At 48.5% G+C, this 142,316-nt stretch overlaps 3 protein-coding genes across 3 annotated transcripts; all 3 read left to right on the top strand.

Moving 5' to 3' along the window:
* Window positions 1-4,758: 4,758 nt before the first annotated feature.
* Coro1c (coronin 1C) lies at window positions 4,759-81,252 on the top strand. The gene is made up of 11 exons (XM_038346423.1): window positions 4,759-4,881; window positions 34,442-34,641; window positions 56,089-56,211; window positions 70,283-70,412; window positions 72,531-72,712; window positions 73,817-73,936; window positions 75,195-75,299; window positions 75,914-76,059; window positions 77,220-77,277; window positions 78,087-78,332; window positions 79,159-81,252. Exons 2-11 carry the CDS (start codon window positions 34,447-34,449, stop codon window positions 79,276-79,278), a joined length of 1,425 nt encoding a protein of 474 aa, XP_038202351.1. The 5' UTR covers window positions 4,759-4,881; window positions 34,442-34,446; the 3' UTR covers window positions 79,279-81,252.
* Window positions 81,253-95,366: 14,114 nt separating this feature from the next.
* Selplg (selectin P ligand) lies at window positions 95,367-106,198 on the top strand. Its single transcript, XM_038345775.1, has 2 exons — window positions 95,367-95,492; window positions 104,345-106,198. The coding sequence occupies exon 2, from the start codon at window positions 104,350-104,352 to the stop codon at window positions 105,622-105,624; it is 1,275 nt and encodes a 424-aa protein (XP_038201703.1). The 5' UTR covers window positions 95,367-95,492; window positions 104,345-104,349; the 3' UTR covers window positions 105,625-106,198.
* Window positions 106,199-124,760: 18,562 nt separating this feature from the next.
* On the top strand, window positions 124,761-131,659 carry Tmem119 (transmembrane protein 119). Its single transcript, XM_038346226.1, has 2 exons — window positions 124,761-124,873; window positions 129,625-131,659. The coding sequence occupies exon 2, from the start codon at window positions 129,639-129,641 to the stop codon at window positions 130,458-130,460; it is 822 nt and encodes a 273-aa protein (XP_038202154.1). The 5' UTR covers window positions 124,761-124,873; window positions 129,625-129,638; the 3' UTR covers window positions 130,461-131,659.
* Window positions 131,660-142,316: the final 10,657 nt, after the last annotated feature.

Below are 142,316 nucleotides of genomic sequence, written 5' to 3' on the forward strand. Positions count from 1 at the left end.
GGAGGTACCTATGGGTTATGGATTATATGATTCCATTTCTATGATAGTGTTGGAAAGCCAAAATTTTAGAAATGTAGACCCTGTGAGTGGTGGCCAGCAGTGAAGGGGGTGGGATGTAGGATAGATGTGGTTAAATGTGACAGAGGAGACCCCCTTGGGGGTGGGAGTATTTTCTATATTAATTATGTTGATATCAATGACAGATTTCTAATAACTGTATTATAGTTTTTCCAGAAAACATCTGAAGGCTCCATGTGATTTGTACATATTGTTTCTTACACCTACAAGTAACTCTAGAATTCTCTAAAAAAATAATGCAAGAAAAGGATCCAGGGCTGAAGGTATAGCTCAGTGGTAGAATGCAAAAGAATGCATTTTTAGCATGGGGTTCAATCCCCGCCTTGGCGGGGGAGGGAGGAAAAGCTTCCTATGTTTAGTTCAGTCACTTATTCAGTGTTTTTCTTGTTTTGCAGAGCAGAATATCCAAAGCAGAAATTTGGTCACTGTAGGATGAATTTTAATAGTCTCTAAGCTCTTCTACTGGTCAGTTAGAAAACATACCCTCTGGGATTACTCAGGCTTCTTGTCTTTCTCTTCTCTGTTTATCTATAGATCATCATCATCACCACCATTTGGCAATGCTTTCCTGGGGGTTAATTCATTAGCTTCCAGTTGCCCTGGCAACTTAAGACTCATGTCCTCATTTGCCACAGAAAAATTATCTTCTAAGTCTCTGTATGCAGGCCCTGAGAGTCACCTTGGTCCGTGAGTTGGTACCTGTCTATTCGTGGTTTAGGACTCACTTCTAGTTTCCATCACTTAAATACCTCTCATTTTGAGGTACCACCAGCTTTCAAGGGCAGCAAAATAGATAGCATCCTTACCTGGACCTAAATCCCTTCCCATAGGGCCAGTATGGACAGACTGAAGGTTTCTTTCGGGTCCACGCAGGAATTGCTGTCAGCTGAACCGCAGTGAGGTGGCAGAGCTTTCTCACAGCAAAGCGTCCCACAGTTTTCTTGCTGTTCTTGGAGGAGCAGCTAGCTGGCCACATGCGGGGCAGATGTGGAGGGAGGTGTGAGGTGGCACTGCTTCTGGCTTTACACGTTTCCATACCTCAGTCTCCTCCCCACCAATTCTGGGATAAAAGCAGGGACAGAAATGGGCAGCGGGGAAGGGACGTCCTCGAGACAGGGGCTGTGGTAGTGTCGCCTTGGGAATTTGATGTCACCAGGTATCTTCCAATTTCATTGTTCGAAGAATGGTGGGACAGCAGATGGATTAATAGTTTTAAGTATGAGGACCCGAGTTTGGATCCCCAACACCCATGCAAAATGCTAAGTTTGTGGCACACACCTATAACCCCAGATGTGGGGGTATGAAGAGAGGGAGACCCCTGGAGCTGGGTGGCTAGCCAGTCTAGCTGTTGCGTGACAAAACTTTTTCTGAGGAGGCAAAACATATATGTCTGTGCACCACAGATAGGGAGGAACCATGACATACCAAAGTACAGATACTACTAAAGTTCAACTTCATAAACCAATGAGTTTTATTGGGGTCACTTACAGTGTATGGGTGAGGTATTGCCTACAGAAATGGAAATCACTTAAAGACAGAGCTGTATCACCAAAGTCCGCCCCAACATGGGTGGCAGCTCATAAAATCTGAGCACCTGTGCACACTGAACAGGCAGGTTGCTCAGCAAGTTGGAGAGTATCCTTTCCAGGTGCCCCAGTTGGTCTAAAGCTCTTCCAGCCAGCTGGCCTGGTTTCTGTTTCTCCTAGGCAGCTGGTCTGGTGTCAAAAGTCTCTCCTGAAACTGGTCAGTTTCAGGGACTTCCTGAAATTATTTTGAGTTGTTTATCTTTTCCTTCTTTGAGGAGCTTCCCTGCAGGATGGAGGGTTTCAATCTTGGAGAAAAGTGTTACACATTAGTAGCCAAATAATTGGTTAATTCCAAGTTTATGGAGAGACCTTGTCTCAAAAAATAAGATGGGGTGGGACTCCCAATGTTACCCGCTGGCTCTTACATTTGAGCCCAACCCTCCCCCAATACTGATGGGAGGGGTAATTAAATTGGGAGGGCTGGGGTGAACTCACTGGTAGAGGCCCAAGGTTAACTCCTCCATGTCACCAACAGCAGACCCCCCAGACTCTTTATTCCTCCAAATCACTTCCTGAAGTGCCTTTCCATGTATAGGATAGAAAAAGAAGGGAACTGGGACCATGCAAATGACTCACCAGGTAAGAGCGTCTGCTGTGCAAGCATCAGGACTTGAGTTCAAGTCCCTAGTACCCTGTCAGATGACGCTGGTGACAGCTGTGGTGCCTGTAACCCCGGCACTGTTGGCGCTGCAGCGAGAACTGCTGGGCTTGCTCAAGGTTGTCAGCCCAAGTTCAGGTTCAGTGAGACAATCTGTCTCAAGAGAAGGTGGGCATCGGTAGAGCAGTACAACTGATGTCCTCTTGTGACTTCCCCGTACACACACCCTGCACACATAGGTGCATATGTACCACACACACTCGCACACCAATAAGGTGAGGGGAAATGGTTTGTCTGATATCTGTCAGACAGTGACTAAGTCTGAATTAAACCTGCCTGTCAAAATCTAAAGCTCATACGGTTTATTTTTGTTGTTGTTTTGTTTTGTTTTTTCTGTTTTGTCCACTACCTCTGAGGCAGTTTAGGGTAATTACTAACCAGCTAAGAGCAAGCTGTGCGGTTAGATTTCTGTGGATTCCACCTGGTCCGTGCTGGGTAACCTTAGGCAAGTCAGTGTCTCCGATTCTCTTGTTTCTTCACCTTTATAGCTAGATTTTGAGAGGCTTTCTATGGCCACAGGGTTGTTGAAAGCATTTCTAACAATTCTGCGCTGTGGGGCACTCAGCGCCTGCTGTCTGCCAGTGATGGATGAGTGTTGGGTAGCTTCTGTTTCCGAAGGCGTGGTCAGTGTTCTCTCTCAGTCTGTTGCTTTTCATTCTCTCCGACTCACTGGGCCTCCATAATCTATGCCCACTTTTAATTAAATAAAGGATCATAACAAGAGCAACTGGTTTTTCCGCATCACCATACTTCAGCGACTACGACAGGAGCTTTACCACCTCTATCTCACTCAAGTGGAGTAGCAAAGCTTGCTGGGTGTGGAAATATCGAGTCCCTCCTCTTAGCATTGGCCCGCTTAGAGGCAAACAAAACCTATTCTCCATACTACTGAATGTCACAGAGCAAGTGCCACAAGTCAGTAACTAAGCACTGTCAGGGAGGGGCTGCTATTTCCATGTCACAGGTAAAGACGCCAAGCTTTGGGGCTGGAGAGGTGCTCTGCAGTCAAGCGCATTCGCTGCTCCCGCAGAGGACGCCAGTTCCGGCCAGTTCCAGCCAGGTGGCGCCTCCTCTGACCTGCTAGGGCACTGCATGTAGTGCATACATGCACACAGGTGCATGCATATAAAATAAATAAGCATCTTTAACAGTAGAGCATTGCAGAGTAAAAACTTGCCGGGAAAGCTGTTTGGTTCTGGTAGATCATGATTTATACAACACACACACACACACACACACACACACACTGCTTGATTTTTTTTTTAAATTTTGATTTTTGGTTTTTTGCATAATCCTGGCTGTCCTGGGGTCATGTAGACAGGCTGACTTCAAACTCAAGAGAGATCCACTTGCCTCTGCTTGGGATTAAAGGCATGCTCAACCACGCCCAGTTCCTGTTTTGAGTTGGCAGTTTAACCCAGGTTCTGCAACATGGAATTCAGGGCTGAGCACCGACCCCGGGTTCCTGGACATTTCTGGGGTTGAAACAACGTGAAAATTTGTCCCCCTGTGAATTGTAAAGATGCCTAGCTTTGGGAAATAAATAACCCAACTCCTAGGCTGACCCAGTTCCCTGCACCCAGTTAGATCTTGGTATTTCAAAGCTTGATATTTCTGAAAGGCTTTGGCTAATAATGGGATAACCTCACACTCAAGATTAGAAAACCGAGACCCAAAGAGGTGAGGAAACTGTGCCCTGGGCCACTCGATCTGATAACAGGGCTGGAACTGGAATCCGCGTACTCTCGACTTATTGCGGGACTTTAGCACGGAGTTTTCACCTGAGGAATCGAGTCATTAGCTCTCTCTGGTAGGTGTGGCGCAGCCCAAGGGCGGCCATGGTGTCCTGGGTTGTGATTCAGGACAGTAGTGGGAGGAATGGAGCGTGGGTGAGAGGCGTGAGCAGGCCCTACAGAGGCGGGGCTTCTAAGAATTTGGGGCGGGGCTTGCAGTTTAAGTACGTGCAGGGCCGTAGGCGGGGCCTGGGATGCAGCAAATAGGATGATTACGGGTTCCGGGACGAGACTCCTGGATACCCGAGCCGGGATTTGTGGCGCTGAGCTTGGGGAAAGCTAGGTCTGGGGCGACCGGGCCTGGCTCACGGGCTCAATGGGAGTTAGCGGCGTCAAAAGACCAAGTTCATAGGAGGCAGCACAGGGCCGGTGGGCGGAGCTTAAGCACGTCCACTCAGGTTCTAAAGAACTGGGTGGGGCTCGAGGAGCCCATGGGCGTGGCTGCCCGGCCATTCAAATGCCCAGGAAAGCGGGCGTGTGCTCGGAGCCTCCCTGCGTTGCTCTACACCACCAGAGGGGGCGCTCTAAGGATCGCCGGGCGCCTAACCCAGACCTTCCGGAAGTGGGCGTGGCAAGTCGCGGTTCGGCGGTGCTGATTGGACGCGGCGCGGCTCTGGGGCGGGGCCTGCGCGAGGAGGCCTGGGCAGCGGCGGCCGCGCCCCTCCCCCGCGCGGCGCTCAGTGCCAGGCGGGAGGCGGCAGCGGTTGGAGGCTTCGCGGGGCTTTGCAGCTGGGACTTCGGCGGCGCCTCGGGCACCCGGGCTCTGGTAAGCGGCGCGCGCTCAGGCGAGGCGGCTCGGGAGCGAGCCGGGGCGGGCAGACCTTCGGCGCCCGCGTGTGAAGCTCCAGGCTGACAGGAGCCGGCGGCGCTGAGTGTGCGGGACGCACGCGCGTGCCCGAGGTGCTGCGGCCGGAGAATGGCCGTCTGCGGGCAGCGGGCACTCGGCGTTGGGCCCGCGTGTGAAGCCCGGGATGACAGGAACCGGCGGCGCTGAGTGTGCGGGACGCACGCGCGTGCCCGAGGTGCTGCGGCCGGGGAATGGCCGTCTGCGGGCAGCGGGCACTCGGTCTTGGGCCCGGCTACCGTGAGGCGGTGGCTGCGGGGAGGCCGGGGCTGGGCGCTCACGTGGGGCCGGATGCGCGGGGCGAGGTCGGTCGCCCGGCCAGGGCTCCGCCTGGCTCGGGGTGCACGGCCTCCTGGACTCTGAAGATCTGGGGCGGGGGCAGGCTGCAGCGGCGTGGCCGGGAGGAGGAACCCTGTAGGGAGGCCGGGCGCGGAACCTAGTGACCCGCGGGGCAGGTGGGGCTCAGCCGCGCCGAGATGGCTAGGATGACATCAGATGTGGAGGGTGGGGACGCCCAGCCCAGCTCCGCCGCCGGTCCCCCCGCGGGTGTACGCACAGCAGCCCAGTCTCCAGTGATGTGAACGCGCCAGGGGAAGTGGCCGGCTACAGGCTTGCTGAGAAGAAAGGGGCTTCCTCCCCGAGGGAGGTGCCGGCCCCGACGTCCTTTTTTGGGAGTGTTCAAAGGGTTTTTGCAAGCTGGAAAAGGAAATGCAGGCTTCGCTCCATCGTGGTTTAGAATCACATCCTATATTTGGCCTTCATGTAGGCTGCCCTTGTTTTGTGGTGTCGGAACGGCTTGCTCTACACATTTCGGTCGTGGGATTAGGAGTGAGAAGCAAATTGCAAGTTGTTCATCTCTCTCAGAATTGCAAGACCCCAAGGTCTTCCCTTCCTGTAAGCATTTAAAAAGAATTGACCGCAAGTGTGTTTATACACAGTGCCACATATGTTTAGTTTTGGAAATGGTTGGCACAAAATATTGTATCCCTGTACCATGGCTTTCCTTGCTGGGATTATATCCTAAAACAGTACTTGGGAGGCCCTTAGTCACCCTATATAATAAAGTGTCTCATTGTCCGTGTCTGGCAGAACCCTGGCGCTAGGGCCTGCTAGCAGAGGCAGGAACACGATTAAGTACAAGCAGTTGTTTCTGCCGCCTGTTCAGTTGTGAAGACAAATCGGTGGCTCATATTCCCTTCTGCAGCCTCAGAAGCTCCAGGGCAAAGGCTGTTGAGTATTTGGCTCTGCATGTGTCAGAAGACTGACCTAGGGAGACTTGAGGTGTGTTTCACACTTTGTAATGTTCTGATAGACAACCCAGTAGTGAGCATCGACTCTAAGAGGTTGTGTGTTGTACTGGCTGGTTTTCTGTCAACTTGACACAAGCTAGAGTCATCAGAGAGGAGTCTCAATTGAGAAAATGTCTCCTAAAGATCAGGTTGTAGGCAAGCCTGTGGGGCATTTTCTTAGTGAGTCATTTGCAGAGGGCCCAGCAATTGTGGGTGTGGTCACCACTGGGCTCCTAGCCCTGAGTTCTATAAGAAAACAGGCTGAACAAGCCATGAGGAACAAGCCAGTAAGCACCACCCCTCCATGGCTTTTGCATCAGCTCCTGCCTCCAGGTTCCTGCCCTGTTTGAGTTCCTGTCCTGACTTCCTTTGGATGATAAACTGTGCTGTGGAAACAGAAGCTGAGTTAACCCTTTCCTTCCCAAGTTGCTTTGGTTATGGTGTTTGGTCACAGCTGTCGTAACCCTGACTAAGACACAAGCTTGAGTAGACTAAAGAAATGAGTGCCCAGTTTTTGGTAGTTGACAGTCACATAAGCAGACTGATAGAAAGGTCAAGTGCACACTTTTTTAAGAAATCAGAACATGCTTTCTCTCTCTGTGAGTGTGTTACTAATGTTTTAATTGTGGACAGTACACGAAAGCCTGATGACTTTAAAAGATCTTTATGATTAAGTTGTGTGTGTGCATCCTCGGAGGCCAGGGCTTGGGATCCCCTGGAGCTGGAGTTACAGATGGTAGTGAGCCACCTGTGTGGCTGCTGAGAACCCAACCTGGTTGCTCTGGAAGAGCAGCAAGTGCTCTTAGCATCTTAGCCATCTCTCCAGTCTCCCAAGTGTCGTGAGTTTTAGTATAAATATATATACTGGAGAAATGTCACTGCAGGCACATTAAAGTTTTCATGGTTATTTGTTACTTCGACCAGGTCGTGCTAATCAGTGTTTGTGTCTATGTATAATTTAGGATTAGATTCAGGATTGTTAAATAGAACTTTTAAACATTACTCCTGGGATCCATTTCTGCTGTGTGGGGAGTTGCTCTAATGTTTATGTGATAGAATATTTGAAATGGTAAGGTAGTTTCTTAGCTAAATAAGTAGGGATGTGGAAGACTCGGTTTTTTATGAGAGCACAATGTCCATTTAACATTTTGATGTCACATATTGGTGCTTTAGAAACAGTAATTGTACTGCCTAACCTCTCCCCGGTTGGTTCAGTGAGAGCTACTTTGACACTCAGCCTACTGACACATGCGGTAAAGGCTGTAGGGCTTGTGTTCCATCGGGTGACTTCCCTGTGTCAGCGTCGGAGTCACCAGAACTCTTCTGGGACTGGCCCATGCCTTTTAAACTAGAGACAGCCTTCTGTATTAAAACATGGAATTCTTCATGAATATTTCAGCATGGCCTACTACCTAGATGTTAAGTAATGGAATCTCTTGGGTTTTCATTGCCCTAGTTGAGGTTCTTTGAAGTTCACGGGCAAGATTCTCTACTATTTTAGTGCCTGCTTAGTACTCTGACAGTGCACAGTGGGTTCTTTTTGTTTCGTAGAGGCTTCATTGAACTGTAATTCACATAGCGAACAGTTTAACTCACCTAAGGTGTACAGTTCATCAGGTAGTACAGCCATCTAATCATTTCACTCAGTTAAAATATTTCATCATTCTCCCTCCCAGTCCTAGCAACTACTAAGCTACCTCTGTATGGGTTTGCGCTCCTCAGACATACTGTATCTAGAACATTCAGTGTCTGGTCTTTTGTTTCTCACTTTAATCATATTTTAAGATTTATGTCCTGGCAGTGGTAGCGCACAACTTTAGTCCCAGTACTCTGGAGGCAGACACAGGTGGATCTCTGTGAGTTCAAATCCAGCCTTGTCTACAGAGTGAGATCCAGGACAGCCAGGGCTACACAACACAGCTAAACCCTGTCTCAAACAAACAAACAAACAAAACCATTTATGTATTTTGTAGTACATATGGAATATTCTTTTTATGCTCAAATAATATTTCATTGTATGGACATACCATATTTTGTTCATTCATTTGTTCTTCATGGGTGCTTGCCTTTTGGGCTAGTTACTACAATATAAGTAAGTCTGCTGCGAGTATTCATGTATAAGTTTGCATGTGAAATGTATTTTCTTATTTCTTTCTTTTTTTTTTTTTTTTTTGGTTTTTCGAGACAGGGTTTCTCTGTGGCTTTGGAGCCTGTCCTGGAACTAGCTCTTGTAGACCAGGCTGGTCTCGAACTCACAGAGATCCGCCTGCCTCTGCCTCCCGAGTGCTGGGATTAAAGGCGTGCGCCACCACCGCCCGGCTATTTTCTTATTTCTTGAGTATTGACCTGAGAATGGAATTGCTGGTTATCTGGTAAGCCTGTATTTAACTATTTGGAGGAATTGTCATGGTGTTTTCCAAAGCAGCTGCGGTGTTTGACACTTTTAATACATAACGAGCAAAGACTACAGTTTTTCTGCTTCTTTACCAACACTTGTTATTCTCTGCCCTTTTGATTCTAGCTGTCTTCTGACTGTTAGTAGTACCATGTGGGCCTGGTTTCTGTTACCCTTTCAGTTACATGATTTGACTTGTTTTCCCTATTTGTGAGCTAGTTTTTCTTCTTCTCCCCTCCCCTCCCCTCCCCTCCCCTCCCCTCCCCTCCCCTCCCCTCCCCTCCCCTCCCCTCCCCTCCCCTCCCCTCCCCTTCCCTCTCCTTCCCCCCTTCTCTTCTCTTCTCTTCTCTTCTCTTCTCTTCTCTTCTCTTCTCTTCTCTTCTCTTCTCTTCTCTTCTCTTCTCTTCTCTTCTCTTCTCTTCTTTTCCGAGACAGGGTTACTCTGTGTACTGGAACTTACTTTGTAGATCAGGTTGACCTCGAACTCATGAGATCCACCTACCTCTGCCTTCCAAGTGCTGGGATTAAGAGTGTGTGCCACCACTGCCTGGTGAGTTAGTTTTTCTTAACAGTGCCCATTGAAGCACAAAACTAAATTTTTATAAGTAGTAAATTCTTTTTTTTTTTTTTTTTTCAGATAGGGTTTCTCTGTGGCTTTGGAGCCTGTCCTGGAACTAGCTCTTGTAGACCAGGCTGGTCTCGAACTCACAGAGATCCGCCTGCCTCTGCCTCCCGAGTGCTGGGATTAAAGGCGTGCGCCACCATCGCCCGGCTAAGTAGTAAATTCTTACAAACTAGAAATTACTTAGACCTTAAAACACATTTTTATCTATTTATCTGTCTGTCTGGTTTGTTGTTTTCTTTCCCTTTTTATTTTTGTTTTGCAGCAGGGTTTCCCTACAGCCCAGACTGGCCTGAATCTCACACCAATCTTCCTGCCTCAGCCTCCCAAGTGCTCTAGCATTTTAGTTATGTAAATTAAAAAATACATGTGAGCCGGACAGTGGTGGCTCATGCATTTAATCGCATCACTTGGGAGGCAGAGACAGGTGGATCTCTGTGAGTTCAGGCCAGCTGGTCTACAGAGCGAGTTCCAGGACAGGCTCCAAAGCTACACAGAGAAACCCCGTCTCGAAAAACCAAGAAAGATAAAAAAGGATACATGTAAGAGAGTTGAGAAAAGAATTGAATTAATTCACTTTGAAGTGACTGTAGAACAAAAGTATTGCTTTTTCGAATCTTGTAGCTGTTCACCCTCCAAAATAAGTTCAGATTTTTAAAAAATTTCATTTATTATGTGTGTACTAATAATGTTTGTGTGTATGAATGGTGTATATGTATGAATGATGTGTATGTATGAATGAAATATGTTTATGAATGATGTTTGTGTGTTTGTATAAATGAATGATGTACTCGTGTGTCTGCACATATGTATATGAGTGATTACATATGTGGGCACGTGTGCCACAGAATACCTGTGGAGGTCAGAAGACAACTTCCAGCTTCATCTAGGTTCTTAGGATCCAGCTCCGATTTGCAGCCTGTGTAGCCAGCTTCAGATTTCCTACTGTGACTGTGGAGGGAAATAGTGTCTGATAGCAGCCCGCCTTGCCTTGCACTGTTGCTCCATGTCTTCTTCACGCTACTCAATGAAGTGTCAGTTCTCAGGTCTCCTGAGGAGCTTATTACTTCACTCCCTCCTGCTTTCTGGATCCTTCCTTCCTGTCCTTTGGGAGGTTTGACTCTTTGACAACTCTTCCACACTAGCTGACATTGTTCCTGCCCTTAAATATCATATCACTGCTGTCTGCTCCTAGGATCTGGACCTGAGTCTGAGCAGGTAGTGTGAAAGCTGTCTTCCCAGTAGATGCAGAATGTGGAAGGCAAGCCGAGGGTCTGTTGGTTCATGGCTTAGCCACCGATGCCTACTGGGACAATTTATGAAAGTTAGCTGGGATTATCCTGAAGATAGTAGGTTTCCTGATTGCTGACATCTTTACTGCCTTTACAGAATAAGAATGAGAGATGGGTAATTTCCCTCTGCCTTCCTGGCATCAAGCCAGCTTCTTACTCTAGGAGTGCTCAAATGTAAAACTGAAACTGGAGACCTTCCCCTGAGGCCAGGCCATACTTGTTTGGGCTCCTTCCCTCTGAACAGTAATGCTTGGGACACAACCTCTTTCAGAAGGGCAAACAGTTGGGTATGATTGAGCCACTAGGTGCTTAGAGCTGGACTTGATGGCAATCAATGGTCAGTGGTAGCCACCACAAGTGCCAGAGTGTAGTGTACTCAGGGAAGTAGGTTGACCTCGAATCCTAAGGTGACATACTTGTTTGTTTTGAGACAGGGTCATACTATGTAGCCCTGTCATCATGTACTCACCATGTAGACAGTTTGGCCTGGAACTCCCAGAGGCTGGGATTAAAGGTGCCTTTTCACCCTCTGTTTGTGTACTAGGGTATTTCACAGTGACCTGAGTGAATATTCCCAGCAATGCTCATTCCTGATATTCTAATTCAAAACATCTTCCTTACTATCTTTCTGCAAAGAGATAAACCATTTGGGAATATGGCTTTTCTCACCGAAGTGGCAGGGTGGTAAAGAAGAGGACAGTTCCAAATCTCTGCCCTCAGGCTTGGTGAGCTCCAGGTCCTCGCTCTAAGACTGGCCTGCGTGTAGTGGCTCTGAGGCCAGGAAAGTGCAGTGTAGGCTTTGGTAGCCAGACTGGCCAGCATTCATCTCAGTGCCCTCATCTCCCCGAGGAGTTTCCTCCACTGTAGTATTTGTCACCCAGCCTTCCAGGGTTGTTACTAGCCTAAGAGGAAGACACATAAAGTGCATAGTACAGCATCGACATCAACTGCTTTCTCTTCTCTCGCTGCTAAATGTCTGTCAGAGAGTGCAGCTGTGGAGAAGAGATCTGTGAGCTTAATATACTTCTGCTAAGCTATTAGTGATGGGGCCTCAGTCCCACCTTAGCCTGTGATTGCATATGTTCGTGTGTGTGTGTGTGTGTGTGTATACACATGCACATGAGTGCAGGTGCCCACAGAAGCCCGAGGCATTCGATCCTGTCATGTTGTGAGCAGCTGGTCATGAGTTCTAGGAACTGAATTTTGGGTCCTTTGGAAGAGCCGTAAGGGTCTAGACTAGGCTCATAAACTGGCGTCGTCTCTCCAGCCCTTGACCTGAACATTTTAGACATTGAACTCAAGTTCAGTCTCTGAAGAGGAAAGAATGTTTAATTTTAGGAGGGGAGGTGATGAATCTGAGGCCGTGGTTTTGCACCTGTCTGTCTGTGCCTGTTGAAATGTGTGTCCCTTATTTAGGCCTTATGCTTGTGTTTATTTGATCTGTTTGCCTGTCTGTCCGTTTCAAGGACAAGGACTTAGTTCCAGGTACAAGACTGTTGTCTTCACAGTTTGGAAGGGAGTTGCAGTGTGCCTGGCATTGCTGTGGGGAAGTGGAGTGCTCTCTGGGAGAAGAGCCTCTGTAGTCTCAAACTCTGGGTTCTTCTGCCTCACTCTCCTGAGTGCTGGGATTATAGGTGTGCACCTACTGCCATGCCTGCCTTTGAATCTTTAAATTCACACAGCTACAGCTGAAGCTGAGTGGAGCTCCAGGGTAGTGTGTTTGAGGCCTAACGTTTAATTGTCAGTACAGGGGAAGGCAGTTCTTACTGTTTGCTGTAAAATAACACATGCAAATATCTGTTTTATAAAACCTTGAATCAGAGAAAAATGACTCAGTGGTTAAGAACACTGCTTTAGCAGAGGTCCTCCTCCTAGCTTCATTGGACAGCTCACAGGCCTGTAACTTCACCTCCAGGAGATCAGATGCCTCTGGCCTCTGGGCAATTGTACACAAACACTTCCTATTAAGATAATAAAAAGAGCTAGGCATGGTGGCTTTGCCTTTATTCCCAGCAGAGACTGACAGATAGATCTCTGTGAGTTTGAGACTTGCCTGGTCTACAGAACAGTCCCAGGACAGTCAAGGCTACACATTGGGGAAAAATATCTTGCAGTACCAGGCCACCTTTTTAAGGAGTATGTCCTCTTAGGAGTTGAGAGAGTCCTCATTCTGCCTGCCTGGGAGGCATCACTGTAGACCTCCGTGAATCCAGCTGCCTGCCTGGAGTTTCCTGGTGGCTCTTTTCATGGCCAGAGCTGGAGACACTGGGCAGCTCTGGCTTTTTAGATGCCAGGGCTGTGTTCCAGGAGCCTTTGAGATTCACTGGCCTAAGAGCCATAACTCAACTGTCCCCTGCATTTCATGCAGTTTGAAAATGGGTGTGTAGTACAGTATGGGTCCATAAGTTAAAAACAGAGTTTCCTTTTTATACTGTGACCCTGCCAGTTTTAGGGTCTGACCCGGTGTAATGCCTCTCTTCTCCTGACCTCCACTGTGGGCTTCTTCTAGACCTTTAAACTGAGACCAGGTACAGGACTCGTCACTACAGTTGACTGCCACGTGCTGTTCTCACAGTCTGGTTGGACCTGGGTTAAAACAGTGGTGAATTGGTCCAGGTTGTCAGGACTGTGGAAATGTGACAGTGTGGTAGGTCTTAGATAAGCTTCAGTAGATTTCACTTCCAAGTTTTTGTTTGTGACAGGGTCTTACTGTGTTGCCTAGACTGACCAGGAACTTGTTCTGTAATCCAGAATAGCCTTGAGCTAGAGGTCATCTCCATCAGCCTCTGGAGTGCTGGGACGACAAGCTTGTATCACCACATCTGGCGGATTTCCTGTTTTTAATTAATTCATTTATGGCAGTGGGGGTTGAAGACAGTATTATTCATTTTTATTTTTTCAATATGATAGGCAGTGGTCACTTTTTTAATGTTTTAAAGGCTTGTTAAAAATGACTTTATCATGTCTGGCTGAAAAAAAGGGCATTAGCCACCATCAGCACACAAACATGCTGAGTTTTGGACGGGAACAACACATCAGCTATTGCTGGAACCACATGGATTCTGATAGACCACGTGAAGATCACCGCTTCCCATGGGGTTGTCCTGCCTCTGGGAGCCAAAACAGTCTTTGAGTCTAGTCACGTGGTGACTTGGAGGGCAACAGTCACATGGTGGAATTGAGTCCCCAGGTGCTAACAGCCACTGAGGTCCCGTCCCAGGCGGACAGAGCTGTAGCTGTCTCTGGGCCAAGCTTGAGGAGAGTGGGGGCGGCGCCTTGGGGATGCATTTCCCCACTCTTGGCATTGGGGGTCCTTGACAGGGTTCGAAGCAGCTCTTCTGAGGATGAACATTTAATCATTATTTACTTACTTCACATGAGACACGCTGAAATTCCTTCTCATAACTGTCAGCATTCTTTCCCAGTTAAAGATTCTAATTCTTTTCATTCTTAGGGACTTAAAGAATTGAGACTGATTTATTCATATAAAAATGTGCATACTGCCCAAGTGGTGCCTGGGGACATGTGTGAACTGGAGCTGTCATCTCCATTAATCAGAGAGATTTAAAATTATTTGTATTCTTAAATTTTACATTGTTTCTATTTCAACATACATTTTATTTCATTGTAACATATTATTAATGTTTATTTTTTCATTATTAACATAATACAAAAGGGAATATTAAAAGCAGTATAGCTCAAATTTAAGAAAAAGCTCTAATTAAATACTTATAATAGTCTATCCAAATACTTATTTTGAGTCAAACTTGAGATCATTTTGTAAATATTTATGCTGCTTTTTATGTGCAGTATTTTTATATAACCTTTAGTTTTTGGATTATCAGTTCTATTTTCCTAACATAGCAGGGAAGATGTGATCAATTAAAGAAGGAATGGAATAGGGAGTGCCCCAGGCCATAGAGATAAAAATACAAGCATTTACCTTCTCCAGAACTAAACATTTCTTCCATAAAAATATTAAATAACTATGGCTGGAGAGAAGGTTTGGTGGTTAAAAGCACCAGGTTTGATTTCCAGCTCCCATATGACAGCTCACAATCATATATAACTCCAGTTCCAGGGGCCTGAAACCTTTTATAACCTCCAGCAAAGCTTGTAGGACACAGATATACATATAGACAAAATACTCATACACATAAATTAAATATAAGTAAATGTAAAAATATTTCTAGAAATTTATTAAATAGCTAAACTCTATAGAACTAGAGGCAGGGCTACTTCAAGTGAAATATCTGTATTTAAAAAATAAAGGGCACAGGCCGGGTGGTGGCGGCGCAGGCCTTTAATCCCAGCACTCGGAAGGCAGAGGCAAGCAGATCTCTGTGAGTTCAAGACCAGCCTGGTCTACAAGAGCTAGCTAGCTCCAGGACAGGCTCTAAAGCTGCAGAGAAACCCTGTCTCGAAAAAAAAAAAAAAAAAAAAAGGGCACAAAGCATTTTGTACATTTTCACATAACATTTTGTCTACATTAAGCAGAGGGATTTCAAATTTTATTTTGTATATATATTATAGAGTAAAAATTATATATATATATATATATATATATATATATATATATAGAGAGAGAGAGAGAGAGAGTCTGTGTTCTTAATTGCTGAGGCATCTCTCCAGCCCCCATTTAGTGTGTATTGAGTAGAATGTAAATATATGATTTGCAGTAGCCTGGCATAGTGCTCACATCTGGTGGGGTATACATATATGTATGTATGTCTCTCGGTGTGTGGGGGTGTGCATATGAGTGCAGGTGCCTGAGCTGAGATCCAAACTTGGAATTTATGAGAACAGTTGCTTTAAAGTGAGCCAGTGAATTCATTCTGTGGTTAGTAGTATCTTTAGCTAAACATTGTCATCTTAGTTTTTCTTGGCAAGCAAGAGAGTGACTGGAGCCAGCAAGGGCAGGCTGCTGCTCTTTGTATGATACTTGGTAAGATGTGTTATCTGTTTTATTTTTAAGTTTTAAAATTTACTCTGTGTGTGAGTGCATGTTGGGTCACGGGATGACGTGCTGTGGTGTGGGTATAGAGTCAGAGGATAGCTTGTGGAGTTGGTTCTCTCCTTCCACCTTTACTTGGTTCTAGAGATCAAATTCCAGTCAGCAGGCTTTTATGGCAAGTGCCTTTCCTCTCTGGACCATCTTGCTGGCCCATTGTCTCCTAGGAATAGAGTAGTTGCCCTAGGTTCTCTCCTGTGCTGACCACTGCTGCTTTCTTGCAAAGCTTCAGCGGTGAAGTTGGAAGGCTTGATTTTTTTTTTTCCCTCTCTGAGCCTGCCACTTTGGTCTCATGCAGTTTGAGGGTGACTTGAATGCCCTGGACTGAGCTACATCATCAGGGGACTAGCCATGACCATGGAGTTCTCTGAATGACCCCAAACTGAGATGCTGCCTCTGTCTGGAGATCATGTTTGAAGTCCCTGTCAACCCAGAACAAGTTGTTGTCCAGAGACTGACTTGAGGGTATTTGGGGCTCAGATGGTTTTTGAAGTATAAATTCAGCATCATAAGCAAATCCCCAGCCTACATGGAGAGACTGTTCAACTTGCAGCAGTATAAGCTTGTTAATGGTAGAGTGGAATTCTGGTTCTTGCTTGTCAAGACTCATTTGGTAGACAAGTAGGAGCCATGCCCTAACTTTCCTCTGCAGGACATGCATCCCAAGGTCTCCTGTCCACTCTGGCCTCCTAGGAGCATCATCTACCTTCATTTCCATCTTCCTTTGAAGCTCCTTTCCCCGGTTCAGCTGACCTCTGAATGGTGGGAACCAAGCAAATGGCTTGCGTTATTTCTCTCTTGCTCACTGATGGTTGTTGTTATCAGAGACTAACCAGTAATTCATTGCTGGACAGCTACAGGCTGTATCCTTCCACTCACAGATGCCCAGTCTTGTTGAGGATGACCCTGAATTTAGGATCCTGAGTGTTGGGATTATAAATAAGCATTATGTGTTGTTGAGGATCAGATCCTTGGCTTCCTGCTGGGCAAATGGTCTACAAGCTTATCTACATCCCTACCTTCATGGTAACAATTTTTTTTAAAGATGTATTTTATTTTTAATTTATGTGTGTTTTGGTGGGGTTGTTGCACATGAGTGCTGGAACATGGCATAGATCAAAGATATAGTGGGAGTTACAGGCAGCTGTGAGCTACCCAATGTGGGAATCAAACTGCAAGAGGGTATGTGTTCTTAACAGCTGGGCCGTCTCTCAAGACTAGTAATTTTTATTTTTATTCTATTTTACTTTTGAGACAGTGTCTGTCTATGTATCCCTGGCTGTTCTGGAACTTACTCTGTAGACCAGGCTGGCCTCCAACTCACGGAGATCTGCCTACCTCTCCCTTCCAAGTGCTGGGATTAAAAAGTATGCACCACCACCATCTGGCCAGCCTAATAGTTTTTTTTAAATATTTATTTATTTATTATGTATACAATATTCTATCTGTGTGTATGCCTGAATACCAGAAGAGGGCACCAGACCCCATTATAGATGGTTGTGAGCCACCATGTGGTTGCTGGGAATTGAACTCAGCACCTTTGGAAGAGCAGGCAATGCTCTTAACCTCTGTACCATCTCTCCAGCCCAGCCTAATAGGAGTTTCCTTGCTGATGAACAGATTTTGTATGAACTATTTGTGTTCAGGGTAACAAGGTTTCAGGAGAACAGTTGAGTGGATGAGGGGTCAGGCTGGACCCATGCAAGGGTGCCCCAACAGCTGGAAGGGAAGATGCTTTGCCTACTGTTAACTATAAAATAGAGGGTTTGCTAGTATTCTCAAAATAGTCATGACCTTCCTCTTTCTCCTTCTTTTCTTTTTTTCCATTTGAAGCTCTTAGCTGGAAATCAAAGTGACTCCTGTGACCTTTGGGAAGATGATTACGGCAGGGTGATGATGGTTACAAGCTTGCAGTGGCCAGAGGTATCCTATTCTCTGCCTGGATTTCTGCTCCTCTGTAAACATGTACCAAAAAGTTATTGCTTACGTCACACGGTGGAAAGTGACTGCTTTTGGTGCTTCCCTTATGGAGCTCATTTTTCAGACATCCCATGCTGCTAAGTGTAGGAAGAAGGGCCAGGAACTTGATTTTTCCTGGTACAGTTATGTGGTTTCTTATTTACAAAGTTTGTTACGACTTAATGTGTTGTTTTACCCTGAAAGTGTACAAAAGGGTTTTGTTGTAGTCCTTTTGTTTTGTTGAGACAGGATCTCTCTATGTCATCATGACCGTCCTGTAGCTTACTATGTAGACCAGGATGGGCCTGAATCCATAGAGATCCTTCTGTCTCTGCCTCTGGATTGCTGAGATTCAAGGTCTCGCAAAAGATTCTGTGTATCTCATGCATATTCTTTGGATGGACAGTGAACCCTGTGGGAATTCGGGAGACAGGTGTTGGAAAGTCAGTGCTGATGGAGTGTTCAGAGCAAGGATCTACCTGAGGGTGTGTGTGATGGTGTTTGCTTGACCTAGAACAGGAGTAATTGGGAAAGAACAGTTTGAGGTGGGTGGTGTTGCTCAGACTGCTGAAGGTTGTAATACTAGAATCTGCCTTCACTCAATGTAGTTTTAAAAAATTATTTATTTTTATTTCATGTGCTTTGGTATTTTGCATGTTTGTATGTCTGCGAGGGTGTCAAATCACTTAGAGCTGGATTACAAACAGTTGTGTGCTGCCATGTGGTTGCTGGGAATTGAACTCAGGACCTCTGAAAGAGTGGCCAGTGTTCTTAATTGCTGAGGCATCTCTCCAGCCCCCATTCAGTGTGTATTGAGTAGAATGTAAATATATGATTTGCAGTAGCCTGGCATAGTGCTCACACCTGTAATATTAGCGCCTAGCAGATGAAGGTGGGGGGATTGTTGTGATTTTGAGATCAGTCTAGCTATAGAGGGAGACCCTATCAAAAAAAATGTATAGTTTAGACACGGTGCTACAGAGGTAGATGCTAGTTTGTGATGCTTGTCAGTAGCTTCTCTGCTAGCACTAATTACTTTTTGGATTAAAGTAATAGGAGTTAACTATTAAGTGAAGTATGAGTTTGATTTTCGTTAGAGACTGGGAACACCGTTACCATTATATTCTGAATCTCTTGAAGGTTAAGAATGTTTAATATTTTTGTGCCTTTGTTTCTCAGCATAACTTGGCTTGCATGCAGCTGGTGTTCAATAAGTGTTACTTGAATAATTGAATAATTACATGCCACACTTGTAGGTGGAGACTTACTTGTATTTTCCTTTCTTTAAAAATTAAAAAAAAAAACATCCTGGTGGTGGTGGTGTGCACCTTTAATCCCAGCACTCGGGAGGCAGAGGCAGGTGGATCTCTGTGAGTTCCAGGACAGCCAGGGCTACACAGAGAAACCATGTCACAACCCTCCCCCACAAAAAACAACAACAACAATCTATATTTATTTATCACATGGGCCACTGAGTATATTTGAAGGTCAGAGGACAGTTTACAGGAATTGGTTCTCTCCAACCATGTGGGTCTGGGAAGTGGAATTTAGAGCTCAGGTTATCAGGCTTAACCACAAACATCTTTACTAAGCCATCACACCAGCCCACATTTTGGTTATTACAAATTTTCTTGGCTGAGTTCTTGGATAAATTCAGAATATTGTAGTATTGAGGGTTTGTCTGTTGTGGGCTGGACATGAGTGCGCACGCCTGTGTCCATGTGTGGGGCCAGAGTCAGTGCTTGTAATGTTCCTCACTGGTCTCTGCATTACTGCCTTGAGACAGTGACCTCCCTGAACCAGAAGTTGCCATTTCAGCTAGGCTTGCTGGTCAGAAGTCTCTCAGGACTTGCCTATTTGTGGAACCCCACAGTCTGGGGTTCCAGGCACATGTAGTCACCCCCGGGTGTTTTGTGTGTTTGTTTGTTTTGAGACAAGCTTTCTCCAAGGCTGTCCTGGAAACCCATTCTGTAACCAGGGTGGTCTCGAACTCACAGAGATCCAGCTGCTTCTGCTTCCTGAGTGCTGGGACTAAAGGTGTGCACCACCACAGCCCGGCCACCCCTGGCTTTTTATGTAGGTGTTGGAGATTGGAACTCATGCCTACATTCTTGCAGAATGGGTTGCTCCATATTCCCAGCTCCCTGCTTTGCTCTAAGCCCAGACTTGCCTCACACTCACTGTGTAGCCTCAGCTGGTCTTGAGGTTGAGATTCTCCTGCCTCAACCTCTGGAGTGATGAGACCAAAGGCTATTGCACCTTGCCAAGCTGGGGATGCTTACAACTTGGTTTTGTAGCTCTGACCAGTGAGTTTAGCTTTAAACAGAACTAAAAGTTTGCAATCATATGAAGTCATTGTCAAAGTGGATTCAGGAAAAGCCATGTAAGGGTTAGAATTCCTTTCAGTGTGCCTTCCTTTGACATGCTGACCGCCATGCAAATGCCCTCACTACCCTGGAGAAGTTGGTGCAGAGGAAGCCTGTGGGGGCTCCTAGTCAAGCCCCAAAGGAATTGAAGTGCAGGTGAGGCGGGCAGGGCAGAGCTTCACTGCTTCATCTGTTCCGTCCCAGTCACCAAGAGCTCATTTGTACACACTACAGTCTGAAAAACGGTGGGCTTCAGTGTTATAAATGGCAACAAAAATGAATTGGTTTGTAACTGCGTTTGTATATTTGTGGGTGTTTGTTTGCCATTCTGGCAGTTTTTAAGAGATGACTACATTTGTGTATCTGTAGGTGTTTGTTATTTCTGGTAGCTTTTAGAGATTCCTACAGACTGTAAATGCAATTGCTTATTAGAGTCTTACTATCACTGATACTATGTTTCATGTTCTTTGTGACTAGAGAATTTTTCTTTTACTCTCCTGTGTGTGTGTGGGTGGTGATTAACAGTTGAATTTGCAGCTTCCCCCATGCTGGGCAGATGTCTTACCCCTGAGCTATCCTCAGCCCTATGCACTCTAACTCTAAAGAGCAGACCCTGCTGTCAGTGTGAAAGGTCATTGTTTTTGTCCTGCTTTTGCGCACCTGGCCATGGTGAGAAGGGTCTTTGAAGCAGCTGCTGAGGTGGGGGGTCAGCCATTCTTGGCTCTTCTTTTGGGAGGGGCGCACTCCCAGCAATCTGTCTGCATTGATCAAAAGTGAGATGACTCACTGGGTAAAAGGGCTTGCCATGCAGGCCTGGCCCCTGAGTTTAATCCTGGTGGAAGGAGAAAAGGCAGCTCCCGCAAGTGCTCCTTTGTCCTCCATACATGTGCAGTAACATTCGTGCCTCTGCAGTCACACAATGAATGATTTTTTAAAAAAATGCTAAGATCAGTTTTGATGCTCTTCTTATCAATTAGTATTTGAAACACAGTAGGCTTTGTCCTGGTTCCACAGGGACTGTCACTTCTGGCCTGGACAGTGCTTCCCTGAGTGCTCTCAGCTGCTCCCACCTATATCCAGTCTCCATTTAAAAGGAGCAGCTTTTAAAATGCCAAACAGATCACCTTGTACACTAGACTTTTCAGCAGTGGTGTGTTTGTGTGTGTGGCAGTGCATGTACCTCCCAATGCTTTACAGGTAAAAGTGAAATCTGTAACATGACCTAAAGCAGTGTGATCCAAGTATGCTGCTGTCTTATCCTCTCTTTGCCTCATCCATGCTCAGAGAAAGCTCAGGCTTTCTGAAGCCAGCCGTGTTCAGACTGCTTGGCTCTTGATGCAGACGCCCATGCAGTTGTCCTCCTCTTGTCCAGTTCACGTCTGCTTATGCCTTGAGCTCAGCCCAAGGGCCACTTGTATGACAGCAGGTGCTTGTCAGTTTCCCTCAGTGTCCAGCATGGTCTAGGCACATGGCTAGGACTTAAAAGTCATTGTTGAACAAACAAGAGATGTAAGGACCTATTCGGCATTCACGTTTGAGTATGTTGTGTGGGACCCTGTGGACACCAGTGATAAATTTGTTCTCAGTGGCCCATGTTTGTTTCCTAGGGAGGTGTGCACTGAGTTCCAGTGATGGACAGTCTGTAGACTTGGGCTTTGCATGATGGTAAAGAAACAGTTCATCTCAGTTTCCTAGTTTATAATGGAAGAAACAATAACCTGGGGACCAGAATGACTTAGGCAGGTATGTGGCAGTCAGGATAAACTTGTCATTAGAACCATAGTTCTTTGTGTTCACCTGCAGCTTCCAATGACACATCATCAGGAGTGTGTATTCCAGTAACCCTGCTGGCATAGGTTATCAAAAGATGACCAGAAGTCCTCAGCTGAAGTTGTCTTTGAAAAGCTGAGATAGTGTCTGGCTGCATTGCCAGGCCAGCCACCCTTGGCTAAGGTTACGCCTGGACTGGTTTTGTTTTGTGACACTGCTAGTTTTATCTGTGGCTAGTCATTTTTTTTTTTTTGGTTTTTCAAGACGGGGTTTCTCTGTAGCTTTGGAGCCTGTCCTGGAACTAGCTCTTGTAGACCAGGCTGGTCTCGAACTCACAGAGATCCGCCTGCCTCTGCCTCCCGAGTGCTGGGATTAAAGGTGTGCGCCACCACCACCTGGCTCTGTGACTAGTCTTAAGAGGTTCATTATAAACATGCCTTCTTATTTTATCTTATTATTCAGATTGGAGAACTCAATAATTTCATTTCTTGAAACAATAAAATTTCCAAAGAATTATTAAAATTTTATTGCAAGAAAAACTCCATTGACTAAGTAGTGAGAAATAGACTTAGCAAGCTGGGACAGTCTACACAGTCCCCACCCCCTTGTTGATTTAAAAAAAAAAGTAGGTCGTCAGTATAGCCTGCAAAAGCTCTTCACTCAGCCTCAGCACTCGTGGGGCTAATTTGGCTCTTTACTGAGGTCTCTGGGAGATACCCACAGCCTTGGATGGTTTCTAGGCTGCCACTTCGTGTTCTCTGGGGCAGGGAGTGCCCAGATGTCTTCAGATGGAGGCCTCTCCTGCAGTCCTTTAGAGCCCTGGGATGGGGGAGGTGGTTGTTATCATAAAGACAGTGGTGATAAGCAGAGGATTAGGAGAGGGAGGGATTCTGAACAAGCATCTTTGCTTGCTAGCTCTGTAATAAGAATTGTTCTTCTGGTATTGGAGAACTAGGGCTGTCTCCTAGTATCTGTCATTCTTCCGTACTCCACCCTCGGTGATCTACACTGTGATTGCACTTCCCAGAGGTTCCCCGTGAGTTCTTGGCCTGTAGAGTTGCAGCATGCTCATATCACGCACAGTTCATTTCTTGTCAGATGTGATGTGGAGCAGATATCTGCATGGTGTCACCGTCTACTCTGAATTTCCAGCGAGTGCTCATGTTTCTTGTGAGGTTGTATCTAACTTGTCCCCTAAAATGAGGACAAGCTGTAAAACATGAGGGTTCTAAAAAGCGTCAAGACGTAGAGCAAAGTCAGCACACTTGCCTTTAGGGACTGCAGTTTTGATGGATGTGTGTGTCAGCACATGTGTCAGTGTGCATGTGTGTGCACAGATGCGTGCATGTTCGTCTGTTTCTAGTCCTTTATGATCATTCCGTGTTCTCAAACAGTTGAACACAGTTAGATAGTGGCTACCACTTTCTTGGCTTATCTCAGTGTAGTCCATCAATAGCCACTTCTGTATTCTGGCTTTTCCATTTCTACTTATACTTATAAAGTGTAGGCACATTGTAGGTCTATATTTAAAGTCACACAGCCAGCAAGTGGAACTGACCTTGGGCACCAAGTATGCATGTGGTACATAAACAAACATGCAGACAGGATACATATACACATAAAATAATGCATATTAAATTGGGTAAGTGTTGTTTGTTTGTTTTTAAAAAAACCAGGTCTCCTCGGGAGGCAGAGGCAGGCGGATCTCTGTGAGTTCGAGACCAGCCTGGTCTACAAGAGCTAGCTCCAGGACAGGCTCTAAAGCTGCAGAGAAACCCTGTCTCGAAAAACCAAAAAAAAAAAAAAAAAAAAAAAACAAAACAAAACAAAAAAAAAACTAGGTCTCACTGTGTGGCCATAACTGTTTTGGAACTTGCTTTGTAGTCCAGGTTGGACTGTGAATTCACAGAAAGCCACCTGTCTCTGCCTCCAGAATACCAGGATTAAAAGTGTGAGCTACTATACATGGCCTGTTTTTTCCTTTAAATATGTCCTGTGAAGCTGTTAATGTTGACTGTAGTAAAAATGTGTGGTTTGTGGATTCTTAGAATGTCACTGATGGGCTTTAAGACAAACTGAAAAAGGTCAGCCACCTCCTCATGCCATGAGGGACCCTCTGCCCTGCTTTGTTCATTTGCTTTTGTGAATGTGCTCTACATAGGTGGGCAGATTACTACATTTCTTACTTCTTAAAAGCAAACTCAGGGTTTAAGAGGTTTGCCTCAGCTGCTATTCTACTAATCTTTTTAGTTTATTTTTAAAATATAAATATGTTTGGCCTGCATATATGTCTTTGCATCACTTGTGTGCGTGGCATTGGATTCCCTAGAGTGCAGTTCGTAGACAGTTGTGAGCTATCGTGTGGGTCCTGGGACTTGAACCTGGGCCCTCTGGGACAGCAATCGGTGCTATTAACTGCTGAGCCATCTCTTAGCTGCCTGCCTGCTGTTCTTTTTTAAATAACACATTCATGCTGGGGAGTGGTGGGCGCATGCCTATAATCTTAGTACTTGAGAGGCAGAGGCAGCTGGATCTCTGAGTTCGAGGCCAGCCTGGTTTATAGCGCAAGTTCCAGGACAGCCAGGGCTACACAGAGAAACCCTGTCTGGAAAAATAAAAAAGTAAAATAAACTATAAAATAATATATCTAGTCTCCATTGAAACATGCCTGGAAAGGGTCTGACCTGTCCCTCATGGACTCTTTGGAGCCTTTCTGTGGTTGCTCCTGGCTGAGGGAATCCGAGCAATCTGCTCTGGACTCTGATGTACCGGAATGGTGTCTGCAGACTTGCTGGCAGGGCTTCGCTAATAGGGGCTTTCCTGTGTGTCTTGCAGGATGTGTTTCCTTTCATACGCACCATAGAAATACACCTGCACGAGTCTTTAGACAACTTCCCAATAAACAGGAAAATGTCGAGATGGCTGTCCTTTGTTTATGGTAGAGGTAGACTGAGAAAATAGAGAAACATTTACTCGGGTGTTTTGAGTATACTTTATTTATGCCATTGCGGTATAACAGCTCTGTCTTACTTGTATTTTCTCTCAAATACACTTATTGTGCTCCCTGTGAAGTTACTGCAGGACCCTGTGATGCCTGCCATTCAGTCTTTGGGGCTTAATGCTGTCAGCAGCCTTGGGAGTGGAGATTGTAAGAGCCATTACAGCTTAGTCAGCCCTTAGCCATGAGGGGCCCTTGCTGGTCATTCTTGGTTACATGCCTACCCAAAATACAAGGAAATTGAAGTGGTTTTTTTTTTTGTTTGTTTGTTTGCTTGTTTTTGTTTTTCTTTCTTTGGGTGTTAAGAATAATGAATAGTACTTTTCAGGGTTTAGGTTTTCTTTATTTGGAGTCAAAAGTAGTAGTCTATACTGTCTGCCACCACCTTAAGAGGATGGTGGCACAGGCCTAGAATCCAAGCAGATGGTTAGTCAAAGCAGGAAAATTGCAAGTTTGAGTCTAGCCTGGGCTACATAGAGAGTTCCTGTCTAAGAAACAAAACAAAAGCCTGGATTGCTGGATAATCAGTTCTTTTCTGGCTTCACTGTTAACCAAGAAACCAGGGCAGAGAGACAGATGGTTGTTTCTGAGATTCAAGCCAGCCCTACTTAGAGAGGACATCATGTGGAGGCCTAGGTTGCAAGCTTACTCTCTACCGGGCTATTCAGGTGTCCTAGTTAGGGTTACTATTGCTTTATAGAAACACCATGATCAAAAGCAACTCAAGAAGATAGAGTTTATTTGGCTTAAACTTTCACATCACTATTCATCATTGAAGGAAGTCAGAACAGGAACTCAAACAGGGCAGGAACCTGGAGGCAGGAGCTGATGCAGAGGCTGTGGAGGGGTGGTTCTTACTGGCTTGCTCGTATGGCTTGCTCAGTCTACTTTCTTATAGAACTCAGCACCAGCACAATGGGCTGGGCCCTCCCCATCAATCATGAATTAAGAAAATGCCCTACAGCTGGATCTTATGGAGGCATTTTCTCAATTAGGGTTCTTTCCTCTTACATGTCTATATTGACATAAAGCTAGTTGGCACATTAGGTAACCCAGGTTGAGTTCAAACTTGCTATGTATATGTAGCCAAGGATAATGTAATCTTGCCTCTGCCTTCCAGGTGCTAGATTACAGGTGAGTGACATCACATCTGGCTGTGGTGGGTTTTCGTTGTCCTTCCTCCTCCTCTTCCACACATCCCCTGTCACATCTGTGCTATGTAGCCCAGACTAGCCTCAACACAAGCTTCTTCTCCTTCAGCCTGTTGAGTAGCTGATAATGGCATTCTGGTTTTTTTTTTTACTTTTTGAAACCCATTCAAGCATGCTGCCATCTTTTTGGAATAATGGTAGGGTGGTATATTGCATTTTGTAAGGGGTTTAGGTTATATTTGTAGTGCGTGCACATGCACGCATGTGCGTGTTGGTGGAGGCACATGCGGGGCGGGAGAGGGCTTTGAGACCAGGGTCTCCTTATATAGCCTTGGGTGGCCTAGAAGTCACTAAGTAGACCAGGCTATCCTTAAACTCAGATCCACACCTGCCTGTGTCTCTAAGTGCTGGGAATAAAGATGTGCACCACCACATCCAGCTACATTTTGTGGAAATTAGAAGACATTTTCATTGCCTCCTGCTAAGTGGAATTTGTTATGAAATCTGTTGACTATTTCCTTGATTTGCTCAATGACTTAAGTACGCCAATATTTTAAATTGTTTTGTTTTGTGTGTTCCTGCGCACATGTATGTGAGTGTACAGGTGCATGTGTGTTTTCAGGGAGGCCAGAGGTCAACCTTGGTGTCATTCCTTGCCCCCCCCCCCTTTTTTCTGAGACAGTCTCTCTGGACCTGGGGCTGTCCAGTTATTGATCCCTAGCACTGGGGTTGCAAGTGTGCACCACGCATGGCTCTTGTACATCGGTTTTGGGGGACAAATTCAGGTCCTATTCCTTATATGTCAAGTGCTGTGTGAGCTGAGCTGTTCTTGCCACCCTATTGTTGTGTTGACTTTTGGATCAGCTCCTGATCCCACGCTGACTGTGATCTCTGATCCTCTTGGCTCAGTTTCCATCATTCTCGGCTCACTGCCCTCTCATTGCCAAGGTGTTCTCAACATTTGCAAAGAAAAGGTCTTGTGCAGGTGGCCGAGCTCATACTTGACAGATCTCATGAGCAGATTCTTCCCTGGCAAGGCATTTAGAATTGCACCTGTATCTCCTTGTTTAGGATTGTTTCATTAATTCTTTTTTTTAAGATTTATTTATTATGTGTACAGCATTCCTTCCATGTGTGTCCGCATGCCAGAAGGGGGCGCCAGACCTCATTACAGATGGCTGTGAGCCACCATGTGATTGCTGGGAATTGAACTCAGGACCTCTGGAAGAGCAGTCAGCCACTGAGCCATCTCTCCAGCCCCTAATTCTTTTTTTATACATTTGAGAGTTGGGTTCCCTTAGAAAGCATTTTAGTTTTCTAATTTGTTGCTTGATCACTTTGAGACAAGATAATTTTTAAAATATCCTAATTTGCTAAAACATTTTATTTGTTTCTGTGTCTTTGACATCTTAGTTTCCCAGTTAAATTTTTGAATGCCATTTGCCAATACTGGCAGCCCTTAGGAGTTCTAGACTTTGGAATAGTTTCCAAATTTTTCTCTGTTTGAAAAAGAAGTGAATGCTGCTGAGGTAGGGGAGCACAGAATTTTGTAGAGTCTTGGTTACCAATGTTCTTTTGAATGAAAATTATACTCTGTGCCCAAATTATTAGGGAATTGATTGGGATTTTCTCTTTGGGTAGGGAAACTTGTTATTGGCCTCTGGAGTAACCATTGCTGACATTTGCAAAACAGTGTAGAATAAAGGGTCTGTGCTGGGTGTGGCACAGATTACAAACAAGCACACTATAGACACACTCACACTCCTTGCACTTCATCTGCTTAAATCATAAGGTACGAAAAGCCACAATAATACCAAAGCCACATGCAACTATTACCACAGTATCTAGGGAACATTTTTATGACCCCTTAAAGGAGCCCATGGTGCTGGAGAGATGGCTCAGCAGTTAAGTACAATCGGTGCTCTTGCAGAGGCAGACATCCACATGGAGGTTCACAATCACCAGTAATGCCACTTCCAGGAGATCTGATGCCCTCTCTTGGCCTCTTCAGGCATTGCACACATGTGTACATAAACATAGATAAGTTGTGGTCTGTCCAGTTCTCCTTCTCCTCCCCGCTTTTTTTTTTTTTTTTGTTTGAGACAGGGTTTCTCTTTGTGGTCCTGGCAGTCCTGGAGCTCACTGTGTAGACCAGGCTGGCCTCAAACTCAGAGATGCATCTGCCTCTACCTCCCATGTGTTGGGATTAAAGGCATAGACCACAACGCTAGGCCAAATATATCTTAAGAAACAACCTCCTGTCCCTTTGTCTTCAGCTCTTACCTCACAAAGCTCCCACACTGTTGTCTACATTTGCCTAGTTCAGGTTTCATACAGATGTTAGGCTCTGTAGGTCTCTGTGCTGCCTTTTGTTACTATGATGTTGCCAAGATTTCTCCATGCGCGAGTGTGCTCACTGCTAAGCAGCACTCTGGGGTGGGTAATCGCACTTTATACATTTGTCCAGTGAATAGCAGGCACTTGGGATGTGTATATTCTTTGAATGCTGGGATTTTGACTATTTTCAGTTCTCTGAAGTGCTGGTTCAGGTGCTAATTCTGTTAAAGTAAGGAACTAGAAGGCTCTTCCAGATCCCAAACCACCTGACACATTTGAGGTTAGATTTTCACCATTCTGGTGTGGAGAAGGGGCCTTTTGTTGAGGGTTTGGTACTCATTTACCAAGTGACTTTTAATGCCTAGCACCTTTTCCTGTGCATACTGGACAGTGGTGTGTTCTCTTTGGACTTTGAATCCATTGGGGAATGGTTATATGCCCAGGGTCTTTCATATGCTAGGCAGAAGCAGGATCTTCTGTAGCTGAGGCTGGCTTTGAATTCCTCATTTTCCTGCCTCCACCTTCTGATTTCTGGGTGTGCACCATCATGCCTAGTAAGTCCATTTTTAAGTAGGATTAGTTGCTGTCATTGGTTGTGTGTCATACAACCCTCTCCCCTTTTAATAAATCCTTTATATATTTTAGGTATGAGTAAGTGCCTTATCAGTTTTAAGGTTTGTAACAATTGTCTGTGTGGTTTTTTTTTTTTTACTTACTATAGTTAGTGTGTTTGATATGATGTATATGCTTTGGTACATGTGTGGAGGTCAGAGGCTAACAGGGAGAAGTCAGTTCTTCTTCATCTCCCTGAGCCATTGTGCAGGCTGCAAAGGGCTCTGTTTGTTCTCTTTTGTTTCTTGTAGTGTTGCACTTAAGGTCTTTTGCCATCCAGAGCCAGGAAGGTTTGCTTCTGGGAGTTGTTTAGTTTCCGCTCTTTTGTCTATGCCCTTGACACTTTTGATCATCATCATCTTTTTGTTTGTTTGTCTTTTTGTTTGGTTTTTTGATACTGGGTTTCTCTGTGTAGCCATGGCTGTTCTGAAACTCACTCTGTAGGCCAGGGTGGCCTCGAACTCTGAGATTCACCTGCCTTTGTCCCCTGAGTGCTGGGATTAAAGATGTGCGCCACTCCCCCTGGCCCTGTAGTGAGTTTTGACATTAGGAAAGGAGTTTTCCTAATGTGTCCTTTTTAACGGTTATAAGGTTATTTGACTGTTTTGGCTCCTCTGTGATTCCATGTGAGTTTTAGAGTCAGTTCATCCACTTCTGTGAAGTGTTTACCTGAGCTTCTAGAAGACTTTCCTGGAATCTATGCCTCACTTCAGGAATCTTGCTGTTTTTTGGGTTTTCAAGACAGGGTTTCTCTGTGTCACCTTGGCTGTCCTAGTAGGCCAAGCTGACCTCAAACTCACGCTCTGCCTGCCTCTGCCTCCCAAGTGCTGGGATTAAAGACCTGTGCCACCACCACCCAGCCGATCCTGCTGTCGTAATAGTGGTCAAGCATGGGATGCTTTTCCATTCTTTAATTTCTTTCTGCAGTGGTGTGTGGTTTGAGTGTGCAGGTCTTTCACTCCTCTTAGGCTTATTTTTATGTATAGTTCTTTTTTTTTTTGCTTGTTTAGTTTTGTTTGTTTGTGTAACAGCCTTGGCTGTACTGGAACTAACTCTGTAGATCCACCTGCCTCTGCCTCCCAAGTACTGGGATTAAAGGCGTGCATCACCACTGCCCCCCCCCCTTAATGCTGTTGTGATTGGAATTGTTTCTTAATTTTATTTTTGCATTGCCTGTTGTGAATGTATAGAAACTTAGCTGATTGTTGGACATTGCTCCTGGTTCTTCCACCTGGCTGTGTTTGTTCATTTTTCCTGTAGTGCAGTCCTGAGCAGAAGTGGCCAGAGTGCAGTTTGTTTGGCTTATGTTTCAGAGAGTAACCTTTCAACACTGGACATTGTGTTAGGTGTGGTCGTTCCTTCTTTTTATTGTGAGGAAGTCCCTTTTTATTCCTCTGCTGAGTGCTCTATCATGGTTTGTCAAATGCTTTGTGTCTGTGGTGGTCATGTGAGTTTTCTCTTTCTTCTATTGGTGTGGTAGGTCCCACCAGTCACTTTTTTGTAGGTTGAACCAACTTTCGTTGATGTGTGTTTCCTTCTCATGTGTTGCAGGATATGCTTTGCTAGCATTTTGCTGAGGGTTTGTCCCCATGTTTATGAGAAGTGTTGGCTTGTAGTGTGAGAGACATCTTGTTTTGCATCAGAGTGCAGGTCGCTTATAGTGCTCCTGCTCTGTAGTCTTGGGAGGCGCTTGTGAGGTGGCATCAACTCTGCTTTGTAGCTTGGTGATGGAGCTACTGGACCTGTGCTTTGCAGCTTGCTTTCTCAACACGCGCTATTCATTCTGTACATGAGAGTATTGGGTTCAGAGGGTAAAGTAACTTGCTGACAAGTGGCAGAACTGGAGTTTGAGTCCAGATTATTTTAGGGCAGTTACTAGGATGGTGACATTTGTTGAGTGATGGTGTGTGTGTGTGTGTGTGTGTGTGTATACTAGGTGCTGTAGCAGAGAAATCTCTCATCTCTCATCACTCATCGTGGAGTGCTCATGTAACCATCATGTCAGCTCTATGGATGTGTCTGTCCCTACTTTCAGGCAGGACGCTGACACAGGGTCTGTGGCTTATCCTAGTGAACTGTGGCCAGACTCTGTGCCACTCACACACGTGCTCTCAGGTTCTGGAGCTTGCGCTTGGTACTGCTGTTCTCTGTTGTGTTTGAAGGGCTGGAGACTTTCTCTGCAACCGAAGCAGCAGTGTCACAGGTGGACAGCTGGGCTCATGTTAGATTTGGTCTTGAACATGAATGGGCTCAAACTGACTGTCAAGCCCCAATTCTGCTTGGTTGAGTCAGCTCAGACCAGGAAAGCTGGCTGCATCTTCACACTGTGCTCTCGGCTAAAATTGTATTCTTCTATTGAACTGTAAGAACCTGTGATGTAGGATGCCCTTTTGTGTGTGTGTTGCTTTTACTGGCTAATGAATAAAGCAGTTTCGGCCAAAATGGCTTAGCAGAGTAAAACCAGGCGGAAAACCCTAACAGAGATGGAGAGAGAGTAGGCGGGGTCAGAAGGATGGAGGAGAAGGGCCTGGAACCTTTCGGTAAGCCGCAGCCTCGTGGCAATGCACAGATTAATGGAAATGGGTCAGTTTTAGGTGTAAGAGCTAGCTAGAGGGGGCTGGAGAGATGGCTCAGTGGTTAAGAGCATTGCCTGCCCTTCCAAAGGTCCTGAGTTCAATTCCCAGCAACCACATGGTGGCTCACAACCATCTGTAATGAGGTCTGGTGCCCTCTTCTGGCCTGCAGACATACACACAGACAGAATATTGTATACATAATGAATAAATAAATTAATTAATTTAAAAAAGAGCTAGCTAGAAATATGCCTGAGTTATTGGCCAAACAGTGTTGTAATTAATATGGCTTCTATGTGATTATTTGGGTCTGGGCGTCCAGGAAAGAAATCAACAGTCTCCACCTACAAACGTGTTTCCTTTTACCCAGATGTAATTAGAATGAAAGTGAGCTTGACTTCATGTAAGGTGAAGAGGAGCTCAGTGGCCCGTGCCGGCCCTTTACCTTGGTAAACTGAGGATGACCTTGAGATCCTGGCCTTCCCTGCTGTACTACGCCCAGCTCTCCTTTCTGTTTATGCTAGGGATTTACAATATGCACCAGTCCTTGTGAGAGTCTTCTAAGAGGCTCAGCTGACTATAGGAGGTGCCCATGGCAATCATTCAGTGATTTAGCTTTTCTAAGTTTGTTGTCAGGTCTGCTCTTTGGGGGGCTCCATTCCTGTCTTAATCCTGTGTGTTTATGCTCACTTATTCCTTTGCTGTCATAGGTTTAGGACTTGGGGAGGGAATGGTGGTGAGTTCTCTCTCTCTCTCTCTCTCTGTCTGTGTGTGTGTGTGTGTGTATGTGTGTGCGCGTGTGTGTGCGTGCATGTGTGTGCGTGCGTGTGTGTGTGTCTTTCTCTTTCTGTCTCTCTGTTTGTATGTCATTCTCTCCCTCTCTGTCTGTGTGTGTGTTACCTGTTTGTGGTTTTTTTTTGCCTACTTTTCTATTGTTTTTTGTTTTGTGGCCTTTTTTTATTTGTTTTTAGACAGAGGTTTTTTTTTCTCTGTGTAGCCCTGGCTGTCTTGGTACTCACTCTGTAGACCAGGTTGACCTCGAACTCAGAGATCCACTTGACTCAGCCTCCCAAGTGCTGGGATTAAAGGTGTAAGTCACAGACTTTTTCTATTGGTTTTAATTTTATCAATTTGTAAAATATTTTAATGTACAAAAACATTGATTAATCTAGTGTGGTCTTCTTTTCTGTTTTAACTTTTTTTTAAAGATTTATTTTTATTTATGGTATGTGAATATGAGTTCGGGTATCCACGGAGGCTGGAGGAGGTGTTGGGAGTCACTGGAGCGAGAGCTACAGGCAGCTGGACATGTATGGGAACTAAATATGGGCCTCAGAGAGAACAGTAGAGACACTAACTGCTGAGCCATCTCTCAACTCCTTAAACTGACTTTTAAGACACTTTCTGGGGGATGCTGGTGGGGACTCCAACCTTAGTGGCTTGTAATACTGATGGCTGTGAGGGCGGTGGCTTCTGAGAGCAACCAGTATAGAGGTGTGTGCCTCTAGTTTTTGCCACAGTGGAAGCAATGTCTGACTCATGCCTAAGGAACTCACACAATTTCACATTGAAGGTGTTGGCTGAGTGTTAGTCCTTAGCATCTCTACCAAGTATTCAAAGTGTGTACATCCCAGTAGTCAGCAGGGAAGGTCAGACAGCTGCTGGGCTGCAGAACACAGGGCTCAGCAATCTGCCACTGGATTTTTGCCTCTGCCTAGCCACACGCCCCAGCTTTGCAAAGAGGACAGTCTACACAAGCCTTGTGAAGACAGGAGGTTCTGGCATAAACAAACTCTTCTGCATCTGAGCGTGGTTTCAGGGCTACACAGAGGCTGTTAGAGGACAAGAAATAGAATTGCACATCACATGTCCCACTTGGCACAAATGGACAGGTGCTGGCCTCTTCTGTTCACAGTGATCTGGTTTTCAACAGATTGTCAGGGTTTGGCCACATGCCAGTTCCACTTAGCTTTATCCACGTTCCATTTGTCTGTTGAGCAGAATGCCATACAGAAGCAGACGGGAAAATTACATCAAGTGCCAGCTAGAAAACCTGAGTGGATGGGGCCTTGGCCTGAAGCACAAAGCTTTCTGTGTTCAGGTCCATCTGGCAACCCAGAGGGATTTGTCTAAAATGACCCATGAGGAGCCCAGGACCCCAGCTAACTGTCACCCACATTCCCCATGCCTAGCTTACTCTGCCAGATGTTGAGTGATCTGACATGAGACCCTCTCCATGGTCTCCTTTCCCTTCCACTCAGGCCTGTTCCGTGTCTTCTGTCCAGTTGCCACCACCATCATGCCATCAGGCTGTTTCTGACTGCCCTGACTTCTAGGCCAGTACCTGGCTCCTAACTTTCCCATGCAGGGTGGGATTGCCCGAGTCACTCTCATGGTAAGGTAGCCCCATCAACCACTTCCCATTTAATTGCTTCTCCTTTTTCTAAGACTTGGCTCTTGACTCAGGTCGGATTTCCCATTCTTCACTGGGATGCTTAGCAGCCAGCAGTTGGTTTGGGTTGCTCTGAAGGGCAAGCCTGTTTTGGGAGGATAGTAGCAGGCACTTGGAGGCAGGGCAACTGCTTCTGTCTCTTGAGTCTGCATAGTTGGCAATGTGGAGTCGCTCTGGGGAGCCAGCACAGTGCTCAGCCAGAGGAATGCTGATGTCAGGGAGAGGAGGGATGTGTAAAAACTGGAAAATGACCCTGCAGGCTGAGGAGAAAGCCACCAGATCATAACTTCTTTGGGACTTTGGCTTCACATCTACAAGATAGATTCCCTTTGGTATTTTCCCATCTCCAAAATAGGAAGGGTGGAATGAGCTTTCCCACCCACCCCTGAAAGATGGATTTTCCTTCATGATCGTAAGTTAAAGCTACGGACTGGTCTTACCACCACGGTCTGTATCACTCTCTGTGGCTCTCTGTCCTGACACGGTCTGCAGTGCTCTCGGATTGCTCTCTGTGTGTGCTGCAGAGGGAACTGGGGTTTGCAGTCTGACTACTTTTTAGCACATTAGACTGAATGCCGAGGTGTTCTATTTTGCCAACTTGCCTGTTGCCAATTGCGGCCCATGATACTCATGTATCCCTCTCTTCTTTTTGCAGACACGATGCGGCGAGTTGTGCGGCAGAGCAAGTTCCGGCATGTCTTTGGACAGGCAGTGAAAAACGACCAGTGCTATGATGACATCCGCGTCTCCCGAGTGACCTGGGACAGTTCCTTTTGTGCCGTCAACCCCAGATTTGTTGCCATCATCATAGAAGCGAGTGGGGGAGGAGCCTTCCTGGTGCTTCCTCTGCACAAGGTGAGTGATGCCCCATTCTGGAGCTGGAGGTACTGGCAGTTGGTTTCTAAGTCGCCTCATGTGGGTGCTGGGAACTGAACTCAGGTCCTCTGCAAGGGCTAGCAAGTACTCTGACCCACTGAGCCAACTCTTCGGCCCCTGGCCTTTTGGATTTTGAGTTGTTAAATGGAATGTGAACTCAAGAAAATGTTCCGAGAAATGGGTTATAGCTCAATGGTAGATTGTTGTATCTCATTGTTTAGTGTACACATGACCCTGGTTTCATCCCTGTTGCCAGGGCAGGGGTGTTGGAGGGGTCCCCACAGACACACAGGATTCAAGATTATCCCAGCTCTGGTAATAAGTCACAGCATAGGCTCTAAGCTGTTTAACACGGTGTAGACTGAAAGGCCCTGACTGAGTGGCTCTGTCCGTTGAGCCCTGTCCCAGATGGGCATGAGGTAGAGCTTTTGTGCACCTCTTCTCCTAAGCAGTAGGAGGAAAGGGGATTTGGTGAGTCCCAAACTCTGGGTGGAGGTAAGGGTCTAGTGCCCTTAACGCCATGTGAAGATGCAGGCATAGTTCCCTGCTGTGCATATCCACAGGGGATCTTGCCCACCCTCACATCTGCCTCTGAGTCATGTGGACTAGGGCACAGCTCACTATGGATCATGGGCTCTGAAAGCAGACACAGTGAAGTCAGTTTTTTTTTGTCAGTAGAGTACTGTTCCACATCAGGTGGATGTTTCCCCTTGGGGAAACTTCTGGCTCTCCTGGAGTTCCTCTTGGGTGTTCATGACTAGCTTGTTTTGTTTTACATTTGTGTTTGACTTCTGTGGCTGGATTTATTACACAACTGAACCAGCTCTCCAAAGACTTAGGGAGATGGGTGCTCAGGGAACAAAGCAAACACTCATTTCCAATGCAACTTCTAATTGGCAAATGTGAACCTTGCCATGAATTGGAGATATTTCTACTTTGATACCTTTGTTTCTATTGACTGATGCCATACCATGGTAACTTAACCTGATTTCGGAGTGCAGTTTGCACTGAATGTCTGTTGTGCTTTGCCCATACATCTGTTTGGTATGTTCCTTTATTTTTCAAGGGTTTGTTTTTAATTACGTATAGAAGTAGGCAGATTTTTCTGTCCTGCCTGCTAAGACTTCTTATTAATTATGAAAGCTCGACTGATAGCTTAGGCTTGTTCTTAACTAGCTCTTATAACTTAAATTAACCTATATTTTTATTAATCTACATTGTACCATGTGGCTTTTACCTCTATCCCATTTTGTGTGTCCAACTCATTCTGTGTCTGTCTGACTTCTCCCCTTTCTTCTTCCCAGTATTCTCTCTGTCCTGAAAATCCTTTGGCCATTTAACGTTCTGCTAAACTAATCATAGTAACATATCTTCATACAGTGTAAAGGAATATTCCACATCCACAAAAGGCTCAGTGGGTCCATCTTTGCTTTTGCACATGAAACTGTGAACCTCACAGCACTTCCAGGAGATCTGTTTGGTATGGTTTCTTGCCTATGTTAAGTGTCTGTGCATGTAAGCATATGCATGCACCTGATGGCACATGTGCACATGTAAGCCAGAGGCATTGGATCCCCTGGAGCTGAGGCTAGAGACAGTTGTGAGCCACCTGGTATTGGTAAGAGAGTTGAATTCAGGTCCTCTGGAAGAGCAGCAAGTGCTCTTAACCTCTGAGCCATCTCTTTAGCTGTGTATTCTTTTTTAGTAGTGAGAAGCATTCTGGAAGTTGGCTTTTTATTACTATGGCTCAGGGAGGCCATCTGAGAGGACAACCACAGCTTGTCAGCCAGGTCAGGGACTCATGGTCTGTTTGGAGTTAAAGCATTTTTCTTTTTATAAACTGAGGGACAAATTCAAGACATTCTTTTCTTCAAAGAACTGGAACAAGCCAATTAAGGAGCCCAAAATAAACTGTGAATGCCTAATCTTCCACTGAGCTCAGACAGTTCCTTCAGATTCCACATCCACAAAAGGCTCAGTGAGTCCATCTTTGCTTTTGCAAACCACGGGAGACTTTGAAATTCACAGCACTTCCAGAAGATCTGTTTTAGTATGGTTCTTACCTACACTAAGTGGCCTGTGTTGTTCTGTAACTGTCCTCACGGGAATGAGAATATTGTTATGCTTTGTCTGGGAGATGGCTTAGTGGATAGTGTTAGCATGAGAACCTGAGTTTGGATCTTCAGCATCATGTGATAAAATAGGCCCAACAGTGCATGTCTATAACACTGTCACTAGGGGGGCTCACTGGCTGCCTGTCTATCGAGAATGGTGAGGTCTCACTGAGAGACGTTGTCTCTAAAAATAAGGTAGAATACAATAGAAGACACCTCCGCTTGTGCACACACACAGGTGAGTGCAACCATACATGTGTGCATACACAGATACACATATATTCTCCTTTGGAGGAGTCATCTAGGTTCCTTCCATAGCTGTAAGGCTTTGTTCTGAACTGTTGTTCCAGGGGTTAACAGTGATATGAACTTAGTGACAGCATTGGAAGGAAGACCAGTGCTCGATGTTCTTGACTTCTCTCCTCAACAAGCTCACAGGCTTTTCAGACATTAATGTGCACGGTTAACTCTTTGTGTCAGAGGGGCTTTGAGGGAAAAATGAGGTCTGGGAACTGAAAAGCTGTGAAATCGAGTCCTGGGCTGGGTCACCTTGTAGTGGGACATGGATCTGTCATTGTGTCCCTCTATTTCTCTTTCTCTAACTTAAAGAGTGTGTGTGTGTGTGTGTGTGTGTGTGTGTGTGTGTGTGTGTGTTTATCTCCCCCTGGTAATTCTGTATGCTCTCAGTGTGTTTCCTTTCCTGTGGCCATCAGCTCTGAGGCAATTTCTGTGTGGGCTCAGTATTCAGAATCCAGAAAGCAAATGTTGGTGTTCCATTGTTTGCACTTCTTGCAAAGAACAGTTGTCAGGGCCCTGCCCAACTAGAAAGGGTAGTGGTTAGTCCTGGGGGCCCTCAAGAGGTGCCCCTGCACAGTTCTGTGCTGTGATAGCAAGGCCTGGCCATGAGGCTGGGTGTCAGCTGGCACTAGTATTTCTGTTCTTCCTAAGGTGTTGCCTAGCTACTGGGCATCAATAGCTGTAGAAAATAGGACCATCCATGTCCTCTATGTTGGCAGGAAATACCTACCCCTAGGTATTTGTGTATGGATTGTGGACTTTACATTGTTGCTGATATTTCATTGTTTTTGACCATCACATGTGATGTGTTGGTTTGCTGTTTATAAATTCAGCACCTGTACTGCCAGCATTTTTGACCTTTAGAAAGATTTGAATCTAGTTTTTGTTGTGGTCATCCCCCTCATTAAACCTCAGGCCTGACTCCTGCTAGTTGAGATCTCTGTCACCAAGCTGCACCCTACCACCCTGCACCCTAAGCACTGTGGTCAGTTTTCTGATCTGCACCAGAAAGTATCAGATTGCTACTACTGGCCCTGTGTGATGATATACACCTTTAATTCCAACACTGGGGAGGCAACCTACATAGGTCCAGGCCAGCCAGTGCTACATAGTAAGATCCTGTCTCAGCACCCTGCCCTACCCAAAGAGAGAGAAGACAAAGAAAAGATAGCAAGGACTTGAGCACCGGCTTGTTCTGCCTGCTGCAGCCTAAAGTTACTCTGAAAGAAATGAGAGCACGATGTGACTTTGATTTTATTTTTAAAAAATTATTTATTTTTATGTGTATGAGTGTTTTGCCTGTCTGTATGTTTGTGCAATGCCTGCAGAGGCCAGAAGAGGTCGTTGGATCCCCTGGAACTGGAGTGAGCCTCTCTGTGCATGCTGGGAATTGAACATGGGTCCTCTGGAAAGAGCAGCCATTACCATTGAGCTCTTATCCATTGAGCCATCTCTCCAATCCCTAGTTATGCTCTTAGTCCCTCTTAGAGGCTTCTGATGATTCTTTGGGACTCTATTCACACAGCAATATTGTGTGTGCACATACTGATCAAAGGGATCATGACCTTTCAGAGGGTCTCACATTTAAAAGCTACTATCTGCCCACAGTAAATCACATTATTGTAATCTGAGATTCTTGTGATTAGATCCTCAGAGAATATAAATGAGTTAGACAGTCTGTCTTCTAGGACTTAAGATTCAAAATGTTAATAATAACAGAGACAAATATACTGAAGTGTGTGTGTGTGTGTGTGTGTTATGCTCATACACAAGAACTGTCATACACATGAGCAGTCAGCATGTTGGATCATGTTTTAAGCATGTGATTTATGAGTTTTTTTTATGTGGATGATTTTATTAGAGAAAGTGATTGTTAGAAGCTCCTGATGAGGAATAAGGTGCGTTCTCAGCTAAAGTGTGGTGGGTTGGCTTAGCCCACGTGAGCACTGGCTTGTCTGTAATGTTGCTCACGCCATGGCATGCCACTCTACCTTGACCTGTATAGGTATGGTTTGGTGTGTTTCTTGTTCTTCAGTCCTTCCGAGAATGAATAAGTCTTGCCAAATACATAAAGGCTTTGTGGTTTTGGTTAGCATGAGGAATAGTTTTTCCCTTGTCACAGTATCCAAGCTGCCCCGTCTCCAGCTTGCAGGTTTTCGCTCTCCTGACAGTCTGCCAGGCCAGCATGAACAATCTTTCTTCTGTAGAGTAGCCATACTCGTGATGCATAGCTGAAGCAAACATCCCCTCCCTGCTATGAATCATGGAGACTCAAGCAAGCACAACAAGCAGCAGTTCCTGTTAGGCATACACATGAACTTTGGACCTCAGAGAACCTGCCAGTCCTGCCTTAACAAGTGAGGGTGGAGGGTGCTCTTAGAGCTGTATGCACTTGCTCTCCAGCTAGGATGGAGGATACACACTGCAGGCTCCTGTCCCCCTGCCGCCTCTCCCTCCCACTTGACTATTCTGTTGTAAAGGATCTTTGTGTCTTGGAGTGACTGCTGATTTCCTTGGTGCAGTGACTGTCTGGAGAGGTATAGGCCTTGATAGGCTGGGTGTGACTGGGACTCTTTAACCTTTTGCCACTGTCGTCTCTTTGTCCCTTCAGTGTTGCTGGGCAGTACCTTTATTTATTTTAATAGATAGATAGATAGATAGATAGATAGATAGATAGATAGATAGATAGATAGATAGATAGATAGATAGATAGGTGTGCGTGCGTGCGTGCGTGCGTGCGTGTGTGATGTTTACAGTGATTGCTCTTATGATGGTCAGAGGACAACTTGTGGAAGTTGTCCTTCCACCATGTAGGTCCTGGGCATTGGTCTCCAGTTGTCAGGCCTGGCTGTAAGAGCCTGTATCTACTGAGCAACCTCACTGGCTCCTGTACAGTTAGTTTCTCCCGCTACCTTGGGAAGGAACATGTAAGACTGTAAGGATTTTGCTTTGTGGCTGTGAACTCCAGTCTTAACTCGTTTTGTAGTCTGTCTCAACTATTGTTAGTGAAAAAAAAAATCAGCAAATGCTCTCAGAACGCACAGAGAACGACCAGTGGTCGTTGTCTCAGCTCTTGCAGGAATGGTGCATAGCACTTGCTAGACGCACTAGAGAACCCAACTCACTTTTTGCAACGACTGCCTTATGATGTTAAGACCTGAGTCTCAGATAGGACTAGGTTTGACGAGGACTACTCTAGAGTTTCTGTCATGTTTGGGAGAAGAAAATTTGATTGATTCCAGTCAGTATTCCAAGTGTCTGATAATTGTTCTCTTCTTACTGTTCAGTACTCAGGTCAAAAATCACTCATGACTTGCTGAGCAGAGAAAAGCACACTTTGGGTTCTTTTAGTTGCTTGCAGTGCTCTGCTGTACCACAGGCTGCACCGTCACATTGTATTATGATTACTTTCTTACCCACTGTAGACGGGGCCATCATTTGATCATATTCTCTTGATTCACTTGGGTGGAGAGTGTAAACCAAGTGACTCTACAGCCTCTCAAGGTCTGTCCAAACAGCGTTGTGGGATCAATCTTCAAGATGGCGTCTGGTGACTCTGACCCCTGGTATTTGTGCCATTGTGTGGGTCTCTGGATGTGGCGGAAGTTTGGAGCGTGGCTTCTGAGAGTAGGTCATAAATCCTAATAGCCTCTTTGGAGCTGCCATGTTGTGAGGACATTCAAACAACCCTGCAGAGAGGCCCATGGACCCTCCAACAGTGCTGTAGCTCATTAGCTTATTCAGGACAGACCTTGTCCTTTGTTGTCCTATGAGACTTTGACACAAAACACTACATAACTATTTTTGAATTCCTGATAGCAGAAGCTGTGAGGTGATAAATAGATGTTCATTTTTAGGCAATCGTGTTTGGGGTAACTTGATAGGCAGGCAGCAACCGTAATACAGGTATTATCAGACTATAGTCTTTGACATATAGTGGTTGTTTACAGTCCATATGTGAGCAGTAAGAGTTGTACTAGCCAGTTAATGTCAATGTGACATAAGCTAGAGGTATTTGAAAGGAGGGAACCTTAGCTGAGATGATGCCTTCATAAGATCCAGCTGTAAAGCATTTTCTTAATTAGTGATTTGATAGGGGAGGGCCCAGTCCATGGTGGGTGGTGCCATCTCTGGGCTGGTGGTCCTGGGTTCTATAAGAAAGCAAATTGAACAATGGGGAACAAGCCAGTAAGTAGCTTCCCTCCATGGCCTCTGCATTGGCTCCTGCCCTGACTTCCTCTGATGATGCACAGTGCTGTGGAGTGTGAGCCGAATAAACCCTTTCCTCCCTGACTTGCTCTTGGTCATGGTGTTTAATCATAGCAATAGTAACCCTGACTAAGACAAGTGGCTTTCTGATTGTCCCACCCCTCCCTGGTCCCAGGCTAGGCCTTCTACACATTAGGTGAGTGCTCTTCCTGATCTAGCATGATGAGCTGTCCACCACCACCATGCCTGTTCTGGTAGTTTGAACATTCTTACCTTAAAAGAACTGTAGATAGAGAATATAATTGCATATACGTGTGTGTGTGTGTGTGTGTGTGTGTGTGTGTGTGTGTGTGTGTGTGTGTGTGTGTGTGTGACTATAAACATTCATTTTTGTTTGCGATAGGATCTTACAGTGTAGTTCAGGCCCTTGAAACTTGTGCTGGGTTATTAAATTTATTTATTTATTTACTTATATTTAAACATCAAAACTAATTTTATTGTTTGTTCTATAGATTTTTCTTAAGATGTAGGAAGCATATCTGCTTCCCCTGTAGCAGTGTACTTAATCTGCACAAAAAGAACAGAGAAAGAACAAGATGTTAGGTGTCAGAGGTTGTGTCCCTGCAGAGAATCATGACAGTGACAAGTCGGAACCCATCTTGACTGAAGTAGACACAGACAAATAGCAAAATGGAAAAGAAGATAAAGACGAGCCAGGCAGTGGTAGCACACGCCTTTAATCCCAGCACCCAGGAGGCAGAGGCAGGCGGATCTCTGAGTTTGAGGACAGCCTGGTCTACAGAGCAAGTTCCAGAACAGACACCAAAACTACACAAAGAAACCCGGTCTTGAAAAACAGAAAGAGAGAGAGAGAGGGAGGGAGGGAGGGAGGGAGAGAGAGAGAGAGAGAGAGAGAGAGAGAGAGAGAGAGACCCCCTGTCTTGAAAAACCAACAAATAAATGGGAAAATACTCCTGTCCTAGCCCAGCTGTGTGCTGCTGCAGTGTGACTTTGGGTTGCAGGCTGCTGGCCTCTGCCATGTCAGATCCCAGCACCACAGAGTTTAGTGTTCCCAAGGTTGAGACCCTCCTGCACAGGAGTAAGTTGTAAAATTCATTCGGAGCTGGATATGGTGGCACCACACTCCTTTAATCCCAGCACTTGGGAGGTTGAGGCAAGTGGGTCTCTGTGAGTTAGAGGCCAGTCTGGTCTAGAGTGAGTTCTAGGACAGATGGGGCCGTGTAGAGAGACTCTGTCTCAAAAAGAAAGGAAAAATCCTTATTCATATCCTGGACTCTATGCATTCAAAATATAGCCACCTCATTCTCAAGTAAACCAGTCTGTGCCCAAAATTCTTCTCCTGTTTCTTCATTCTGCTTCTCTAGAGGAGAAGCTGCGAGACCCCAACCCTGTGCAGTGCCAGCGTCTCCTGCCAGCATTGGATGCCAGCTGCCAGGCACCAGGGATGAGCAAACAGCAGCATTCTTGCCGCTCTCGAGAAGACCAGACTGCTGAGCCCCCTGTGTGTAGAGTGCAGTACAGAAGGAGGTGGTCGGAGGGCTGCACACCTCAGAGGACCCTGAGGTCCCGTGGTGACACAGGACACTGCAGTGGCTGCTGCACAGCTCATTTACACACTACACTTTGCAGTTAGATGAACACCTCCTTCATGATCTTGCCATAATCCAGATTTAATACTCACCAAACCTGCCCTACCACCTTGTCATTTGGGACTCCAAACTGAGGCAGGAGGATCTGAGGACAGCCTGAATTCCATGGTGAGATCCTATCTGAAAAACCAAAACACAACCCAAAGAATATATGCCAGGTCAGAGCAAAGACTCATAGTGAGTCCTGTAATAGGAACCATGGCTACTCTCTCCATAGGCACATAGCCGCCATCTGCAACGAAAATGCCCTTAAACAGGATGGTGACTCCTAACTCCAGCCACTCCTGTGGCCCTCAGACAGGGCAGTAGATATGTTGACAGAAGCTGTAGATACAGACATTAAAAAGGATTCTTCTTCCTCCAGAGGGGAAGGGAAGAAGATCTGCCCTTTACCTGTTTCTCAGTGAGTCCCTCTCAAGTCTTGGCTGCCTTTCCCACTCACGGGCTGAGCCCTGAGGTTCCACTTCTGTTCTTGCCTTACTCTATAATGTCCCATCTCCATAGAACAGAGAACCCGCCTGTTACATTGTCGGGGCACAGCAAGCGTATACTGAGGGACCAGGAAAGTGCTTCCAGGAGGCTGCATTCTTTTGAAGCAGTGAACACAGATGACATCAAGTAAACTCGTCAGTCCCAGAGGGTTGCATTCCGGAGAGTTTCAACATGAAACCTGCCCTTGGGCCCTGTGTGCAGGAAGGCCACATCTTAGGTGGCCAGCACCTGTCTCAACCTGGGTATCTTTACAAGGTAGAAAACAAATACCAAAAGGCATATTGATTTATGCTTTTTAGAAATTGATAGTCTCATTGAAAGCCGACCCTGTCAGGTTGTTGACCTGCAATGGCTTCTTCATAACCACATTGAGCAGGTCCCACTGGTCTCTGGTGATATGCCTCACTCTTGCCATTCAGTGTACTGGCCCTAGGTCTCTCTGCAGCAGGGGTTCTCTGAAGGTAGAGGGACTGTGACCATTCAGCATGACCGTGCTGCAGAGGAATCCTCCTGGGGTAGAACATATATGGTGGATGTCACAGTTTAGGAGATAGCTCAGAAACACTATGTAATAGATCTATGAGTTGTGACCTCCCCCTTGGGAAAGGTTGAGGTCTGGTCTGTGCAAAACTGAACTCAGCATTGAAGAAAACAAGTTTGGTCTTTTCTTTTATCCTCTTCCTCTCTCTTTTTCATGCCTATGAAACCAACTGCAACTCATTGCTTCTGTGACCCTACATTTGTTCCAACAGCCCAATCCGTGATCAGGTGTGCAGCTGCACCATATCTGAATGAACTCCTTCATATTCATGGCTCTGATCTTGGACCACACTCAGGATGTGTGCACCAGTCAGTCAGCTGCACGTTAGCATCATGTCTGCCAGTTTATTGTATATGTTGTCATCAAAATACAGCATTTGAGCTCTTTTCAATCCAGTGAGCTTCAAAAATTCCTGCTGATTGTTCTGTTGTACATCTGGCCTCTCTGTAATCTAGGGTTCATTCCAGTCAGACCCATTCTCACTCATCTTTCAGAAGGGCCCACATACCATAAGGAACTCAACTTCTTGCCTGAACTGTGGCCTCTGAACCAGGTTGCACAGATCTCTCCAGTGATGTGCCTTATACTTTGTCCACGAAGCTGCTGGGGCTGGTGACAAGGAGCATCTTGAGCCTGCTTAGCAGAGTGAATGGACGTTTCATTATCTGCATCAATACCTCTGTATGTTATTCCTTTGATGTGGACTCCTAATTGGATCATTAGGTGCACATCATTAGTGTGCGCTTCAGGACTTGCCCATTCAGGACAAAGGACAGCAGGGTCATCTCAGGCAGAAAGATATCCCTGAACTGCTTTGTGGTGCCCCCGAGAACTCTTCTCATAGAAGTCATTCATTTGCTTCAAGGGGATGTGGTGTCTCTTAGGGTGCCAGTCACTTCTTCATCGGGCACAATACTAAGGCCTCTGTAGGTAGTCCCCAGCTAGCTGCATTGTACAGTGTCAGTCTTGAGTGGCACTCTCCAGGAATCATAAAACTTGGGTCCGACTCATACTTCCGGTTTCCACAAGACAGTGGTGATTGATGTGAGCAATGTTGAAGATGAATGTGTGTGCGGGTGTAATTTTATCCAAAGTCATGGTTCTTGTCCAACAGGCTCATCTCATTGTCTGAGAAATGACTTCTGAGTTGAACAAGTTTCTCATGGTAGGAGGAACCAATTGGTTGGTACTTTTCTTTGTCTGCTGGTAGTATGCCCATAGTAGGCTTCACATCCCACACAAGCTCAGCAAAGAAGATGGGAGTGCTGTCACTTCCACACTGCACAGCTGCTGCTGCACTGTGCCCGCTGCCATTCGAGGACGACAACTCCACCTGTGGGCAGGAGGTTTTTGTCTAAGTAATTGGTTTTTGTTTGTTTTTCAAGACAGGGTTTCTTTGTGTAACAGCCCTAGCTGTCCTGGAACTAGCTCTTGTAGACCAGGCTGGCCTCGAACTCACAGAGATCCGCCTGCCCCTGCTTCCACCTCCTGAGTGCTGGGATTAAAGGCGTGTGCCACCACCGCCCGGCTCTAGGTAACTGTTTTTAAAGTTCATATAATAACCCAGTGCTGAGCCTTGTGACTGCATCAAGTGCTCCAGCCCTGGGTGATGAATCCTACCTAAGGCTAGAAGGTGAGGAAGACAAGGAAGATTGCTTGCAAAGCCCCATCAGTGTACAATCAGAGAAGTATGGGGATGTGTTCTGCCCCAGGAAGGCAGTGGTGGCCACATCTTTTCCACACTGGAACTTCAAAGTGTAGATTGACTTTCTTGGCATGGGAGAATGGCATGCTAGAGGAAATGGATCTGATCATTTGTGTATCACATGAACCAACATTGTAAGTCAGAAGTTGTTGAAAGTAGCTTTAGGGTAGAAAAATCACACATTTGTTGGCCTTTTTTTCTTTATTTCTAATATGAATTGTGCAGAATTGTCATTTTCCTTGAGAGCATGTGAAGAACCCAACAAACGCTCAGGTCCTGTAACGTTGCACCAACCAGATGTCTTCCCTTAACCTCAGGAGGAGGCAGGGGTTTGAGTGGGATGCCATATTTCCATCCAGCTGTGTTTGAAGGATGTTCTTCATGAGCTGTGAGCTTTGCCCTTTGTTTGGCTGCTCTTTCCTGCAGAATTTGAGCCTGGTACAGAGTGACTGCCTCAGACCGCAGGCCTTTTCTTATTTTGAACTTCATGTCTAAGTCTTCCTTTTTATTGTTTTTTTCTCCTTCCTATTATATGTGAAGGACCAGGGGTCTTAGGGACTTGTAGACTAGCTGAACCTTTTTGCATTCTCTCCCTTATGGAAAGCTTAACCAGACAACAGCTTGGTCCTCCTGCTATTGGCCCAGATAGTGCCAGGTGTTCAGTCCGTGTGTGCCATACCTTGTGGTAGTAACGAGAACCCAGCAGCTCTGTCCTGAGGATTTCCTTTAAGTTCCTCCTTTCACAGGCGATTCAAAGGAGCCCAGGCTCCCATGCTGCGCTTCTGTGTGACCCACTGTGCCAGCACCTGCCAGATTTGCATTGGCTGCATTGCTGTGTCAGCTGAACATGCTGACAGGCGATTTTCCTTTCCACGAAGAGTGATGCTGATTGTCCACTGTATAGAGGTGGCTGTTTGGCACTTCATAGCTTTTGGTGTTAATGGTGCCATTTCTTGGTGTGTTGTGAGCTGCCTGTCCACTGTCTACTTGAATAGTCTGTCTGATGCCCCCAGCGCCTACACTCTGAAGTGTGTGGGCCCTGAAAGGCTGGGGGATGGGCTAGGGATGCAGGGGGAGGGCACCAGGTGCAGAACAATGACTTCTAAATTATGTCCTGAGCTGCCAGCCACATAAGTGCTGCATGGCCTCATTACCACATGAAGTGCCACAGAAGGGCTCTTTCATTTCCTCCCAGTGCCTGTGTTTTCCAGACTTACTGGAGGGAGCAAGGAGGAGGGGAAGCTCTGCTCCCTTCCCCCGCCCCCCCCCAACAACGAGGCACAAAGTGCTGGCAGAAGGAACCTCACAGTGTGCCCTGGGGCTATTTTTGATGACTGCAAATGGCTGTGACTCACTGAGAGTATGCCCAGCAGATGATGGTTTCCACCCCACCCCCACCCTCAAGATGAGCAGGCAGCCTGTCCTTTGTGCATCTCCTCACCTCATCCAGCTTCTGCCGCGGCAGTTCACTGATGTGTCCCCAGCAGCCTGCCTGCAGGCCTGACTGGCTCTGACAGTGGGTTGTTTTTTTTTTTTACCATATATGGCCATCAGTGCTCTGGGGCTGACAGCTGGCCAGGATAATTTCCTCCCTTTGCTTTGATTGGCTGCACAGCTGCTTGGAGAATGATGGGATCTGAAAGTGTGTGGTGAGAAGCCACCTAGTCCAGTGCAGGGAATGTTTAACTCTTTCCTGACTGAGTTCCTGGTATCGTAAAGTCCTCACTGAGCACACCAGTCGCTGCTCCCAGACTAAGTCCTCAGTGTGGAATGAACACATATTTGCAATGTCATCTACACATGCAGCAAACTGTTCTTGGCAAGTTGAAGATCCTTGCCGCTTGAGTATAGAGCCCCGTAGAGTTCAGTGAAGACTGAGCTGGGAGGCAAAAGACGGGGTGCGTGTTTGCTGGTGGTAAGTGGGTTTCATCTGGCTGAGCTGAGTCCTGCACGAGTGACACATGTCACTGAGTTGAGTCTGCACTCCACTCCTCTACCTTGTTCACGAGACACAAACTGTCCTGCAGCTCCATTCGCTCACGAGGACAGATTAATGGTGGGACACCCTGTTTAGTGCACTTAGATCTGTACTCCTGTTCTTTTAAGCTGAAAAGCTGGTTTGACTATATTCTACCCGATCATGGTTCTTGATTTTTGTCTGATGTCAGCTCAGAGGTGTCACATGAAAGTATGATGATCAGAAGTATTGAGTTTTTACTTTGTAATTTTTCTCAAGTCATTTAAGAAATACTGGGTTGGCCATTGCGGTTAGGATTGGCACACACCTTTAATCCCAGCACTGAGACAGAGGCAGGCAGATCTCTGAGTTTGAGGCCAGCCTAGTCTAAATACTGAGTTCCAGCCAGCGAAGGTTACATAGTGATAACCTGTCTCAATAAACTAAATCCCTATCCTCCACAAAGGAAATCCATTTTTTAGGTTGTTGTTTTGTGTTTTTTGAAAGCAGAGAGGATACTGATTGTTATAAAGCATAGGAAAGAACTCCTGGGGGCTGGTGGGAGCCAGCAGCAGAGGCTGCCCGGGAGGTGTGGCCCTGAGGGAAAACAGACTGTGCCTATGGCACACAGGGAACCTTTGCATCACAGGCTGCCTCAAGAGCTGGGCTCAACAACTTTCTTTTTTTGTGAGGCGGGGCCTCTTATATAGTGTCCAGGCTGGCTTGGAATTCAGAGATCTGCCTTACTCTACTTCCCAAGTGCTAAGATTAAAGATGTGTGCCACCACACCCATGTTTCAAAATAATTTTTAAATTTATTACTGTGTGTGTGTATGGTGGAGGTACTACATCAGTTCAGTTTGGGGCTTTTTTTTTTCTGTTGCTACAGGGATTGCATTTAGGACTATGTGTCTGTCTGTGTAGTTCTACCACTGAACTACATCCCAGTGTGGCCTATTTGAATAAGAACATGTTAACTTTTTCACTCTTTTTTGCCTTCTGATGAAATATTCTTAGTTTTATAGTAATATTTCCCAAGTTCTCAATGGGCTTTACTTTAGGTCTGATCTATATTAAATCCAGTACTTGGGCAGCAAGATGCCTCAGCAGACAAAGGTAATTGCTGTCTAAGTTTAATCCTGGAATATCTCTAAAGTGAAAAGAGAGAAGCTTCTCCACAGACTGGCCCTCTGACTACCACATGAGTGATGTAGTACCAGCTCTTGAGGCAACTGTGATGCAAAGGTTCCCTGTGTGCCGTAGGCACAGTCTGTTTTCCCTCAGGGCCACACCTCCCCTGGCAGCCTCTGCTGCTGGCTTATTTTACCTCACAGAGTAACTCAGTCTGTTTGATTCCAGAACACGCCCACATACCTGAAGGCTGGTGTTTCTTTCTGTTCCCTTAAAGCAAAACTTCTCCGTGTGTTTCATCAGCAAGTCGCCCATGGTGTGCAGTCACCATGGCTCCTCCCTGTGGAGCAGCTGAGCACACAGATCCTAGCAGAATATGTACTCCGTAAATAATTCTCTCATAGAAAATGAAGCCGGAGAAAGCAGCAGCTTCAGCAGATGCCCTTTCCTGACTCCTATGAACCCTGCTCCTGTGAATGGAGCCCTTATGCTTTACTGAAACTTTCCTTTGCTTCCAAGCACAGGTTTGATTCCATTCTTCCTGCTGGAGTTCACCAGTTCTCAGGCTATTGACCCAAAGCCAGAAAGGAATTGTTACTGAAATATGGGCACATCAAATGGGTTTGTCCTCATTTTTTCTTTAAATAAAAAGCAAACACTGGAAAGACTGAGCTGCTCTTCTCTCTTCCTAGAGTCGGCTTCCCTTCTCTAGTCTGGAGTGGGGCTCACTGAACCCTCACATTTGCCTGGCCAGACCCAGTTTGGGACAGAGGCCTAGCTAGGAAGTTGGAAAGGACAGGAAAGTGAGGCAGCTGCCCGATTTGATAGGAGACAGACAGGAAGCAGAGGTTGGGGTTATGTGGTAAGTTTCAGGATAGACACTAGGAGGAAGTATGCAGCTGCCTTGAGCATCTCAAGGGAATATTTGAGACTGATGGCCCATGTGCCACTGCTACTTTGCCATTGGAGTAGTTACTACGTTTGCAAAGATATGTGTTATTTAGGAACAGGTTAACAAATGTTACATGCTTCTATGCTGGAAGGGGCCAGCGATGACTGCTCATTGGTTCTTCCTAGCAGCAGTTTCATTGTGTCTAATTGACTGTTGAGCACACAGTGTGAGGAATTGCTCTTTTGTGCATGATTTTGTATAAACCACACAGGACACATTACAAGCTTTAGATTTTGAGGGTCCTTGAGGGTGAAAATGCTGCAGGTCCATCTCTCCGCAGAATGGCATTCCTGTATAATAATGTCCGTGGGAAATTTGCTGTATGTTGTAACATTTAGTGTTTGACCTCACAGTGTGAACTGAGCACATGTAGCACATACTGCCTGAGACAGAAGAGTGAGACAGATGCAGCACATGCTTGGGTTTCCTCTCGGAATCAATGGTCATACATTGTAACCAGAGGTTTGCACTTAAAGAGGAATGCTTTTGCAAATTCAGTTCAGTTCATACTTTTTTTTTCCTCCAGTTTTTCGAGACAGGGTTTCTCTATGTAACTTTGGATCCTTTCCTAGAACTCACTCTGTAGACCAGGCTGGCCTTGAACTCAGAGATCCACCTGCTTCTGCCTCCCAAGTGATGGGATTAAAGGCTTCCTCTACCATGCCAGGCAAAACATTCTTTTTTTAAAGGCCTATTATATAGAGTTTTATGTTTCCCACATTCTCTTCCACCCTCCCTATGCCTGTGGCAGGACTTGCTGCCTAATTGAATGGATTTTGTTAAGAAGTATGAGCTCTCTCCAGAGGCTGAATCTTACTTACACTTACTTGAAATTTGAAAGTCTTGCCCCAAACCCAAAGCTGGGTTTTTTTTTTTGCCAGGCTGGGGGTTGCTGGCTGGGATGTGCTCAAAGTTGTCACCCTTGGCTCAGGCCAGCCACGTGGAAACTGTGCCCTTACACCTCTGCCTTGTGCCAGCTGTCTGCACACCTCAAAGGCTGAATTTTCCCTTGGGCTCATGTTGCTTGGCTCGGAACAGGCCACTGGATCTGTCAGGTACTGAGGAAAGGATGCCAGGGTCCTGACCCATTTCACCACTGTCTCATGAGCTTATGAGGCAGGACCTGGAGCCGAGTCTTTAGAAATCTGTGTGTTGGTTTTGACAGTTATTGAGTTGACTATGGGTAATCTCAACCACTTGGGGTTGTGGCTGGGGAGGCACAATGAAGCCACTCTGACATGTGACCAGACAACTAAGTAGGAAGTGAGTGAATTAAAAGCTTATTGAAGGCTCAGAACACAAGACTGCAGTTTCTGTACTAGAAAAGGAGCGATGCTGGGTGGTGTGGTGTGCATGCCTGGGATTCATCAAGCCCCAGGACAGCCAGCTGCACAGTGAGACACTATCTCAAAGAAACAAGCAAATAAAGGAAAATTAGCGATATTTGATATCTGGGTCAATGAAATGGCAGGTGAAAGTACTTACTATGCAAGACTGGCACCCTTAGTTAAGTCCCCAGAGTCCACAGTGCTGTTCTGTGACCTCCACGGCATGTGTCCTCACTCGTGCACACACACTAAAGAGAAATAAATTTTTAAAAAGAAAATTAGTGAAACCTAGGATGAAGCAAAATTAGTAAAATGAAATCATTTAATATAGAACATTGGAAAATTGCAGAGGCCCTTAAAATGTCTTTTTTTAGTCAACAAAAGATACTGGAAAACTGGCATTAAATTTATAAGCTTTCCAGCTGTGCTATTATTGACATGTGCTGCTGAGGGGCAGGTACGCTGTGGCATTCTGGAGTGTCTAGCAGACCCACAGAGCAGTCACACTTCCTCAGCTGTTCACTGGATGACAAATGAATATGTGTCTTGGGTGAATGAGAACTCTGTGCCTCTCAGTCTTTCTCAGTGATGTCTTCTCATCCTTACAAGTTTAGTTCATTGTCACAGTTACCAAAGTACTCCATCTGCAGTATTGTGTTTGTTTGTTTGTTTGTTCACTTGTTTTTTTAGGGGACAACAAATGTACCAAGTGCACATGTAGAGGTCAGAAGATAGTTTGCTGGAATCAGTTCCATTTGGGTTCTGGAAATTGAACTCAGGCCGTCAGGCTCGGCATCTTGCTGGGCCCCATCATCACAGTCTTAATAGTGGTTTAAAAGTGTGATTGTGCTTCAGTTTTAATTTTATTTGGAGGTTATAAATCCTGAGGACAAGGTAGCTGCCATCTGTACGCAGTGTGTCAGATGGTCAGTGTGTACCTAGAATGCTTGTGCTTGTCTCGCTGTGTGTAATCAGTCGCTCTGTGCAGTACTGCAGTGTGATGCTGCTTCATTTGTTAGCAGGATTTACGGTGACATCACTGCAGGCAGAGGAAGCAGCTGCTTACAGAGTATCCGTTTTTATTAACTCCGTGTTTCTGATGGCCAGCTGCCAGTGCTTGCAAGGCTACTGTTGCACCCTTTGCATAGCCCATGTCCTGGTGGGAATTTTCTTTCCCTATTCAAGCCTAGTATGGATGGCCAGTGACATTTAAGATAACTGCCTCTTGGGTACTGTGCCTCCATTTATTTAGAGAGAGAGAATAATTTAGTTCTCATACACACTCCGAAACATTATCTATCACCATTACCTGTTGTTGTTGTTGTTTGTTTGTTTTAGTTGATGTTTCTGTTGGCTGGCCTATAACTTGCTTTATAGATCAGGCTGGCCCTTGAACTCAGAGATTCACTCACCTCTACCTCCAGAGTGCTGGTATTAAAGGTGTGCACCACCGTGCTCTGTTTATTGTTATTTGTTTCCAATAGGAAGGAAGTATGTGGAAGTTGCCCTTTTAGCAGTAGGCATGTTTCTGGGAAAATAGAGCATGATGTTCTGATGCTGTGGGCTTGCTGTGACTCAGATGGGAATGACAGAAATACTGCTTATTCTTGGAGCTCTTACTTGGCTAACGGATACAGGTGGATACCCACCTGCTAACTTGTAGCTGCTACTGTTCAAGCTGGGGTAGTTAAAGAGGCTTCTTGTGTGTAGTTGTATAGTTAAGCTAATTAACTCTCATCAGAGAGTGGCCCCACTTATCCCAGATCCAAACACCGCCTGTTACTCCGGGGAGTTCAAGTTCATCTCTGTGCTTGTTTTCACAGTGCCGAGTGGGGCTTGGGGTAAGAAGTGCTAGGGAAGACATAGTAATGGCGAGCAGTGAAGTGGGTTGTTGGATGGAGGCTTCTGCCGCTGAGTGCCAAGCCTGGGTCTGTCCTGGGGACCCACATGCTGGAAGGAGACACCTGACTCCCAGAAGTTGTCCTCTGACCACCACATGTGTGCGGCTGCCGTGACTCACTTTGTGTGCTCATACACAAATAAATAATGTGATTTAAAATCTTAACGTAAAATTCATAACGGTATATTGATATGCTTGAATTTTCTTATTTTTATAGGAAACATCAAATAAAGTGAAATACTCATGTGCCCATGAGGATGAGTAGATGTCAGAATTTTGCCATATTGGTCTCATCTCTGTTTTTTTGATTTTGAAGACAGGGTTTCTCTATTTTTGGAGCCTGTCCTGAAACTAGCTCTTTAGACCAGGCTGGCCTTGAACTCAAAGAGATCCACCTGTTTCTGCCTCCTGAATGCTGGTATTAAAGGCGTGCACTACCACGGCCTGGCCTCATCTCTCTCTTGGAAGAAAAGTACAACAGCTGTAGGTGGAAAACCACCCCCTGTCCTTTTCCTCATCAGAGAGGATCTTCTCACATCTGCTCATTTGTTTCTGTTTTAAATTGTTTTCTTTTGTCAGGCAGTGTTCATACACATTTCCATTTTTCTATGTGTGTTTGTGGGCATGAAACTTTCATGTAAATGTTTGTTCCCATGATTGAGGACAGTGAGGTGACTCTTAACTTCTGCCACTATTAACAGTGCTGCCGTAGGGAATCTTCCTCATATAAACAGTATAGGAACATTTCCCCACCGAGATTATTTAGAAAGTGACACTTTTGGGGAAATGTTATCACTTTACCTGTCGCTATTACAGAAGTGTAACAAGACATTCCTTCTACACTTCTGGTTAGACTTTTTCAGTTATGTTATTTGTAATAGATGTCAAGTAGTGCCTCATTATTTTTAATTTATTGTGTGTGTGTTGGTATACCTGTGCATTTGAAGGTGCCCATGGTGGACAGAGTCTGTGTGGGATTCTCTGTAGCTGGAGTAATGGTTGGTTGTGAGCTGCCCAACATTGATACTGGGGACTGAACGCAAGTCTTAATGGGAGAGCAGCAAGGGTCCTTAGCCACTGTGCAGTCAGTCTCTCAGCCCTTATCGTTTTAACTGGCAGTTCTCTTATTACCAGAGAGAGAAACAGGTTATCTTCTTGGTTCCTGGGTTTCCCCCATGTGAACCCTCTGCTCATATCGTCTTCTGTTCTGTCTGCCTGTGATGACTCAGTGGCTGTGCTGCTGTGTCTCCTCTGCTTTCAAACTTGTCTTTTTCCTTGGCCTATGGATGTGTGTTCTCTTGTTTTGAGACAGGGTCTTTGTAGCCCAGGCTGGTCTCAAACTCACATACCTCTTGCTCATTTTCCCCAGTGCTGGGATTACAGGCACGAACCACCATATTTTAGAATATCCCACAGTTCCGTTCCTTTCCTTTCCTTTCCTTTCCTTTCCTTTCCTTTCCTTTCCTTTCCTTTCCTTTCCTTTCCTTTCCTTTCTTCCTTCAAATGTTATGTATTTGTTTTTATATGTGTGAGGATTTTGCCTGCATATGTGCCTGCCTTGTGCCCTCAGAGGCCAGAGATGGCACTAGCTCCTCTGGATTTGAAGTTACAGGTGACTGTGAGCTGCTGTGTCAGTGGTGGAAAACAAATTCTGGTCCTGTGGAGGAGTTAGCTGGTGCTCCCCACTGTTGAGCCATCTCTCCAGCCCCATTTTCTTTTTTAAAGACAGTCTGTATGGTGTGCGTGGATGTTTGAATGCTCGTGTTTCTGGCTGTACTCTGTCTGTGCTTCCCTTTCCGCATGTCGTTCCGAGGCAGTATCAGTGACATTCCCCTCTCTGTTCTTTGGAAAGCTGTTTTGGACAATATTTTTCACAGGCTCTTACTGTGTAGTCCCTGTTGGCCTGGAACTTCCTTTCCAGTGGTATTTCAAGTTTGTTGCTGTGTTTTTTGTCTGTTTTTGTTTTGTTTTAATCGAGTAAGTTTTGACGAGTTACATTTGTGTGTGTATAAGATTGTTTCCTCTGGAGTTGTTGCTCCGGGGTCCCACCCTGTCGGTTGTGCTCCTCCTCCTGTTCTGGTGTTTATTGTGCCTTCTTTGATCTCCTGACTGCTCTGATATTTTACCCAGATCACCATAATGTAGTTGTCTCGATTGGCCCCAAATTGTTAGGTTGTCTGTTAGATTCTAACATATAACACATGTGCTTTGTGGTAACTTTGGACAACATCCTTTTCTTAGTGGAATATGGAACTAGGTGGGAAGGTCCCGCCTGGTGTGAACTAGACTAGCTGGCATTTCTATTGATGGAGGTGTTACAGCCTAACCATTTAGCCCCTGTACAGTAGCTCCAGCTTTCCTTTAGACTGAACAGTGTCTGTCATTTCCGAAGCAGTCACCATATATACTTTAGTAGCTTGTTCTCTTACACTTGGGGACTGGAGAAGTGGGTTAGCAATTGAGAGCTTGCACTGCTCTCTTAGAGGACCCAAGTTCAGTTTCCAGCACATAGCTACCTATAACTCCAGCTCCATAGAGATTCAGCACCCCTGACCTCTGTAGGCATGGCACCCCTGTATACACAAACCCCATAGTTTAGAATAAAGTAAACTTTTAAAAAGGGAATTATGCTTTACATTTTAAGTAATACCAAAGGGCCCCCTTAACCCAGTAAAACTCGTCTACAGCAATGTGGCTGCTATAGAATTGTATTTTGAGAAAAAGATGAATTCTCCTTGCTGTTTTTCTTTTTTTGTTTTTGTTTTTTCTTTTTCCAAAACAGGGTCTTTTCCTTGTGGCCTTGGCTGTCCTGGAACACACTTTGTAGGCTAGACTGGCCTTGAATTCAGAAATCCACCTGCCTCTGCCTCCCAAGTGTTGAGATTAAAGGCATGCACCAGTTGTCTTTGCTTTTTTTAATGCAGACAAAATATTTTGGTTCCAGAACTTTGAGTCCTTGTAATGTGATGGAGTGCTGTTCTAGAGTGAAAGTGGGTGGTTCTCACTGGTTGGCACTGAGCAAGATGAACATGATCATATACAGACAGCAGCGATTGGGCAGTGATAGCTGAGCATGTGCTGATGGTGTCCCTATCACCGTGTCACATAATTGGTTTATCTCTTCTTTCAGACGGGGCGAATTGACAAATCCTATCCTACGGTATGTGGCCACACTGGGCCAGTGCTGGACATAGACTGGTGTCCACATAACGACCAGGTTATTGCCAGTGGTTCAGAGGACTGCACTGTTATGGTAAGTTCCAAGATCCATGGCACTGGGACTCACTTCTTGCTTTCAGTGCTGTATACACACATATATACACATGTACAGAGCTTAAAAAGTAGGCATCCTAGCCGAGTGACTGACTACATTGGATTATACATTAAGGCTAGCCTTTACAAGCTCTATATCAACAAGTTGTACTGTTCTTTGTTCTTTTCTGTCTGAAGGGATGACGACCTGCCCATTGACAATTGATATCTATAGGAAAGATTTCGGTGCAAGTAAGATGATTTTCTAATCATTTTGTTAATGACATTTAACTGAACACCCCTACCAAAAAATAAATAAATAAAGAATGAAAAAAGTACTCTCTTAAACTTTGTGCTCCAGGGCAGCAAGATGACAAAAGTTGTGCAGATAAAGTATAACAGCAATTATTGGGGACAATGGGAACATAGCAAGGGCTGGTTTCCAAGTTGATGTTGGAAGTATTTTTCACGTGCTGCTGTTTTAACCTTAATTTTATGTGTATAGGTGTTTTGCCTGTGTGCACTGGAATTTGTACACCCTGTAAATACAGCACTCACATTGGCAAAAGAGGGCATTGGAACTGGAGTTAACAAGTCTTTGTGAGCTGCCATGTGGGAGCTTGAACCCAGGTCCTTTCTAAGTGCAGCCAGTGCTCTTAACCACCAAGCCATCTCTCCGGCCCCATAAAGTTTATTTTGAAGAAGATCTTTCTTGCTAGGTAGCCCATTCTGATGTTGAAACTCCCTAGGCTCCGGTGATCCTCCTGCTTCAGCTTCCCAATCACGTCCACAAGATGCCTTTCAGGATACAGCTCCCTGCTCCTCAGTGTGCATTATCTGTCCCTCTAATAGGATTATTAACTTGGATTACTTCTCAGTGTGTGCCGGCTAGTTTTCTGTCAACTAAATACAAACTAGAGTCATTTAGGAAGAGAGACCCTCAATTGAGAAAATGTTCCCACTAGATTAGCCTGTGGGCAAACCTTTGGGGCATTTTCTTAACTAATGATTGGTGCAAGAGGGCCCAGCTCACTGTGGGCACCTTGGGTGGTGGTCCTGGGTGCAATAAGAAAGCAAGCTGAGCAAGCCAAGCAGAAAAGCCAGTTAAGCAGTACCCCCACCCCCACACCCATGGCCTCCACATCAGCTCCTGCTTCCAGGTGCTTGCCCTGCCCTCCCTCAGTGATGGGTGGTGATGCGGAACTGTGAAGCTGAATTCATTCCTTTCTTCTCTAGCTTGCTTTTGGTCATGGTATTTATCACAGCAATAAAAACCCTAAGACAACATTTTCTTAAGATATGTCAACAAGGTTAGATATGACTACCTCAGAATGATCTATAGTCTACTTTAGGCAAAGCATGGAGAACCATACTCCTTCCATTTTCTTTCTGTTGTCTATTGCTTAGGATGCTTTATTAACTAAAATAATGTACACAAACAAATCAGTTCCTGAACTACATTGTTTAAACATTTCCCCACCTTTCTCGTGGGCTTTTGGCAGCTAAAAGCAAATTGGGCATGCTGCCAGTAAAGGAGTCAGTCCTTCTGTGTGTGCTTGCTAGACTGATGGCCAGTGACTGTGGCTATGTTAGCTACTGGAAGGGAACACAGGTTAGACCTACTGCCAGAGCCTGTAGCTGAGAGTCCTGACTGCTGTGAGGGAGCTGGTTTTATCTGTTTCCTCATTGCCTGCCTTGCTGATCCTGTTATCCTTTAACACGACAGCTTCCATAAAACACCGGTATTGAAAGAGGTGGTGCCGAAGTGAATGGGGTGGGCCAGGTGATTTCTTACTCTGCCACCCTACATGCCCTCCCCACACACCCGCTGCTCTGTGAGTGATGGCCGTCAGATCACTCGTGTCTCTTTCTTTAGGATGCTGCTCGCTCACACGTGCTTCTCTAGAGGCCAGATCAGCGTGGCATAGAATGCTCATGTTTGGGCCTGGAGAGATGGCTCAGTGGTTAAGGCACTGCCTGCTCTTCCAAAGGTCCTGAGTTCAATTCTCAGCAACCATGTGGTGGCTCACAACCATTTGTAATGAGATCTGGTGCCCTCTTCTGGCCTGCAGGCATACGCGCAGGCAGAACATTGTATACATATTGAATAAATAAATCTTCCAAAAAAAAAAAAAAAAAAAAAGAATGCTAATGTTTGGTCTGTACTTTTCAACTGTCTGATTTTTGCTGACTGTGTCCTTTGGGAGCAGGTCAGGGGCTCCAGCCTGAGTTTCCTGCAAATGTGAAGTTAGATCCCAGAGTCAACACAGGTCCAGTCCCTTGTAGTTCTGTCCTCTTGGGTTTGCACAACTATTAGAGCTTCATTCCTACAGATAGTGACTCATTAAAGGAGCACAGAGTGGCTCTCATAGCTGCTTCTGTTCTGTTTTTGAGTTTGAGCCAAATTTTGCCCAGTGCAGCTCTCCTGCTTTCTGTTCAGTTACCTGGTATTCTGAATTGCATAGGAAAGGGAGTGTGGGCAACTACCTGATTCTTCAGTTTACTCTGTTTCCAAGGTGACAAGTTAACACTCTGTCATCCTCAGAAAATGAAGTTTTTTCTTCACTTAATTTGAACTAATGAACTTGAACGTATTCGATCAGTTTCAAAAGCTGCCGTGTCTCCATGCTCAGCCTGCCCTGTATTCTCTGAGATCTGAAACGGCTGTGTTGTCTTTGATCACTCCTTGCTGTGATTCGTTCAAGGGTCTCAGGCTCACCTTGGGCATCTCTGCCAGACATTGACTGGCCATTTCTATTACACCCTGGTTTCTTTGAATGAAAAGTAATGTTTCTACATCATGGTCTGGGTGCTAGAGGTAATTGTGATCACTCTGTTGTTGCTCGTTCTTAGTGATTTAGGGCAGCGGTTCTCAACCTAACTAACACTGCTACCCTTTAATACAGTTCTTCATATTGTGATAACCCCCCATAAAATTATTTTTGTGGCTTCTTCATAACTAATTTGGCTACTGTTAAGAATTATAATGTAGGGGCTGGAGAGATGGCTCAGAGGTTAAGAGCATTGCCTGCTCTTCCAAAGGTCCTGAGTTCAATTCCCAGCAACCACATGGTGGCTCACAACCATCTGTAATGAGGTCTGGTGCCCTCTTCTGGCCTGTAGGCATACACACAGACAGAATATTGTATACATAATAAATAAATAAAATATTTAAAAAAAAAAGAATTATAATGTAGTTGGGCGGTGGTGGTGCACACCTTTAATCCCAGCCCTCAGAAGGCAGAGACAGGTGAATCTCTGTGATTTCAAGACCAGCCTGATCTACAGAGTGAGTTCCAGGACTGGCTCTAGCTACTAAGAAACCCTGTCTCAAAACCCCCTCCCAAAAGAATTATAATGTAAATAGTGTGGTTTTTAAGGTAAAAATAAAAAATTTATGTGTGTGAGTGTTTTATCTACATTTATGTATGTGCACCGTGTGTATGTGTTGCCTACAGAGCCCAGAAGTGGGTGTAGGGTCTTTTGAAACTGGATTTATAAGTAGTTTGGGGCTACCTTGTGGATACAGGATTTGAACACAGGTCCTCTGAAAAAGGAGCCAGTGCTCTTAACTGAGGAGCCATCTCTCCAGCCCCAGACAATAGTTTATAAGGAGGCCAGTAACTTTTAAAGCCATGCTATTATGTTGCTATTTTCTACCCGTTTACTAAAGATGTTCAGGCCTGGTGTGAAATCAGATTGACACCTGTTACCACAACACTCTGGAGGCGGAGACAGGAAGTTCATAAGTTTGAGAGCATCCTGGGCTGTCCCGTCAATAAAAAAAAAAAAAAGTAGTCATCCCTCAGGATTGGTTCAAGAGTTACCATTGGCCCAGAATCTAGAATGCACAGATGTTCGGTCATCTGTATTAAATATCTGGTGTTGAATACATCCATTGCATACAGATCTTCTGTGCAGAAGAAATCTTTATCTCCCCCAGTCTCTCTCTCTCTCTCTCTCTCTCTCTCTCTCTCTCTCTCTCTCTCACACACACACACACACACACACACACACACACACACACACACACACACACACACACACACGACCCACAGGTGAAGATCTAGCTAGGTATTTTTTTTTTTTGATGAATGGTGTTGCTGTGGAAATCAGATATTAACTTTCTTTTCCTTATCAGTTCTTCCTTTTGCTTAGTTATAAGTTTTTTGTTGATTTGTTTGGCTTTGGTTTTGGTTTTTCAAGACCGGATTTCTCAGTAACTATGGAGCAAGTCCTAGAACTCACTCTGTAGACCAGGCTGGCCTCAAACTCACAGAGATCCGCCTGTCTCTGTCTCCCGAGTGCTGAGATTAAAGGTATGCACCCCCACTGCCCGGCTAGTTATAAGGGTTTTTTTCTTCATTGTTGGTAATTCAGAATCAGTGCTCCTAAATATATGGTGTGATATATTAATATATAGTCCAAGTCTTTAAATTCTTTTTAGATTTATTTATTTTATTTGTATGAAGGTTTGGCCTGCATGCACATATGTTTACTACTTGTATTCCTGGTTCCCAAAGAGGCTAGAAAAGGGCATTGGATCCCCTGGAACTGGAGCTACAGATTTTTTTTAGTTTGTTTTTGGGTTTTTTTTTTTTTTTTTTTTTTTTTTTTGGTCGGGGGGGGGTGAGTTGTTGTTAGTGGTGGTGTTTGTTTGTTTGTTTGTTTTTATCCCCCTAGTTTTTCGAGACAGGGTTTCTTTGTTATAACAATCCTAGCTATCCTGGACCCTTCTCTGTAGACCAGAGTAGCCTCAAACTCATGAAGATCTGCCTGCCTCTGCCTCTCAAATGCTGAGATTAAAGGCATGCACCACCATCACCTACAGATATTTATGTTATGATCTGCCACATGGGTGCTGGGAACAGAACACAGTCTGCAAGAACAGCCAGTGTTCTTAACTGCTGAGCCATCTCTTCAGCCCCATAGTTTCAAGTCATCTTCCCAACCCTAGAAAATTAGCCCAAATTATCAGGATGTGTGTGTGTGTGTGTGTGAGAGAGAGAGAGAGAGAGAGAGAGAGAGAGAGAGAGAGAGAGAGAGAGAGAGAGAGAGAGAGAGGGAGAGGGAGAGGGAGAGAGAGAGAGAGAGAGAGAAATAGGGTCTTTTTAAAAAATATTTATTTATTTATTTATTTATTATGTATACAATATTTTGTCTGTGTGTATGACCACAGGCCAGAAGAGGGCACCAGACCCCATTACAGATGGTTGTGAGCCACCATGTGGTTGACTGGGAATTGAACTCAGGACCTTTGGAAGAGCAGGCAATGCTCTTAACCTCTGAGCCATCTCTCCAGCCCCTAGGATCTTGCATTATAGCCCAGACTAACCTCAAGCCAGCAATGTTCTTCCCTCAGTGTGCAAAGTGCCGAAACTGTTATGTGTGCCCACCACGCACCATTTGGAGGCTCCTATGACCTGTTCCTGTCTTCAGTATTTGTCAGTTTGTCCAGACTTTTTTGCTGTATTTTAAGACACTCATTGTGTAGCCTTCTGCCCTGGAACTTCTGTGTAGATCAAGATGGCCTGGAATTCACAGATCCATTTCCTTCTGTTTCCTGGGTAGTATTTGTATACCTGGGTTTTGCTCTGGGCTTTTCCTTCCTTCTTTAGACTGTATGTCTTATTGATGCTTCTTCCATGCTATTTACCTTGGAGAACTTTTCCTTTTGTGTATAGTACTTGTTTGATTTGGCTTAGTGCCAAATCCTACAGTCTTTGCCTTTTTCAGCTTGGCAGTTGAGCTACAGACTTTGGACGAGGAACATGACCCTTCAATGCTGGTGACCTCATGGAGACTTGTCTGCCCAGTTGACCTGAGGGTAGGCAATGGTGGTCCAAGTCTTCGGGTAGACCAGATGTCCGTCTGGTCTTCCCCTTGATACTGCACTTAGAAAGCACCCATCTTATGGCACATTTAACAGGAAGACAGCACATGAGCTGTCAGCACCAAGCCCTGTTACTCAGCATGAGCCACTAAGGTAGACAGGTGGTTTCCTATGGAGACATCCAGGACCAGCTTCAGCACTTGCCAAGAACTGGCGATTGGCAGGAGTCTGTTTCCAGCTCATTCCAAAGAGTGGCTTCTTGGGATGCTATAGCCACACAGCAGGTGGTGGGGAAGGTGATCTCCAGTGCCAGTGCTCTTAGACTTTCCTCAGACAGCCTCCCACCTCTTTACAGTTGCTGGAGCTAGGCTACCATCTTCCCCTGGGCCTCTTGGGTGGCTGCTTTTTATTTGGAGTACATTATTGGTTTGTTTATGTTTATTTTTCTATGTGTCTGTATGCTCATGAGTTTATGTACAGCATGTGCCTGCGAGAACCACAGATACCAGAGATAGCATTGGATCCTTTGGGACTGGAGTTAAAAACAGTTGTGAGCCACTTTGTGGGTACTAAGAAGTGAACCTAGGTTTTCTGCAGGAATAGCCAATGCTCTTAATTTTTGAGCCATCTCTCCACTATGTTCCCTCCTTTATTTTTAAAGTGATATCTTTTTAATTTCTAAATTTTTTTGGATTTGCCTTTTAAATTTTCAGTTTTGATTTATCTTTTTTCTTAATGTCTTTTTAATTTTATTTTGAAATAGCATGCCAGTTTTTACTAACTTTTAAAGCATGTCTTTTTAGCAGGCTCTTAAAATTATTTTTTCTTAGATTTCTATATTTTACATGTGTGGATATTTTATTGTGTGTCGTCTGTGTATCAAGTATGTGCCTGGTGCCCATGGAGGTTGGAAGAGGGCATCAGATCCCCTAGAACTGGAGTTAGATAAGTTTGTGAGCTACCATGTGGGTGCTGGGAGTAGAACCTGGGTCCTCCAACAACAAGAGCTCTTAACTACTGAGCCGTCTCTCTCACGCCACTCTCATCACGGGAGTGGGAGTGCACGTGTGTGCGTGGAAGAGTGCTCACACTGAAGTTTTATGTGAGTTTAGTTTGAAGTTTCCAGAAGGAGGTTTGCTTTGGCCTGTGCTCTCACAAAACATGTTTATGGAGGTTTGCTTTCTTGGCCTGCCTTTTGTTTGGCCTCTCTCATTCCTTTGCTATTCCCACCCTACCCCCCTGTTTCCTGCCTGCTCCAATGGGGTCAACCATTCCCTCTGGGTTCTCTCTCTTCCATTGGCCTTTCTTGTCAAGGAAAAGAAGTCCTTGCTGGTGGGGTTTGAAAGCACTAGGTCCAGGGTGTATCTGTCTCTCCAGGCCTTGGGGTGGGGGTAGGGGTCTCCCATGATCAGCTGTTGCTAAGACAGGCAAACCCCTCTTGGTTGCCAGAGTGTGTTCATAGCCTGCTGTATCAGGTCAGGGAAGAAGTATGATCTGTCACTGGGATTTTTTTTTTTTTTTGGTTTTTCGAGACAGGGTTTCTCTGTAGCTTTGGAGCCTGTCCTGGAACTAGCTCTTGTAGACAAGGCTGGTCTCGAACTCACAGAGATCCGCCTGCCTCTGCCTCCCGAGTGCTGGGATTAAAGGCGTGCGCCACCGCCGCCCGGCTGTCACTGGGATTTTGAGTCCTCATCTGTCCCTGAGTGCTTTGGTCTGTTACCTGCTCTGTGTATTTGAGGTTTGGGGAAATCCCAATACCAGCTGTTATTCAGACCACTCTCTTCCCAGAATCCTCTGATGATGCCCCTGTCTTGGCAGAGCAAACACTTTGTTAATGAAATAGTGTTCTAGGCTAAATCTCCCTAATTTTCCTAAACTCTTAAGTACGGGCCTGGCACTTAGATCATGCTTGAATCACTCAGTGACTCTAAATTGTGTGTTCTGACAGACTTGTTGAAGCTTTCAGAGCTGCGCAGCTGAAGTGACCTTTACAGGCACATCTGCTCACTCCTGTCTGTCGTGACTCTTCCCTCCACTTCTGTGCTAAGGGCTGTAGCTGTAGACTTTCTCTCTCACACACACACACACACACACACACCTTTTTATTTTAAACAGAAGAGCCCTGCATGGGTTATTGACAGAGGCAGTGGCCCCAGAGCCTCAGGTAATAGCAGTGTGCCCAGCCGAGAAGTCCCCAGACTCTCAGCCTCCACCTCACATAGACAGTGGGGCACTGGCAGAAGGCCAGGCCTGTGAGGGGGTCAGGCGGAACTGGAAATGTGTGAGGCCTGCTGTGGTCACTTTGGGTATGTGCTGTGGACCCATGGCCACAAGGACACCTTCAGCTGATGTTCTGTAGGGGGACAGCAGAGCCGGTTCACCCATGGCTGTGAGAGGATAAGCATAAATTTAAAAACTGCTTTTGAATTATTTCCACCCATTGAGTTGTGATCATGGGTTTGCTCATTTTGTCAGCTGCCTCGCCTGAAGTGGCATCTCTCCAGTGTTAGGACAGGAAAGGCCAATCTCCGTTATCTATTTATAGCTTTGAATTTAGGATTCTCCTGCTTCCATCTCCCAAATGCTAGATTATAGATGTGGCCACCATGCCTAGCTTTTCCATCTTTTATTTGTTTGTTTGATTATGTTTTACTTGTTGTGGTGGGGGAGTGGCATGTGGCAGTCAGAGGACATCTTTTTGGAACTGGTTCTCTTTCTACCTTGTTGAGGCTGGGTTCCCTGTGCCGTGTGCTGTGTAGTCAGGGTTAGGTGAGCCCCAGGCAGCCCTCCTGTCCACCTCCTTCTCCTGGCCGGAGTACTGACGCTGCAGCCGTGCACCACAAGTCCATCTTTCTCATGTGGCTTCCAGGGATTGAACCCTGCCATCAGCCTGTACAGAAATCACTTTCACCCACTGCGCCGTCTCGCCAACACCACTTCCAATTTTTTAAGGGTGTGGTGTGTGTGTGGTGTGTGTGTGTGGTGTGTGTGTGGTGCGTGTGTGGTGTGTGTGTGTGTGTGTGTGTGTGTGTTGGTTTTTCGAGACAGGGTTTCTCAGTATAGCCCTAGCTGTCCTTGAACTCACAAAGATCACCTGCCTCTGCCTCCCAAGTGCTGGATTTAAAGGTGTGCACCACCACACCCAGCAAAATTGTGTCTTGGTGTTTTGTTTGCATGTGTATGGGTGTCAGATCCCCTACAACTGGAATTACAGACAGTTGTGAGCTACCATGTAGGTGCTGGGAATTGAACCTAAGTCTTCTGGAAGAGCAGCCAGTGCTTTTAATTGCTGAGCCTTCTCTCCAGACCCTAAAGGCAACTTAAAAGTGGAGTCCAGTGGACAGCTTGCATTTTAGGTCCTGCTTTATGGAACACTAACAAATAGCAGGTGAATTCTCCTTCCAGAAGCTGCCTTTGCCCTTTGCCTGTCCAGGGTTTTGTATTGTGCTTGCTGTTCCTTGGCAATAACGTCATACAGAGAGTTTTTGAGATTGTGGTTTCTAAATATTTTACTTGGAGGAATTTTAGCCCCAGTAAATGGCAGTGATTGAAATAATTCCAAGAACAGTCAAGCTAGGTCCATGCCTGCTGTTGGCTACCCATGTCTGTAGAGCAGTGCTCAGATAGAACTGTAAAAGCTATAGTTCCGGTAGGGGAGGAGGTGCAAAGCAGTGTCCCCCAGAGTCTGGGAGATGAAAAGGTAACTCCTAGCTGTCTCCAACTATCATGTCCTAAACAGTGGCAGATTATTTATTTTTGGCGAAATGTTTTCGCCCCTCTTCCCAGATCAGTCTTTAGCCTATGGAAATGAACAGAAGGGCGGGGCGCCATGTTTGCGCTTTTATCACGGATTTTCCAGCAGACTTTATTTCTTGGAGTAGAAGTGGAAGCCGTGATGTGGCATGTCCTGTGGTGTGTCTGGTGCACAGATTGCTCTGGGCTGTTGATCCTTTGCCTTTGGCGGCTCCAGACTTAATTCCAGGCTCAGCTTGCTCTCTAGAAAATGCTGAGGCTCCACACTCTGCCTCACACAGGGCCCTCCAAGCTGCTGCAGCAAATCCCTCACCTGGTCTTGAGAGACCATCTCAACTTCATGTTCCCTTGAAATCAGTGTCTCTGGTTTTTTAAAAACATGGCCTTTCGCAAGGAAAGCACTCCATGGTGTAGCTCCAATGCCTGACCAGCAGCAGGCGCGCCCAGAGGGCGATCAAGATAGGAGAGTGGGGTCTACAAACAGTCTGTGTGCTTTAAATTTGTGCCATGTTTGGAAATAAAACTGTTAAACCAATTGCATTTATACTTCGGAGGAGCCCGGCTCCTCTCTGCCCGGCTCCGTTGAACTGCCTCCCTGTCCTCTTGCATGTGCAGGCTTTCAAATGCACAAAGGACACAGTTGTCACAAACACATGCTTAAGTAGTTTTTTCAGAACCTTGGTGGTTTTCAATGATTGATGCCCGCTTTCATCTGGAAGCCCTTTGGAGCTCATTGTCTTGCTTTCCTTTCTTTTGGAACAAAACATTGGTGTAGTAATGTGTTGTCCAGTAGAACATTTTTGGGACTCGAAAGCTTTTTTTTTTCTTTTAGTAGGCTAGGTAGTGACTTGTCCCTGCTGTGCTGAGAGGCCCTCTGTGGAGGATATTTCTGCTGTTTGTCTCCCTGCTCACTCAGTGTTGGTAAGAAAGCAAGTTGGTGCTGGAATGCCACAGAACAGAGCAAAGCTCACCAGCCTGCACAGACAGCATCAGCATGAATTGTCTCAGGCACAAACACAGGCTTTCACATGTTGGACACGTTGGGTGTAAGTGGGTACTAATTTATTTCAGTATAAGACAAGATTCCTTTCAGAAATCATGGTGTTCAGACCTAAAAATGTATGTGGTCACAGGAGGGAAAAGGTGTGGTCTGGAATGAATGCAGCAAGCTCATTGACTCCCCAAGCCTCAGTGTGCATGTGTGTACGTGATCACTGCAGTAGCACAGGGGAGGCAGGGACAGCACCCGTCATATGACTAGGAAACTCAGGCTCACATGAGCAGGGTTTTGTCAGAGGTGTCATGCAGCTGAGGAGGGCAGTGCCCAGGACCCAGGCTTTTAAGCTCCAGAGCCATTGTCCCTCCCCATTAGCAGTTTCCTATTAGGGTAATGCTGTGCAGAGCCTTAGCTCAGTTGACCTTTCCAGAACCCTCTGTGAGCACAGCCCATGCTCCCTCAGGATAAACAAGGAGTTTGGCTCCCAGCAGTGAAGAGTTTAGTGCTAACATGGCTAATTAGCATCGTAGCCCCAAAGGCCCACACTGGAGTGCCAGCTTGTGCATAAGACTTAGGCATAGAGTGGCACTTATGCTCTTTGTCCCCAGTAAGCAAGACCTTCAGTCCACATTGACAGGCCATTACCAGAAGGAGCAGGCACCCTCTGGGCAGAGAGCCAGATGATGACAGCCCACGAGCAGGGTCTGCAGCGCCAGCCAGAGGGTGTGCTGAGTGTGGGAAGACACACAGCCCTTTCCCACAGTTCCCGGCGGGGAGAGCACTGTTTATTCTCATCCACGCACTGGTTCTGGTGTCTTTTCATTGTTTCCCAGACTTTCCCAGACACTTCTTCAGCTGTCAGAGCCTGTGGCATTATCATCTTGACTGGTTCCTTTCTCTGCTGGCCCCACAGCCAGCCTCTCTGAAGCATTGTTTAAATGCTTTTTAGAAAATTGCTTTGTGCATTTGTGGTGTTTCTTTTGAAACTGGCTACTTGATTTTCTTTATTCCTCCCTTTCGCCTACTTTTTTTCATTCTTAGAGGTCGTCTCTTCAGGGACTCCTGGATGGGCCAGCTTGTGTAGTATGGTACTGGGGACTCCTGTGTTTTCCAGCAGTGCCTACTTACGGCAGCACGGCACTGGTCACACTAGACTCTGAATAATATGAGGGACAAACCTAACTGAAGTTACAGCGTTTTTGCCTATGCGGGCATCATCTGAAATGCATTGGTTCATGTCACCATATCCACCCTCCACCATCACCACCTCAGGTCACTGCAGACCCCTAGGTCACAACTGCTGTGGGCAGTCTACATTTGTAGCACATTTATGTGATTTGAGCTCATCCAGCTCCAGCACCTTCCACGTCCTACCGCTTACATTTGCTGTTCCTGGCTGTCAAGTCTATTGAAAAGCTCAGTTTCTTGTTCAGCCGTTGAGTCCTAGAGTGGGGCCCATTAGATCATTAGTACCAGACCTGCTTTGTGGTGTAAATGCTGTGTGTGTTGGACCTAGGGAGTAAAAGGAGCTTGGGTGCCTAGTCTAGGGCATCTGTCCGGGTTTAAGACTCCCATCCTATAATCAACGTTGCTTTCCGTGTTGACGTTTCCTCTCCATTCAAACAGAAGATGGGTGAAGGAAGTGCTAGAGGAAGCAAAGCTGGTGCTGGCCTCTGCGGCTCCTGTATTCCAAGGGGGAAATGCTGATGACACCCAGAGCCTCTCTCAGTCATGCTCAGGGTTTACAAAGCTCACTGCTGTGGATCTTAGGAACCCCAGCAGGCTGGTACGAGGGCGCCATCTGGAGCTAGTATGTGGCACTGCCACACGAGTACCTTTTGAGGCACCAGTTTTCATGATTGTCTCTGCCAACTTCATGCTTTCATCAAAGTAATAATTATTGTTTCCTGTGTGTTCTGTTGACAGTTCCAACTCTGATTATACTCAGATGGCCAGGTTCAACCCAGAGCTGTTTGGCTAATTATAAACCTTTTAGTTTTATAAAGGTAAAGAAATTGTGTATCAGGATGAAAGCACACTGTCCTACTTAAAAGGAAACAGTTGCTCCACACCACAAGGGAGCAGACCTGTCTGTCGGGGAGGGGTGAGGCAGTATGCTGGTCTGGAGAGAGGGCTGCCCCTGAGGCTGCTGGATGTTCTCAAAGAGCACCTGGGTTTTAAGAAATAATTGTTTTAAACTTCTTTTATGAAGTAGATGCCATGTACTACTTAGTACTCTTAGTGCTCTTCTAGGGCGGTGGTGCCACTCCGCTTACCTGTAACAGGTTTGAGAGAGAGAGTAATCCTGTGCTTGACTTTTAAAACCTCCCTCTTCACCTGCTGTGTCGTGTGGCTCAGGCTTGTGATCTTGGCATTCTCAGACTGAGGTGGGGAGGGTGGTTTTGAATTTGATGCCAGACTGGGCTGCATAGCAAGACCCTAAAATAAGACCAAAGAAGCCCATTCCTCTCCCTGTGACCCAGAGAAACCCTGTCTGTCTCACATGGGGGAAAAAAAGTGCAATTCAGTGATTTTTATTTTTTGGTTTTGATTTGTTTTTTTTGTTTTTGTTTTTGTTTTGGTTCTTTTGTTATTGTTTTGTTTTGTTTTTGCTTTGTTTTTATTTTTTGGAGACAAGATTTTTCTGTATAGCCCTGGTTGTCCTAGAACTCACTCTGTAGACCAGGCTGGCCTCGAACTCACAGAGATCCACTTTCCTCTGGGATTAAAGACGTGTGCCATCTTGTTTGGCTTAAAGATTTCTAATATGTTCATGGATACATACAACCACCAACAGAGATTTTAGAAATTTTCACCATCTCAAAAAGGAATGTGAGACTGGGTGTGGTGACTCCCATGACCTTTAGTGTGCGGTAGCTCAGAATCGCACAGTGGGGAGAGATGGAACACTGGACGAAAAGGACAAAATGACTGAATCCCTCAAAGAAGCACTGAGGTGTGCCCTCTGCGGGACGAGCGCTTGTAAGCACAGGCTCTGTGCTTTACATCGGGATGTTAGCAATATTTTTATTACACTGTAGAAAGGAAATCTTACTGAAGAAAAAAGAAAACAGGATTCAGTCAAAATGAACAGCCTGTGCTTCTAAGGACCCTATTGGCCTGGCAGGCCCCCCAAATGAGGAAACACAAAGTTATCAAGTACTTAGTATATTTACATTTTTTAAAAATTTTTTCTAATTTTACGTAGTGCTCACTCTATCTGCATGTAAGCCTCCACGTCAGAAGGGCATCGGACCCCACCATATATGACTGAGCCACCATGTGAGTGCTAGGAACTGCGCCCAGATCTTCAGGAAGAGCAGCTGGTGCTCTTAGCCACTGAACCATCTCTCCAACCCCATGTGTTTACATTTTTAAGACAGTCACTTCATTGTACCTTTCACCCAGGTGCCACTGGGTGGCCACAGTGACCCGGAAGTGAAATGTGACAGGGCTTTCAGACTAACACTCTCCTTCCTTTTCCAACAGGTTTGGCAGATCCCAGAAAATGGACTGACCCTTTCCCTGACTGAACCTGTGGTGATTTTAGAAGGTCATTCAAAACGAGTTGGCATTGTTGCCTGGCATCCGACGGCCCGCAATGTGCTTCTTAGTGCAGGTAGGAGCCCCACAGGCTGCCTGGCCTCGTGTGGGGGGAGTGACAGGTGTGACTCCACTGAAGCGGAATGCCAAGGACCATGGCAGACTCTTTAAGTGTAGATAGGGTCGCACACTTGGTGTGGTGCTCTGTGCTTTTTGCACACACTCCCGCTGTCGTCTGCCGGCAAAGCCCCGTTTATCCGCTCAGCCCTGTCTCTGAGCACCGATGCTACCTCTGGATTTTTAGTTAGATAGACTGTACCACAGTGAACCTTGGCACCTATCTCAGTGTGGAGTATGGAAGTGTCTGTCTTCCAGCTCACACTGGCTCTTGCCTCATTTCCAGATTCATCTTACAGAAATTTTTGCTTTTGCCCAAATTTTAGATTTTTTTTCCCTTCCCTCCCTTCTTTTTTTCTAAAAGCAATACATCAACTGGATGTGGTAGTTCAGTAAGTTCAAGGCTAGCCTGTTGGGGAGATATCTCATTGAATAAAGTGCTTCAGATCCCTTAAGTCAGGTCCCCAGAGCCTTTGTTAGGGAAACCAGGTGTGATGCAAGTGTTTTCAGTCCCAGTGCGGAGAGAAAGAAATGCAGTTTCCTGGGATCAAATGGCAGGCCAGACTAGCTGATGGCAAGCTCCAGGCTTGGCCTCTGGCCTCTACAGTGCACACACACGGGAATACAGATGGCTCTAGTTAAGCTTTTGGGGTGATGGATGTAAGCTCTTTCTTGGTTATAGGTATTTGTCAGAGCTTACCTTAAGTGCAATGGGTATGTGTGAATTATACCTTATCAATACTGGTTTATTTTAAAAACATGTCTTTTTTCAAGTTGAGCAGGTCAATTTTTAATCAAGAATAGGAGATGTTTATTTATGGTGAGTGAAGTTAAAAATTTAATTTCAGGTACCTGCCAAAGGCCTCTTCACAGAAGACACTGTAGGGCATCAACTTTCTTAGCCATGGTTGACCATACCTGAGTCCTTCTGATGATCTAGGGACCAAAGCCTGAGCGCACGGTGGGGGGGATGGGGGGGAGGCTGCATGGTGGAAAGGACCTGCTGTCCTCCCTGGTCACTTGGGACCATACAGGTTCACCCTGTTTTCCTGTTTGCCTTGTGCAAGCAGAGGAGACTGGTTGGTTGACTGCTGGGCCTGTACCTCCGGACTGTCCTACCACTCTGTGCCTGGCACTCCCTTGAGAGCAGGCTGCCTGGAGGAGCCAGTACAGGAAGGCTTAGCTCTCCACCCCAGAAATCGGCTACAGCATTTTATATTGTTGTACATGTTTTTCAACACGAGTTTCCTGCTTCTAGCTCTTGATTCTCAGGTATGTTCTTAGAACAGTGGTTGTCAACTTTCCTAACACTTTGACTCCTTAATACAGTTCCACATGTTGTGGTGACGCCAAACCATAAAACTATTTTTCTTGCTACTTCACAATGTAATTTTGCTACTGTTATGAATCATAATGTAAATAATGTAAGTATTTTTGGAGATAGGTTTGTCAAAGGGATCAAGACCCACAAGTTGATAACCACTGGCTTAGAAGATACTTTTGAGGCAGGGATGGGGCTGAGTCACTAAGGATCGTGGGCCTCTCTGGGAAACAGCTTCTGAATCCACATGTCTGCGTGATTTCACTTTAGAGTTCTTGTCATGGACAGATCACTCTGGCCCCAACTTCCCTTTTTAAGATAAGATCTCTGACAGCAGCAAGCCCGTCCTGTTTCCCTTCTGTTGCTATAGCTTACCCTGATTTCATATACAGGAAGGACCCTGGCTCACAGTGTCAGACTTGAGTCATGTGCTACTCCAGGTTCCTCAGGAGCAGAAATGATGTCCATTCTGATGTTAGCTTTCTGGAAAAGGGTACCTTCCTGAAACTGCCTAGTTCCATTAGTCCAGCTGACTCTAAAAAACGGGGCCCTGGCTTTGGTGTGGTTCTTGTTTGGGTTGGCTGATGGCTTCACCGTGTTGCTTTACAGAAATCTTGTCACTCTGGCCTCCCAGTAGGTAGGGCCTCTTGTCATCAGCATCTTCCTTCCCATGCCTTTGTGTCCCTGTGGGCTTGCAGCTTTCTCTCATATGTTGTTTGGGCATTTCTCATCTTGTGGTTGATCTGCTTGGAGCAGGCTGTGATAACGCCATTATCATCTGGAACGTGGGGACAGGGGAAGCCCTCATCAATTTGGACGACATGCATTCAGACATGATTTACAATGTGAGCTGGAACCGCAATGGCAGCCTCATCTGCACAGCGTCCAAAGACAAGAAAGTGAGAGTCATTGATCCCAGGAAACAGGAGATCGTGGCGGTAAGTGTTCTTAGCACAGCCTCGGTAGCCAATCAGTGACCTAGACTCTACTTGGAGGACCTGCATGCTTAAGCTATGGTGTCCTTATGTGCAGACACCATCTGAGCAGGGAGGTGACTGCCTCGGTCTCTCTTCTCTCCAGTCATTTCCAGCCTAGTCATTTCAGCTCTGTCCCTTCATGGTGGCTTTAGACTGAATCTCACTAGCCTAGAACTCACAGATATGTTAGGCCCTGCCTTCAGAGTATTGGTACAGCAAGGGCACTTAACAGCTCATGATACCCTTAGAAGTTTTCAGGTCTTGATGAGCCCAAACAAACTGTGACCTGTCTAGGAATCTCACTGGTGCTCCCTAGTTGATATCCATCCCAAGCCCAGAACAGTATCCGGGTGCCCTGCAGACCTGCAGCAGGTCCTGCCGTCATCTTAGTGCCCAGGATCTGCCACCCAGTAGGGCTTCAACAAAGTCGCACATCCTGCCTGTAATGTATGTCAGGCCTGCAGCACAGGTGGGAAGTCCAAGAACAGCTCACCTTAGCTGTGCTCTGAGGCCAGCTGAGATGTAGTGACATTTATCAGCCCTGTCTATCGCTGGACAGCAGTCGTGGTGAGTGCTTATCCACCACAGGGTCTTTCCAGGCCCTGTGCTTGTCCACCCAGCATCTTCAAGGGTAGCTGCTGAGCTGCTCTCATTAACCAGACAGGGCTAGGAGCAGCCTTCCTTATGTTCTTTGATGTTGGAGAAACTAGTGGCTGCCCCAGCCTGTAGGTTACCCGTCTTGAGAAACGTGTATGGCAGAGCTCTTGGATGTGCTCTTTATGGCTGTAGTGTGTGGGCTGGGACAGCAACAGAATGTGGTAGGAATGGAGCTCCTCCCTCAGTCTGTTCTAGGGCTCTGCTTGCTGACTTTGACCAGATTACTAGGTGTCACTTTTCCTCATGACGGGGAGGCAGTAGTTAGCCGTGACCTTAAGGTCTTGCCCAAGGAACATGGAATGGCCCACTGCGTGTGTGAAGGGAGGCTAGCTCCCAATATGGGCTTCACACTCAACCTACCCATGCTGTCTAAATGTCTAAATCTGCATCTGCTCCCTTCCTTCCCAGGAGAAGGAAAAAGCACACGAAGGAGCCAGGCCCATGCGTGCCATCTTCCTGGCTGACGGCAACGTCTTCACTACTGGCTTTAGCCGCATGAGTGAGCGGCAGTTGGCGCTCTGGAACCCGGTAGGCCCCTTCCCAGTTTTCCCTTGTTCTAAGCAGGGCTTTGGGCTGACAGGGTCTTAGGTTCTCAGTGTGGGGTTTTTTTGGGGGGGAGGGGGATTGTTTTTTGTTTGTTTTGTTTTGTTTTTATTGAGACAGGGTTTCACTGTGTGTGGCCCTGACTGATCTGGAACTAGTTGTGTAGACCAGGCTTGTCTTGAACTCAGAGTTCTCTGCCTCCCAAGTGCTAGGATTAAAGGGGTGCACTACCATTGCTTGGCCTCAGTGTGATTTTTAAGATCCTGCTGCTTTAATTTAGCAGAAGGTTCTCATGCTCAATGGAGCACTTTAGAAATGCACTCATGAAGCTCCCAATGAGTCCACCACCTGCTAGATCTGGGAAATGAGTTCTGTGTTATTGACTTGAAGATTGCACACAGTCCTGCTTAGGGAAGTGTAGAACTGCCCTAAGTGTGTACATGCCCTGAGCTGCATGCAGAGTGGCTGTGGCTGTGTGAAGGGAGTGTCCACAGTGGCAGTGCTCCTGGGCTGCTGGGCTGGGCTGTTTCTCTTTAACTTTTTTCAGTATGTGCATTCTATACAGCAAGTGCTGGCTGGAGAGATGGCTCAGGGGTAAGAGCATTTGCAGATTGCTGATGTCCTCTTCTGGCCTCAGCAGGCAACTGCACTCATGCATAGCCATTGGAGGCAGGGGTTGTCACGTGGACCCTGGGTGGCCTGGAACTTGCTGGGTAGGCCAGGTTGGCCTTTTAAAACAAAAATCTTTTTTTTTGGGGGGGGGTTTGAGACAGAGTTTCTCCTGGTTGTCCTAGAACTCACTCTGTAGACCAGGTTGGCCTTGAATTCACAAAGATCCACCTGCCTCTGCCTCCCAAGTGCTGGGATTAAAGGCATGCACCCCTTCCATGTGTCCAAAAAAGGAAAACAGCTGCAAAGCAGAAAGGCTTTTTTGTCTGTGTTGTGGAGCCATGCTGATATTTGCCTTGATTGTACATGGTGCCCATGTGCAATCATCCATACAGTCAACGTAGTTGTCAGTGAGTTTGGTCCCTGGTGTTTGCATGTATAAGGATATGCCCATGTTGTTCAGAATCTAGATTCTGCTGGGAAAATGGATTATATTAAAGAATGTATAATAAGATTATGAGAATTTGTCTTTTAAACACGTGCCTACATGTGTGTATTAAATATGTCCCTATGCATGTGTATATTAAACATGTGTCTATACATGTCTATATGTTGTTTATGGACTCATTTTCAGAAAAACATGCAGGAACCAATCGCTCTTCATGAGATGGACACTAGCAATGGGGTGCTGCTGCCTTTCTACGACCCAGACACCAGCATCATTTACTTGTGTGGAAAGGTAAACAGAAACCCTATGTCTGACATGACATCAACCCTAGAAGAGGCAGGGTTAAATGTTTTTAAACTGACGTGTGTGTGTGTGTGTGTGTGTGTGTGTGTGTGTGTGTGTGTGTGTAGTTGGGAGCTACTTGTTCATTCCTGGCTGCTGACACGAAATAATCACACAGAAAGTATATTTTTTGTAATACTGTTTGGCCAGTAGCTTAAGCATATTGCTACCTAGCGCATATATCTTGAATTAACCCATTTCTATTAATCTGTGTATCGCCCCGTGGCTGTGGCTTACTGGCAAAGTTCCAGCACATCTGTCCCTGGCGGCAGCTACATGGCTTCTCCCTGAATCTGCCTACTCTCTCTATATATCTTTTTCAGCCTGGCTATCTTCTGTTAAGCCATTGGCCCAAAGCAGCTTCTTTATTCATTAACCAATGGTATACAGAGAGGAATCTCACATCACCTCCCCTTTTCTGTCTAAATAAAAAGGAAGGTTTTAACTTTAACATAGTAAAAGTAAATATAACAAAACAGGTATCAAGCAAGAATTACAGTCACAATATTTATATCTATTTTTACCCTGTTAAACAAAACGTTTCTTGTCTCTGCTTTTTGTAGGGTGACAGTAGTATCCGCTATTTTGAAATCACGGACGAATCCCCATATGTCCACTACCTCAACACATTCAGCAGCAAGGAACCTCAACGAGGGATGGGCTACATGTCTAAGCGGGGACTTGATGTCAACAAATGTGAGATTGCTAGGTAAAGAATTGAACCCAAAGTGTCCAGTGTTCGTGACAGAACAGACCAGCTCCAAGGCTACCTTGGGTGTATTTGGAGCTGATTGTAGCATGTGACCTTTGACTTGCAATGGAGCAAAGCAGTTATACCACTCCGTTCCGTGTTTCACATGCTCACGTCCTTCGGTCTGAGTTGTGGGTGGTGTTTCCTGATGGGCAAGTGGGTAAGAGCCTTGTGCCTTCATCTCACAAGTGCTAGGGTTCCAGACCTACACCGTCATGTTTGGCTTCTTTGTCTTTTTTTAAAAGTTACAGTACGCTGGGTGGTGGTGGTTCACACTTTTAATCCCAGCGCTTAGGAGGCAGAATCAAGTGGATCTCTGAATTTGAGGCCAGCCTGGTCTACAGAGCAAGTTCCAGGGCGGCCAGGGCTACACAGAGAACCCCTGCCTTTAAAAAAAAAAAAAATAGATGATGCAACTGGTAAAACTCTGACCTTTTGAGTGTAAATTAAATGTAGGTCTCCAGGTGCACACCTGTAATCCCAGTGATAATGAGATGGAAGGTGGAGGAGACATCCCCGGAAGCTCTAGAGTCAGTGTTCCAGGCCTCAGACGAAAGGTGGAAGGCAGGGCCAGCAGAATTTCTTAGTGGGTAAAGACACTGGCCACATGGACCTGACAGCCAGAGTGTGATCCTTAGAACCCTGTAAAGTGGAAGAAGGGAACTGACTCCATAGTTGTCCTCTGACCTGCACATGTGTGCTGTGGCATGTACACCTGTGTACTAACACAAAGAGAAATAATAATGAATTATAAAAATTATAAGAAGGTGGAAAAGAACCTGCGGACCAGCACCAGCCGCTGTCCCCTGAGCTCCACACATGTGCCATGTGTGCAGAAACACAAGACACACACGAAAACCCAAAGAAAAAAAGTGCTGTTCATGTGTCACATGTTCAGTGCCTCGTGTCTGGGGACACAGTGTGTCTTTCACAGACCTCTCCCCCTCGCGGTCTCCAGCTGCAGGGATGACCGCAGTCTGCTTCCCCTCTGTAACGGGAGCACAAAGCCATGCAGAGGTCTGGGAGTCAGTGACGTGTGTTCGGAGCCCATGGACACTGTGGAAAGTAGTCCTGAGCTGTCCACCCTCTGCCACTTTGTCTTTATTTCTCTTCTGAAGGTTCTTCAAGCTTCATGAGAGAAAGTGTGAACCTATCATCATGACTGTCCCCAGGAAGGTGAGTGTCCAGGTGTTTGCGTGTGTGTGCGTGTGCGTGTCTGTGTGCCATCTGCACTCCTGCCTGCTGCTCAAGGAGTTAGGAAGGTAGTGTCAGCTCCCCTGGAACGTTGAGTGCCACATGGGTGCTGGCAGTCAGACCTAGGTCCTCTGCAAGAACAGCAAATGCTATAAGCCCTGAGCCACCCTTCATAGTTAGGGTTTCTGTTGCCTTGATAAAACATCATGACCATAAACAGCTTGGGGAAGAAAGCGTTTCTTTACAACTCTCGGGTCACACTCTAGCCTGGAAGCAGGAGTTGATACAGTAGCCATGGAGGAGCACTGCTTGCTGGTTTGCTCTCATGACTTGCTCAGTCTGCTTCATTACAGCACTCAGGACCACCTGCCCAGAGGTGGCTCCATTCACAGTGAATTGTGCCCCCCCCCCCATTAATCTTCAATCAAGGAAATGCACTATAGGCTTGTCCACCAGGTAGTCTATGGCGATTTCTCAGTTGAGGGTCCCTCTTTCAAAATGACGTAAAACTAGCCAGTCCCATCTCTCCAGCTCCACGTACCCAGTTTTTAAGTAACTTATGTTAAAAAAAAAACAAAACAACTCAGATCAGAGTGATGGCACATGCTTGTAATCCTGCTATCCAAATTATAGGAGAATAAGTAAAGAGTGGGGACATACAGCTTGAAGGAGAACACTTGCCCTGCACGCACACGCACAGGACTTAGTCCGCAGCACTACAGAAAGATGAACAGCTCAGGAGAGCCCCAACCTTTCTCGCTTACCAAATGTTGCCCAAATACCTGTTGCAGTCTGACCTCTTCCAAGATGACCTGTACCCTGACACGGCCGGGCCGGAAGCTGCGCTGGAAGCAGAGGAGTGGTTTGAGGGGAAGAATGCAGACCCGATCCTCATCTCCTTGAAGCATGGGTACATTCCAGGCAAGAACAGGGATCTCAAGGTGGTCAAGAAGAACATTCTGGACAGCAAGCCAGCTGCAAATAAGAAGTGTGATCTCATCAGTGCTCCCAAGAAGACCACAGACACGACCAGTGTGGTAAGGAGTGTGTACTTGGGGCTGGACTTGGTGTGTCCTCTGGAAAGCTCCCTGGTGCAGAGCAGTGTCCAGGGACTAGGTGACTGTGGTTTCTTGGCTAGCCAGCACTGGCTTTGTATTGCCTACTGTGCTGTCTGAGAGTGGACAGGATCCCTGCAGGGTTTTCTTCATCCCTTTCTCCAGTAAAGCATCATGGGGTTCAGGGTTGCACGAGCCAAGAAGTGAGTGTTTCATGAGAAGGACATGGTACCCGTGGGTACTGCATAGTGCTGTAGTGACTCTGGGGTAGCAATAAGGACGACCTTGGCTAGAGCCATACAGTTTGGGGGCAGCCCAACCTACCACCAGAGGGCACTGCCACCACAGGAAAGGATAGAGAGTGAAGGAAACCGCGTGGACCAGAGTGCCTAAAGAAGCTAGTGCTTTGGGCCTTGACCAAGAAGTCGGCATCTGGACTTGGTGCCTTAAGGTTTCCACTGAATAAGCTCAAGTGAGAGAAAATAGGGCTTCCTCAGAAGACCTAGCGGAGGGGGGAGCCCTTTGTGGCTGAAGGAGTCTCCCAGAACAAATGGGGGCTTCTCCTAACAACCAGAGATGTGAGTGGGCTGTAGGGCTTTGCCCAGCTAGGTGTGCAGGTGAGGACTGGGAGCCTCACTGAGCACTGCTTTTTCCTTGTGAACTCCTCTGTCTCAGGAGTGTCCATGTGTCTCGGAAAGACCTGGTGTCCTAGCTGTTCCTGGAGTAGGAATGTCGAGCTAGGTTTCCCGTTCTGCCCTGTTAGACTTCATTAATGCTGTTGGTCACCTTTTTCTGTTTGTTTTCTTAGCAAAACGAAGCCAAATTGGATGAGATTTTAAAAGAGATCAAATCCATAAAAGACACAATCTGCAATCAAGACGAGCGCATTTCGAAGTTAGAGCAGCAGCTGGCAAAGATGGCGGTCTGAGGCCCGCCCACCTCCACAGTTGGCAGCTGCTCATTGGTGTGCTCCGAGGGAGGGCAGAAAGGGAGGCACTGCCATTTGGAGACATTCCATTTCAAATCTGTCAGCCAGCAATAGGCCACATTCCAGTAAGAACTCAATTCCTCTCCCAAATTTGCAAAAAAAAAAAAATGAAAGCTGAGCTTTTTATCAGGAAGCTTTTTGGTGTTTGACAGGCCCAGTGACATTGAACTTTACTACATTTAAATGCCAGATATTCTGAATTTTAGAAAACCCACCCGACCCAGTGTCTTGCCCACATACCTTTTGAGTGGGGCCAATACCACCTTTGCTCTGTGTATTTCTCCCTTTTTAATGTTGCCAAAACCAAAAGTAGCTTTTTTCTTTGTACTTTGCTACTTTGCAGTATTTGTGTGGTTGGTTCTTTTGGTTTTTTCCCTTCTTTATTTGAAAGGGACAGCACTGTGTATGTTTATAAACTAAATGAAGATGAGAAGATTATTTTGTATAAAGTGTCACTGGAACAATCAGCGTAGCCACACAGTGCTGGCTCACTTGCAGCACAAACCCAGTCATCTAATGACTGTCCAGCAGGGAGACTTGAGAAATCACGTGGACCCACACACCACCCTCCACTCCGTTGAGTCTTCGATCAAACAGCTCTTGTCGTCTCTCTCCTAGGAGTGGGTGGTTGTACAGATGGAATTTAGCTTCTTGATGTTTCACATGATTATGATCTAACCCAAACTAGCATGTGTTTCTGCAGCTTTGTTCTACGTAGGCTCTGCTGCTTCCGTCCCCTCCAGCATTGTGGTTCCATTTCGGTCCATATTGGACAAGGGCGCCCAAGACAAGAGGATGCACATGTGTTGAGGTGTTCTTGTCCAGTGAAGCCACTTGCCTTGGCCCTTGGGCGTGGTGTGGGGCTTGCACCCAGGAGCTGTGAGTGGAGCCTCTGCCTGGCGGTTGTGTTTCCGACATCTTCTGTCCCCCACCCCCACTCTGCTGCCTCCTGTCCCTGGAGCCCAACCACTTCTGTCTGCCCACTGCTGGTCAGGCCTAATCAGTATGCAGGATGTGACCTGAGGGCTCTTAAACATTGTGACTGAGGGAAAAGTCCAGAAGAAAGTAGAAAGGGGGTTGTAGAGATAGGCTGTAGCTCACCATGGGCAGGCACTGTCCTCATCGCCACACAAATCAGGCTGCTGTTCCCCAGCACTGACCACGACTGTGGAGCACTGTGTTCCCTGGACCTGCAGAGGACAGGCTGAGCCTTACCTGCCTCCTGGGGCAGCTGGAACTGAACTCCTGGTGTTGCATGTTTGTGAAAGCAGTTGAGCAGATAGTGTCAGGGGATCACAGAAGGCAGGCCTTGGCTGTGTCCATGCTGGTGTGGGCATAGTGCTGGCTGCAAGCAAATCCACAGGGTATCAGGACAGAGGCAGAGTGTGGTGGCAGATGCTTACAGTGTGTGGGCTGGCTGGGTAGTGTTGTGAGAAGGGCTTGCCAGCTCCGTAGCTCCAGGGCGTCTGCACCTTTGTGGGTTGTGTGTCTGTCTTGTGTTTTAATGTTGACGTGGATACCGAGATGTGAAGAAACAACTAGAGTGACTCCCAGGCACACGGCATGGACAGCAGTGTGCACTGTTGGGCGAGCATCCTTGTTCCAGGATTCGGAAACGTGCTGGAGTCTGGTCGGATTAATTAAGTAGCGGTTGTTGGGGCTGGTGATGGAGCACCAGAGGGAATGTGGTTCAGAGAGAGGAAGGAGCGAGGAGAAGCCAGTGGCCACAGTGTGTGCCAGGCTCAGAGTAGGCACCTGCTACGTGCTGGATCTTTCCCTGTCTTGTCGCTGTCTTCCCAGAGCTGTGACACCAGAGGACAGTGAACCGCTCCCAGATCCGCTCTTATAGAGTGGCCACAGTGTTCTGTCGAACCACTTGCTTCCATTTTCAAAGATAAAAGACGTTGATTACAATTGTGTGCTGTGTTTCTTTCACACCTCACTCCTCTGCTGGACACAGGCATGCTGCCACAGCTGGGCGACAGTGCTCTCTGAGAGTAAGTACTAGGAGTTGGGGTGGACCCTGTGCTCCAAGGAAGGGTGATCAGGAGGGCCTCAGCAGCTGGTGCTGTGGTCCAGATTCTCACAGACCTTCTGGTAGATCCTGCCTCCAGCCTTGGCGGCCAGTGTGACCCGAAGCCAAGCTCATCTTCTGTTTCTTCCCTGGATTAGGGAAAGGATGGTAATACCATGTGCTTTGGAGGAGAGAAACACCCAAGCTGACCAGTGGGCCTCTTGCAGGGACAACATGGCCAGAATGGGGGTTGGGGGAGCTGCTCCCTGGAATTCTGAGACAAGGCATCATGTAGCCTAGGGTGACCTTAAATTTGCTGACCTCAAATCTTCCTACCTCCACCTTCCAAGTGCCTGGGATCACAGACTTGCTCCACCATGCCTGTTTCGTGTGGGCTTTGTGCATGTTCAACAAGCACTTTACCTGCTGAGCCACACCCTCAGCCCTGACTTTTGTTCTAGTGTTTTTGTTGTTTTATTGTCGTTGTTTAAGACAAGTTCTCAGAGTCAGAAGTAGGGGCACATACCTGTAATCCCAGCACTCAGAGCAGAAGCAAGGCCAGCCTGGTCTACATAGTGAGTTCCAGGACAGCTAGGGGTACATAGTAAGACCTTATCTTAAAAAGAAGAAAGACATGGTCTTTGAACTTCTTGTATGCTAGATAGCCTTGGGCCTCTTGCCTCTGTAACCTGAGTAACTGGGGTGCATGCGGGGGATGGGGGTTAAAGCCGGGTTTTCAGTAGAAGAGAAACCTTGCCTGTGCTTTGTGTTCCAGCAGGTTCGCTGTGTTCATTGTACCCTTCGACTTCTTCTTTTCTATTACTCCATCTCGGATGACATTTCAGTATTTGTAGGGAAGAAGCCTCCTTGTTTACCTTTTCTTGGTGCTTATGATGTGATGAGCAAGTAACAGGAAACTGACCCCCCACCCCCACCCCAGGTCCTTCCTCCTCAGCAGAGGGAGCAGCAACTGATTTTCCAGGCGCCTGGGAGGGGAAGTTGGCAGGTCTCTCTCTGGGGACCCCAGCTGTGGGGAGTGGCCTGGTGATCTGTTTACGACTGGCCTGTTGTCTGGTTTTGGCCACCTTGATCCTCTGCCAGGAGACCTGACAGTTCTGTGTCACTAACTCTCAGACAGACAGACGGACGTCTGGAGAGAACTTACTTTTTAGGGTTACTTCCCCCCTCTGCTTAGTGCTCTGTGTTCAGGAAAGCTTGCTGTTTTGTCTCAAGGAAGCTGTTAACTGTAAGTAGCCCCGTCTCCTGCCAGCGCAGTTAGGAATCCTGAAATTGTCACTGACTCATGGACATGATTTTGTGGTCAGTGGCACAGTTTACATTTGTTGCCCGGGGTAGACAGTAACCTACAAAGAACACTGGAGAGGTGGGTCCTTTACTCCATCACTAGAGGTCACATGTGCACAATGACAGCACCGTTCTGGAAGGCAGGCAGGCCCACAGGCGAGTCCAGACTTAACATGCACCGCTTTTACCCTGACTTCTCACCGGAGAGCTGCGCCCCGGACACCAGTGGGGTGAGAACTGGCCCCACAGTCGCTGGTCACATTCCTGTAATGCCCGTGACTATTTAGTCATTTAAGAAGGATATTGAGTAAGAAACATTTTTTAAAAACAAGTTGTAGTTGGGGCTGGAGAAAGGGCACAGCAGTTAGGAGTGTGTGTCTAGATACAAAAACGTGGCTGCATTCCTTGTCTGGCCTTCGAGAGCACCTGCACACGTGTACTCCCCAGTGCACAGACACACAAATACACATAAAAATAAATCTTAGGAAAAAAAGTAGGATATAGTTTATTCTGGTTTTTGCTTTTAATGTACAATATTTATTGTATATGCACATAACTGACTAGATATGGCTGCACACCTAAATCCATCACTCGGAAGATTGAGAGCTCAACGCTAGCATGGTCCATCAACCAAGTTCCAGGACAGCCAGGGCTACACAGGTTTTTCAGACCCTGTCTTGAAAAAACAAAATGGAAGCAGGGAGAAAAGAATTAATAATGATAAAAGCTGGGGTGGTTCTTTTGTTGTTGTTTTGACTTGTTTGTTTGAGAAAAGAGCTCACTCTGTAGCCTTGGCTGGCACAGAACTCTTGTAGAGCAGGCTGACCTCGAACTCAGAGATTCACCTGCCTCTGCTTTCACAGGGCTAGGACTGAAGGTGTGTGCATTCTAGGTGGTATTTGCATTTTTAAGTAATTAACAAAAACCCATAGGAAGACTATTTAATGAGAAGAATCATGAAATTCAAAGCCTAATGTCTGTAAACAATTGGAACATGCTGGGGCTGACAGCTGGCTCAGCAGCTGAGCATGTACTCAGCACCTACATCAGGTAGCTCACAACCAGGGATCCCACAGCCACTTCTGGTCTCTCTGAGCACCTGTAATTTGCTGCACACACATACAGAAAGATATACATAATCAAAAATAGAATGTAGGTTATTTTAACTTGAGCATGCCTTACATTGTGGCTGTTTTTCCTGAGTACTTGGGAGATCTGAGTGGCACTGACTGCTATGAAACCTAAAATTCTGCTGCTGCCTTAGTGTTTATAAAACACTACAACCAAAACCTGCTTGGAGAGGAAAGAGTCTATTTCATCTTACACTTGTATTCGGTCATCCAGGAGTCAGGGTAGGAGCCTTCTGTAGTCAGTGTTCCCTAGAACAGTGGTTTGCAGGCTGTGCTCCAGCCAGGCCAGCAATGGCTGCGTCCTGGGGCAAAGTCCAAGGACCCAGCAGTTGTTTGTTCGATGAGGCTGGATGTCTCAGCTGGTCTGCAGTTTACATCAGAGTCCTGAAGAGGCAGGCTCTAATGCTAGTGAAGAAATGCCTCCGTTGCAAGATAGGTGAACGTGCCAGTGAGAATGAGGGCCAGCAGGCAAAATGTGAAAGCTTCCTCCTGAGTCCTTTAGGCTACCATGAGAAGGTGTAGCCCAGATGTAGAATGGGTCATTACACCTCAGATGATGCGATCAAGAAAAATCCTGTCTGGAAGCAGTCACACCTTTAATCCCAGCACTCAGGAGGTGTAGGTAGGTGGATTGCTGAGTTTGAGGCCAGCCTGGTCTACAGAGAAAGTTCCAGGACAGTTAGGTCCACACAAAGAAATCCTGTCTTGAAAAGGAAAATCCTCACAGGTGTGCAGCTACTAGGATTTTTTACTTAATTCCAGATGGCTGTTGTCAAGTTGAGAATCAGTTGCCAATCACAAACCCAGAGTCAGGAACTGATGTAGGCCATTGAAGAGTGCTGGTTACTGCCTTCTGCTCAGTCGGCTTTCTTATACACCCTAGGACCAACTGCCCAGGCATGGTGCCACCCACAGGGGCTGGGCCCAGAAAATGCCCCCCATACCTGCTTACAGGTCAGTCTTACATTTTCTCAACTGAGTCTCCCTCCCAAAAAAACTCCACCTTGTTTCGAGTTGACAAAACTAGCTAGCATAATTGGCTCCTTGTCAGCCTGGCACACAGACACCTCACTGTTCAACTAGAATCTTAATCATTTGTCCCCAAGATGACACGTTAATATTAATGCTGTGATAGAAAACATTCCAACTTTTAAAAAGTGCCACATCCTTTGAAGACTCAAAATGTTGCCAGGCAGTGGTGGTGTTTGCCTTTAATCCCAGCAGTCGGGAGGCAGGTGGATCTCTTGAGTTCGAGGCCAGCTTGGTCTACAAAGCAAGTTCCAGAACAGCTAGGACTGTTACACAGAGAGACCCTGTCTTGAAAAATCAAAAATAAATAATAAATATTAAAATGTTAAGTTTAGTCTCTAAAATTTAATGAAGTTTAGCTAGAGATTTAGCTGAGGAGTTAAAGGGCTCTTGTTTTAGCAGAGGAGCTGGAGTCAGTTCCCAGCATCCATGTATTGGCTTGCAACCTCTTAACTTCAGTTCCCGGAGATCAAATGTCCTCTACTGATGTCAGTGGACACCACATTACATGTGGTACACAACCATACATGCAGCCAAAACACTCACACACAAAACAATAAAAGTCTTTAAAAATTAGGGGAAAAACATTCAAGGTCTCTCTAGAATATCCAAAATCTCTAAAATTTCCAAAGTGTCTGTAAAATTCCAAAGTCTCTAAAACACTGTGGTCCTCTATAAGATCGAAACAAAATACTTTTTCACTCCCAGGAGGGTAGAACCAGAGCACAGTTGTGGTGAAATCAAAGTGTAACAATGTAAGGAGTTCAATGCTTGACTTCTGGGACCCACTCATGATCCTCTGGGCTCCCGAGGACCCAGGCCCCTTGTCAGCTTCGTCCTCTGCAACAGGCAAGAGCTTGTCTCAGGCTGTGGCCAGCTCCAACCCTCCGCTGCTGCTTCCCACGGTGGTTGTTCCACAGTACTGTGATCTCCAAGATGTCCGGGTCTTTACTGCAGCTGGGCTGCACCTCCAATAGTCTCTCCTAGGCTCTGCAGGGAGCCTGACCCTGTCACTTGGTGCCAAGCCTCCCCTGCTCTCCATGGCACTTTTCATGCTTTAAAACCAGTAACACCTTGGAAACTTTACACGTTGCCGAACTTGGCCAGCATGAGATGCAGCCTTAGCTACCTCTAGACCATGGACCATAGCGTCTGTGTGCTTACTTGAGGAAATAATCCAGATTTACAATCCTCAGTAGTGCTGGTCTCTTTCTGATTACTGCTAATTTCTCAATTCCAGATCACCAGCATCGATTGTGCCAGCAAAGCAGAGGTTTCACTTCAGTGGTGCTGGTCTCTCCTTACTCATGTACTTAGGATTAGTCTACCCCAGCTAACTAGAACCACACATTCTTAAAGCTCAAGCTAGGAAGTAGCCCTAAGAAGATTGTTTAAGGGGCTCTCAGACTTCCCTCTGAAACTTCACAAGCCAGGGAAGCAAGTTTTCAAGGCACAATCCTGGAGGGGACCTTACCTACTACACCCATGATAATTGGGTATGCAGCCAAGACCCTGGTGGATCTTCAGAGAAAGACTGTCCCCCCAGCGACCTGGAAAGGGCCCTTTTTGAGATCTGCAGTCTGTAGTGGGCTCAGCTGGTGCCTCAGGAAGGTTATAGGAGGTGTGTATTGCTCAGGCTATTTTTTTTTTTTAATTTTTTGGCCACTTTTGCAGTTCACAATGTCTTCAGCCTCATTGCTGGGATTATAGTGCATATCCGCATGCTTGGCTTTGCCCTGCACAGCACAGCTTCAGGTGGGGGGGGGGGGAGAAACTATCGCCCACTTTCTGCTGCCTCTGAGGGAACACCCTACACTCCAGTCTCCAGTGTGGAAACAGCTTTCAGGTGCTGCTCATGCGGGCATTCAGAATCTGGGCTTGAAAGGGAACACACCGCCAGTAGGGGTGACACACATCTCTAGTCCCAGGAGTCAGAGGCAGGTGGATCTCTGAGTTTAAGGCCAGCCCAGTCTACAGAACGAGTTCCAGGACAGCCAGAGCTATACAGAGAAACCCTGTCTTGAAACCCTAGTCCTCCCCCCCCAAAAAAGAAAAGAAAGTAAACACTCCATACCCTGTTCCTGTTTGAGGAGGGAATCGAATCTGGTGGGGAGGAGGAGGCTGTAGCCATTTCCCCTTCAGATGACTCAGACAAGCAAACCTGCAGGCCACCTGGAGTAGATGATGCTGGGAGAGGGAATGAATCCCTCCGCCAGCCAGGACTTTCAGAGCAAAACAGACCTTTTCTTTATGGCACCTTCACCTCCAGGAGATGGAGAATCTTGGAAATGCATAGATGGCGAAGACTATCCAACAGGCCTGGTTTTAATTTTTTAAAGATTATTTTTATTTTTAATTATTATTGTGTATGGATGCTTTGCTTGCATGTATGTCTATGTACAATGGATTTGCTGGCCAGAAGAGTTCACTGGATCACCTGAAACAAGTTACAGACCATTGTGAGCTGCCATATGGGAACTGGGACCTGAACTCGGGTCACTGTAACCTGTGTTCAGCAAAGCCAATGGGTGCTGGAGCTCAGCAATGGTCTAACCTGGGAACCAAAGAATGTTTGGTTCCTGCTGAAAGCAACACTGTTTATCCCTCTCAAGTTTGTCTTATGTGCTCCTAAACATGATAAACATGGGGGAGACATCCTGCTAGGAATCCTGTTTGCCCTCCTAAGCAGTCACAGTTTTCTTTCTGAAAGGTGACATTCTGGGGACAGTATGAGAGCATTTGAGCCTCAGGCTATCTCCCAGGCTAAGCAGAGTCCAGTCTTGTTGGCCATACTTGGGGAACTGGTTTGGATCCCCTGATTCCACAGAAAGGTTGGATCTAGCAGTGTATGCCTGGGGCTAGGGATGGGGAGACAGGAGGGTCCCTGGCACTTGCTGGTCAGTTAGTCTAGAGGAATCCTTGAGATCCAGGTTCCGAGACTCAAACCAAATAAGTAAGATGGTGAAGTAATTGAGGAAGAAACAAGGAGCACCTACGATGAGGAGGACGGACAGCAGGAGCACCTGTGATGAGGACGAAAGGACGGCAGGAGCACCTGTGATGAGGACGAAAGGATGGCAGGAGCACCTGTGATGAGGACAGACAGCAGGAGCACCTGTGATGAGGAGGACAGACAGCAGGAGCACCTGCGATGAGGACAGACAGCAGGAACACCTGTGATGAGGAAGACATGGCAGGAGCACCTGTGATGAGGAGGACAGACAGCAGGAGCACCTGCGATGAGGAAGACAGATGGCAGGAGCACGGATGGCAGGAGCACCTGTGATGAGGAGGACGTACGAAGGAGCACCTGAGATGAGGATGAAAGGACGGCAGGAGCACCTGTGATGAGGAAGACAGCAGGAGCACCTGCGATGAGGAAGACAGATGGCAGGAGCACCTGTGATGAGGAGGACAGACAGCAGGAGCACCTGTGATGAGGAAGACATGGCAGGAGCACCTGTGATGAGGAGGACAGACAGCAGGAGCACTTGCGATGAGGAAGACAGATGGCAGGAGCACGGATGGCAGGAGCACCTGCGATGAGGAGGACGAAAGGACGGCAGGAGCACCTGCAATGAGGACGAAAGGATGGCAGGAGCACCTGCAATGAAGACGAAAGGATGGCAGGAGCACCTGCAATGAGGATGAAAGGACGGCAGGAGCACTGTGATAAGGAGGACAGACAGCAGGAGCACCTGTGATGAGGAGGACAGACAGCAGGAGCACCTGTGATGAGGAGGACAGACAGCAGGAGCACCTGTGATGAGGAGGACAGACAGCAGGAGCACCTGTGATGAGGAGGACAGACAGCAGGAGCACCTGTGATGAGGAGGACAGACAGCAGGAGCACCTATGATGAGGAAGACAGATGGCAGGAGCATGGATGACAGGAGCACCTGTGATGAAGAGGACGGATGGCGGGAGCACCCATAATGTGGAAGACACAGCAGGGGCACCTGTAATGAGGAGGACAGATGGCAGGAGCACCTGTGATGAGGAAGACGGACGACGGGAGCACCTGTGATGCACAGGCAAACATACAGGTGAAACACTTATAAGTTTTGTTTATTTGTTTACTTTTGTTTTTTGAGACAGGGTTTCTCTGTGTAACTGCTCTGGCTGTCCTGGGACTCTTTGTAGACCAGGATGGCCTCGAACTCACAGAGATCTACCTACTTCTGCCTCCTGAATGCTAGGATTAAAGACGTGTTCCACCACCACCCAGCTATAAAATTTTAAAAAAAATCTTTTATAGTTCAGGTTGTACTGGGATGGATAGATTCAGTCATGGCCCATCTACTTAATTCCAAGATTCCCTTAATAACTGGGCATGTACCTGCCCGTTATGATCCTGGCCAGTTGAGTCTCGAGCCATTTTTGATCCCCCAATGCTTCCTCCCTGTTTAATGAAGTCACTGGGTTTCGGTTTCCCCTCTCAACCCTCACTCAGAAATAACTGGCACAAAGTGCAATAAAAGGTGCCTGGCAGACCCATGTGGCCATAGTGATGTCTGTCCCTAGAACTGTGTGTCCAGGAGTCCCCCCAAAATCAGCTGAAACAAGGAAGACCGGGTTCAAGGCAGGGACGACTGTCCAGGAGACTGGGATCAGGAGGCTGAGGATGCTTTCTTTGGTCGTCACATCCTTACTTGTCCACCAAGCAGAAGCCACAGTTTCACTTTTGAGATGGGACTGTGTCAGCAATGACCAGTAATTAAGAGCACATTCTCCCCAGCAGGCCCAGAGACAGACCTCAGTCCCCAGGCTTAGCTGAGCCCTGGACTCCAGCACCCACCAGCATTGTTAGTTGTGATTCCTGCTCCACACCCCAGGAGCTCACAACTTGTGAGGGGCTAGAAACATTGCATCCTCCCAGATCACAGCAGGTTGGGGTACGGGGAGGAGCTGAGATACAGGCTCTGATAGGCACTTTTTGTATCTACTCCAGTTTTGCCACCCACCAGCAGATCACCCTGGGCAGGATACTTGGATCCTCTGGACCTGGCATTTCTCACCTGTACAATGGGAGCAGCAATAGTACCCACCTGTGGGGCAACTTTAATGAAGAGCCCAGCACAGGGCCTGGGAACCTGAGCAGCAGCTACCTTAGTGCTAGGTACGGTGAGAGGACAAGGAGAAGCCACGATGAGCAAAACTGACGTGGCTTTTCCACTGTGGCTTCTAGGGAGACAGACAAACATCAAGCAGGGGTGGGGCTGGGTGCTCTGAAATGGTGGGGGAGGGGTACAGTGAACTGGGAGGGCTTGAAGAAGCACATGAGATATAGTATGATGAGTCAGAAGAAGTTGCTGATTAAAAGAAAATAAAAAAGTACCCAAGGCAGAAGGAACACAAGCTGCAGACCACAGAAATAAATCTGGCCCTCCACCTATTCTTGTCAATAAAGTTTTATTGAAACACAGTCCATACATTTGTTTACATACCATAGCTGTTCTTATGACTTAACAGATCCACAAAACAGGGAAGATTTACTATCTGGTCCTTTCCAGAAGAAAGCTCTCTTTTGGGTAATGAGTTACCCTCTGGAAGTTCATTCTGTAGTACCAGAAGAGGCTGCTGCACCCTTCAGAGACTCCTCCACAGAAATCTGGAAACCAACAGGATTAATGCCATTTGTGGCCATGGGAAGGAGCCATGGTTGGTAGCTCTAACAAGTGGTCAGACATGTAGGAAACTGACCCCATGGACCCCAGAAAAAAAAGGTTAAGAATTATGTCAGCATACCAAATGTCCATAAAGTCCTTGCTGCCTTCAAGAGCTCTGTTTCCTAATTATAAAGTATAAAGGGCTGAGGCTATAGCTCTGGGGCAGAGGTCTAGCGCACGCTAGGGCTGTGGGCTGATTCAATAGTACCTAAACGTAAAGGATGACAAATGAACACAGCGTCATTATGAGCATTTAAAACTTTCTATAAAAAAGTAGAGAGTGGCAAAGGAGATGGCGCCCATCCTGCTTCTGAGGGACAGCCATGTGAGCTCAGAGCACCACACATTTAAGCTTTGCCGACCACACGTGTCAGTGCCATGCTTTCCCTCGAGGAGCAGGACATGCTTTGTGGACACACTATAAGGGCATGGTGCCAGTGCCTGCATCTTACAAGTAGGTGATGGAGGAGTGTCTATGTGTTACTTTCATTATTAATAAAGATACTGCCTTGGCCCTTTAAGAGAACAGAAAATTAGGTAGGCAGAGTAGACAGAACAGAATTCTGGAAAAGAGGGGGAGACGCTTCAGGTAGTCGCCATGTTTCTCCTCTCCGAGATGGACGCAGGTTAAGATCTCTCCTGGTAAGCGATCCACCTCGTGGTGCTACACGGATTACTAAATATGGGTTAAAGGAAGATGTGAGAATTAGCCAATAAGAGGCTGAAACTATGGGCCAGGCAGTGATTTAAAAGAATACAGTTTCCGTGTAATTATTTTGGGCAAAGCTAGCCGGGTGGCAGGACACAGCCCGCCGCTTCGTTCTACAAATAGGGGCTCACTCTGTGGACCAGGCTGTTCTCAAACTCATAGGCATCCTCCTGTCTCTCTCCCTTTACAGTGTGCTGGGATTAAAGGCATGCGTCACCAGGCCTGGCCCTGTTTGTTTATTTTTTTGACATAGAGCCTTGATCCCTAGCCCTGGCTGGCCTGGATCTCCATTCATAGTTCAAACTGAACTTGAACTTACTGTAATCCTCCTGTCTCGGCCTGCAGAGTGTGTGCCACCACATCCAGCTCTTCAAATCTCTTTTATACAAATGATCATTGCTGTGGTCTGTGAGAGGTTTTTAATCTTTCCAGGCTCCATTTCTAAAAAGCAGGACGGGGCTGGAGGCACGAGCCTGCCGTCCCAGCTATGTGGGAAGTAGGGTCATGAGTTCAAGGATTGCCTAGACCACAGAGTGAGTTCAAAGCCAGTCTTGGGAATTTAGCAAGCCCCTGCCTCAACAGTCTGGGAGGGAGAGTGCTTACCTGCTTGATAACAGGTACCTGTGTGCTTTGCCCTCAGATGTGCTGAAAGGTAAGCTGAGACATAAGAAAAAACATTTTGGAAAGTTTACTCCAACAATGATGCATAAATTATGATGCTCTGGGCTTGACAAGATGGCTAAAGGCACTTGCCAACAAGCCTCACGACCTGAGTTCAATCCCCAAGACCCACGTAGTAGGGGAAAAGGAGAAAACTGACTCTTAAAAGTTGCCCTTTGGCCAAGTGGTGGTGGCACACGCCTTTAATCCTAGCACTCAAGAGGCAGAGGCAGGCAGATCTCTGTGAGTTCAAGGCCAGTCTGGTCTACAGAGCTAATTCCTGGACAGCCAAAGCTACAGAGAAACCCTGTCTCGAAAAGGTTACCCTTTGACCTGTTTCTCTCTCTCTCTCTCTCTCTCTCTCTCTCTCTCTCTCTCTCTCTCTCTCTCTCTCTCTTTCTCTGTCTGTCTCTGTCTCTCTCTCTCTCTCTCTCTCTCTCTCTCTCTCTCTCTCTCTCTCTCTCTCTCTCTCTCTCTCTTTCTCTCTTTCAATAAATCAAGAATCTTCAAGCCAGCGAGGTTCAGGAGTCAAAAGACTCAAAAGAAAAACAGAGATCTGATTGGTTTGGAAGATTCTTAGTTTTTGATTATAACTGCATTGGCTACTTCTGATTGGTTGAGTGCAAGTTCAACCTGTCTTTAGGTAGTTCCAAGAAGTGACCGAAACTTTGCTTATGTCTGTTTGCAAATCAAGCAGGCCTGTCTGTCTGTAACCACCTGGCTGTACGCTCATGGCCCTTCAGCCTGTCTCCTTTTAAATCTGCTTTAACAAGCAGGGATGTGATTTTTAGCACCTGCTTTGTACTCCACCAAAGGACAGATCTTTCTGGTGTGGGACTTCTGTTTCACCAAATGTTCTCTCTTGTTGAGTACCGTTGCTTTGGTCCTTGAGGGTCCATTCCTAGAGTCACAAAACTGCTTACTGTGGATGCCGGCCTTGCAGGTGTCAGGTGCAGGAGGATGTGGTTTCACGGTCTCCACACAGAAAGCATGAACTGGAGTCCACTTGGCAGTGTGCGCACCTCTAGAACAAGTCTTCTGCTCAGTGGACTTTGATAGGGCTGAAAGGCCTCTGTCTCCCACCACGTAAACTGGCTGGGGCGGAGCTGGGTGGCAGGGCACTTTCCAGAACAAAGAACAGTCACAATCTTTCCATGTAGCTACATCACAGCTAGATGTGAGTCCTGTTTCTGCAGCTTATCCGTCTACTCTGGTGGGCTCAGCTGTGGGCCTTAGCGTTGGCTTCCTCAGGCTGTTGAAAGATCCTGTCTGACTCACCATGGAATCTCAGGTCTGTCCGTCTGTCTGTCTGCCTTGTTTTGTATGTTTGCTTTACTTTAAACATTATTTTGTTTTATATATTTATTTTGTGTGTGTATATGTACATACACATGTAGTAGGAGGCCACCCAGACTCCCAAAAGAACCACACAGAAACTGTATTAATTAAGTCACTGCTTGGTCTATCAGCTCTAGCTTATTGGCTAACTCTTACATCTTAATTTAAACCATTTCTATTCATCTGTGTATCGCCATGAGGCTTACCAGGTAAAGTTCTGGCAGGGCTACATGGCTTCTCTCTGACTCTGCCTCCTTTCTCCCAGCATTCAGTTTAGTTTTCCCTGCCTAGCTCTACTCTACTCTATCAAGCCAAGCCAGTTTCTTTATTTGCCAATGGTATTCACAGCACACAGAGGGGAATCCCACATTGTACACATTCATGCCATGGTGTGTGTGTATGAAAGAGACAGACAGACAGACAGACAGACAGACAGACAGACAGACAGAAAGACAGAAATCACCTTTCAGGAGTCTGTTCTACAAGGCAGATTCCAGTTCTTGAACTCAGGTTATCGGGGTTTGGTGGCAGGCCACTTTATAAATTTGTTTTTTGAGATAAGCTATGGGACCCTGGTTGGCCTGCCACTCATTATATTATCCAGGCTGGGCTCAGCCTCTCAAGTGCTGGAATGACAGGCATGAACTACCATGCCTCTTACTTTATTGGGCTGGGTCTTCTCATTTTGTAGCTCAGGCTGACCGCAAACCCTTGTTCTTATTGTCAGCTTTTGAGTGCTGGGGTTACAGGCTATACCACCTTGTCCTTCTGGCTTTCATTTTTAAACAGTCTATGTGCAAGGCATTGTATGCTTTTCTCTATATGGGTCCCCATCCTGGCCTTGTCAAACTGCAGGACAGACCCTGGAGCTTAATCCTCTCCTCCCCTTCCTGATCTGTCAGCCTGTCTACCTGTCACTCCTGATGTCACTGTCACTTCTCCTGCCTGACTCTACAACCCACCTTGGAGTGACACATTTACTTCAGGCATGAAGTCATGGTAATTATTTACTGGCTGGCCTCACCATCCTATGAAGAACCACAAGAAGAACAGCAGGAGGTCATGGCTGGTGTCCAACCTGACAAGCAGGGTTGGCCTAAGGAACAAATTAGGGAGGAGAAATGCACTGGGACATTGGGGACGTCGCTGCCCAGGGAGTTCTTGAGTGCTGCTCAAGGTACCTGCTGAATTATCTGTGGAGTGGTTAAGACAGGGTTTTACTCTTTAGCCCAGGTTGGCCTCAGACCCGTGGCACTCTTTCTCCTTGGCCTCCCCAATGCCTGGATTATAAGTAAGAACCACTGCACCTGATTATGTGCATGCGTGGTTATGTACACACCTGGTTATGTATGCACCTGGGTATGCACACACCTGGTTATGCACACACCTGGTTATGCACATACCTGGTTATGCACACACCTGGTTATGCACACACCTGGTTATGCACACACCTGGGTATGCACACACCTGGGTATGTACACATCTGGGTATGCATACACCTGGGTATGCACACACCTGGTTATGTACATACCTGGTTATGTAGAGCTGTGTGAGAAGAAAAACATCCTATTGCCCAGGAGAAGGAGGATCCTGAGGCCAAGCAGAGCTATAGAGGTGGGGGTACACACATACACACACACACACACACGTGCACACACATATACACATACAAAAAATACACACACATGCACACACACACTCATATGCACATACACACATGCACACATACAAACACACATACACGCATGCATACATAAACACATGGTCACACACATGCATGCTCACAAACATGCACACACAGGCAGGCACACACACACTCACACAACATGAAAGCTATTCTCTGCACCAGCCCCAGAGAGATTGGTACTCCGTGGTTCCTGCCCCTCTGCCTCCCATTTTCCGCCTTGAATGGAACTGAGACCTGTCCTTCTTTTTGGCCTCCCATGGCAGGGTTCTTTCTGACCAGCACTCTCTCTCCAAAGTCTCACCCAGAGGTCCCCTCACCTGTAAGGTCCCATACCTTCCTTGTGTTTCCAAGAGTGCTATCAGGCCAAGCATGTCACTGTCACACTGCCCACCCAATTTGAATCAGACTTGTCACCAAAACTGTCACAAACAAGGGGTGTGGGGTGTCACGTGACCAGCCTGAGTAACCACATTCACACTTCCTTCTTCCACACCCTGCCGTTAGGGTTGTCGATTGGGACTGCAAGTGTCTGGCAGTGTGGGCTGGGGCCTCTTCATTGAGGCAGACTTGCTTCTGGCCCCGGAGGGCAGCTACCCCATGCTTTGCTGAGCAGGTAAGTACTGATTTGCAAAACTGGGGAGTGGCTGGTGGCCCAAGGGATAAGAAGCTTGCCTTTCCATCGCTAGCACACAGGGCAGGACCAGGAGCCCTTCCGAGTGGCACTGAGACTCTGGACCACGGTCTTCATGGAGACTGGGTCTCCTCCAGCCTTAGCTGTGGGTCTCCCCTGATGCTATCTAACTGCTGTCTGGGTATCAGGCTATGGCTGCTGCCTTGTAGTCTCTGAATGGAGATTCAAAGAAGTCTGGGCCCTCTCCCTAGAAACGATCCTACCCCTCTTTCCGTGAGTGGGAAACTGAAGGCCAGTGCTGAGACTGAGCCTAGAGGAGTCCAGAGGGACAGAGTGTGGTTTGTCTTGAGGTTGTTAAAGCATGAGAATATTCTTTGGAATTCTCTCTCCTCTCTCTTTCAAATTAGATGTGGTTTCCGTTTGTTCATTAGGCTGACCTGGAACTCTGTGTAGCCCAGACTATCCTCTGGCCTTGGCCTAGTGCTGGGGTTGCGGGCATGCACCACCATACCAGCCTTCTTTGATTATTTTAAATTTTTATTTGTATATTACTTTGTGTGGGGGTGTGTGCCTATGAACTTGTGTGCACGAACGGCCCAGGAGTGTCATTGGCGTGTGTGGAGGTCAGAGGATAGCTTGAGGGAGTCGGTTCTCTCTTTGCACTGTGAGTTCTGGGAACTGGACCCAGGTCAGTGGATGTCCCTAGCAGGCCCCTTTGCCCTCGGCGTCATCTAACCCACCCAGATCTGTTTCGCTTTTTTAAAAAAAAAAATTAAATTAGATTGAGAAAACAGAATTTGTTCATGGGAAGTTGTTTTTAAATTAGTCTAAGTTTTAAAAAATGTTATGTGTATGGGTGTTTTGATTGCATGTATGTCTGCACATCATATGTGTACAGTGCCTTCATAGGCCAGAAGGCAATGTTGGATCCTTTGGAAGCTGAGTTAAAGATGGCTGTGAGCCTCTGTGTGGGTGATGGAGATCAAACCGGGTCCTCTGGAAAAGCAGCCAGTGCTCTAATCCTGCTGAGCCATCTCTCCAGTCTAGTCAAGGCTGGCCTCAAATCTCCTACATAGCCACAGAGTATCTGAAATTCTGTGGCTCCATGTTTCAAGTGCTGTAATAACAGGCATGTACCTCTACCACACCCGGTTCCTTGATGCTGGAATCAAAACCAGAGCTTCAGGCAAGCTAGGCAAGTGTATTGCCCACTGGAGACTGGCCAGGGCTGAAGACCCAAGCAGAGCCCAGCCCCCACACCTACAGATCTGTGTTGTGCTTTGCTGAATGATGTTGGGTTTGAGACCAGGCCCTTTGTCAAGCTTGGCCAGTGTTTTACCACTGAGCGTCCTCAGCCCTTCACCTCTGGATAGAAATTGGTTCCTTTGTCTGACAACGTGGTTTTTTTGCTGGCCTCATTTTTACCTTCTTTTCCTGGAACTAGCTTCTATGTACAAGGGTCTGACCTCTCGGTGGCCAAGGGTGAGGGAGGTAGCTCTTCTGGGTGCCTCTGGTGGTACCACACCCTGTGAGGATGTTCCTTCCTCACCAGATTGGCCAGCAGCCAGAGAGCTGAAACTGGGGAACAAAAGGGACTGGGCCACCCTGCCAGCTCTCCAGAAAATCTGGATTGGATCCCTGTTGGGTCACCAGAGGGGCTTTGGTGCTTTGGGGTCACCTGAGTGTTCCGATGGATGGCGATGCTGTTTATAGGTGGGGAAACCAGGCTCTGAGGGAGAGATGACAGCTACATGTGATGTCATAGTCAAGAAGGCACCAAGTTAGGATGTCATAGGCCTATGGGCAGGACCCTGGACCTGTGGTGACCAGATCTGTCAGTCCCCTTTGCTGCAGGAAGTGATGCACTGGACAGACAGACTGGCCGGCTAGGATATGTGCTGTTTATGCCACTTGAGAAAGCCAGGTGAAGCTCTCTTTGAATTTGCGCTAAATTTCACGGCTAATCTGTAGCTGCCCAGTGCCCTGGGGTTCCAACAAGCCATGCTTAGTTCCTGGGGTTATCTAATGTTATGCTTGTGGCCTTGCAAGGGCCCACAGGATATTAATTAGACACACAGGATGTTTACTAGTGAAGAGTCACAGGAGCCAGGAGTGAAGGCGCACGCCCTTAATTTCAGCATTTTCTGGAAGCAGAGGCAGGCAGACCTCTATGAGTTTGAAGCCAGCCTGGGCCACATAGTCTCAAAAATGAATGAATGAATGAATGAATGAATGAATGAATGAATGAATGATAGGGGCTGAGTGTCAAGGCACACAGCTATAATCTCAGGAGGCAGAGGCAGGAGACTTAGTAATTCAAGGTCATTTTTGGCTACAGAGCCAGTTGTAGGCCAGCCTGGGCTACATGAGACTGCTTCAGAACAAACAAAAAGTTTATAGGGTGGGAATGGGAATTAGAAAAAAGAAGGGTCCAGGCTAGGCAGTGGTGGCACATGCCTTTAGTCCCAGTTCTCAGGAGGCAAAGGCAGACAGATCTCTCTGAGTTCGAGGCCAGCCTGGTCTACAGAGCAAGTTTCAGAACAGGCTCCAAAGCTACAGAGAAACCCTGTCTTGAAGAAAAAAAAAAAGAAAGAAAAGAAAAAGGGTCCTTGATAGGTGGGATGCGCCAGTTTACAAATACACTGCAAAGAAACTGGAGACCACATGTCTGTGCAGTTCTGGGGGTTTGAATGGCCCTGTTTGGGGATGTCGGGCCTGTTGGTTCTGAGAGTCTCTGCCCTCTTTAAGCTTGTGGGCTGGTGAGGTGGCACAGGGCAGATTATCACAGTGTCCATGAGCCAAGAGAGACCCCAGCTGTGCCCACCTGTTGCTGGACCCTGGGCATGTGTCACTGTCTCCACGTGGCTGCAGGGTTGAGCTTCTGGAGTTCATGGGTTAACTTGAGTGGAGTTTTAGGAGACAAACTTCAGGAAGGTTTACAGAGTGGAAGATGCTGGACCAAACCTGAGATGATCTGGGGAGCTCCAGGCCCAGATGGTTTGGGACTCAGAGAGGCTCTGCAGAGGGCCCAGATGGTTTGGGACTCAGAGAGGCTCTGCAGAGGGACCGCCTAGCCTCCCGGCCCGGCTCCTGGCCAGGGTGACTCTAGATGCGGTGGTGGGGGGGGCTCCAGGCCCCGCTCCTGGCCAGGGTGACTCTAGATGCCGGCGGGGGCTCAGAACAATGGTTCCCATCCTCTAATGGGGCGCAGGCGAGTCCTAGAGCAGGGCCCAGCACACATGCAGGCCGCACTCAGTGTGCATGACTCACGAGCCTGAGAACAATGAGACAGAGGCCACATCTAGGTCCTGCTATAGTGACCGACTGCAGGGCTTTTCGGTTCTCTAAGGGAGCAAAGGCCAGTTTCAGCCTGCTCCCGAGCTGGGGATTTCCCAAGACTCAGCAGTGGTCAATGGGGAGCCCCTTGCCCTAAATGCAAAATGCAAGATTATGACACTGCATGGTTTCAGTCCCACTCTTAGGAGGCAGAGGTGGTTGGATCTCTGTGAGCTTAAGACCAGCCTGGTCTACATAGTGAGCTTCCAGACTAGCCAGGGCCACATGGTGAGACCCTGTTTGAAAGTAATGATAATGATGATGCTAATTAAGCTGGCTTTTATTGAGCATGTACTGGGTGCTAAACATCCCACGGGGACCTTCCCATCCTCAGCAGCCCCGTGAGCGATGGAATCTCTTGCTTCTTCACACAACTGTCCTCATCATTGACCTGATTTGTGACGCTTTGCCCTCATGGTGGTGTGAAAGGTCACCATTCTGGGCCACGCCTTTAATCATGGCACTAGGGAGGCAGGCAGATCTCTGTGAGTTTGAGGTCGGCCTGGTCTACAAGAGCTAGTTCCAAGACAGGCTCCAAAGCTACCAAGAAACCCTGTCTCAAAAAACAAAGGAAGAAAACAACAAAAACAAAAAAGGAAGTTCTCCATTGTGGAGGACAGGACCCACACTTTAAGTTTTGAATCTTATCTACCCTGGGCTATTGATTCTTAAATACTGCAGGCTGGAGTTAGCAGCAGTGTTGCCAGCTACAGGCTAAGGTCAGCCTTTCCAACACATTTTACGTGGGCCTGGCTTCTCCGCAATGTTTTTCAGGTCAAGTGTGCTCACATGTTCATGCTACTGTGGATTTATAGGGACTAAACCCCATGGTAAACTGAGGCGCACCTATGTTGCAGATTGGAGACCCATGGCTCAGAGAGGTGAACTGAGTTGCCCAAGGTCACACATCTTTGCCTGGGACAGACCTATGATGGACTGTTGTCTGACTCTCCTATAAACTCCTCATGGGACCTGGGGTACCTGTGCCTCAGTCTCCCCGATTGTTGGTGTAGGCTGTGCCTTTCTTGGAGCCTGAAACTCTAAGATGATGTTCAGGGACTCGAAAGGGGAGGGTCCAAGCTTCTCAGAGGACTGAGGCCCCTCAAAGCCCGTCCTTCATAAACCCCAGGGCCCAGGGAGGTAGCTACTGGTTTGGGGGTGAAGGACAGGAAATAGGCAGACGAGTATAGAGACAAATTGTATGTGGCTTCGCCTTCTTGAAGTTCAGCCTAGCCCCACTCTTGCTATCCCTCATCTGTGTCATGGGGGTCCTGGGAGCTGGGCTTCCTTGGAAGAAGATGGGGGAGTTCATCCAGAGAAGACCCCACCGCAGCGGCAGCGTGATGGGGTTGATGAACGTCGCTTTCCCTGTAGAACACGCCTAGACTTCAGGAGACATCACCAGTGATGCAGCTGGTGCAGGACTCCAGTCCACCTGTTTCAGACATGGCTTCCATCGGAGCCGTGGGATTCCATCCTTGCAGAGGGCAGATGTCCCAGGTCATGGTGTCCCAGGACCAGGCCTGTAAAGACACACAGATGGCGGGGACTGGCCTGGAGTGGAGCTCGGGGCTCTCCCAGGAGCCTCGTCTTTTTCTGTGCTAAGCAAATGTCCTGCCACTGAGGCACACCCTCAAGCAGGAGGTGCGGCCCCAGCTCTTGTCTATTTACCTTTACATCTGAGCTTGTGTTTTTCTGCCTCTACCAACCAAATGCTGGGGTTACAGCTACACATCAGCAGGCCTGGCCCTGGCCATATTTTAAAAAGAAATTATATTAATTTATGTATTTACTTCTTTATATGAGACAGTCTTGCTGTGTTGCCCAGGCTGGTGTTAGACTCCTGGGCTCCAGAGATACTTCTGCATAGCTGGGATGCCCAGAGCCTCCTCCTGTCCAGCCCCTGCCCACAGCAGGGAAGGGCTCTCCGTTCCCTGACTGCCCACAGCGGCAGCCTTCTCATCTCCGTGGCCCTCTTGAGCCTGAGCCTCTGTGTCCCCACAGAAGGTTTCCCCTATTTCTTCCTTTCAGAAGCCAGCATCTGGGGCCTTCCATTGGACAACTTTGAAGCAATGTTACCTGTTTTACATACAGTGGCAGCTGAGTGTCAGAGGCGGTGTCAGAGGCATATGGCTGCTGTAGGGGGAATGTGGGCCAGCCCTGCCTTTACCCCAGGTCACCTCTGTGTGCCCGGAATTGTCTGACGTGTGCCCTGGTTTGTGGGTAGAAAGTAGCCTGGCTCCTTTCTGATTGGCCCTTACCTGCAGATAGGACCCCTGACTTTCAGTCCCTCTGGTCCCCCACAAGCTGCCTTGCCCCCAGGAACTGAAGGGCTAACCTCCCACCCCCACCATTTCAGGAAGTGGTTGAGTCTCTGCCTTCCAGGAACCAAGGGGAGGTAGTGGGTGTTGGGCATTGTTGGTGCCTGTGTCATGGTGATGACACGCACCTCGTACCTCGGCACCGGGGCTTCTTCCTGCATTGCTCTCCCCACAGGAAAGTGGCACCGAGGCGAGGCGGGCCGTGTCTTTTTCCTCTAAGAAGGAACCCTGCTCAGAGAGGCAAGCATCTGTCTCAAAGTCACAGATTCTAAGAGGCAGTGTTTGAACCTCCTCCCATCCGACGCCACTGTCTGCTGTCCCTTTCTAAAGGACCTTCACAGCGCCTTTGAGGCGGGTCTTGTCATCCCTGTTGTCTAAGCAAGGACACAAAGGGAGATGCTGAGAGAGACCAGCCAAGGGGAGAGACGGCTCAGTGGTTAAGAGCACTTGCTGCTTTTCCAGGGACCTAAGTTCGGTTCCCAGCACCCATGTCTGGCTTCTCACAACCACTTGTAACTTCAGCCCCAGAGGATCGTATGCCTCTAGTCTCTGCAGGCACCTGCACTCAGGTGCACAGATCCCCACACAAATACATCATATGAATAATTTAAAATGCCACGTTTTTTTTTTTTTTTTTTTGGTTTTTCGAGACAGGGTTTCTCTGCAGCTTTTTTAGAGCCTGTCCTGGAACTAGCTCTTGTAGACCAGGCTGGCCTCGAACTCACAGAGATCCGCCTGCCTCTGCCTCCCGAGTGCTGGGATTAAAGGCGTGCGCCACCACCGCCCGGCTAAAATGCCAAGGTTTTTTAAAACCCTTTTTTAAAGGTTTTGTTTTGTTTTTAATTTTCTTTTTTGTCTTCTTTTGGTTTTTAGGACAGGGTTTCTTTGTGTAACAGCCCCGGTTATCCTGAAACTCACCCTGTAGACCAGGCTGGACTCAAACTCACGGAGATCCACCTGCCTTTGCCTCCCAAGCACTGGGATTAAAAGTATGTGCCACCACCGCCCAGCTTACCCAGCAGGTTTTTTTTTTTTTTTTTTTGAGACTGTAATTACATCATTTCCTCTATTGCTTTTCTCAAGCCAAATCCCCCCATATGCCTCTCCTTGTTCTATTTCAAACTCATGGCCTCTTTTTTCATTAATTGTGGTTTCTGGATAAGTTTGCTTTATGTGTCTTTTCAGAGGTGACGGCTGGGTGGTAGATAACCAGTCAGGGTGCTCTTTCCCGGGGAGCACTACTTCTCTCCATTCTCGTCCCTTAGTTGACTGTAGTTCTTGTCTGGGGGGCTGAGGTCCTCCCCCTCCACTTTGGTATGTCTATTGATGTTGTCCTTTTTCAGTTCAAATATATCACTTTTTTAGTAAAAGGGACAAAGACCTGAGGACAGGCAAAAAATTGTGTGGGGCAGGGAGGAGACAGATAGATGGGGAGGGGGCGGAGGCGCTAAGGAGAAGCATTAGGGACCAGCAAGCTGCTGTCCTCAGACCAGGGTAGGCTCTCCCACTCAGACACTGTTTTGTGAGGGCCACGCCCACTGGTCCGTCTAGTATCTAAAATAGAAACAGTGTGCAGGTGAGGGGTCAGCTAGTCAAGGCATCTGCTGACAAGGCTGGCGTTTGCATCCCTGGACCCATGAGGAGAGAACAGACTCCTTAGGGTTGTCTTCTGACCCCCACCTGCACACATGGCTTGTGCGTACACACAAATACACACACACACACACACACACACACACACACACACACGCACGCACGCGCGCACACACACACACACACACACTCTCACGCTCTGAGGCAGAGGCAGGCAGATCTATGAGTTCAAGGCCAGTCTGGTCTACGGAGTGAGAGAGTGAGTTCCAGGACAGTCAGGGATACACAGAGAAACACCATCTTGAAAAAAAAAAAAAAACAGAACAAAACAAAAACAAAACAACAAAGAAAGAGAATCCCAAACAAAACTACAAAAAAAGGAGATGAAAATCCATTCGCTTGCTCTACCTCGATGGATTGTTTTGCCCGCAGATCACTTGTTTTCGTTCTTTTTGTTTATTTACTTTTGTTTTTGGAGGCTAGGCCTTGCTACCGACACTGGCTGGCTTGGAATTTGCTATATCGGTCATGCTCGTCTTGAACTCACAGTGATCCACCTACCTCTGTCTCCAGAGCGCTGGGACAAAAGGTGCACCACCGTGCCCTGCTCATTTTTTTATTTCCTATTTTCAGGTTTCGGGACTGAATCTAGAGATTCAGCTCAGTAGGTTCCCAGTGCTGACTTGGCTTTCACAGCCCCTCACCTTCCTCTTTTTTTTTTTTTCTTGTTTAAAACAGGATCTGCCTCCTGGGTGTTGTGGTTATAGGCACGTGCCACCATGTCCAGACCCTTCGGGCTTCTTCTTAATTTTGTTTTTTGTTTTTGTTTGTTTTGAAACAGAATCTCATTAAGCCCTGCAGGCTGGCCTTGATATCACTACGTAGATAGACCTACTTCAAATTTGCAGTCTCCCTGCCTCAGTCTCTCAATACTGGGATTATAGTCTTTAGCCTAGTAGAAATAAAACATTTTAGGACTGGAGAGACAGCTCAGTGGCTAAGAGCACTGGCTTCTCACCAAGAGGACCAGGGTTTGATTCCCAGCTCCCACATGGCAGCCTATAGCTATATCTCCAGTTCCAGAGGATCCTGTGGCCTCCTCAGACACTGCATACATGTGGTGGTACAAAGAAGGCAAAACATTCATACAAACAAAATGAAAATACATAGATTATATATATAATGTGTTATATATAAACTAATTAGTATAATTTATATATTAACCACTGAGCATTATATAGCTCATAGCTATAATCTCAGCACTCAGGAGGTTGAAGCAGGAGGAGACTCTTGTCTCAAAAATAAAATAGAATAAATAAATAAAGGTAATAAAGCAAATGGGGGTGAGGTAGAAAGAAAATAAAATTTAACCAAAAATGCCAGAGAGGTTAGTGAACCATCTCTGATGGTTGAATGGCATTGTTTGTGTGAATGAGCACAATGCTTCTCAATGCAGCCAAGAGTCCCACCTCAAGAGATGCCTGATGCCGCAGTGCCCTCCCCAGACCAGACCAGCATTGCCTCTGAGGTCTTCAGCAGGCACAGGGTGATACCATCCCCACCTCTCTGCCCCTGTCTCCCCAGGTACCATGCTTCCACGCTTCCTGCTGTTGCTGAGCCTCTTGGGCCCTAGCGACAGCCTCCAGTCATGGGACATCCAAGAGCACCGAACCAAGGCAGCCTCGGGCCCTGGGCCTCTTCGGGAACGGAGACAAGCAGCTGGAGATGATTATTTGGAGTATGATTATTTGCCGGAAGGCACAGACCCCCCAGAAATGTTGATCAATGTCACCAGTGCGGTGGCTGCAAACCCTGAGTCTCTGACCATGATGGCCACGCTGGAGCAGAGAGTTTCTGTGGGGGCTGGAACCTCTGAGTCAACCACTGCCGAGGTTACCGCCACCCGTCCTGCTGGTCCAGACGCAAGAGGACTGGCTGTTGAAATAAGCACAGAATCAGCCACACAGTGGAGGCCAAGCATAGTGGAGATGACTATCCAACCAGCAGCCACGGAGGCAGGGACCTCAGAGCCAGCACCCACAGAGGCAGAGACCTCACAGCCAGCACCCACAGAGACAGAGACCTCACAGCCAGCACCCACAGAGACAGAAACCTCGCAGCCAGCACCCACAGAGACAGAAACCTCACAGCCAGCACCCACGGAGGCAGAGACCTCGCAGCTTCCTAGGAGTCAGGTTGTAAAAAGTCTGTTCACAGAGGCCACAGCCACAGAAGCACCTTCTACAGAACCCACTGCCACGGAGACCATGCCCACGGAGTCCACTGCCACGGAGACCATGCCCACGGAGTCCACTGCCACGGAGACCATGCCCACGGAGTCCACTGCCACGGAGACCATGCCCACGGAGTCCACTGCCATGGAAACCATGCCCACAGAGTCCACTGCCACAGAAACCATGTCCTCTGACTCAGCCATCTTTCTTGGGTCATCTGTGACTCATAAGGACAATGATATGGCTACTGGCCACTTGAATGACAATGGCTTGAAGAATGGGCTGTTTGTGACTCCTAGGAGCTCTCTGGCCACAACGACCCCAGGGATCTCGGACCTCATCCCCGTGAAGCAATGCCTGCTGGTCATCCTCATCTTAGCCTCTCTGGCCACCATCTTCCTGGTGTGCACAGTGGTGCTGGCAGTCCGCCTTTCCCGTAAGAACCACATGTACCCGGTGCGGAACTACTCCCCCACTGAGATGATCTGCATCTCATCCTTGCTGCCTGAGGGGGGTGAAGGGGCCCCTGTCACAGCCAATGGGGACTTGCCCAAGGTCCAGGACCCAAAGACAGAGCCCAATGAGGACCGAGATGGGGATGACCTCACCCTGCGCAGCTTCCTCCCTTAGCCTCCCTGGCTACCTGAGCAAGGCCCTTGCTGCACCTCCACCCACTGTCCGCCAAGGCCACAGAGCTGGGCTTCCTGGGTGGACTTTATAGGGATCTTCAGGGAAGGGGCCTGGACCCACCCCAGTCAGGGCCCAGAGCCTCCAAAATCCTGCATCTTCTGCTTCATTCATGGAGTCCAAAGGCCTCCAGGCCAAGGACCATGGTAGCAGCTGCTGCTCCTGGACACCTCTCTCCGACCTGTCTGCTGTTTTTTCTGTCGCCCCAGCCACAATGCCTCCCAGTGCTATGCAGCTTCCTGCAGGTCACTGAAGTCCTGGCTGCACATCCCCAAGAAAGAACGAGTTCCCTTACCCCACTCCCAAACCTTCCTCTCAGTTGCCATGGTTGCCTGATAAGAAAGGATCTCTGGGAAGGCTGCCCTCTGGCCACGTCTGTTTCTCTATGCAGTGAGGGGCAGCTCTCAGCTTTCCCAGGCACCTGTCTGAGGATCCCAGGACCAGGCTTGGGTCTTGTGAAGCCCCGAGCTTCTGTCTGGTGGCACAGCACAGGCACTCAATAAAAGTGTATGACAAATGGTGGCTGAGTCCTTTGTGTGCCCAGGCTGCCACCTCTAGGCAGGGTTCCTGAAGGGCTCGTAGGCCAGTCTCCATCTTCCTCTCAGACAATAGAGATTTTCAGTGCCTCCTTGGGTGACTGCAGGGGAAAGCACAATGTAATTGCACACGCCTATGCTCCCAGCATTAGAGAGCTGAGGGGCCGGAGGTCAAGGGCATCCTTGATGATGCAGCAAGCTTGAGAGCAGCGTGGGGTCCGCGAGACCCTGTCTCTGGCTGGATGGCTCAGCGGGTAGGGGTGTTTGCAGCCATGCATGGTGTCGTAAGCTTGACTGGGGCCTACATGGTAGAAGGAGAAAACTGGTCCCCAGAAATTGTCCTCGGACCTCCACACACAATAAACAAACAAAATTGAACAAATAAACCAACCAGAGAGCTTCATTGAATACCCTTACCTAGTTTGACCAAGGAAGGTGGATCCCTCTTGTCCACATGATCCTGCCCAGAAACCTCTCCCTCCACAGGGTGCCCATCCCCACTAAGGTCTTCTAGCGGATCCTCACGCACTGGCATAGCCCCTGCCATCCAAGACACTTTCCAGACTGTCCCTTACCCCCCACGTGTCTCCACGGGCTGTTGCCAAGAGTATGGGAAAGGCTAAGATGGTGAGTATTTCGGCTGTGGGTACCACACCATCTCTACTGCAGCTCCCTACATCGGTTCTCTAAACCACAGACCGCATGTGGTGATGATGATGTCATGTGTGTGGTGATGATGATGTCATGTGTGTGGTGATGATGATGTGTCACTGTGCTCTGTTATAGGGAGTTGGCTCGGTAGGGAAACAACGTGTCTTACCAACATGAGGACCTGAATTTAATCCCCAGAACCCCCGCCACACACACACAAAAACCAGGCTTGGTGATTCACACTCTGAACCCCAGCCTTGGGGCAGCAGAAACGGGTTGTTCTCTGACAAGCTAGTTTGTCCCCCTTGAAAACTCCAGGCCAATAAGAGACAATCTCAGAAGAAAGATAGATCGCTCCAGAAGAACAACGGCTGAGACTGTCCTCTGGCCTCTGTGTGCATGTGCATATGTGTACACACACATACACACACACCTACACATATATACACCCACATATACATACATCTACACACACCTGCACACACCTACACACATATACACCCACATACACATACATCTACACACACCTACACACTCACACCTGCACACACCTACACACATCCCTACACACTTACACATATACACCCACATACATATACACCTACACACATACACACATACACATACCTACACACTCACACACACATCTACACATATACCTACATACATGTATACCTACACACATACCTACACACATATACATACCTACACACACATATATACCTATACACATATACCTACACACACATACATGCATATACATCTACACACAAATACACCTACATGCATATCTATACACACACATACACATCTACACACACATACACCTACACACATACAGCTCTACACACATACCTACACTTATATACCTACACACACATACACGTGCCTACACACACATACATCTACACACACACACACACATATGCACCTACACACACACACACACCTTTACAAAGAAGCAGCAAGCCAACTTGGGTTCTGTAAATTTGAGCCCTAATTGCAGGGCAGGGTTACACAGGGTCACAAATTTGCTGACTTTCTGATCTTGACACTAGAGCCTATGTTCTGAAACTCCCCAACTCTAGCAAGTCAGGAGGGCTGCCCATAGTGAGTCACATGAACGGTGGACATGCTCTGCCTCACCCCAACCCCACATGAACTCCCGAGCTCCCACTCGACCCACCCCCACGGCCTTTCTTCCCATCGGTTCCACAGACAAGAGACAGCTGTTGGGAACACAGCACCAGGGAGGGGAGCATCATTAGCATCACTGGAGGGAAAACACTGGGACGAAGAGACCTTGACCCACCTGCTCAGGGCATGACCTGCAATGCAAGAGGAGGCTGCATCTTGGGAGAGAGGAATAGGAAAGCCACTAGGAGAGCCATAGGGAAACCAGGAAGGAACATGGCAGGGGATGGGCCCCTCGGGGACAGTGTAGGGACTGTGGAGACATGGCCCAGTATCTGGAGGTGGCCCCATCTGCTGCTTCCCTCTGGGCCATTAGAGGAGGTCAGCTGGTGGGCTGGGCCGGTTGGGGTTCATCTCCCCTGGGTCAAAAAAGAGTAGGAAGGAGGATTCGCAGACCCAGTGACGACAGGACTTGAGCTACAGTTCCCTGGGGCCTTCCTGGGGATGCTGTGTGAGAATGCAGCTGTGGTTTTCTTGCTTGGAACAGGGTTCACCCTGGATGGGAGGAGCAGCCACCAGGGGGCGCTGGCCACCTGCTTCTGGAGGGTGATGGTGTGATGAGGGGGCTGGGCAGCCTGGGGTTTTGAGCATGGATGCTCTGGTATAGTTGCTGAACAGCGGATCCTCAAAACTCGATACCCAGCCCTCAGGCAAATTCCAGGTGTCCCTTGCACACACTGCCCTTGCACACACTGCCCCGCCCTGTCTCCGTATGCCCCTGACCATACAGAACCTGACTCAGCCAAGGCATCCACTTGCAAACCCACACACGTCTGCAGGATCTCCCTGAACCCTTCAAACAGCCTTGCCATTTCATAGAGGAAGAAATGGAGGCTCAGAGACGTGAACTTCCAGCTCCCATCACACAGAGGATGTGGGACTGGAACCCAGGCCCGGCAGCCATGCTTTTAGCATGACATCACTCTATTCTCCAGACCACAGAGGAGTTCTGGGGGAATCCTGTGATTCCCCAAGGTCTCACTCTGCTGACCTTCCTGTCATCTGGAAGTCCCCCTTGTCACCCCCTTGCTCCTTGGAACAGAGGAAAGGTGACAGAGCAGAACTAGCCCCTCTCTGTAGATACCAGGATGATGCAGAGGGAGGCCCAGCACCAAGAGGGCTGGCACGTGCTGAACACTTCCTGCCCGCCTAACCTTTGTCTCTATTGCCTCATTTAGGTACTAAGGGGACTGCATAATAGGGGTGCAGAAATCACGGTGCTGCTGCGGGGAAGGGAGGAGGGGGGCGGGACTGGAGCTTAGAAACTGAGAGCAGCCGGGCGGTGGTGGCGCACGCCTTTAATCCCAGCACTTGGGAGGCAGAGGCAGGCGGATCTCTGTGAGTTCGAGGCCAGCCTGGTCTACAAGAGCTAGTTCCAGGACAGGCTCTAAAAAAGCTGCAGAGAAACCCTGTCTCGAAAAACCAAAAAAAGAAAAAAAAAGAAAAAAAAAAAAAAGAAACTGAGAGCAAACAGGCTGCATTTTGCCAAAGAGGCAGGAGAGGCAGGGAGGGGGGTCAGGCAGGGAGGAGAAGCGGGTCAGGCAGGTAGTTGGTAGGCTAAGTTTATGCCCAGGCCCCGCCTCCTCCCTGTGTCGGGCACTGCCCTCTCCCACCCGTCACATGGGTGTGTTTCTCTTGACGGCAGATCTGGGCGAGCTGCAAGAGCTCAGGCTTTTCCTGTCTGCCACGCGCACAAGTCACAGGGTGCCAGCGTGTGGGCACGGGTGTGTGTATGAGGGAAGACAACAAGACAGAGGGGGCATCTAGAAGAGGAAGAGTTGTTGCAGGGGTAGGGCGATTGAGGACGTGGGTGAAGGAGTGGTAGAGACACACCCAGGGATGCTGGAGTTAGTGGCAACGGAAGGAAAAGCGAGCTAAGACCTCAGGGTTCCGACGTGGGCAGCCATCCTGAAGAGGGGCTGTGGGTAGAAGGCTGGAATGAGGAAGGGAGGGGTCCCTAGTGGGGTTTTAGCCTTGTGGGGTGTGAAGGCCCTTCAGGTGCTTCCCAAGGCAAACGCTGTTTGACATCATCAGCCATCAGGGGAAAGCTTAGGGAGAACCCATGAGGGTCACAGCACAGCAAGGCTGAAAGTGCAAAGGACAGCAACATGCAGTTGGTTGGGGAGAGGCCGAGCTGCAGCGTGGCTGGTGGGGTTATTCGTGGCAGCACTCAACTGCTGATGAGGATGGGGAGGGGTTGGGGCACTTGCCATGGTCGATGGGATCCCAGATGCTGCATCTGCTTTGGAGACCAGTTGAACAGAGTCCCATACATTTCAACACAGTCACTGTGCACAAGAATGCAAACACAGGCTGGTCTGAAGCCATTCACAGGTTGGTAGCTGCCTTGGTCCAACAGCCAGGTTCAGCCGGTGAAGGGTATGTCCATGCGGTGGAATAGCACTCAGCATAAACAGGAGCAGATGCCAGCATGCCTACTCACGGAATGGCAGAAGGCAGGCACAGAACTGTGTGTAGAGTCTGGATTTGAAGGATATAATGTCCAGGAAGGAGCCTTAGACACGGCTTGGTGGTTAAGAGCACCAGCTGCTCTTCCGGAGGGCCTGCGTTCCGTCCCGATACGTGGGAACTCACAACCACTTGCAATTCCAGCTCCATGGGATCCAGCACCCTCTTCTGGTCTCCCTGAGCACTGCACACATACACATATGCCTATACAGAAACATATCCATCCGCATGTGTAATCTAAAAAATCTAAAACGATTTTTAAAGTTCAGAAGGGCTAGGGAAAGGACTCTGTAAGTAAGAGTATTTATCAACCCTGCTCAAGGATCTGAGTTTAGATCCCTGAAACCCACATGCTCTATGGTGAGGCGGGCTGTAGAGACAAAAATTCATGGGATAATCTTTTTGTACACTGTTAGGATATGTCATTGCCTTCTGATTGGCTTAATAAAGAACTGAATGGCCAATAGCTAACAGGAAGAGGTTAGGTGGGACTTCCTGGAGAAGGAGGAACTCAGGGGAATAAATCTATGCCTGCAAGAGATACCAGGAAGACAGGGAGGGACCCAGGCATACAGAATGAACAGAAGGTAAAAAACCATGTGGCAGAACATAGATTAGTATAAACAGGTTAATTTAAGTTATAAGAGTTAGTTGGGAACAAGCCTAAGCTAAAGGCCAAGCTTCCATAATTGATGATCAGTCCCAACAAGTACTACAACAGAAGAATCTCCCACACTCATGGGCTCAGCTCTCCGATCGTAGCTTTTTCTGAGCTCTGGATGGATCTGGCCACTGTGCCAACCTCCTGTGCTTGTCCCCACTCTTCTGGGGAATGCCATCTTCCCCATCCTCAGTCTGGTGCTGGACGTGAAAATGAGCCAGGTTGCTCATCAGTACCCTCCACCTGCAGGTGCCTCTGTGTCTGCTCATGTCAACCAAAGACCACTGTTTTCCTGTTTACTCTCAGGTGGATCACCCCAAGATTCACAGGTTCTCCTTTCTCCAGTTTAAGAAGGAGGCAGACATCAGCCTGAGACCCGTCTGGGTGTTTGCAGCCTGGGTGGTACCAAGGCTCAGGAGACGTTGGGCATAGGATGCCCTCCCCCCCCTCAGACAAACAACCTCCGCAGATTCCCCACCCAGGGTGCATCCTTCTGGGGAGATTATTCTATCTCACGCATCTGTCACCGTGGGGGAGTCAAGTGGCAGGGACACGGAACTGCTGGTCACATCACGTCCAGTCAAGAGCCGAGAGAGAGAGCAAGCAATCATGTGATCTGGCTCTGCTCACTTCTCCACTCCTGTGCAGTTCAAAATCCCCTGCCCAAGGAATGATGATGCCCACAGAGGAGGCTTCTCCCTGTTCGAGTCAATCCCCTGTCAAAGTGCCCACCGGCCAACCAACCAAACCTAAACACTGCCTCACTGAGACTTCCTTCCAGGCTGGAAATCAGAGACCTGGACTTAATCTCTCTCTGTCTCTGTCTCTCTCTCTTTCTCCCCCCCTCCACCGCTTTCAAAGCATAATATTTGTGTTGTTTTGTTTTTTGTTTTTGACCAGATATGGGCAGGACAGACCTTCAGTTCCAACATCAGGAAGCAGAGATGTGTGAAACTCTGAGTTCAAGGCCAGCCTGATCTACATAGCAAATTCCAAGACAACCAGAGCTACATAATGGAGATCCTGTCTCAAAAAAATAAAAATACAGATTAAATTTATATCAATAAAGCAAAATCCTAACTAAAAAAAATAAATAAAAATACACAAAATAAACAAATAAAAATAAATAAAATAAAAGTACAAAAAGTTTTTTAAAAAAAACACATAATATTTTATAAAGTATAAAAAAACCTTTCCTGGGAGCTGGAGAGATGGCTTGGAGGTTAAGAGCACTGGCTGCTCTTCCAGAGGTCCTGAGTTCAATTCCTAGCAACCACATGGTGGCTCACAACCATCTGTAATGAGATCTGGTGCCCTCTTCTGCCCTGCAGGCATACATACAGACAGAACACTGTATACATAATAAATAAATAAATAAACTTAAAAAAAACTTTTCTGAGTTTAATTAGCTCAGGATTTTTTATTTTGAAAGAATTTAAGATCTTATGTAGATGTGGGTTTATGTGTGTACAGGTGTCTCAGAGGCCAGAGCATGTCAGATCCCCTGGGCTGGAGTGGTAGGGAATTGTGAGCTGCTTGACGTAGGTGCCCGGATCAAACTCCGTCCAGCTCCTAAAGATCTGAGATCAACCATGACCACAGACTAGCTCCCTGAGCAATGACCGGGAACCCCCTAAATTTCTAAATCGCTAAGTCAGGTTCTGGTCTGACTTCTCTTCAGCAGCAAGATTACTCTCCCAGAGAACTTTGAATTGGCAGCAGAGGTGGAAAAAAGTCAAGACTGTGGTGCCCATCTGGCCAGAGGGGAAGTGGCCTGGGTGGGGGGAGAAGTGGTGTTGGGGAAGCAGAGAAGCCACCTTAGCCCACCTCTCTGGGCTAAACTGAAGAAGCCCTGGAGCAGGCCACCAGGCTCTCAGACCCGCATTTCCTCATCTGGGAGTTGGGAGTGTTTGTGTTAGGGGCAGCTCCTTGGGGCCGGAAGCAGGTCTGAGGGCCTGATGCTTGCAGGACAGGCAGTGACTCAGAGAGTTCCCACCTGGCAGCAGGAGACCACAGCTGTGTAGAGGGAAGGCCAGGAGGGGCAGTAAGGTGTGAGCCTCTGCCTGGAGGGGTGGTAAGGTGTGAGCCTCTGCCAGGAGGGGTGGTAAGGTGTGAGCCTCTGCCTGGAGGGAGAGTAAGGTGTGAACCTCTGCCAGGAGGGGTGGTAAGGTGTGAGCCTCTGCCAGGAGGGGTGGTAAGGTGTGAGCCTCTGCCTGGAGTGAAGCAGGAGCTGTTGAAAAGGACCCCGAAATCCATGTGTTAATAGAATTAAGAAGTGGGGCTTTTGGCTTTTGAGAGGTAATTGGAGTCAATGAGGTCATGAGAGTACGGTGCCATGGCAACCTCAGTGGTGTGGCGTTGTAAGAGGAAGATAAACTCTTCTAGAGAGCTCTGGCTGTCCTGAATCTCACTATATAGAACAGGCTAGCCTCAAAATCAGTCTTCATGCCTCTGCCTGCCCAGGGCTGGGATTAAAGGCGTGTGCCAATGTGCCTGGCTTTTCCTTTGAGCTTTTCTTTTCTTTTTTTAAAATTTATTTTATATGCATTAGTGAGAAGGTGTCAGATCCCCTGGAGTTATAGACAGTTGCTAACTGCCATGTGGGTGCTGGGAATTGAACCCTGGTCCTCTGGAAGCGCAGCCAGTGCTCTTAACCACAATCATCTCTCCAGCCCCCACTCTTTTGAGCTTTTAAGACCACCATCTCCTCACGTCCCACGCATTCCTCTGGTGTAGAATATTAAAGATGTTTTACATTTGTTTATGTTGTCAAATATTTATACAAAGATGTGTTGCATTCTTTTATGTTGCATTTGTTTAACTCTGAAGCTGTGTTACTTTGCCTGTCCAAGACGCCTGATTGGTCTAATAAAGAGAGCTGAATGGCCAATAGCGAGGCAGGAGAGAGAGTAGGCTGGCTGGCAGGAGGAGAAATCTGGGAAGAGAAGGAGCTAAAGACAAAGAAGGAGAAGGAGGAGGGCTCCAGGGGCCAGCCACCAAGCTACACAGCAAGTCATGGAGTAAGAAGTAAAGAAAGGCCTGGTGGTGGTGGTGCATACCTTTAATGCCAGCACTCAGAAGGCAGAGGCAGGTGGATCTCTGAGTTCAATCAAGGCCAGCCTGGTCTACAAAACAGTGAGTTTCAGTACAGTTAGGACTGTTTCACAGAGAAACCCTGTCTCGAAAAACAAAAACAAAACAAAACAAACAAAAACAAAAAACAAAAAAACCCAAAAATATAAAAGAAAGAAAGATATATAGACTAGAGACAAAAGGTGTATGCCTAAAATTCTAGCACTCAGGAGGCAGAGGCAGGCAGATCTCTGTGAGTTTGAGGCCAGCCTTGTTTACAAGAGCTAGTTCCAGGACAGTCTCCAAAGCTACAGAGAAACCCTGTTTTGTTTTTTGAAAAACAAAAACAAACAAACAAACAAACAAACAAAAAGTAGATGGTATAATTTAAATTAAGAAAAGCTGGCTAGAAATAAGCCGAGCTAAGGCCAGGCATTCATAAGAAAGTATAAGACTCTGTGTGTGTGATAGTGTGTGTGTGTGTGTGTGTGTGTGTGTGTGTGTGTGCGTGTGTGTGTGTGTGTGTATTTGAGAGTTGGGTGGTGGGCCCCCAAAAAGTAAAGAGCAAAAGCAACCAACTAAAAAATGACCAACTACAGTCCCCAGGCATAGATGGGGCTTGAGGCATGTTTGTGGGCAGGAAGAGAGACTCAACTTTTCTGCCAAAGACCCTGGCACAGAGCAGGTGCCCGGGAAACATTGGAGAACGCCCTAGCCACTTGCAGTGAGGCGAGGAGGCTCAGGCTCTCCCAGTAGAATATTCCTCAAGCCTCTGCAAGTGTTGTTCTGAAGAACAACACAGAACCCAGTTGTGGTTCGTGTCTGTCATTCCAGCACTCAGGAAGCTGAGGCTGGAGGATTGCTTTGAGTTGAAGGGTAACCTGGGCTGTATAGCAAACACTATGCCAGCCTGAGCCACAGAATAAGAGCTGAACAACTGATAAGGGCCAGCGAGGGGATTCCTGGGCAAAGGCACTTGACGCACAAGCCTGACAATGAGTTTGATCCCCCAGAAGCTCACATGAGGGCGCAAGGCAAGAGTGACTCCACAGAGCTGTCCTCTAACTTCACATATATGTCATAGTGTGTGTGTGCCCATACACACACGTACACACGCATGCACACAATTTAAAAAGATGAAGGGGGAAATGCCCATGATATTCATGTTAAATGAAATCTGAATCCATTTTCTTAAGATTTCTATGGTCAGAAAAAACTGCTAGTGTGAAGACATTGGGGACCAGCCGCCCATGCAGTGAAAGCACCGTCCCTGGTACCCCTGCCCACACAGGAAGGCTGCGGCAGAAGCAGCTCCCAGGGGATGTTTGGCCATCCTGTAGGCATTTCTGGTTGTCACACTAGGGGGGTATAACAGCCTTATTAGGGTGGAGCTCAACAGGACACAGTGTCCCCCTACAAGACGATCCCCAGTGTCCATGGTGCCTAAGGGAGGACTTGGCGCTGAGTCTTCTCACGTAGCAGGAGACACCCACACCCCAGAGTTTCCTTCCCAGGGATGTTCCGATTGACTTCTGGGTCCCCATGACTTGTTTGCAAAGCAGCCTCTTGGTGTCACCACCTCTGCTTGTAGCTGTGGGCTGTAGAACCCCACACGTGACCGAGGTTAGTGGGAGGTGAGAGCTACTGTGGGCTCAGAAGCCCACGCACCAGTTGCTGGCTTGGTCATGCTTTCACTCCCCTAGGGTGGCTCGTTCTGGACACATGGTTGTCTGGCCTTGGCTCCAGCCTCTGTGTCCCGCAGAGATACAACTTGGGGTGATATCCCCCAAGAGTTCAGCAGTCCCTGTGGGGACACTGAAGACAAGGCTCATGAGTATGACTTGCTTACTTACCAATGGGAGTTTCGGGGCCCCACTCTACCCTTGTTAATTTTTTGATACACATACGGATCTCTGTATGGCTGACGTCTTTGAATTCCTTAGGTCTCAGTTTGAAGTCCGTCTGTCCAGGTAAGGCCACTCTAGCCGTCAGAGTTCACCACAGCAGTCCCCTTCCCTCATCCAGGCACTCCGGATGGATGCTATGTGAGGCTTAGCTCATCCTCTCTGTCGCTGTATGTGGCACACAGTGGGGATTCAGAAAACACCGACGGATCGAGGAAATAGAGAAGCAAAGGCTAAAGACACAGCTGAAAATGGAAGCCTCCAAAGGTCTAAAGTCAGTAGCTTGTTTGAATCGCGGCTCTGACGCTTGCTTACGGGGTGTGTGTTATAGCACAACTCCCTCGCCTCTGAGCCTCACTTGCTCTCCTTGAGGGGAGAGAAGAGCCCTTGGTGCCAATCTGCGCCCATCGGGTGAGTAAGTCTCCAGCTGTGAGGCAGCAGGACCATCCTGGGGCACCATGGGGGCCTTACAACCCTCTCAGCCTGTCTGCCTCTGTGGTTTGAGGGACCCAGACCCCGCCCTGCTGAGTGCTGTCTTTTGGCCTAAAATTAACTCACAAATTCCTTGGCTGCCTGGCCTGAACTTCTAAGTGACAATTCAAACCAGATGTTTTCAGCTGTTGGGCCCATCCCCCCCAACCCCGGCTGACCCACACTGCTAGCCTCTACCCAGGCTCGAGAGGTTAAGCCCAGGCTTGAGGGTCTGTCTGTCTGCTGCTTCAGCTGCCTAGACCCTGGGGCTTAGTGGCCGGTGGTGGGGGGAGTGGCTGTGTGTGCAGCTGCCCAAGAATAGGACATTTCTGTAAAGATATGACGGGGTGGGGGAGCCCACTGTGTGATTAAAGAGGGGTGGGGGGGCTGAGGGTTCCTTGCTTTGTGAAACCCAGCTGGGTGGCACTACCCAGATTCTGTGACCATCACCCTTAGTTCCCTCTGCGGCCCCTGTTGCCGTGAGGGTGCTCATCTGGGTGCCAAGGGCTCAAGGACTTCCCACAAGAACCCTTGTTTGACAACAGAGGGAAGAGGCCCTGACTGGTTGACCACTCAATGCATGGTGTCCCCGCCAAGCCCCAGACCCTCAGGGCAGGTAGTGTGCTATAGGTGCTATTGGTGACATTGGTTGCTTCCTTGATCCCACCCTAAGGGCCTGGTTCTACCTGGTAGGTGGTCTGATGTCCTGGAAGACACCCCCCCCCCCATGCGGCAGTCCCTGGGTAACCTGTGGTCCAGGGCAGAGGCTGACTGGAGTAGCTACCTGCAGGAAGATGAGGCAGGGCTTGTGGAGCCAGCTGAGAAGGAACTATGTGGTCAGATGGAAGGAACGGAGGCAGGGACCGGAGGCCTGCATAGCCAGCCATCAGGCGGTTAGCACAGAGCCTGCCTAGAGATGGGACCCTGAAAACTTCCTTCTCTGAGTTCTTGAGAAAAGAGGATTGTGGGTGCACAGAGGCTTGATGGATGAAGGATGTGGCCAGGTTTTACATACATGCACAACACGGCATTGTCAACATGGAGACCAAACCCCTTCAGATGTCCCCAGTGCTCCAGGCCTGGCCCACTGCCTTCTGACTGCTGCCCTCCCTCAGGTGTTCCCAGTGCTCCAGGCCTGGCCCACTGCCTTCTGACTGCTGCCCCCCCTCAGATGTTCCCTTCTTCATCCATTCTGTTCCCGTGACATCTCCCGCCTTCTTACTCCTGGATGATGCCGGATGACCAAACCCCAGAATCTTTGTATCACTCTTCCTCCGCCTGGACCTTTCCAGAACATGTTCTGGACCTGCTGTCACCTCCCTTCAGATCTTTGCTGGAATGTCACCTTCCGCCGGCTCTGGAACCAGCCCTGTACCACCAAGGCACCCTCTCGGCATCTTCAAAATGGTCCATGACCTCTGACCGGAAAGTAGGTTCCACAGAGACAGGGCTGAGTGGCACCTGGAAAATGTCCAGAACTTTCCATGCGAGGGTGGAGAAGGGAAGGGAAGGGAAGGGAAGGGAAGGGAAAGGAAGGGAAGGGCCGAGGGGAGGGGGAAGGGGAGGAGGAAGGGGAAGGGAAAAGGAAGGGGGGAGGAGAAGGGAAGGGGAAGGGAGGGGAAGAGAGGGAAAGGGAAGGGAAGAGAAGGGGGAGAGGTGGGGGAAGGGGAGGAAGAGGGAAGGGGAAGGGAAAAGGAAGGGGAGGAGAGGAGAAGGGAAGGGAAAGGAAGGGAAGGGGAGGGAAGAGAAGAGGGGAGAGGAGGGGGAAGGGGAGGGAAAGGTTAAGGAAGGGAAGGGAAGGGAAGGGAAGGGTGGAGAGGAAGGGGAAGGGGAGGAGGAAGGGGAAGGGAAAAGGAAGGGGGGAGGAGAAGGGAAGGGGAAGGGAGGGGAAGAGAGGGAAAGGGAAGGGAAGAGAAGGGGGAGAGGTGGGGGAAGGGGAGGAAGAGGGACGGGGAAGGGAAAAGGAAGGGGGAGGAGAAGGGAAGGGAGGTGAAGAGAGGGAAAGGGAAGGGAAGAGAAGGGGGAGAGGTGGGGGAAGGGGAGGAAGAAGGAAGGGGGAGGGAAAAGGAAGGGGAGGAGAGGAGAAGGGAAGGGAAAGGAAGGGAAGGGAAGGGGAGGGGAGGGAAGAGAAGAGGGGAGAGGAGGGGGAAGGGGAGGGAAAGGTTAAGGAAGGGAAGGGAAGGGAAGGGAAGGGAAGGGAAGGCAAGGGAAGGCAAGGCAAGGCAAGGGAAGGCAAGGGAAGGGCAATCTGGAGGAACTAGAGGGCTATAGTGAGTAGGAGAAATGGAGGAGACATCCTGCAACTGGGAACTTCAGGGGCCTCCCTGCTCTTAGATGTACAGGTTCTCCCCCCGCCCCCCCCCCTCCCCCCAGTGCAGAGCAGGGAGGTTGGTGACAGCCTGGAAGCCCCCATCATGGAGCTGGTCAAGCTGAAGCCTGAGGCAAAGCCAGAAGTCCCAGCTGCACTGCCCACACCAGCAGGGTTCCGGTGAGTCTCATGAGAAGATTCCTTCCACTCAGAGAATGTAAATGTTTGCGAGGCAGACACAGCTGGCTGGCCACCCGGCCACAGGAAGCTCTGAGACCCTGTCCCTGGCCTGTAGTGCGTACCCCCCGTGGAGGGATGTGGGTTTTTAAGCACACTTTGAACTGACTCATAACCTGGACAGGACAGGCAGATCTCCAGTGTCCAGCTGTGCCTTCCCACACTGGGGTGTCCCTTGAATGGGACCCAGACCTGAAGGCCACAGAGTCCAGGACTACCCTGTTCCTTGAGTCCCTTGCCAGCCAGAACCCCCCGAGAGTTACTCTTCTGAGTCTGACTTTGTTGTTTTGAGGGTTTGGGGTGTGTATTTAATTTGTTTGATTGAGACAGGTCTCATGTAGCCCAGGTTGGTCTTGAACTCAGTATGTGCCCAAGAATGTCTTTGAACTCCTAGAGTCACCTGACGGGGTGGGGGATTGTCTTGTTGACAGATGGAGAAGAGCCCAGGCCACGGTGGGCAGCACCACCCTGGGCAGGTAGCCCTGGACCGTATGAGAAAGCTGGTCAAGCACAGCCCTGAAAACAAGCCAGACAGCTGCGTTCCGCTTCACTTCCTGCCCTGACTTCCCTTCATGATGGCCTGTGACCATAGAGGGTGATCAGCCTCTTCTCCCCTAAGTTGCTCTTGGTGTTTGTCACAGCAACAAGAAGAAGCTAGTCTAGCTACCTGCGTCTCCAGCTTGTGGTCACCAAGCTTGATGGTCACCTTGGTTAGACTGACAAATGTCTTATGAAACTCCACAGGTGCTCCTCCGGGGCACTCCTCCAGGGTGCTCCTCCAGGGTGCTCCTCCAGGGTGCTCCTCTAGGGTGCTCCTCCACAGGTACTCCTCCACAGGTAATCCTCCAGGATACTCCTCCAGGGTTCTCCTCCAGGGTTCTCCTCCATGGGTAATCCTCCAGGGTACTCCTCCAGGGTACTCCGCCACAGGCCTGGGCTGTGATGGAGCTGCAGCCCAGGCCTCTCTAGCCACATGAAAGACCTAGCTATTTTTGCTTGGAAGGCAGGCCTCAGTGCTCAGCATTGTGTAATTAGATGTGGTCCTGGACCCATGATGGGCTGGAGCTAGGGACTGCGGTGGGCTGGCATTGCCCAGAGCCCAGCGGGAAGACTCAGCAGAGACACAAGCTAGGGGCGTTCCCAGCCCTCCCAAGCTCCACTGGCCAGGGCTGCTGAGTGGGGCAGTGTGGCAGCTAATTGTAAGGGGTTCAGGGCAGGGTCTCTGAAGTGTTTCCAGGCAGAGCGAAAACCTTGGCCCTGCTCTGGGACTCTGAAATTATGGGTTGCAAGTGAACAGCCCACCCTGTGCTCCACACCACAGGCCTGCCCACGCCCATAGATGCCATTGCAGGGCCCCACACGTGCCCCAGAAACTGCGGACGTGCTGTGAGACACTGTGGAAGGATGGAACTTCTCTTATATCGTTGGCTGACCGATGCCTGAAGGTGCAGGATCAGACGGAACAGGCGTCCTTCAGGCAGTTGGGTTGTGTTTCCGGTATTGTCCTAGATCAGAACCCACAGGTTCTCAATCTGTCGCTCACACCCCCCTCAGGGGCCCCCCATCAGATATCCTGCATATCAGATCTTTACATTACGATTCATAACAGTAGCAAAATTACAGTTATGAAGTAGCAACAAAATAATTTTATGGTTGGAGGTCACCACTGCATGCAGAACTGTATCAAAAGGTCACAGCTTTAGGAAGGTTGACAACCATGACTCTAGATGCTAGAGTCAGGATAGGGCCCCAAACAAGCAAAGTCCTCGGTCCCCAGAGATGTGGCCTGACAGTATTTAGGGGCTGCCTCAGTGCTACTGTGCTCCTGGGCCTTCGCACATGTGGTCCAGCTGCCGGGAACTCTCCCGTCTTCATGCCTTCCTAAGTACCTTCTCTCCATCCTCCAGGGCAGAACTGTAGTCACTACCTACAGTGGAAGCCTGGGACGCAGTTGACTGCCTAGTGCGTGGAGCCCTGAGTGACTCCTCCCAGCTCAGCCCAGGTGCAGGCATGGCTCCCTCTGTGGTTTATTGCAATTCTCCTACCTCTTTTGTGAACTCGGGCCTGTTTGCCTATTACTGGCTCCCAACACCTGACTGTGAGCTGGATGCCAGAGTCTTGGGACTCTGTACCTGCACAGTGAGTGAAATCTGTCTAGGTGGGAGCCTGAGGGCTGGCAGTCTGTGACTAGCATTGAACCCAAACCCAGGGAAAGTGCTGGGGTTTGTGGTGGTTGGGTGCTGGGCTCTTTTGTCTCTGCTCATGAGTGACATTTGGTGAGCATCTGCAGGTTACAGGTGGAGGTGCACAGTGAGGAATGGTATACCTGTGTGTACCTTTGTATGAACACATGCATGTGCTAATAGGGGTGTGTGTGTGTGTGTGTGTGTGTGTGTGTGTGTGTGGTCCCACATACCCTAGGAGAGGGCTGTGCTGTGGGTATGGTCCAGTTCGAGGTGGAAACTAACCTGGTGCTGACAGTTCGGAAGATCTGGAAATAGAAACTGGTGCCTCAGGAGGGGCCTTGCGCCCAGCCTTCCACTACCCCGGCCATGCCCCTCCACTGTGAGCCTCTGGTTCCTGTTCTGGAGCGTCCCTCTCTCACACCTCCAGAACCTGTGGGCCCCAGACTCTGCAAGGCAGGCCTCTCTCAAGTGACAAGATGTGGCTGTCCAGCATCTTTGGGCTCTGTTTCCTTGGGTCAGCAGAGATGACTACATTCACACTGATTGGGCCCTGTGTCCTTGGGTCAGCAGAGATGACTACATTCGCACTGAGCAGGTGCAGACTTTCCCTTAACATCGTGCCCCTGACAGCCGAGTAGAGCAAGGGCCTGTTCCTTACCACAGAAAACTCAGTCACCTGGAGGCAGCTCAGGCCTAGCAAGCATGCAAACCTGAGTCCCATGCTGTCTGTGCTGGGGGGTGAAAGCCTGGTACTCTGAAGGTAGAGGCAGGAGAATCAGAAGCTCAAGAATGTACTCGGTCACATGTCAAATCTGAGCCAGTCTGGAGTCAAGGAGACTCTTGTCTCGGAAGAAAAGAGGGGAAATGAAAAGGAAGAGAAGTCACCAAGGCACACTGAGATGAGCTAAGGGACACCGGGGTGGGGGTGGGGTAGCAACTCTGGTTCTGCACAGGCACTATGCAGAGTTGCATGAGGAACTTGAGCACGCGTGGACTCTGGCATCTGAGTCTGGAGCCAGCTCTAGTCAGCACCAGGGCCAACCCTGTATCCCTGGAGCAGAAGACAGGCGTGCGTAGACCCTGATCTGGGACCTACGTTGTCTATACCCTGTGATTGTGTCATGACAGCCTCCGTGGTAAAGAGTATTACTTACGTGAGCTAGGGACCTTAGCTGGGGACATAATAGCCTTTGGTCACCCCAAGGTGACTTTCATTTGGGGAAAGAAAGAGGGTCAAGACACTGGGCTCACTGCTTGAGGATTCTGTGTGGCTGCTGGACACGGAGGAGGAGGAGGATGCTTGAAGCCAAGTCATGCCGGAAGCTCCCAGATCCCTGATGAGGCTGGGGATCTGGCCCTCCAGTAAAAACCAGAGTCCTGAAAGGGGTCCTCACTCTGTTGGGAACAGGGCTTGCTCCCTGGGAAGTGGCCCTGGGGAGGTCTGGCTGCCCCTGAAACTGCTGTCTAGTCTAAGTAAGGCAGGTTAGTCACGGCCAGGGCCGCCCTCACCCCTTCACTGCCGCGAGTGCCTTGCCAAGCCCCCTTTTGCTCAGGTGGGGTTCCAGCCTCCCTGCATGGCTTCCCTGTAGGCCCTCTCCTGCCGTGGAACCCCCTCTGGTTTACAGAAGGCAAGGCACACTCCATGATGAATCTCGGTGCAGGTAGTTCTGGAAGCCTGCAAGTTCCTGGGGGAGTTGCTGAGTCTGCATCCCATCTGGGATCTGCTCAGCACTGACAGAAGTAAGTGCGTGAGTGTGTGAGTGAGTGAGTGGGTGTGTGAATGAGTGTGTGAGGGAGTGGGTGTGTGAGTATGTGTGCAAGTGAATGTGTGAGTGTGTGAGTGGATGTGTAAATGTGTGGGTGTATGAGTGTGTGAGTGAGTGTGTGAGGAGTAGGTGTGTGAGTGTGTGAGTGAGTGGATGTGTAAATGTGTGGGTGTGTGAATGAGTGGGTGTATGAGTGTGTGAGTACATGAGTGAGTGGGTGTGTGAATGAGTGTGTGAGGGAGTGGGTGAGTGTGTGAGTGAGTGTGAGAGGGAGTGGGTGAGTGTGTGAGTGAGTGGGTGTGTGAGTGTGTGAGTACATGAGTGAGTGGGTGTGTGAATGAGTGTGTGAGGGAGTGGGTGTGTGAGTATGTGTGCAAGTGAATGTGTGAGTGTGTGAGTGGATGTGTAAATGTGTGGGTGTATGAGTGTGTGAGTGAGTGTGTGAGGAGTAGGTGTGTGAGTGTGTGAGTGAGTGGATGTGTAAATGTGTGGGTGTGTGAATGAGTGGGTGTATGAGTGTGTGAGTACATGAGTGAGTGGGTGTGTGAATGAGTGTGTGAGGGAGTGGGTGAGTGTGTGAGTGAGTGTGAGAGGGAGTGGGTGAGTGTGTGAGTGAGTGGGTGTGTGAGTGTGTGAGTACATGAGTGAGTGGGTGTGTGAATGAGTGTGTGAGGGAGTGGGTGAGTGTGTGAGTGAGTGTGAGAGGGAGTGGGTGGGTGTGTGAGTGAGTGGGTGTGTGAATGAGTGTGTGAGGGAGTGGGTGTGTGAGTGTGAGAGGGAGTGGGTGAGTGTGTGAGTGTGAGTGGGTGAGTGTGTGAGTGGGTGTGTGAGTGTGTGAGTACGTGAGTGAGTGGGTGTGTGAGTGGGTGTGTGTGAGAGTGAGTGTGTGAGTGTGAGAGTGGGTGAGTGAGCGAGTGTGCCTGAGTGTGTGCGTGCGTCAGTGAGTGAATTCAGTGCTCCAGGGACCACAGGGTTCCCCTGGGAAGATGCCCATAGTGTTTTAGGCCCAGTTAGCTGTAGTCCTCGGGACCTCACTGCACCATTTGAGTCGTCCCCCCCCCCCCCCCCCGTCTTCTTTCCACTTCTGTGGAATGGGCTCTTAACTTCTGCCCAAGCTGCCCTGCTGGGGCTTTGTGGGGTAGATTGCCAGTACCTCAAGGAGATCCCTCTCATTCCCAAGAATGGGGAAACCAAGACTTGGGGAGGAAGGGCCTGGACAGTGCCTGAACTCAAAGCCAACAGGCTTCCCTGAAATACCCCCATTCCCACTCTGCACCCTAAGTCTGGAAATCCTGAGTCACAGCTGGAATGGGCCATGGAGAGTTTTCTTTCCCACTTCCAAGGGCCTCAGAGCCTCCTGACTTCCCTCAGGGAATGTGGAGGGGGATGGGAAAGACCTCAGCTGGACATTCTAAGGAAGAGCTCCTGGAAGCCCCTCGGTCTGTCAGTCTGTCTGAGTCTGCCCAGGGGACCTGAGGTCAGGAGGAAGCAAGCTGGGAGTGTGAGGAGGGTGGGACTGCGTGTGGCCCGGCATAGACCCGCCCTACACTGTCCCCACCCCAAGCTCTCTTAATGAAATCAAGCTGGCCCTCTAGCCCAGCGGGGAGGAGGAAAGAGGAGGGCCTGGAGGCCGAGGCGGGCAGGCACCAGCCAGAGCAGCTGGCGGCAGACAGCAGACTGTCGGGCTCTAGTGGGCCAGGCTCGTCTACCTGGCAGGCCTTCCTTCGCCGGAAGCCGGTAAGTCCCAGCCTGCAGCTCTGGAAGTCTGAGATGGGCTGGAGTTTGGAGCTGCAGACTCTTGGAGAAGTTTGCCGGAATCCCTGAATGTGGGTAGTGCAATCTGAGTATGTGTCTGAGGCTGTGAGTATCCTGTGGTAAAGCGTGCGTGCATGGGTGCTGGGGTCATCAGAACTGTGCATGTATGTGGTGGGAATGTCAGGGTGTCATTTCCAAGGCCACGGCGCTGCTGGCTGGTGGGAACTTGTCTCATGTGCGGCTGGAGGCTGAGCCTGTGATGTCCGATACCACCCATTAGTGTGTGTGTACGAGAGCTGGAGGCTGTGGGAGCTTACTGGAGTGTCTCAGAGCTGTGTTGTGGGCTCTGACTGCGGCTGTCCATGCTGCTGCTGGTAGTGCACGTGTGTAAGCTTGTGTGTGGGCTTCCTCCAGGCTGCTTTTCAAGGGGTCCCTCTCCGTACTTGGCAGCCCCAGGGAAATGGGCTTGGATATAATGCTTCTTCCAGACCCCCTCCCCCAAGTCTAATTGAAGCCAGGTTTCCATGGCCTGCCTCTCCATCCCTGGCCCCCAGTTTCTGGGTGGGGGTGGAACAGAGGCTCTGGCTAGGCAGTCTCAGGCCCTGGGGTACCCAGTCCTTAGGGGTAAACTTTCTCATCTGCATATTCTAACCATCTCGATTTCAAGCAGCAGCTCTTAGGGGAGAGGGTCCTGGAGTGTCCGCTGCGTCCCCTTGCTGACACGTGTGTGCCAGGCACTTTTGTGACCTGTCCCCATTGCAAAGACGTGGAAGCTGGAGATCTGGGAGTGGACACGTCCAGCCCCAGATGCAGCTGCTCTGAGCCACCTCTCCAAAGGGCTCTGCTGGACAATGAGTTTCCTCTGGGCTGGAAACAGGTTTACCCACCTGAGATCCTGAGTCCTGTTTAGGATGGATCCAGGAGGCCGAGAAGGCCCTGCCCTCCCAGAAGGCAGCCAAGGGTGCCTGACGGGTAGCAGTCATTTCAGGGCTCTTCAGGTCAGTTCTTCCACTCTACAGAGAGGAAACTGAGGCCCAGAGAGTTTAGAGGAATCGCTCAGGGTCACATGGCCATCTCCTGCAAGATTTGGCTAGCTCCGTGCAGCGCTGAGTCCCCACACTTGGCTGCCTATCTTAGGAGGACCCTGAGGGACTGAGGAAGGTGGGGGGCTCTGGGAGTTAGGGTCTTGCTCTTTTGAGGCGGGAGCAGTTTCTGCTGCTCTCTCTATATCCCTTTGGCTGATCTGGGGTGCCAGCAGGAGGCCAGTGTTCTCTTGTCTGGGGCATTGCTGTCTACATGTGTGTGTCCATGCACACGTGTATACATGTGTGTCCTGCTCTCCTGTTGGGGCTGTTGGGGACCAGAGCAAATGAGGACAGCCATGAATCTGCTGAGGGGAAAATGCTGGCTTATCCTGCCTGGCGCATTCCGTTCCTGAATTCCAGCTTTTCTGTGGGATCAAGCCTGTCCCGTCACCTCTAGAATGTTCTCTCACACAGTCCCAGCAGCTCTCTGAGTCTCAGCCTGGAGTCACCCCACTGCTGCCCATCTGAAGATGGGGAAAGTGAGGCAGATTTAGATTTAGACACAGTGGCGGCCAGGCTGAAGAAGCCGGCCCAGTGACTTTCCAGCTGACGTATCAGGTCAGTCAGTGTGCCTGGGAACTTCTGTGGTCTCAGGCACTGTAGTCACGGTGGCCTGTCCGTCTGGAGCAACAGTCCCCACTTGCCACAACCGTATTATTAGACAGCGTCTTAATATGTAGCCCAGGATGTTTTTAAATTTGCCATCCTGTGTCCCAAGTGCCGACCCAGTGTTGGGGTATAGATCAGCGACAGAGCCCTTGCCCAACTGCAAAGGGCCCTGGGGTCAGTCCCCAGCACCACTCCAGAAGGGGGGTGGTGTGGAAAGGGGAGCAGGTCAGTAAAATGCTTGTCAAGAAAAAAAATGAGTTGAAGCCCAACGCCCAGATAAAAAGGTAGGCATAGTGATGTGCACCCCAAATCTCAGCCTTGGAAAGGCGGGGACAGGGGCCCAGCCTAGCCAACTTGGTGACCCTAGTTCTCAGAGAGAGCTCCTGGGCATAATGCTGCAGATTGTCGTCCGGCCTCCACATGCATGCACACGTAATCACATACATGCACACCCAAGAGAATAACACGTTCCCGGCAGAGGACTCAAAACCTAGCCCGGTCACGTACCATCTGTATGTCCTTGGCTATGTCACCATCTACCCTGAACCTGAATGTATCCATTGTAGGCCTGGACCGCGGAAGAGGGCTGATAGAAATCATCCTCCATGGAGGAGGCCTCATCATCACTGTCTGTGAGCCCTGGGGCTCAGCAACAGAACGCTTGCTTAGCATACCATGAAGCCCTGGTGCAGCAGAAAATGAAAAAAAAAATAATATAACAAATCCCTTGGTAATTTAATCATTTAAAAATTTATTACATTTCTATATGTTTTAGGGGCCTGATCAGGCCATGGTGTACAGGTGGAGGTCAGAGAATAAGGTGTGGGAGACGTTCTCTCTGTCTATCCTGTGGGCTCTGGTGATCAAACACAGGGCGTCAGGCTTGGCAGCAAGCTCCCTTCCTGCTGAGCCATCTTGCTGGCCCATTAAGCCTCTTTTTACGATCTGAAATGAACTTCGGTCTTTTGCTGTTTGAGCCATTTTGACTAGATTGGCATCAGTGCAGTCGCCCCTGCTGCAGACCCAACCAAGACAGAAAGTATTTTGAAAATTAAACTACAAGAGTTTAACAATAAAAGCAATCAGCGTAACTATCCCCCACAGCCTTGTGACGTTGTCAGCCACCCAGAGCTGACTGGAAAGACGGGAGGCTGAAGATTGCTCCATGCAATAACTTGATTTGGGCTCCTTTGGGTGGGGGTAGGGACACCCTGATGCCAGTTTCCTGTGATACCGAGGGCTCAGTGCACATAACTGGAAGACTTCAGGCCACTGGGACAGTTACTAAATGACCAACCTCCCTGTCAGACAAGAGGCAGGTAATGCCACCTGTCTCACCAAGCAGCAGCTCAGGAACTTGCTGTGTGGTCTGTTGCCTGCTCTGGGCCTCTGCCTCTGTCTCCCCATCTCAGTCCTCCAAGGGAGACCCCCTGAGACAGGGCCCCGAAGCTTTCTCTGTCTTAGACTCCTAGCCTGAGCCAGCCAGGGGACCAGAGCGCTCTGCCGGACTAGCAACAGTCTGAACCCCAGCTCTCATTCTCCTGGCTGAGAGAGTTAGTGTAAACTTGGGCAATGAGGAATTTATTAATTAGCCTGGCTGTCTGGGCCAGATGGGGCCTGGGGGGTTCATGCCAGGAGCAGCCTTCCAGGGGGGGAGGGGAGCATCTGGTTCCCATTTAGTGGCCGCGGTGGGGAGGGGCTGCAGCACTAGAGAGGAGCTGCAGTGCTAGCTAGCTTTGTCTCCCCAGGAACAGTGGTTCCCCTGGAACCTCTTGCGTTTTTTGGAGGCTCACAGAGGAGTCCAGGCCTCTGAGAATTGGGGGGCTGGGAACACAAAATGCCCTGATCCTCTTCCTGGCAGTCAGGCTTCCTACATGTGTGAGGGTACACATGTATGTGATGTGTGTGTGCGGACCTGGTAGCTTCAAAGCCTAGAATCTTCTGGAAAAGGAAGTGAGTTGATTGAAAAAGCCTATGCCAGAGCTACCAAGGTCCCGGGTAATGGTGTCCTGGGGACACTTCCTGTGCAGAGGTGTCCCTCAGACATCTGATCTCCCACCCCCATCTGCCAGAGTCCTCAGAGCATTGCTTCCTTTATGCCTGCCAGCTCTTCCTGGATAAGTCACGTGATCCCCTGAGCCTCAGTTTCCCCTGAGCCTTGTCTTTTGCCAATTGGGAATGGGCACAATCATAGCCCCTTCTCCCACTGGGTAGCTCTCAGGCTTCCATGAAAAATTTCTTTTCTTTCTTGCTTGCTTTTTTTCTTTTTTTCCCAAGACAGGGGTTCTCTATATAACATTCATGGCTGTTCTGGAATTCACCCTGTAGACCAGGCTGGCCTTGAACTCACAGAGATCCTCCTGCCTCTGCCTCCCAAGTCCTAGAACTAAAGGCATGCATCACCACCGCCCTGCCCATGACAAATTTCTACTTGGGCTAGGAGATGGCCCAGGTGGTGACTCTGGAAGACCTGAGTCGCATCTCTAGTACCCGTGTCAAAAGCCAGCATGGTGGCACATGCCTGTAATACCTGCAATAGGGATGGGGACACAGGAGGATTCTTGGAGCCTGCCAATCCTAACACATGAGCACTAGGTCCCAGTAAGAGACATTGAAGTGAGGGTGCTGAGGGGAATGACGTCGAGGTCATCCTCTGGCTTTGTGCCCATCTTCAACGGGTGTCCCATGTCCAGTAAACCATGAGAGCATAAGCTGGTATGTGAATCCAGCCACATGGGTGCAGAAGCATCTATTGGGCACTTAGTGTATATACGGGTGCAAGACACTGAGGACATCAAGGTGAGCAAGACGCAGTTTCTGTCCTCAGGAGCATCAGAAGGAAGTGGAACAGGTGGCATTCTGTGTACAACAGCCTGGGAGTGTGTTCACATTGCTACATGGTGAGGGGTTCAGCTAAGTGACTGCTGGACCGTGTTCTGGGCTCTGTTGTCCTTGGGAGTCGGCGAGCTACTCCTGAGACCTGAGACCCTGGAGGCACAGGAGACTCAGCCTGATTTCTCTTTTACCGCTTCCCCGCAGGTTCTGACGTCAACATGGACTCCAGCCTCCTCTTGTTTCTGCTGCTACTTCTGAGGCCCCTGCCTGTAGTGGCCTACTCTGTGTCCCTCCCAGCCACCTTCCTGGAGGATGTGGGGGGCAGTGGGGAAGCTGAGGGTTCCTCAGCCTCTTCCCCCAGCCTGCCGCCACCCCGGACTCCAACCTTCAGCCCCACATCAGGGAGACCCCAGCCCACAGCTCTGGAGGGTCCTGTGCCCCCCACTAACCTCCTGGATGGGATCATGGACTTCTTCCGCCAGTATGTGATGCTCATTGCGGTGGTGGGCTCTCTGGCCTTCCTTCTCATGTTCATTGTCTGTGCCGCACTCATCACCCGCCAGAAGCACAAGGCCACAGCCTACTACCCATCCTCCTTCCCCGAGAAGAAGTATGTGAACCAGAGTGACCGGGCTGGGGGCCCCCCTGCCTTCAGCGAGGTCCCTGACAGGGCACCTGACAGCCGGCAGGAAGAGGCCCTGGGCTCCTCCCAGCAACTCCAGGCTGACATTCTGGCCGCTACCCAGAACCTCCGGTCCCCAGCCAGAGTGCTGCCAGGCAGTGGGGAGGGAACAAAGCCGGTGAAGGCTGAGGTGCCAAACAGCCAGGAGGAGGTCCAGGAAGCCCCGGTATGCCGGGCCACCACAGAGAAGCTGGGGGTCTCAGAAGAGTCAGGCTCGGCAGAGGCTATAGGGGCTCCTAAAGCCAGTGAGGGCCAAGGGGGACAGGAAGGTTCTTTCTCTGCAGCAGAGGAATCCCAGGGACCAGCCGGGCCCCCTGAAAGTTCCTGTGCTTGCGGCAGCGTCTCCCCCAGTGTCTAACTGGCCCCAGAACTGCTGAGTCTGGCTGTCGGGTCCTCGAGGATCACCTCCTTGGTCAAGAAAGGCCTTCTGCTTTGACTGCTTCTTGACAAGCCTCCTTGGCCAGTGCTGATCAATCCTGACCCTGAATGGGCAGAGCTGATGACCTCTGGTGCACCCGAGGACGCACCTGGCCAAGTTCCAGCGCCTTTAATGCCTCTTGCCCTCCTGGGGGCTTCACCCTAAAGCACCACTTCTCTGCAAGAGGAATGACAGACACACCCCAGATGGAGCTGCACTGAGGCAGTCCCCATAAGCAGCCGCACAGCAGGAGAGGAAGAGACCAGAGGCCCCTGGTCAGGCAGCAAACACTGCCGGTTCCATCTTGGCTGTGGAGACAAGCAGGGCTGCTGGATTTGAACGATGTCAAGTGGATGGGCTTGCCACGGTCCTCAGCTGCCTTCGCACCCCACGGGAGAAACAAAGTACAGCCTGTGTCCTGTTGCTCCAGGAACTGCTGAGGGTCGCCTTCTCCTCTCCCCATCCCTAGAATGTCGGTATCACTCTGCCCCTGCTCAGTGGACTTGATTAGTTAGGAAGCTCCTTGCAGGGGCCCCCACCTCATCACAGAGTCCCTCTAGGCACTCCGTGGATACGCAAACTCAAAGTCACGTGAGCTGAGGATCCGCTGTGCCCTCTCCGAGCTGATGCACCTACTCTAAGGGTTCCTATTGGTCTGGCTTCGCTTCTCTTTCCCCCATGCTTTAGTATTAGGGCAGTGACGATGGCTGCAAAGTCCAGCCTCACAGCACCCACTCTGGGAAATACCATTCTCGGTTTCCTCTAGGGCACTCCATTGGACGATCTGGTTCAGAGTTGGAATGTGAGATGCAGGGAGTCCGGTTCTCTCAAGTGTCAAGCAACCCTGATTTGAGAGTGGGCAACTCATCTTGCTATTGATGCCGGGATGCGGGGGGCCGGTGGGGGGGTGAGCAGAGCTCTCCTCTGCCGGGGCCCTGAAGCAACCCGGAAGCCAAGGGATGTTTGGGACAACTGTTGTTCTGGATTCTGACACCCAACCTGGAGTAGGAGCTTGGCCCATTCTTTGCTCACACAGTGGTCTGGCAGCCTGAGCCCACACCATTCCTCAGTCTTTGACAGTGTGGAGGCTTTGTCCTGTTGGGGGCCTTGGGGGGTTCCCCACACCTCCAATCAGGGACTCCTCAGCTCTTCAGGTGTGGAGATATAACACATAATAAACCCTGATCTGGCTCAAGTCTCTGGACTGTCCATGGCTGCAGTCAGGGGTGTTCATGGGCTGTGGGAAGCATTAGGGGAGGGCATCAGCCAGGTCCAAGAGCTGAGGATGGGGGCTGCAAAGAGAAATATGGGTGGCAGCAGGTGTCAGGGCCCACAGACCTGAGGATTCCTGGAGGTAGTGTGTCAAACACACGACACACTGCTGCCTGGGCCTGCAGCTGGTGGGGCGCACCACAGCCACTTCCTCTTTGCACTGTGGCACAGGGCAGTGGTGAGGGCACAGCTGCCCATTCTCCGTAGGTGGGGTGAGTGTTAACGGGGCCTCAGGGACAATGACACCCACCCAGCCTTCAACTCCCCCCACTTCTAGCTTCTTTCTTCCCTTTGATGGTGAGTTCCTGTGTTGGTAAGCTCCTACTTGGGCCCAGGAACTGCTTTCTGGAATCCAGATGTGGCAGGATTTGGGAACATGTGCCAGGTTCCCAGGATGGTGGTGGCAGGGAGGCTGTCTCCTACAGCCCTGAACCTTCAAGGATCCCACATCCAGTCTGAAAGGCCCAGGCTTAGGCTTCTGGAAAGACAATGGCCTCTGTGTTGTGCGGTTGGGAAGGACCCTCCTCTCAGCCCAGCCCAGCTTCCTCCATGAACACCAGCAGAGCTGAGTCTTTTCACTTATAAACACCCCTCCCATTCTAGTGTGCTGTGTGGCTCTGGCCAAGTGCCTCAGTTTCTCTGGGTGCTGGGCTCTCTCCTTGCTGCTGAGTTCTGACTGTGGCCGGAAGTACTGAAGCTGCCTGGGGTCATGCCAAGACAACACTGGAAATCAATTCTCATTGCAGCAGCCTCCCACTAATTCCAGAACTCTCCAAAGAATACAGGGCACATGGCCTTAATGGTGGTATTCTCTGATCCTGGGGGGAGGGTGAAGGAGGCAGCGCGAGAGCCTCCAGCGCTGTTCCTCATGTCATGACTCTCTCCCACCCTCCCGTACTGCACGCCATGCTAACTCCACCTCAGCCTTCAGCTCCTGGCCTAGACCCTATCCTGCCCCTTCCACACCTCTGGGGCTCAGCGGTGGCAGTAGCCCCTGATGAACACAGGTACCGGCCCACTCTGAGGACCTTGAAGTGAGCATTGGTATAACGTCCACAACCCAAAGAAGGAAACGGGGCCACAGTGGTGCAGCTGGTTAGTTGCCCAGGTTACACAGCCAGGGGACAGGATCCTGAGTGTTCTGTGAGGCATGGTGGAGGGAGGGAGGAGTGACGAATGGATGGGTAGGTGAGTGAATTTCTCCAACTCTGCAGGGATCTACCCAGAAGGGCTCTTTTGTGAACACACCCAGGAGTCCGTAGAGGGAGATCTTGAGTTGTAGGCTGGAACCACAAGGGGTAGAACCGGACTTGAAGGTCAAGGGAGACAGCCACAGCATCCCCCAGAGGAACCAAGGTCTGAACAGTCCATCCTTTTATAACTTGTCCATCTGTCTGCAGCCAGGCCTGCTCCACTGTGTGTGCATGTGTGTGCATGCAGTCATGTGTGTGAGTGTGTGCTTGTGAGTGTGTGTGCAGGTGAGTGTGTATGTGTGTGCGCATGTGTGTGTATGTGCATGTATGCGTATGCATGTGTGTTCGTGCATGTGCATATGCTTGTGCGTGTGCAGGTGAGTGGGTATGTGTGTGAGCATGTGTGTGCATTTGTGTGTGTGTGATGTATGCGTGTGCATGTGTGTGTATGCATGTGCAAGTGTGCATGTGTATGTGTGCATGTGTGTGTGTGTGGGGGTGCTGGTGCCCCATGCTGGGGGAGGGGCTGATGAGCCACAGAAAAAAGCATGCACCTCTCTTTCCTCACCTTGCTCAAGTAAACCCCAGGGACAGGGCTGGGTCACACTCAGGTGAGAACAGAGGTAAGCAGATATGTGGTCCTCTGCAAAACTTTTTTATCCCTGTCACAGTGGTTTAATGCCAGCTCCATTGCCAGTCATGTGACCTCAGACATACCCTGCCTCCCTGGGTATCTGTTGCTGTGTGAAGAGGGGTGTTTCTATCCCAGGGTCGGGGCTGAGGTGTAGGTCAGTGTAGAGTACTTGCTTGGCATGAGCGAGTCCCCTAGCTCCTCTTACAGAGAGCTGCACCAGCCCAACTCCCAGGCTCTTCCAGATGAGAGGTACAAAGTCCAAGAGAAGAGGGTGTGGGGCTCCATCTCCACCTCAGGGCTGCTCCGGCACTCTGCCTGGTGCTGCAGGCACAGTTGGTGCTGGCTCCTGTGTGAGGAGGAGGAGGAAGACAAACACCAGGACCCACTTAATCACATCTTACCCTCACCAGAGACCAGCCGCTCAGAGAGGGTAGCATTTGCTGTCAGTCACACAGCCCTGCAGAACTGCATTCGAACCCACAGCTGGCTAGAACATGTCAGTGGTAAGGTCAAAGCCAGCTGGTGGTGGGGGGGAATACACAGGAGTGCCATTTCTTCCGTCTCCTCTTCTGCCTTCCTCCCCTAGGTGCTGGCTGCCAAGGTTGGGGGAAGGGGGCAGCCTCTGGCCTCATCATGGCTCCTCTCTCTGTCCTTTGTGTTTCTGGGTCGCTGAGAGAACACAGGCAACCTCCCGTCCCCTTCCCCATGACTATTTAGCAAGCACCTACCACTAGGGACACGTGTTTGCAGAGTGGGGCTGGGTGTCAGCAGAGGACATGGCAGCAATGGGCACTGTCTGCTGCTGATTGTCAAAGGCTCTGCACAGCGCCTGACCTTCACGGTCATGATCACAGCTTTGCTGAGGTGTAACTAACCCGTGGGTTAGTTAGTGTGCCTGGAAGCACAACCTGGTGACGACACACACGTCCTCACAAAACTGTCACCACAGACCAGATCGTGAACACACCTGTCACCCACAAACATTTTTCTCCCCTCAACCCTTCCCTTCCCGACAGCCCAGGTTAGCCTCAAGCTCACGACATAGCTGAGGATGGCCTTGAACCCCTGATCCTCCTGCCTTAGCCTCCTGAGTACCTTGACGACAGGACCCACACCTGACTTTCCATTACTCTGGACTCCTCCAAGATCCCTCCTACTCCACTTCCTGTGCCTCCTTCTCATCCAGCCCCCAAACTCCCCTCCAGCACCCCAAGCCTCAGAACTAACTCGATTCCTTTTGGTGTCTGGATGTTTATATAGCTGGAATTGTATGGTGTCCGTTGTTTTGGCCGGCATCTCCTCCTCATAGAGATATGTTGGATGTTTCCGTCAGTGTGCTGCAGTGGCATTCACCGTCTCCCTCCATCGCGCTGATGTGCCAGGCTGTGCCCATCCAACCACGTGCTGCTGGGCAGCTCGCTTGTTCCCAGTGTGAATCTACCAGAAGGAAAGCTTGTGTTACCTCCTCCCAGCTTTCCCAATGCACTGGCGGGAAGACCGGAGACTCCTAACTGATCATCACTTCTAGATGGGATGGGAAGGGTATCTCACCAGTGTTACTGGAAAGACAGGCTAGGGCCTGTGAGAGAGCTCAGTGGGCAAGAGAGCTTGCTGCTGAGCCTGGAGATCTGGGTTCATCCTGAGACCCTCATGGTGGAAGGAGAGGACGGACCTACTACATAAGGCTGTCCTCTGACCTCCACACATGCGCACCGCGGTCTATTCAAACATACATGCACAGAGAGACACAAACAGACACAAAAGTGGAGGGGGGTTGGGATGAAAGGGTTCAGTAGGAGCAGAGGGGATGAGAGGAGGTGGTGGGGTGAGGAGGGGTGAGAGGGTGAGGATGGTAGAAGCATACTATGTACAAGTATGAAATTGTCTAAAGTGATAAATTACTAAAAGCTCACATTTCCATATCTGCCTAGTCCAAATGTCCGTGTGGCTCTAGTGATGCTGATGTGAAGGCGGCGTGCTTCCTGAACTTTCTTACTGCGCCTTCTTCCAGCGCAAAAAGTAATGTGCTGAATTACTCTACGGCACTGTGAAACCCATTCCTAGGGTCTGAACAAAAAAGGAAAATGGAGACTTAGAGAGATCAAGTCCAAGATCATGTGGCCACATGGAGCTTTGAACACGGTACAGCGGTGAGGATGTGGGGCAGACGTCACTTCAGGGAGCCTCTAGTTTAGTGGGGGTCAGAATTGTGACTGGTCCTCACTGTTGCCCACAGGACTTGGAGTCACCCGGGAGACACACCTGTGGGCCCCTCTGTGAGGGTTTCCAGAGAAGTTTAACCGAGTAAGACCCACCCCAAAGACAGCACATCCTGTGGACCGCGGTCTTGGGTGGAGTGAGAAGGGCAGCTGAGAACCAGCGTGCATCTCTCCACTTCCTGACAGAGTGGCGTACGTAAGCTGCCTCAGTACCACCACAGAGCCATCCGGGCGATGAGTGACTGCATCCTTCAAACCATGAGCCAGGTGAAAGCCTTCCTTACGCTGTGTTTGCTGGGCATTCTGTCACAGTGAACTGACCACAGGAGCCAGGAGACTGGAGCACCGGCACAGTGGTTAAGGGTGCTCTCGGGACTGGGTTTGTCTCCCAGCACCCACCTGGGGGCTCATGTCCGTCTGTAGCTCCAGTTCCAGGAGATTCAGTGTTCTCTTCTGGTCTTACAAGGGCTCCTGCGTGCATGCGTGCACATAATCTCAGCCACACACACTCACAAAATGTGTAAATAAATACGTATTTTCTTTCTTTTTTTGTAATTTTTTTTTAAAAGCAGGATTGAATTATGTAGTGTTGGCTGCCCTAGAATTCAATATGTAGACCAGGATAGCCTCAGACTCGTAGAAATTCACAAACCTTGCCTCCCCAATGCTGGGGTTAAAAGTGTGTGCCATCATATCTGACTAATAAATACATTTTAAAAAGGATCACCTGAACTGGGTGGTGGTGACGCACACCTTTAATCCCAGCACTCAGGAGGCAGAGGCAGGTGGATCTCTGAGAGTGTGAGCCAGCCTGGTCTACAAGAGCAAGGTCCAGCACAGGCTCGATAGCTACAGTGAAACCCTGTGGTGGTGGTGGGGACAAAAAACAAAACAAACAAAAACAAACAAAAATCACCTGGGGCTGGAGAGATGGCTCAGAGGTTAAAAGCACAGGTTGCTCTTCCAGAGGTCCTGAGTTCACTTTCTAGCATCCACATGGTGGCTCACAACCATCTGTAATAAGATCTGGTGCCTCGTTTGTCATGCAGGCAGAATACTGTATACATAATAAACAAATCATTTTTTTAAAGACTCACCTGGGGTCCCTCTGTGGCTGTTTTGGGGTCGATCAGGTTGGAAACTCTGACCTGAAGCAGCACTGTGTTTCCCCTCATGTATGTGGATATTTTGTCTGCATGCATGTGTGTACACCGTGTGTATGACTGGTGTGGTTGGAGGCTGGAAGAGGGTGTTGGAGCCTTTAGAACTGGAGTTATAGTTTATGTATATAAAATATATGTAATATGAATATATATTTATATTTTATGCTATGTGGAATTGAACCAAGGTCCTTTGGAAAAACAACCAGTATTGCCAGGTAGGGATGGCGCATGCATCTAATCCTAGCACTTGGGAGGCAGAGGCAGGCAGATCTCTGTGAGTTCGAGGCCAGCTGCTCCAGGACAGGCTCCAAAGCTATAGAGAAACCCTGTCTCAAAAAAAATCAAACCAAACCACACCAAAACAAAACGAAAAGCAAAAACAAAAACAAAAAACCCCACCAGTGCTCTCAGCTGCTGAGCCACCTCCAGCCCCTGTTCTTTCTATTTGGCCACGTGAGGCCCAGCCGGGAGCCAGGCAGACCTTGCTCTTCTGCCCTGGAGAAAGGATGATCCTTGGGTGACGTGAAACAGGGATTCGCCTCTTTTTCAGGAGGTTTAATTTCAGGATTTCTCTGACTGCTCAGAAATAGCAAGGGGTGGGGGAGCTTGGCGCCGCTCTGGGCCCTGGAGACCCTTTCCAGCTGTTCCTCCTCCCTGAGTGGGGGTTTGTGGGAGCACTTTATGGCAGCAGCTGCGGAGTGAAAAATAGCCAAGCTTATAAACCAGCCTTTCCAGGAACACTGGTGCCACAGGCATCTGTGACGTCTGTCCCTCCCTGAACGGACCCCGGGCGTCTCCCTCAGGTTTGAGGAGCTGTGTTCAATCAGGGAACTGGAAGGGGCAAGAGTTGACCTAGGTGGCAGAAGGCAGGAGAAGAGGTAGTAGGACCCTGGGCCTCTGCTCAGTGATGTGGGCTCATAAGTATGAAGGACAGGGCGCTTGGCATGGTGACAGGAGCACAGGGCTGGGATCTCAAGTCTGTCTTCCAGTTGTGTGTCTGAGCAAGCCACAAGCCTCTGGGCTTAAGTGGGCTTGTCTGAAATAGGAGCCATGGTGATGGTATAGGCGGGAACTGAGTTCTTCCTGGGACCAGGCCCCCTGTGGATGCTAGACTGTGAAGGGAGGGGGAGGAGGAGAAAGGGGAGAAGAGGGAGGAGGTGGGGGGAAGAGGGAGAGAGGTAGGAGGGGGAGGAGAGGAAGGAGGGGAAGGGCCTCTCTTCTTTGAGGTGAGTTTCAAGGCTCTACAGCCTGATCTGGGAGACCCCTAGAGTCAACTAGACTCCTACAACTGCGCTTTCTTGAGCAGCCAAAGGGTCCCGAGGGTTGGGAGACCAGAGCTGAGACTGTCCTCAGAGGACACCCCAAAACCCTGTACAAGAGGGATGAGAGACTGGATCTCTGACCCCCCTCATATCCCTGAGTGCATGTGAGGTGTCTAGTGAGGTCAAAGGTCACATCTCAGCTGTTTCTAGTCTCCCCTTGGGGATGAAGTGACCGTGGCCAGGGCTTGAATGTTGTCTGGGTCAGCAGCTGGTGACGTAGCTGGCAGCACAGATGGGGGAGGCTCTGTCTTCCCTCCATGTTTAAATCCCACTTTAGAATTTCCACCCCTTTTTAGGCATCACTGTGCCCTGGGGATGGCCACCAACGCTTGTTTTTGTTTGTTTTGAGACTGGGTGCCGCTCAGGGTAGCCTCAAACTCTAGGTCCTCCTGCCTCTGCCCCCTAAGTGCTGGGATAATGGGTGTGAGCACGGAACAGAGCACTTTCTGGTGCACTGGGACCTCACAGAGCTGAGGGGGCACCTAGATCATTCACCTTCTGCTGAGGAAAGACCCTGAGGTTCTAAGAGGTTAAGTGACTGCCCAAAGTCACACAACCAGAGTGTGTCTGAGCCAAGCTTTGAACTCCTGGATGGTTGAACTCTATAGTCAGTTTCCTGTACGTATTACAGTGCAGTGAGTGGGTGGATGGATGGGTGGGTGGATGGGTGGATGGATGGGTGGGTGGATGGGTCGGTGGATGGTGGGTGGATGGATGGGTGGGTGGATGGATGGGTGGGTGGGTGGATGGTCGGGTGGGCAGACAAATGGGTGGACGGATAGGTGGATGGGTAGGTGACTGGGTGCTTTGGGGGAAGGAACCCAAGGTCAATGAGCTCAGACTTCCTCAGGATCTTGGACAGCCTGTGGCAACTTCTCCCACGCTGGGTGTTGCATCCCTTGTGGCTTGCAAGAACGTCTGCAAGGGCTCTGGACTGTAGCTAGTCTCTTGTCAGGCCCTTCCTGTCTGCTGCTGAGGGCCCCTAATCTCTGGAGACACCCATGAGGCAGAGTCCTGGCAGCTGAACACCTCGCATCAGCACCCAGGACCTGTTGGCCTTCCTCTTAAGGAAGGGAACTTGCTGAGTTGCAGACTCCAGGCGGCCAGCGAGTGACCAAGCCCTACCTGCCTCTTGAACCTGCGTGCAGCACGAGGGTGGACACTGAGAGTCCAGGGATCTGGGGCCCAGATGGTCACCCTGAGATAGGCTTGTGATGGAAGTGAGGTCCAACCCTGGGAGGAAAGGCTGGCCTCTGTGCCTTGCTGGGCTGTGCCACCTGGATCAAGTCACTTGCCCTCTCTGGGCCTTAGCTGCATCTGACATAGTGGAGAACGAGGCTTGGGCTGGACTGCTAAGCCCCAAGTGTTCCCCCAAAACCTATTTATTTCCACATGAGACCCTGTTGTGAGGTTGGAGGTGAGGGCCGCCAGAACCTTTCTCCCATAAGCAACATCAAACACCACTTAGCCTCACCACAAGATCTCAGAATAAATTGACTCCTTCTCCTTCTGGAATCCACCTGCAGAGGGTTACAGCCCCTCCCCTGCCATCGTCAACCCCCCCCCTTCCTAAGCTCCTTTTGCTCTCTCCACTGTCCATCAACCCTGCACTCTGAGGAAGTTCTTCTTGCTATCTAACACAAGTTGGGCTCCTTAAGCCAAAAGTCTAATTTCCTCAGCGCCCCGCCTATGCAGAGCTGTGCTGGAGACCCGGGCTTGGGGGTAGCCAGCCTGGGCTTTTGCCTTCTCCTGTGACTCTCAGCACATCTGGCTTTGAGCAGACTGCTGGGGGATCGTCACCCCTCCTGGAAGGTCCTGTGGTGAGCTGTGAGTGTGGATCACAAAGGCCTTTCTAGAATTTGCCTCCGGAAGTATCCCCGAAACCACAGCAGGGTGGGACAGGGGAACAGCTGCGCTAGTGTTTAGAATAAGTGAGAAGGGGGACCTGGGAGCAGCAGAGAAAGGCTAGCTCTTCTCCTGCACCTAGCCTAGGATGACATTGTACATCCTTCTTCCTTCACCCAGTGAGTACCACACACACCTGGTTTTATGCAATGCTGGGGATGGAACCCAGGACTTCGCACATGCTAGGCGAGAACCTTCCAACTGAGCTACAGCCCCAGCCCTGGAAATTGATTCCTTTTTTTTTCTTCTTTTTTGAAACAGGGTTTCACTGTTGCAGCTCTTATTATCTTAGAACTCGCTCTGTAGCCCAGGCTGGCCTTGAACTCATAGAGATCTGCCTGCCTCTGCCTCTCAAGGGCTGGGGTTAAGGTGCGTGCTACCACTGGCCGGCGTGGTTGAGTTCATTTTATGACAAGGGAATCAGAGGAATTTTCCTGAGGCAGCACCTCAGATGTGGAGCAGGGCATCCCGCACCCCTCCAGAGCGCATGGACGATGCTGTGGTACTGGGGCTATAGTGACTACCTGTCTGATGGGCAGACCTCAGACCTCCCTTGCCCTGGGCTCCTGGTGACCATGGGTGGGCATGCTTCTTGGGGGGTGTGTGGAGGTCTGTGACAGCCGAGCTATAGGCCCTTGTGGTGACTATGACAATGGAGAAGGTGGATGTGATGGTGGGGGAAAGGTGATGAAGGGGAGGTGATGATAGGGGAGGTGATGATGGTGGAGGTGAGGATGGGGGAGGTGAGGATGGAGGAGGTGAGGATGGGGAGGTGATGATGGGGGAGGTGATGATGGGGAGGTGATGATGGGGAGGTGATAATGGGGAGGTGGTGATGGGGGAGGTGATGAGGGGGGAGGTGAGGATGGTGGAGGTGAGGATGGGGGAGGTGATGATGGGGAGGTGATGATTGGGAGGTGATAATGGGGAGGTGGTGAGGGGGGAGGTGATGATGGGAGGTGGTGATAATGGGGAGATGGTGGGAGGGGGATGTGGGGAGGTGATGCAGGGGGGAGGTGCCGGCTGGTGGAGGTGACTGCTGGGGCGGTGCTGATGTTTGGAGGTAAGGACTGGGGAGGTGATGAGTTGTATGTAGGATGGGGAGGTGATGATGGGGGAGGTAAGGATGGTGGAGTTGATGATGGGGGAGGTGAGGATGGGGAGGTGAGGATGGGGGAGGTGATGGTGAAGGAGATGACAGCAGAGGGGGATGATGCTGTGGTGGTGGAGGAAGAGATAGTAGGGGTACAGGTGATGGTGTGGTAGAATGGATGATGGTAGAGGTGATACTGGCGATCCCATTGTTTGTGCAGTTGGTGAGTGACAGGCAGAGGCAAAGGCCATGATGGCCTTCACAGAGGCGATGCTGAGTGTAGTCTTTGAGTCTGCTGTTCCTGAGAACCTGTTACTATTTTGGTAATGGTAAGACATATGCTGTCTCTCCTAGCAAATGGCTTTTTCAAAGGTAAGGAAACCCCTTTCTAGTTTTACATTGCTAAGATTTTTTTAAAAAAAATTTATTTTATGTACATTGTTGTTTTGCCATGGGTGTCAGGTCCTCTGGAACTGGAGTTGCAGACAACTATGAACTGCCGTGTGGGTGCTGGGAACTGAATCTGGGTCCTCTGGAAGAGCAGTCAGTGCTCTTAACCCCTCAGCCATCTCTCCAGCCCCTGATTACTAAATTTTTGTGTCACCGATGATCACTGTCTAGTTAGGGTCCTATTCCTGTGGTGAGACACCACGACCAAAGCTACTTGGGGAGGAAAGGGTTTATTTCACTCACAGTTCTCTTCATCATCAGAAGCAGTGAGGACAGGAGCTCAAGCAGGGCAGGAGCCTGGAGGCGGGAACTGGTGCAGAGGCCATGGAGCGTACTACTTACTGCCTTGCTCCCCATGGATTGCTCAGCCTGCCTTTTTTTTTTTAAATATATATATATATATATATATATATATATATAGAACCCAGGACCACCAGCTCCGGGATGGCACCGCCCACCATGGGCTGGGCTCTCCCTGTCAATCACTAACTAGGAAAATGCCCTACAGCTGGATCTTATGAGGGAGACGTCTTCCCAGTTGAGGC

This window comes from Arvicola amphibius, chromosome 10 (assembly GCF_903992535.2).
Source record: "Arvicola amphibius chromosome 10, mArvAmp1.2, whole genome shotgun sequence".
NCBI classification, from domain to species: domain Eukaryota; kingdom Metazoa; phylum Chordata; class Mammalia; order Rodentia; family Cricetidae; genus Arvicola; species Arvicola amphibius.

Coding starts and splice junctions, on each gene's coding strand:
- Selplg (XM_038345775.1), top strand. CDS start 104,350: ATGCTTCCACGCTTCCTGCTGTTGCTGAGCCTCTTGGGCCCTAGCGAC.
- Coro1c (XM_038346423.1), top strand. CDS start 34,447: ATGCGGCGAGTTGTGCGGCAGAGCAAGTTCCGGCATGTCTTTGGACAG. Junction 73,937..75,194: donor AGTTGGCGCTCTGGAACCCG/GTAGGCCCCTTC, acceptor ACTCATTTTCAG/AAAAACATGCAGGAACCAAT. Junction 77,278..78,086: donor TCATGACTGTCCCCAGGAAG/GTGAGTGTCCAG, acceptor TACCTGTTGCAG/TCTGACCTCTTCCAAGATGA.
- Tmem119 (XM_038346226.1), top strand. CDS start 129,639: ATGGACTCCAGCCTCCTCTTGTTTCTGCTGCTACTTCTGAGGCCCCTG.